This window comes from Equus przewalskii, chromosome 2 (assembly GCF_037783145.1).
Source record: "Equus przewalskii isolate Varuska chromosome 2, EquPr2, whole genome shotgun sequence".
Taxonomy (NCBI): Eukaryota; Metazoa; Chordata; class Mammalia; order Perissodactyla; family Equidae; genus Equus; species Equus przewalskii.
The window spans coordinates 53,292,186-53,436,364 of NC_091832.1; the positions used below are offsets into that span (position 1 = coordinate 53,292,186).

Consider the following 144,179-nt stretch of genomic DNA (forward strand, 5'->3'; position numbering starts at 1 on the left):
ATAATATATATTATAATATGAATATAATATATATTATTTATTATTATCTCTTGTCTTTTTGATAATAGCCATTCCAACAGGTGTAAAGTGATATCTCATCTTCAGATGTAAGGACACATACAGATTGAAAGTGAAGGATGGAAAAAGATATTCCACGCAAACTGGAACCAAACAAAAGCTGGCACAGCTATACTTATAACAGAAAAAATAGACTTTAAAACAAAGACTGTAGTAAGAGACAAAGAAGGCATTACATGATGATAAAGAAGTCAATTCAACAAGAGGATATAACATTTGTAAATATTTATGCACCAAACATAACAGCACCTAATTATAAATAGCAAATATTAACAGACCTAAAGGGAGAAATAGACAGCAACACAGTAATATTAAGGGATTTAATACCTCACTTACATCAATGGATAGATCATCCAGACAGAAAATCAATAAGACACATTGGCCTTAAATGAGATGTTAGAACAGATGGACTTAACAGATATACACAGAAGATTCTATCCAAAATGAACAGAATACACATTCTTCTCAATTGCACATGAAACATTCTCCAGGACAGATCATATGTTAGTCCACAAAACAAGTCTTAACAAATTTAAGAAGATTGAAATCATGCAAGCAGCTTTTTAGCAACAATGGTATGAAACTAGAAATCAATTAAAAGAAGAAAACAGGAAAATACATGAAAATGTGGAGATTAGAAAGCATGCTACTGAACAACCAATGGGTCAAAGAAGAAATAAAAAAATTTCTTGAGACAAATGAAAATGGAAGTACAAACTTGTGGGATGCAGCAAAAGCAATCCTAAGAGGGATGTTCATGGTGATAAATGCCTATCTTAAGAAATAATAAAAATCTCAAATACAACCCAGCTTTACCCTCAAGAAACTAGAAAAAGAAGAACAAAGCCCAAAGTAAGTAGAAGGAAAGAAATAGCAAAATTAGAACAGAAATAAATGAAATAGACATGAGAAAGACAATAGAAAAGATCAATGAAACCAAGAGCTAGTTCTTTGAAAACAGACAAAGAACCAAGCTGGATTCACCAAGATGAAAAGAGAGAGAACTCAAATAAATAAAATCAGAAATGAAAGAGGAGACATTACAATTGATACCACAAAAATACAAAGGATAAGAGACTACTACTAACAATTATACTCCAAAGAATTGGACAACCTGGAAGAAATAGATAAATTCTTTGAAACAGGCAAGCTTCCAAAACTGAATCATGCAGAAATAGAAAATCTGAATAGATTTATTAGTCGTAAAGAGATTGAATCAGTAATCAAAAACCTCCCAACAAATGAAAAGTCCAAGACCAGATGGCTTCACTGCCAAACATTCAAAGAAAATTTAATACCAATTCTTCTCAAACTCTTCCAAAAAGTCAAAGAGGAGGGAACATTTCCAAACTCATTTTACAAGGCCAACATTGTCCTGATACCAAAACCAGACAAGGACACCACAGAAAAAGAAAATTACAAGCCAATATTCCTGAAGAACATAGAAACAAAAGTCCTAGACAAAATATTAAGAAATCAAATTCAATAATACATTAAAATGATCATACACCATTATCAAGTGGGATTTATTCCATGGATGCAAGGATTGCTCAATATCCACAAACCAATCAACATAATATACCACATTAACAAAATGAAGAGCCAAAATCTTACCATTGTCTTAATAGACACAGGAAAAGCATTTGATAAAATTAACCAGCACTTAAAAACTCAACAAAGTGGCTATAGAGGGAATGTTCGTCAACATAATAAAGGCCATATATGACAAGCCCACAGCTAACATCATGCTTAATGGTGAAAAGCTGAAAGCTTTTCCTCTAAGATCAGGAATATGACAAGGATGCCCACTCTCCCCACTTTTATTCAACATGGTATTGGAGGTGGCCAGTGTAACTAATCAAGAAAAAGAAATAAAAGCCATCCAAATTGAAAAAGAAGTAAAACTGTCAGTATTTGCAGATGACATGGTATTATATATAGAAGAGTCTATAGAAGAGTTCTATATTATATATAAAAGAGTCTCTAAAGACTGCACCAAAAAACTATTAGGATTGATAAATCAATTCGGTAAAGGTACAGGATATGAAATCAATATACAAAAATCTGTTGCCTTTCTGTATACTAAAAATAAGTATCAGGAAAAGAAATAAAGAAAATAACCTCATTTACAATTACGTCAAAAAGAATAAAATACCTGGGAATAAATTTAACCCAGGAGATGAAAGATCTATACACTGAAAACTGCAAGACATTGATGAAAGAACTCAAAGAAAACACAAATAGAAAGATATTCCATATTCATTTATTGGAAGAATTACTATTGTTAAAATATCCATACTACATAAAGAAATCTACAGATTCAATACAATCTCTATAAAAATTCCAGTGACACTTTTCAGAGAAATAGAATAAACAATCCTAAAGTTTTTATAGAACCAAAAAAGGCCCCAAACAGCCAAAGCAATCTTGAGAAAGAAGAACAAAGCTGGAGGCAGCACGTTCACTCCCTAATTTCAAACTATATTACAAAACTACAGTAATCAAAAGAGTATGGTTTTGCATAAAAACAGACACATACATCAATGGAACAGAATAGAAATCCCAGAAACAAACACACATAAATATGTTCAACTAATTTATGACAAGGGAGTCAAGAACATATGATGGGGAAGGACAGTCTCTTCAATAAACTGTGCTGGAAAAACTGGACAGCCACATGCAAAAGGATGAAACTGGACCACTATCTTACACCATACACAAAAATTAACTCAAAATGGATTGTAGACTTGAATTTAAGACCAGAAGCCATAAAACTCCCAGAAGAAAACATAGGCAGTAAGCACATTGACATCAATTTTGGCAATAACTTTTTTGGATTTGACACCTAAAACAAAGGCAACAAAAGCGAAAATAAGCAAATGGGACCACATCAAACTAAAGAGCTTCTGCACAGCAAAGGAAATCATCAACAAAATGAAAGAAAAACCTATCAAATGGGAGAAACTATTTGCAAATCATTTATGTGATAAGGGGTTAATATCCAAAATATATAAAGTTCTCATATATCTCTACAGCAAAAAAAAAAAAAAAAAATCAAATAACCCAATTAAAAAATGGCCAAAGGATCTAAATAGCGATTTTTCCAAAGAAGACATGCAGAGGGCCTACAGGTACATGAAAAGATGTTCAACATCACTAGTCATCAGGGAAAGGCGAATCAAAACCACAATGAAAAACAAAACTGAAGTGTAAGTGATAGGCTGGAAGAAAATATCTTCAATTTATTAGCAATATCCAGAATATATAAAGAAATTCTACAAATTAATAAAAGTTCAAATAATCCAATAGAAAAATGAATTTGTAATTATACCACAACTTATTTATCAATTACCCTATTAATGTATGCTACAATAGGCATCTTTGTTCATATTCATTTGGGCACATGTCTGAGAGTTTCCCCAGGGTATATATTTGAGTGGAATTTCTGGATCATAGAACACGCACATCTTCAATTTTACTACATATTTTGTTAATTGTTCAGCACAGTGCTTGGACCAGCTGCATTCTTACCAGCCATGTGGGAGAATAGCTGATTCACTACTTCATCAACTTTTGTTATTGTCAGACTTTTTAATATTTACCAATTTGATGTGTGTAAAATGATATCTTGTCATTTTTTAGTTAGCATTTCTCTATTAATGGGATCAATCATCTTTTTAAACAAAGAGAAGTGTTAATGATATCAAAGAGCTACAATCTGGCAAGAGATATTGAACAAATGCCAAATTTTTAGATGTGGGTGGAGTGATATTAGAACTGGAAAATAATCTAAGTTTTTGCTAAACCAACTCAGTTTTAGGAGTAGTGAGAAAAAAATGGAGGTAAAATAAAGGGAAAAAGTAAAGTGGTACTGCCTATATAGGTTTCCTGGAGGTTTTCATGAACTTTTTCTTAAATTTGATTGGTTCCCTCCATGTTACGTCTCTCAGATATTACTCAGATTTGGAGCATGATGATATGCTAATGCATTTAGTACTTATCCTTTTCATTTCAGTCAGAATTTCAGAGGGGAAACTAAACACTTTCGATCAGGTCCATACATGATGTCTGAGAGAGATGTTTTATTGATAATGAAACAGGTTCAAAAAGGTCAATGATTTCCAAAGCTCATGCCAGTAGGCAAATGGTAAAGTTTGTTCTGAAATCCTGGGATAAGTGGAATGAACCAAATGCTATATTCCAGAAAACAGTATACATTCTTTGAATTGTTTTCAATCCCTGTTCATTTGGTTTCCCATTCCACATTTGAAATATAGATATCAAATCGACATCTGAGACCAAGTATTTTGTTTCCCTTCTATTTTGATTCTTGTTAATTGCGTGTGACATCTTCTAATTATGGCTTCCATTAGCATGCAGGAGGGATGTGAATGTCTGAAGCTCACACTCAGTTAAACCTGACAACACCTTGATTTCAGATTTGTAGCCTCCAGAACTGTGAAAGAATACATTTCTACTATTTTAAGCCACAGAGTTTGTGGTACTTTGTTACAGCAGTGCTAGAAAATGAATACAGTGATTTTTTAAAATGTTTAAAATTCTCAAATACATAAAGGAGGGAAGAGAATCAATAAAAGAGAAATAAAAGGTAATTTTAACATAACCAGCAGCTATGAGAAGGAACTAGGATGTTTGAAATAACGTGATTATGAAAAGAATCAGTTAGAAATCTTAGTTATAAAATAATATCTTTGGGGGAAATTTCTGGAAGATAGGATCAATGGCAGAATAACATCTTAAAAGAGAATTATTGCAAGTCCGGGCTCCAGAAATCTCCCAGGATGTAAACCACATAAAAGAAGAGATGGATAGTATAAAGCCAACATAAGAAACATAAAGGGTTAACAGGGTTAACAGAGATCTTCCATATACATCTGATAGGAGTTTTGGAAAGAGAGAACAGGAATTTGGGTGCAATTTGAAGTGATAATGGGTGAGAACTTAACAAGAAATATATTAAAAGATGATTTCTCAGGCTGAAATAGCCATCAAGACACATTAAATTCTCACGCAAACTCACAGACACACCTCAAAACTTCATGGTGGATCCACACAATCTTACAGATAAAGAATAAAAACCCTAAATTCTGCCAGAGAAAAGACACACAAATATAAAACAGGATAATCAGACTGCAAGGTTTCTTATCAACCTGAACTTAGGATGGAAAACTATGACATACTATCTTCCAAGTAAATGTTGAAAGAAAATATTGAATCTAAAATTCAAAGTTCCTGTTCAATATTTTATTGAATCTCTTATTCAAGATTGAGCGTGAAAAAAATATTTTGAGACAAAAGACTAAAAAACTTGACTACTTATAAGTTCTCATTAAAAGAGAACTAAAGTAGATAATTCAGCAGGAATAAAAAGGAGCTTAGAGGGAAGTAGAGGACAAGCAAGAAAAGACAGTGAGTATTAAAATGGGCAAAGAAAGTTGATGAATGCAAATAAGTATCAATTGTAGAAAATACTTTGAGTGTTTAAAACCAAACGAATTCTAAGGTGTCAAAAAGTAATGACATAAAATTGGAATGATGGGTTGAGAATTGTTGCTGAAATATCTCATTAGGGACTAAATTTATGTATTTATGTGCATTGCTATCTTTCTAATTTTGCCAAAACAGATGCTATGCAACTGAATAAAAGCTTTTCTCCAAGCCATCGAATGTCCTTTCTGATCCAGTAAAGATCTTCATTTCAAGAATGGGTTTGATAGAATCCAGGAGTGGCAGCACAGATTGTTAGGCTGGAATGGAAGAAAACTCAGGTTTCTGGGTAGCCTGACCTCAAATTATCTACCTGGATGTCTCCCGAGTGTCTAATTCTCATATAGAAGACCACATTTGCTCAAAATGCTGTCTAAAGTTTACCTGAGGTAAACACTAACAGGGTGAACAAAGCAGAAGCAACAGTAGAGAGCACAAAACTGTGATAACATGCACGAAGGACTTTTGGAGAAGACAGTGAGTGACATACTTCTCACTCTGAGAGCAGCCTTTAACAAGAAGTGAAAAAGAGAAGTATAAATTTGTTATGACTCACTTTGTAATCTGGTACAAACCACATCGCCTTGTGTGCAAACATGGCAAACTCTGTCCCTCTTTCCCAACCAGAAATGGAGGAACAGATGGCTTTGGAGAAATTTGTTTCGTAAGATGAACTTCAGAATTGTCTAGCATGCTTTTTCACACGAGCCTTGCTTCCAAACACAAGGTCCCCAAATTCTTTATTTATCACACTGTTGGGAGATGCTGACTTCTCTTGGACTACACTGACAAATCTCTTGCCCTGGCCCTGGTCCACTTTTGCCTAAATTAACAAATGAGAAACGCAATAACTAGAGCAAAGTTTTGTAGGAAAAAAGGTACTTGATTGAGAGACAGGAGAACTGAGTTTGTTTCCTGCTTTGGCATTAACTTCTAGTGGGATTTTTTAAGAAGTAACTTGGCCTTGCTGACCTCAGCTTTCTTATTAGGAAAATAAGTGAGTTTGGCTAGAAGGCCCACTAAGGATTCTTCCCACCTTACTAGTTATTCTGTAGCTCAGATCTCTGGTACATTCAGCAGCATCTCTTTTGGAGGTTAATAACAATTTATTGTGGAAAGCAAGTTTGATTTTTACAGCTCCATCTTTTGCTCTCTGGTTCTGTCTTCTCCTAATATCAGTTAATTTTGCCTCAAATAGCATCCCCAGACTTCCTGTCCCTTCTATCTTTCATTAGTTCTAAATTCTAAATCCTCATTGGCTCCTCTCTCTCAGCCTTCAATCTTGTACCCAAGTCATTAACAATCATTAGAACTGTTCTCTTTGCGTCTTCAGCCTGCTTCTTCCTCTCTAAGCATAGTTTATTCTTACAGGAAGTCATTCTTTCCTGAACAGAAGGACTGAACACAACATGCCCAAAGAAAACATTACCTCTTTCCTTCTGTCATCTCCCACATGCAGTGTGATGGGTACTCTTTTGTTTTGTGATGTTCAGCTGGCCTGTTCTTGATGATAAATTCTCAGAGAAGGAGAATGTATGTATATGCTTATGTGAACTATTAACTTAAAAGATTTTCACAACAAATTTTTAAACGAAAAGGAATGCTATAAAGTTTAATACCCTGATCTCACTTTGGAAAAAATAACACACATATAGATGTGTAGAAAAAATTTTTAAAAGAATATACCCTGGCAGGGCCGGCCTCATGCCTGAGTGCTTACGTTTGCATGCTCTGCTTGGCGGCCCAGGGTTTCACCGGTTCAGATGCTGGGCGCAGACCTAGCACCGCTCATCAAGCCATGCTGAGGGGGCCTCCCACATAGCACAACTAGAAGGACTCACAACTAAAAATGTACAACTATCTACCCGGGGGCTTCGGGGAGAAGGAGGAAAAATAAAATCTTTAAAAAAAAAAAAGAATATACCCTACAATGATAACTTGTCTCAGGTTTGCAAAAGTTAGAACCTTTAAGAGGATTTTTTTTTCTTACTTGCTTTTGGTACTTTCTCTTTTTCCACACTCAATATGAGTTAACATTACAATAAGGAGAAAACACTTTTAAGGAGGGTATTTTGCCATATATATCTTAAAACTCAAGAATCATCATGCCCTTGGCATGAGAAAACTTTTATGCTTTGGGATATAACCCAAGACAATGATTAGCAACGTATACAACATGTGCAAAATATTGAACAAATTTCCCCTTCCTCCAGCAGTGGTACCATTGACAATATTAAGCATTATAATTTTTAAAATCTTTGCCAGTTTGATGAGTGAAAAATGTGTTTATTTATATTCAGATTTTATGTATTAATCTTTAAGTAATCTGGAATTAGTATATTGGACAGGAATCCTATGTTAATATATTCCTTTTCTATATGGCTAATTACTAGACTTACTATTTAGCAAATCTATTAGATTGATAGGTATTTATTGAGTACTCTAAGCTGATATTAAATTATAACTTTATTATACACTAAATTTTTAGATATATTTTGGTCCATTTCTGGACTTTCTATTCTGTCTAATTTATCTGTCTATTACTTACCATGCTTGTACAAAATTTTTAAATCTTGTACCTTCATGACTGATTTTAACATAATCTAGGGAAAATTTACCCCCACCTTGTTCTGACTTAAATGAAACATTGTTAGCTAAAATAAGCGGGGAAGTATTCATCAAGGACGTGAAGAACATGGATAGGACTGTTCTGGGGCCCTTTACTAAGTTTTGACAGGTGACTGATGAAGTACTTCTCTAGGTCCCTGGGTCAGTAATTTCATCACAACTTGTTTGCATACACAGACACATTTCATCTGGGGATCAGTGTTTCTTCTAATCTGCTTTTCTGCTCTAAATTTCCTTACTCCCTGCCACCTAACTTATTTCCTAGGAGCAAGCAATAACAATGTAGAACCTTCTTATAGCTCCTCAGGTTCCGTGGTTCATGTTTCGTTCTGTTTATCCTACTGTTTTGGCTCTGTTCACAAGGTATTGCTGTTCCTGATAAACACCTTTCCTACAGTAATCACATTCTAAGGTGTGTCCCCAATAACTATGGAATGCCAAGCCACTCTGGCAGTGACTCATTAGGAAGTGCATGCTTTAGGCATTTGAGATTGCTTCTGCAAGTTTCTGTGATCTATGAAGCTCAAGACAATATTCGTACATGAAAAGTCCCATTTCCCATTTCTGCATTCTTCTTATTCTTCCACATATTTTCTCTTAGAACTGTACCTTTGTTTCTTTCCAGTCCTGCCATCCTTGGTCATCTTTTGAAATGGAAACTACTTTGGTTAATTTTCTCCATACTCTTCTCTCAAAATTTCTCTGTGCCTCCTATGCCAATTTGTCACCGTACCATTTCTCTCTCTTCCAGGCTTTCCATTGTGCCTTCCAGAATGACTGTTTCATTATTTACAAAACCTGAGTCACTTTTAACATCACTCCCTCTCATTCAGCTATCCCAAGGATGACACGTATGTGTAGCTTTTTAGTAGACAATCCTCATTCTATCACCTGCTAAGAATGCAGAAAGCAGTGTTTAGTTTCCTAAGTTTCCACTGCCATTTGGAGCCTTTACTCTGGCACATGTGCCAGCACCTCTGTTCCCATGAGGCCAGGCAGCCCTCTACATTTGCTTAGCCTCCAAGCTACTTCTCCATATTCACCAAAAATTTAGCACACATTTCACAGGTTTTCCTCTTTCAAACCCTAATGTCTGCCATCATCCCAAGTGATTATAATGTTCATGTAATCTGATAGAGAATCTGAGTTTATCTCTTAGTTGCTTGACATTCAGTTGCATTTATCATCTGTCTACTTATGCCATTCTCAAAAACAGCTTCATTCTTGACCTGTTCATCAGTCTAAAATTCTTCAGCTTCAAAACATATTTTAAAAAGTTTTAGATTTCTTATTTATTTCATAAAATTAGTAATGTTCATTTTAGAAAAATTTTAAGAAACCATAAATATATAAAGGACATACAAATCACCAGAAAGCTCATGATATTGGTAATTTGTACATTGTCTATCTATCTATTGTCTACCCCATGTGTTATCCGTCTATCGTGCTATTGCTTAGCTATCTAGCTATATTTCTCCCTCTCCATACCCACAGCCACACATTAACACTAATATACTAATATAGAGGTATATATACATATTGTATTTTTTTCTATGTCTGTGTGAAGTGGCAACTGGAGCCCATTCTAGCCCAACCTACTAGAAATGAACATGTGGTCTGGAAAAATGGCTATGTAGATGAATTTTCAAAGTTGCAATGCCGTGATCCAAGCGATTTGGACAAGAAGCACACAGGTTCAGCCATATTACCTCTCATAGTCTAAATAGAAGACCTCTTAAACTGCCTATAGTTCTTGAATAATCATCAATAGTGTGCCCAGCAGCAGTGCAGCAACTGTCCTGCAGGACATCCAAGTTACACTGTGTTCTGTCTATCTCCAGGGGACTTGGAGTGTCTGCACCAGAAAGATTAGATCCCTACGCTTGCATTGCCATCTTACACAAGTGTTCTTTTACATGCTTTTCTTATTACAGGCAGGTCTCTTTGCACATTTAAGTGTGTTTCCTCCTCATGGCTTTCTCCTCCTGGTATAAAGAGATTTGAAAAATATCATTCGGGGCAACATATCCCTCTTAAAATGCTTTATGTATCTTTCACAAAATTATTTTAATAAGCATAATTTTTTTTGAAACTTGAGAGTAATGTTTCATTTTCTCAATTCTTCATATATTTTCATAGTCTCCAAGTTGGTTATTTTAGTTATATTTAACTTGAACGGAAAGATATCTTTCTGATTCTGGTGTTTTCTAATATACGTGTTTTATGGATGCCACAGATTTATGGATGCCACAGTCCAACCTCAAACCCCTCACCCAGTCCCTATCTCTCACTCTTCACCGCTTTGCCCTTATTTCATGAAAAAAATACTTTCCATAGCACGTGTACTTCTTCACTAGCCCCCCATTTCTTTTCAGATGTTCCTATATCTGTAACCATTTATAATCCATACTCTAGGGTAATCCTTTTGTAAACCCTTGCACAGTCAAGTAATATTTAACAAAAGAGCCATGAGTACTCAATGGGGAAACGGCATCTCTTCATTAAACGGTGTTGGGAAAACTGGATAATCACACACAAAAGAATAAAGGTGGACTCCTATCTTAAAATATACACAAAAATTAACTCAAAATGGATTAAAGGCTTAAATATAAGACTTGAAACCATAAAACCCCTAGAAGAAAATATAGGAAAAAGTCTCCTTGACATAGGCCCTGGCAATGGTTTTTTGGATGTGTCCTACAAAGGATCACTTCCAGGGCCTTCTTAGATATGCAAATGTAGGGCTAGCAGGCACACATATTTCCTGGATTAGTGCATTAGTGTATAAGTTCTTTTTTTTTTTTAATGATTAAAAAGTTGCAAAAGCACCCTTACATTTGGTGTGCAAAGAAGAGCCCTGTGGAGAAAGTGACAATTTAAATAAAAAGCCCTGAGTTTCCTGAAAGGAAAGAGTCAAATCTTAACCTATGTGCCCTGTGATGATTAATTTTCTGTGTCAACATGTCTAAGCCTCAGCGCCCAGATATTTGGTCAAACAAAATTCTATTTCTGTGAAGGTGCTTTTCAGATGAGATTAATGTTTAAATAACTAGACTTTAGTAAATCAGATTACCCACCATAATATGTGGGGCCTCATCCAACTAATTAAAGGCCTTAATAGAAAAAAGACTGATCTCCCCTGAGAAAGAGGAAATTCTGCCAGTAAATTGCCTTAACGTCAGCTCTTCTGGGTTTCCAGCCTGCTGGCATACCCTGCAGATTTCGGACTTGCCAGCCTCCATAATTGTGTGAGGCCATTCAGAGAATACTTCAGGGTATGATGAGCAAAGACACAGCAACATGTGGGAACTAGGTAATATATGGGTAAAGGGAATTTAAGCTGGAGAACTGGCTTTAGACAGGGCCTGAAGGTTGGTTGAGAAGAGTAGATTTGGAGCAGTATACAAGTGTGACGTCCTTTAGATCTAGTGACCCTGGTATGAACAAGTCAATATAAATAATAGCTAACTAGGTCAATGTGAAGTAAGAACCCAGGGCCCTATTCAGTGCCCCATCACCGCCTGGGGCGGGCCCAGAGCCTGTAAAAATACTTCTGTGTTATGGACCAGTTTCTATCCAGTGACAAAACAATAGCAATAAGAGACCCATCAGAATGCATTTCTCACTCTGCTTAATATCTTGAAAAGGCATGACATCCTTTCAGCTAGGTGAATCTATAAGAGTTATTGAATGATTTTGGGAGTGGAAGGGTATATAAAGAGGAATATGATGAGTTTCCTGCTAATAGTGTCTTAGAAGGGCTCAAGTGGGTTACTAAACACTTTTTTAAAGTTAAAAATATATATCAGAATTCTATGTTAATAAATAAAAGAATTCTTGCTACAAAAATTTTTAAAAATCTTTTATTTACATTCACTTATTTAATGAATATTCATTGGGCACTTACTCTGGAACATGCGTAGTCCTAAGTGCTAGAGATAACGTCTTGAACAATTGCTTGGACTCATGGAAATTACTTTCAAGCGGGCAAGAGGCTGACTATAAAAGTGAATAAATAAACTAACAAATACATAATATAGAACGCCAGTATGTGATAAGTGCAACAGAGAAAAATAAAAGAGAAAGGGGATATGTTGTGCTAGAGAAGAGAAAAATGGAAACTTTGCATCAGGGTACATCTCATTCAGAAGGCAATTTTAGACCAACTGCCTGAAATAGCTAATCATTTAGGTAGATATCTGAGAGAAGAGCATTTCAGGCAGAAGGAAGAGTCAAAGCAAATGCTGAGGAAAGCATATGCCTGACATATTCAGAGAATAAGGAGTAATCTAGTGTGGCTAGGTTAGAGTAAGCAAGAAGACGAGCTCAGAGATGAGAAGGGACTGAGGGGTGAGTGCAGAGTATTCGAGTGTAGATCCTGTACAACCTTGAAGGTCACTGTAATGGATGGAATTGAGTTTAATTGAGATGGTGGGGATTTTTCAGTCAGTCTGCATTTCATGTGTAGGCAGACCATGAGAGTAAACATAGGAAACCTCTCTGTACTCCTGATTATGAATAAGAGGAAGGAGATTTCCCTACGGGAGTTTAACTGTGAAATCAAAACATAATGAATCAAAGCAGACATAAACAGAGTGCCTCCCGATGCCAGTGACGTGTAACTGCTACTGGAGGTGTATGTGCTAGGGCATCTTATTTGCCTCCTATTTGTCTTGTTGGTGAGGGAGAGATTCCTGACCTAGTGTTATGGGGGTGGCTGAACACACAACACCTGATACTGGAGAGATGAGATAGACAACAGTTTATGTCACATGTACTCACAGCCCAGGGTTGGAGGATGCACATGCCATGTATGCCATCCCCAAACACACAAGGGCTGCACTTGGGAACAGAGTGGACAATCAGGGGCTTTGGGAAGTAGCCCTAGTAGTACCAGGGGGATAAGGTGCCCCCTGGCTCCCATGGGAATATGTGACTGGCTTGTTTGAGTAACTCTGTAGGTTGGCAGGGAACTTAAGCCCACTACTCAGAGATAAGAAGGAACTGTGCCTGGGCCGTATGATAAGGATTGGTCTTTGACTAGGGGACCTTACCCTTGGAAATAGAGTAGGGAGGGAAGCTTGTGGTTAGGCCAATCCAGATCCTTTTGTTTTTCCTCAGATGTCAAGGTACACATAATATTGGATCTTAGTTTTGTTCTTATACCAAATGAAGGGTAAGGGAGAGCGTAGGTCAACAATGGAGCACAGAAAAGTAGAAGAATCACAGAAGTAAAGATGGACAATGTCTATCCTCGTTCTACCTGGAAGACAGTGTTCTGTCAGCCCTTGTCACATGTTAAGTACATCAGATTATGCAAATAGTGCATCAGTTTGATTGAACCCAATAAACTTCTGCTGATTACGTACTGCTTTTTAATTTAGATATTGTATGGTGAAAGGAAAGCTCCTTCATGTTACAGAGAACCTAATGGAATGTAGCATGTCTTAAACACATAGCTAGTAATTCATGGCCAGATGGGTTATTGGCTGATTATAATATTAAAATCTGAGCAAGAAAGTAGAATCTTTCGTAAATATAATACCTGAAAGATGGTAACAAAATCTCTTGGCTTTCTTATGTAAAAATGTATTTACTAACCTTAAAAGGAAATAGCTTTCTTTCCTTTGTGTCACACTATCTACTTACCATGGATGGGACCATGACAAATTAGAGGAGGAACTTCTAAGGCTTTAAATTGGTTTTGGTTTTATAAAACTAACAACTCTTTTTCCTCTTTTTCTTCTAAGACTCATGGCTTGTGATTAAGAGGGTCTGCTTGTTTTTTGAGAGTGATCCTGGGACAAGCCCATGGCCTAGTGGTTAAGTTTAGCATGCTCTGCTCTGATTTGGCAGGCTGGGTTCAGTTCCTGGGCATGGACCATGCTGTGGCAGCAACCCACACACAAAATAGAGGAAGATTGGCACAGATGTTACCTTAGGGCGACTCTTCCTCAGCAAAAAGAAAAAAAGTGATCCTCCTTCAATCATTGATTCAGTGTGTAAACATACTCAGTAGCTACTATTTCCTAAGTACTATGTTGGGGTCTTGGGAATGCGACAATGACTAACGCATATCTTAAAGGAGAGTTCAGTTTAGGGGAGGGAAGTCCTATCAATAATTTTGGGACAGATCTCATCAAGATGGCAGCGTAAGCAAATTCTGAACTCATCTCCTCCCACAAACACAGCCAGGTTAGAACTATTTTTGGAAAAATTACCCTGGATAGAAAACTGAAAATTAGATAAAAAGAACCTCCACAACGAGGGACAGTCCTGACTGAGACAGAAGAGGCAGAAATTCCTTCTGGAGAGAAAAAAAAGCCACCTTCAGGAGGAGCAGAGTTTCTCAGCTAGCCAGGTGGGAGCCACCCTAAGGTATACAGCCCTCCCTGGAGGAGTGAGGTCTGGAGTGGGTCCAATACTGCTGTAAGCATTCTTCAGATTCAGCACAACTGAGACCAGGGTCTTACTATTTGGCTTTGCTGGCTATTAACTTCAGAAAAGCTATCGGACAAAAGCCAAAAAGACCCAGGTCTTAAAGGGCCCATGCACAAACTCACCCATCTCAGCAAGCTAAAATCACCACAGAGAAGGCTGGCAGTCCTTTGGTGAAAAGAGACTCAACTGGTGAGCTCTGAGTGCATCTCAGTGAGAGGAGAGACGTCTCCAGAGACTGAGGCATTGGTGGTGGTCATTGTTGTGACCTAGTCCAGGTGTGCTGACACAGACCCTGGCAGACACCATTGAAATTCTTCCCCTGGCCTGTTAGCCCAGGGATCTTCCACACTCACTAGAGCACAGATTTAATCCAGTTCAGCCAGGGCAGGCAGCCTGCCCTAGGGACCAGCCCCACCCAACAGCAGGCCCTCAGGCTACGTGTCCACCTGCATTGACTGGGTACCTTGATCCTCTACAGGCAGGCGAGTGTGTCCACCTCTGTGGGGCGGGGCCTGTGTGAGGACAAGGTGAACTGTAGGGGGCATTGGTGGAGAGTTGGGGGCCTCTGCAGTTGGGTGTTGGAGTATGCTCAAAGGTGTTAGGAAGTGTGCACACACGAAGACCGTGTTGACGGTGTGTGTGGTCCTCTGGGGGGTGAGGCTTATCGGCAGCAGAAGACCTGTGCTTCACAAATAGCCATAAAAAGGATCAGCCCCACCTTCCAAAACCTGAAAATATTGAGTGCTCCCATACCTAGGGCCAGCCCCACTCAGCTGCACTCCTAAGAGAACTGACAACAGAATTGAAGGCCTGAGGCCTATAGCAAGTGTAAACCCCTGAGCCTAGCAACCAGCTACACTGGGTACCTACACAATTAACAGGAAAACTGCAACAGGAGTGTGCTGTTAAACCTTGTAGCCCGTGGTGCTGAGGCTCCCCAAACCAGATTTACAAACAGCTGGTCAGGGAAGGAAAGACTAGACTCCCTGGGCACCTGCATTAAGAGCAACCCTGCCACAGCAAAAGGACACAAGTAACCCACAAAGGGGTCACTCCTGGATCATTTGGACTGGTGACAAGAGGGAAGCACACTGCTGGGCCTCAAAAAGCATTTCTTACATAAGGCCACTTCTCCAAGATCAGGAGACATAGCTGACTCACCTAATACATACACATAAGCACAGAGAAAGAGGCATAATGAGGAAACAAAGGAATACCTTACAAGCAAAGGAACAGGACAAAACCACAGAAAAAGGACTAAATGAAATAGAAATAAGTGACATACCCAACAAAGAGTTCAAACGAAAACTCATAAGGATGCTCACAGATATTGGGAGAAGATTGGATGAACACAGCTCATCAAAAAGAACTAAAACATATGAAAAAAGAACCCATCAGAAATGAAGAATACAATACTGGAGATGAAAAATTCACTAGAGGGACTCAGTAGCAGAGTAGATGTTACAGAAGAATAGATCAATGCACTATATGAAAGACTAGAGGAAATCACTCAAGCTGAACAGAAAAATGAAAAAAGAATTAGACAGAATGAGAACAGTCTAAGGGAACTCTGGGACAATATCAAGTGCAGTAACATTCATATTATAGGTGTCCCAGAAGGAGAAGAGAGAGACAAAGGGGCAGAAAATTTATCTGAAGAAATAATAGCTGAAAATTTTTGTAACTTGAGGAAGGAAATAGACATCCAAGTACAGGAAACACAGAGAGCTCCAAACAAGATAAGCCCACACCACGACACACAATTAAAATGTCCAAAATTAAAGATAAAGAGAGAATACTAAGAGAAGCAAGAGAAAGGCAACAAGTGACATGAAAAGGAAAGCCCATAAGGCTATCAGCGGACTTCTCAGCCAAAACCCTACAGGCAAGAAGAGAATGGCATGATGTATTTAAAGTGCTAAAAGGAAAAAACCTATAGCCAAGAATACTCTATCCATCAAGGTTTTCATTCAGAATGAAAGGAGAGATAAAGAGCTTCCCAGACAAGGAAAAATTAAGGGAGTTTATCACCAAGAAACCAGTTCTACAAGAAATGCTCAAGGGACTTATTTAGGTGGGAAAGTGATGACTACAAATCAGGATAAAAAAATTTTCAAAAAACCCCCAAAAAGCTAGGCAATAAAATCACTGGTAAAGGTAAAAATATAGTAAATGTAGCAGATCAACCACTTGTAAAGATAATACAAAGCTTAAAAGACAAAAGTATTAAAATTATCTATTTCAATGATAAGAGGGTAATGGATAGACACACACAAAACAAGAGATTAGATATTATTTCAAAAACAAAAAATGTGGGAAGAGGAGAGTGAAAAAGTAGAGCTTTTAGAAAGAGGTCAAGCTAAAGAGCCTATCAACTCAATATAGACTGTTATGTACATAGAATATTATATAATATCCTCATGGTAATCACAAATCAGAAACTTACAATAAGTAAGCCAAAAGAAATCAAACATATTACTAAAGAAAGCCATCAAACCACAAGGGAAGAGAGCAAGAGAAAAAGAAAGGAACAGAGAAGAAATACTAAAACACTCAGAAAAAAAGTAACAGAACGGCAATAAATACATATTTATCAATAGCAACTTTAAATGTCAATGGACTAAATGCTCCAATCAAAAGGCATAGGGTGGCCAATTGGATAAAAATAACAAGACCCATATATATGCTGCATACAAGAGACACACTTCAGACCTATAGACACTGACAAAGTGGAAGTGAAAGGATTGAAAAAGATATTCCATGCACATGGGAAAGAAAAGAAAGTGGGGGTAGCAATACTTCTATCAGACAAAGTAGACTTTAAAACAAAAACTGTAACAGGAGACAGAGAAGGACACTACATAATGATAAAGGGAACAATCCAACAAGAAGATATAATGCTTGTAAATATCGATGCATCCAATATAAGAGCACCTAAATATATAACGCAATGATTAATAGACATAAAAGGAGAAATAGACAGTAACACAATAATAGTAGGGTACTTTAACACTCCACTTACACCAATGGATAGATCATCCAAACAGAAGATCAATAAGGAAACACTTAAGCGACACATTTGACCAGAAGGACTTAGTGGATATATATAGAACATTCCATCCCCAAACCACAGAATATACATTCTTTTCAAATGCACATGGAACATTCTCCAAGATTGATCACATATTAGGCCACAAAAAAAGTCTCAATAAATTTAAGAAGATCAAAATAAGACCATGCATCTTTTCTGACCACAAAGGTATGAAACTAGAAATCAACTACAGGAAGAAAACCAGAAAAGCTACAAAACTGTGGAGATTAAACAAAATGCTACTGAACAACGATTGGGTCAATGAAGAAATCAAAGGAGAAATCAAAAATTCCTGGAGACAAATGAAAATGAAAATACGACATGCCAAAATCTATGGGATACAGCAAAAGTGGTTATAAGAGGGAAGTTTCTAGCAATTCAGGCCTACCTCAACAAAGAGGAAAAATCTCAAATAAACAAGCTAACATCACATTTAAAGGTACTGGAAAAAGAAGAACAAACAAAGCCCAAAATCAACAGAAGAAAGGAAATAACAAAAATCAGAGCAGAAATAAATGAAATAAACACTAAAAAACAGTAGAAAAAACTAATGAAACCAAGAGCTGGTTCTTTGAAAAGATAAACAAATGTGACAAACACTTAGCTAGATTCCCCAAGAAAAAAAAGAGAGAAGGCTCAAATAAATAAAATCAGAAATGAAAGAGGAGAAATTACAATTGACACCTCAAAAATACAAAAGATAATAAGAGAATACTTTGAAAAGCTATACACCAACAAATTGGATAATCTAGAAGAAATGGATAAATTTTTAGAAACATACAACCGTCCAAAACTGGACCAAGAAGAAGTAGAGAATTTGAATAGACCAATCACCAGTAAGGAGATCGAAACAGCAATCAAAAATCCCAAAAAATAAAAGTTCAGGACCAGATGGCTTCCCTGGTGAATTCTACCAAACATTCAAAGAAGACTTAATACCTATCCTTCTCAAACTCTTCCAAAAAATTGAAGAGGAGGGGAGGCTTCCTAACTCATTCTACAAACAACAATATCCTCATAACAAAACCAGACAAGGACAACACAAAAAAAGAAAATTACAGACCAATATCACTAATGAACATCGATGCAAAAATCCTCAACAAAATACTAGCAAATTGAATACAATACATTAAATGATCATACATCATGATCAAGTGGGTTTCATTCCAGGGATGCAGGGATGGTTCAACATCCACAGATCTATCAACATGATAAACTACATTAACAAAATGAAGAATAAAAATCATGTGATCATCTCAATAGATGCAGAGAAAGCATTTGACAAGATACAGCATCCACTTATGAGGACAACTCTAAATAAAATGGGTATAGAAGGAAAATACCCCAACATAATAAAGGCCACATATGACAAACCCACAGCTAATATCATTTCAGCAGACAAAAACTGAAAGCTATCCCTCTAAGAAAAGGAACTAGACAAGGATGCCCACTTTTATCACTCTTATTTAACATAGTATTTGAAGTCCTAGCCAGAGCAATCAGGCAAGAAAAAGAAATAAAAGGGATCCATATTGGAAAAGAAGAAGTGAAACTGTCATTTTTTACAGATGACATGATTTTATATACAGAGAACCCTAAAGAATCCACTAAAAAACTTTTAGGTATAATAAATGAATACAGTCAAATCTCAGGATACAAAATCAACATACGAAAATCAGTTGTGTTTCTATACACTAACCATGAAGTAGCAGAAAGAGAAATTAAGAGTATAATCCTATTTACAACTGCAACAAAAAGAATAAAATACGTAGGAATAAACTTAACCAAAGAGGCAAAGAGCCCAGAAATTAACCCACACATTTATGGACTGCTAAGATTCAACAAGGGAGACAAGAGCATACAATGGAGAAAGGAGAGTCTCTTCAATAAATGGTGTTGGGAAAACTGGACAGCCACATTCAAAAGAATGAAAGCAGATGATTACCTTACACCACGCACAAAAATCAACTCAAAATGGATTAAAGACTTGAATGTAAGACCTGAAACCATGAAACTTCTAGAAGAAAACATAGGTGGTACGCTCTTTGACATTGGTCTAAGCAGCATATTTTCAAGCACCATGTCTGACTGGGCAAGGGAAACAAAAGAAAAAATGAACAAATGGGACTACATCAAACTGAAAATCTTCTGCACGGCAAAGGAAACCATCAACAAAGTGAAAAGACAACCTAACAATTGAGAGAAGATATTTGCAAACCACATATCAGATAAGGGGTTAATATCCAAAATATACAAACAACTCATACATCTCAATGACAAAAACTCCAACAACCCAATTAAAAAATGGGCAAAAGATTCGAACAGAGATTTCTCCAAAGAAGATATACGGATGGCCAACAGGCATATGAAAAGATGTTCAACATCATTAGCTATCAGGGAAATGCAAATCAAAACTACAATGAGGTATCACCTCACTACGGTCAGAATGGTATAATTAAGAAGACAGGAAACAACAAATGTTGGAGAGGATGTGGAGAGAAGGAAACCCTGGTACACTGCTGGTGGGAGTGCAAACTGGTACAGCCACTATGGAAAGCAGTATGGAGTATCCTCAGAAAATTAAGAATAGATATACCATATGATCCAGCTATTCCACTGTTGAGTGTTTATCCAAAGAAGATGAAAACACAAAGGCATAAAGATACATGCACCCTATGTTTATTGCAGCATTATTCACAATAGCCAAGACTTGGAAGCAACCTAGGTTTGAATGGATAGAGAAGGGACGAATGGATAAAGAAGATGTGATATATATACACAATGGAATACTACTCAGCCATAAGAAATGATGAAATCTGGCCATTTGTGATAACATGGATGGACCTTGAGGGTATTATGTTGAGTGAAATAAGTCAGAGGGAGAAAGTCAAATACCCTATGATCTCACTCATAAGCAGAAGATAAAAACAACGACAAACAAACACATAGCAAGAGAGATTGGATTGATGGTTAACACAGGGGAAGAGGGGAGGGGGGAGGGCAAAAGGGGTGATTAGGGTTACATGTGAGGTGACTATAATTAGTGACGGACTATAGTTTTTGGGTGGTGAACATGATGTAAACTACACAGAATTCAAAATATATTATGATGAGCATCTGAAAGCTATATAATGTTATAATCCAATGTTACTTTGCATCCCCTTGGCCTGAGGGGGCCATGTAGGTGGTGACTGAATTATCCTTTTCTCCCAGTTCCAGTGCTAACACCATTTGCCCTTCTTTCTACATGACATTCTTTGAAATAATCCAAATGGAAAGCAGAAAGAATAGTGAGAGTTCTTGGCTGAAAAGGGATTTTGTGCAGTTATTTTGAGGAAAGATGTAATCTTCCACATGTGCAATTCCTCTTCTGCCCTAGTGAATAGAGCCCCGAAGGAGAGCTATTGTGGCCCTGAGGTTGGGGGGAGGGGATGTGAAACAGAGCTACACTGAGGTCCTCCTGATGCTTTAGCTTGGGAAGAGTTCAAGATATGATCTCTTATTTATATAATTTGACGGTTATATGTAATTATTTTTGAAGATATTTTGAAGCCCTTGAATGAAATAAATGTAAAGAGAACATAGTAGAACGATTATAGTTACTTAATCAGATCCAATCTATGAGCCGTAGGAAATCACCCATAATTGGGTCCTCTTTCCCATCCTCTCACTCCCAAGTTTTAGGTCCACCCACTCCTAAGAAGGAGGGGGCTTCTACCATAAAGATAAACTGTGTTAAACCTTGAGCACCTCCCCTCCTCATTTATCTCTGTCTGTTTTTTCAGCAGTTTTTCTTTTTTGAGGTGCACAAGGAAGGAAAGTAGAGAAGGAGGTATCATACCACACTACACATATGCTGCTCCAAGAAAAGCTTCCCAAAGCACCAATAAAAAGATGGTGCTCAATCCTGAGAAACAAGAACAAGGCTCGTGATATTGCAATCCCTGACTTAAAAATATATGGCAAAGCTATAGTAATCAAAACAGCATGGTACTGGTACAAGAACAGACACACAGATCAATGGAACAGAATTGAAAGCCCAGAAATAAAACCAGACATCTATGGACAGCTAATCTTCGACAAGGGAGCCAAGAACATACAATGGAGAAAGTGAAGTCTCTTCAATCAATGGTGCTGGGAAAACTGGACAGCCACCTGCAAAAGAATGAAAGTAGACCATTATCTTTCCCCATGCACAAAAACAGACTCAAAATAGACCAAAGACTTGAAGGTAAGACCTGAAACCATAAGACTTCTGGAAGAAAATATAGGCAACACACTCTTTGACATAAGACTTAAAAGGACATTTTCAAATACCATGTCTACTCAGACAAGGGAAACAAAAGAAAAAATAAATAAGTGGGACTTCATCAGATAAAGAACTTCTGGAAGGCAAAGGAAACCAAGATCAAAACGAAAACATAACTCACCAACTGGAAGAAAATACTTGCAAATCATATATACGATAAGAGGTTAATCTCCATAATATATAAAGAATTCACACAAATGAACTACAAAAAAACAAACAACCTAATCAAAAAGTGGGCAGAGGATATGAACAGACATTTTTCCAAAGAAGGTATACAGATGGCCAATAGCCACATGAAAGGCACATGAAAAGACATCACTAATCATCAGGGAAATGCAAATCAAAACTACACTTAGATATCATCTTATGCCCATTAGAATGGTTATAATCACCAAGACAAAAAACAACAAATGTTGGAGATGTTGTGGAGACAAAGGAACCCTCATCCACTGCTGGTGGGAATGCAAACTGGTGCAGCCACTGAGGAAAACAGTATAGAGATTTCTCAAAAAATTAAAAACAGAAATTCCATATGACCCAGTTATCCTACTACTGGGTATTTACCCAAAGAACTTGAAATCAACAATTCAAAGAGATTTATGCACCCCTGTGTTCATTTGTTCATTGCAGCATTGTTCACAAAGGCCGAAATGTGGAAGCAACCCAAGTGCCCATCAACTGATGATTCAATAAAGAAGATGTGATGTATAAATAAATAAATAAATGAATGAATGAATAAATACACACACAGTGGAATACTACTCAGCCATAAAAAAGATGAAAACGTCTCATTTGCAACCACATGGATGGACCTTGAGGGCATTATGTTAAGTGAAATAAGCCAGACAGAGAAAGACAAACACCATATGATTTCACTCATATGTGGAATATAAACAAACTTCTGGACAAAGAGAACAAATTAGTGGTTACCAGGGGAAGGGGGATGGAGGGTAGGTACAAGGGGTGAAGGGGCATACTTATATGGTATATGACAAATAATAATGTACAACTGAAATTTGACTACGTTATAAGCTATTACAACCACAATAAAAAGATAAAAAGAGACAGTGCTCAAGACGACAAATTCCCCAGTATGGTAATCCTCATTATCCACCTCCTGCTTGGTGCTATAGGATCCTTTCATTATCAGTCTCTCCCCAGCCAGCATGCTAAAGAATTTTCTCTTTCTGACAATCATTCCCCAGTGAACTGTACCCCCAGAGGGTTGGAGCTGGGATCTGGGCAAACCCTGCTGATGAATAAGCAATCCTTCATAATCTACACAGTGCTGGAGTCCCTGAGACAACTCCCTTCATACTTCTGGGCATCAGTTTCCTCATATGTAACTTGGAGTTGATGATACCTACATTGAAAAGGTTTTATAAGAATTAGGGACACTGTATACAACAATGTACTTCAGATGGTATCAGGCATATATTAAAGGGAAGGGGCTTTCCCCAATATCTCATAAACTACAGTATGTGAGAACCACACAATTTGGAACACTGCCTCAAAGCAGCCATGCTCTTATCTGCATCTAGGTCACATTTCATCCTCTGCTATTTTTAATCAGATGGTTAAAAGTGCATCATCTTGCTAGAATCTCTTTTTAGGTGATATTTAACTAAAAGAAGTTTGTGTAGAATAGAGAATAAAATATACATTTTTATAAATGCTTATCAAATAAATAGTATTGTTTGGTCCTTAAAACTCCAGTAAAGCAAAAGTTATTTATTATATGACTTTGGAACTTTATCCATGATCAGCTTTTAAGAGAAAATTGTATTCCCACTACGATATGGCAAGTGGTATAGTAAGGACTTGAACCTGTATTTTCCAACTCATGATCCTGTGCTCTTTCTCAGGATCCTGCAGTTACATCTACTACTGTAATCGTCAGATTTTTGTAAGGAGTTCAGTTGATCACATATTTAAAGCATTAGCCAGGTTTCTGGCAGTAGTAAGTGTTCAGAGAATTAGCTATTACCATTATTAGTGTTGTTGTTGTTAGTATTATTAAATGAGAGGGTTTTCGTAGTGTAGTTCTCTAGTCTGATAACATCTTGAAATGTGAATTTGGAAAACCTAATTACTTTTCTGAACAAAACTACCCTATTATGCTATTAGAACAATGTTATTTCTGTGGATAGAAAATTAGGAATCCCTTGGAAGATGGCTGCAATCTTAATCTGGAGAATTGTTATAAATTCATGTGCACAGAGCAGTAACAATAAAGGAAGCTCTTTCTCTCTGAGTGTGGGGATAACACTATACTACCTGGCTCAATAGGAGTAAATGACCATGTCCCCAAATCACAGGCTGTGAGATATTCATGGTCCATGGAGTAGTTGCAGTGAGAGAATGTTTCATAAAAATAGATTAATAAAAATTCCTTAAGCATTTGGGATACAAGAGATTGTGGAGATCATAGCAAATACTGCAACACGGTTGCTGATCCCAGAGATTTTAAAATCTAACTGGAGACTCTTTTTTAATGAATAAAATAATAATTCAAGATAGCACATATGTTTATTCATCCGAAGAAATTTATTGGAGATGAAGTTGTGCCAGGAAGTTCTAAAGGCCCTGTAGAGACGGTGTGTAGGGGTCTAAATCTTGCTTCTTCGGCAGAATAACTGTATGATTTTACCTAACCTCTCTTTACCTCAGTATATTGTTCTTTAAAATGATGATAAAACTATTCCTAGTTCACAGGAATGTTGTGAGGATAAAACCGTGTTAATTCACATATAAGAACTCAATACACGTTGGAAATAAATAAATGTTTAGCCTGAGTTCCAGATCTATTTTTCTAGTTAATGTGCGGACATCCTGCCTATATGTAGCACATCCCAAACTAAACTTACATTTTATTCCTCCCTGCTCTACTGCATGAGTCCACTCTCTCAGGCATCACTGCAATTGGATTGCCATATAAAGATCAGGGAAGGCAAACCATTAGCATCTCTGCTTCCTAAACATGTCACTGAGCTGAGCTCCGACCTTGATTTTCACTGCCGCCACACTGGTCCTTTCTTTCTTAGGTAACGTGCCTCAGTAGCCTCCTAACTGGTCTTCTTCTGCTCCTGATCTCTTTCTGACTCTATTACCCTCTCTCTTGTGAGAATAATCTTTAGAAACATGAAACTATTTATGCTGCTCCCTGCTTAAGTTCCACCAAGGACGTCCCATTGCACTGCAATAAGATACTTAAAGGCCCATCATTACTTGGCCCTTTGCCCACATCCCCAACAGCCTCTTTTCTTCCCCTTCAGTTCCACCAGCCACTGCTTTTTGTTCTTGGCTTTGTCAAGTTTACTTCAACCTTAAGCCTTTCACATTTTCTGTTCCCTCTGCCTGAAATACTCTTCCTTCACATTTTTCCATGTCTGGGTTCTCAACATTTAGAACCCAGCGTAAATGTTACCTCCTGATAGAGGCAGAAGTAGCCCCAGCTCTACTCCCTTTCTTCCTCTTTTGCTGGGCTTTAAAATAGATCAATCAAAAACATTCATCTTCCCCATCAGGTCTCCGAGCCATCTGAGAAATAAGGCAAAATTAAGGCAGTTAATGACTAAGGTAGCCTCTCTATAACTGGTAAAGCTGAGTGCAGGAAATGTAACTTATGACTGCGGGCAAGCGTGGTTGCTAACACTGATCCCAGAATGCAGTGGGCTCACCTGCCCGCCCCAGGAAGACCACAGGGCAGGCGTCCTCCGACCCATGTGAGGACGGGTCTCCACTGCCTCCCAGACACTGGAGAAGTAGAGCAGACATGTGCTCTCTCCCTGTGAACGTCTAGCTCTCAAGAGAAGGGGGAGACGTGGGGGCCAGGCAGATGAGTCACTCCACTTCCCCTGGCAGAGCAAGGGAAGGGGAAGAAAGGGACCACGAGGTTATGCTGCCAATATCCTTCCCAAAGAAGAAGTGTTAAGAGAGAGGAGTGGATGTCCCTTCAGAACTTATCACCTAGTTTTATTTTCTTCATAGCACCTATTTTGTCCACTCTCTCATTCCAACTAAACTCAGCTCCATGCATGTGTGAATTTTGGTCTCTTTTCACAGCTTAATCCCCAAAGCCTTAGTGCAGTAGGTGGCACATAGTAGATACTAAATAAATATTTAATGAATAAATAAACCTTCTTAATTTGGGCACCCTTAAAAACTAAGTATTACTAGTAACTAATCAGTAACTAATTCTTGCCAATTCTGCTTCATAAATATTGCAAAATCTTCCCCCTTCTTTCTATCCCTATTGCTTCTGTTTAATCTTCTTTTGGTTTCACTTCCATCTGGTTCCTTTTCTCTGCTTTGACCTGGCTTCAACCATTCTCTATACCACTGCCAAACTAATTGTTCTAAAATTCAAATCCAGTTTTACACTATTGCACACTTCCCTTGCAACATTTACACCTTGTAATGTTATTTGTCTTTCTGAAGTAATATCCTAAGTGTGTGTATATATACAAATATAATATTATGTATGTACATATATGTACATACAAACACACACATGTATATATGTACATATATGCTTAAATAATGTAATGAATAAATAATAATGATATGTATATGTATACCTGTGTGTATGTAAGACACGTATATGTATGGATGTGTGTATATCTATATCTATATATCCTAAATATATATATATCTATAGGTCATCATTGATAAATGTGTTTTATCACAGTCTGAGTGCTAGTTTATGCTTTTGCACATACTACTGCAGTACTCTGTTTTACCATATTATGACATGTATCTTGTTTACTCATGTAGCTTTTCTTTCTGCTATTTATTTTCTGTTCTGACAGAGTTTGGCCAACGATAATGATAAAAGATATAAGTGATAACGCTGCACCTATCACAAAGAAACAATTTCTTTGGAAACAAAGAAACAAAATTAAGCTGGATGTCAAAATTAAACCTTTATGCTTGCTTGATATATCTTCAAAGAAATAACCAGAAAAGCAGAAAATAAAACTCACTTAGAGATTGGTATAAATTATTCTATATTAAAGGATGTTATAATATAACTCCAGGCTATGCAGACTGGCACAGACTTATGAGAATGAGAGCTAGAAGAAAATGTAGTTAAAGGCATAGCATGGCTACAGGAGATCCGAAGAGAAGTGAAGAGCAATTGCCAATTTAAAATGCCACATTCAGGGGCTGGCCCCGTGGCCGAGTGGTTAAGTTCCCGCGCTCCGCTGCAGGCGGCCCAATGTTTCCTTGGTTTGAATCCTGGGTGCTGACGCCGCACTGCTCATCAAACCACGCTGAGGCAGCGTCCCACATGCTACAACTAGAAGGATCCACAACGAAGAATATGTAACTATGTACCCGGGGGCCTTGGGGAGAAAAAGGAAAAAATGAATTTTTTTTAGAAAAAGGTCAATACTCTAAAAAAAAAAAAAGAAAAAATTGCCACATTCACTGCTACGCAGACTGCGATTATTCCTCACTTCCAATGCACGTCCCACCCCAACAGGCAAGTGTGCACGTTACTGCCCTTATTAGAACCCATCAGTGGTGCCCATTCCCCACAGGGACAAAGCCAAACATGAACTTTTTTATACTCAGTAGGATCTCTTCCTATTCCCTCAGGCACTTTTTGCTCCAACAGTACCAAAATACTACCAGCCATAAACTAGTGTGTTAAGATATATCTTACTCATTTCTTCTTACAGTTAATTCTTCATTGACTTCAATGTTCCTGCCTCCAGGAAGCTTTCCTTGCCCTTCTATGGGTAGCCTTTGACCTCTATGCCTAAATCTATCATAGCACTAAACACAGTATATTACGAGATACAGGTAGTACTCACTTTGCACAACTTCATGGTAACTGTTCTTGCCTATCTCCCTCACCAGACTGTGGCATCTCAAAGGAAATGACCGTATTTTCAACTGTGATCTCAGTGTCTTACATATAACATGTACTAATGAATGTATTAGAGTTAATGCAGGAACATCATGCAACAATTTAAAAAGTGAATGTGTCCTTTCTGTTCCCTGAAAAAGACAAAACAGTAGAACCTGGATTGAAGAAACAAGAAACCTGTGAGGTTCTCAATTCTGATGGATGAAATGCTCAATAATTAGATTCTAAAATTCTCTTCTGGTTGTTAGTCAATGCCTGTGTGTTCATTATAGAAATCTCTTTTCACTGAGATCATTCTATTATAAGAATGTGCTTCAGAATCCACAAAATGATGCATAATTTTAGTGGACCAGGAATAGGTTTTGTAGTAACAACCCCAGGGTTATTTCATAGGAATTGTATGTATACATGTATATATATATATATGTATGTATGTATGTATACACACACATATATTACATGTATATTTCTCAACTGAAAGAAGACTCAGTGTATAAATTAGCTATGTAAGTGGGAAGGATTAAAGGATGTGACTAGGAGCTCAGATAACACTGAGATTAAATTCCACTCCTGCCACTTTCTTGATAAGTGACTTTGGGCAAGCTGCTTAATCTTCTTATACTATAAAATGAGGACAACTGAGTGTTAATTTTTTGATTCTTTTATCTTTTTAAGCCTGGTTTTTTTCATCTACAAAGTGGGAGTAAGATGGTATCTATCACACCATAGTCGTAAGCGTCCTAAGAACTAGTATGATAATAAGTATAGAGGACCTGGAACTTGGTAAGCACTCAATTAATATTAGCTATTTTATTACTCATACAGTCTGATATTGGGACATGCCAACTTAGCCTAACTACCGACCAGTGACAGCTCCTGAAGTTTCCTGGAAATTACATCCTTTGGGTTTTGAAGGCTTTCACCTCCTGCTGGTTGTTGGTGCTGATACAAATACCCTTGGGGATCTGAAAAACCTTGAGCTTGTATTATCACACATTCTTAGTTCAGGATACACAGTTCAAGCTCCCTGAGAGTACCGTTGTGTGAGAGCAGAACACAAAATTATTGCAAAAGAGAAGTTTATGTAATAATGGGAGTGGATTAGAAATTATTCCGCTGAACCACACATGTATGCTAGGGAAGAATAACATTCTCAATAAATTTTTGTCAACATAGCAAATATATACATTTATATTTATATACATTTATTATATACATAATAAAACATGTTTATCAAGGTACATTGAAACCGTTATCTCTTGGTAGCTTGTTGGGCTATAAGATATTGGAAATGTACTACTTTTGAGTGGGGAATGTGGAGAAGAAGGAAAGAGAAACAATAATCTATGATGAAGGAACCTTAGAGCCAGGAGGCAGCCAGAACTTCCGCCTGCTGTGCCATTGTCGCAGGACCAGGGCTTCAAGGTTGTGCAACACCTTTAGTAAACACTTCCTGAAGCAGAGACAAGAATGAACCTGGGAGTTCCATTCTGTCTCACTTGAGAGGAGGCAGGGACAGACAAAGCAGCGCACGTCTGTGGTCTGTTTGAGCAAGAAGGGTGGCGCCATGCTCCTGGGATCACCCAGCACGTTACAAGGGCTACTTCTGACGGCCACTTTCCTCCTTTCTCCAGTTCCAGGTAGGTGTCTAACCTCCTTCAGGTTCTGTTAAATACATCAGTGAGCTGCTTGCTTTTCATCTTCTCCCAGTAGTTTTGTTCTTTTCTTTTTTTTTTGAACCAATGTTACTAACCAGTTGGGCTGGTGTTGATCTGTTTTTAGGGGGCTGTGGCTGATGTAAACACTCAGTGTAGGGAAAGGCAGGGAAACATCTTGAATCAGTATTTACATGTCTGATCTTAGAATAGATAAAAATCAAATGGAGGATTTAATACTGCATTATTCAAATAATCAATATGACCTTTGAGTCAAAAAGTTGAATTCATCAAACCTCACTTTGTCATTTTTCGAGCAGTAGAGATGCAGCTGATCTGACTGGTTATCGCTGGGTAGAATGCTTCGGGAAACAGCTGCCATTATTATTGGGACCAGCTCAGCTCATTCTCTTCCTTTAGAAGGTTCATTTTTATATGTAGTCCTTTTATTACTGGTGATAATAAATATAATTAATTGGAAGCAAATAATTGACCAATTTCACATTTATAAATCGTTGTGATATTACTTGACCAAAACAATGTTGTTATTGGCTTAAGTTGTTAATTTACTTCCATTTTGCTGGTTATATCAAACATTTAGGAATTCAAAAGCAGAGGAACTCTACTTCCTAAAAATAAATCCCATCTAGCATGTGACGTTTCTGGTAAATTCTCCAATTAGATTTTGGTTAAATTAGATCGGTTAACACATGTCCTTAGCTTATTTCTGTTTCTAGAGCTTATTTAAGTCAGCACGTTAGCTTCAGTGCCTGGGAATCCTTTCCTGGTAAACCTTTTCATGGGTTTTAGAATGCTTGCTGGGTCTTAGGAAGGGGAACAAGCTATCCACAAGAAGTATGGGGTTAGGGAGGGACAGATTCCCTTCCCTTGCATTCACTCAGTCCCTTGTCACTATAAATGATTTGCCTTGCTCCTGGTTTCTGATTTGTTTTCCAGACTTGTGAAAGTTTTACTTAATATCTTTAAGTATAGAACTGTGCTAGGCATTTAAGTTATTGATTTAAAATACCTATTCTTTGAGTCAAACTTAATATAAATCTTTTCTCCCTACATCCTTTAAAAATACCATCACCCAGACTCTTTGAGACCCTTCGCTTAGTTGAAACATAGGTTTGCTTGGGTACTTAGTTGCCATCCAACTAAGCTTGGGTACTGGCTTTATGCAATAGAGTGAAGATCAGGCTGGATCCATTAATAGAATCATGTAGCTAACACTGGAATCCACCCACATTACAGCCCTTTTAGTGAAACGGGGCATGCAAACTGATTCTGCTCCCCTCGTCTTTGCATTCACAACATGGCACCAAGAAATACAACTTCCTTGGAAGTCATGCCTAAAACTGTGACATCTCTAGGTACGTGCTGGTGGGAACAGAGGTTCTGAGGTGGCTCTTGTGAGAACAGAGGTGACAGACAGAAAGCTGCCATCCTTATCTTCCATCTTGAAGAAAGCTGCTCCCTCTTTCTATCTTCCATCTTGCATTTTCAAGTGTCTCCTTGGTCATTGAAATGCCCCTGATATTATTCCCACATGACTTTATTTCCCAGCCAGAACGTAAAAAGTAAAGCAATTTTCATTTTCGTATCCTTCCTTTTTTGTTTCTTTGCCCCCATCATCCAAAAAATAAATATGCACCCCTTGGAGCATGACTTTTACCCAGTCCCCATCTACCTGAAATAAAAGAATATGGTAAAATCAGGCCAACAGTTTGTAATAAGCCTCGCAATCCCCTGAGAAAAGTTTCTTAGGGGAGTTCATCATAGGAAAAGAAGAAAAATAAATATTAAAAGGATGCCACAGGTGTTCAGGGGTGAGGAAGTAAGTGCAGTGACAAAGGAGAAAGGTCTTAACTACGTTCCAGCAGAATATCCAGAGGAGGCAGTACTTTTTGAAATTATTTTATTTCAATTAGTAATTCTTACATGCCTTTGTAAGGTGAGCAGAAGACCCTAATAGTATATGTAATTTAATCTTAATAGTGAACATCATAGACTTAATTAGGCTGTGTTTTTTCCTCAGTATTCGTGCTTACTTTTACTACATGAAGTTTAAAATCTCCAGATAGTCTGAGGGGCAACAGAGAATCCCAGAAGTTAAGTCAGTGTTGTTGCATAAATTCTGATTCAGGGCTTACTGTCATGTGCCATGTGTTCAGTTTGGAAAGACCTTGCTTTAAATAGTTTTGAAAAGATTTGAGCAAAAATGAAAATGTCAATACTATCTAAAAACTTGCTAACCTCCAAAATGGCCCCAACACATTAAAAAATAAGCAGCAATCCGGGCCAGCGCCTGTTATATTAATCTTGTCAATGACCTTTTACTTTTCTAAAAGTAACAAACAGTAAAAAAAAATGATCTAATCCAAACCAAAATAACAGTTTTCTTTTTCCGCATCCAGTTTTGCTGGTCAAAACTAATGCGACATGTGAGTTCTGTGGCAGAGAGGAAACAGGGATTAAAATGAATGAGTGGAAACGTTGTGTCACAGCTCGCGTTTGGTAGCCCCACATGGCAGCTAGTTGAGTCTGTCCCACAGGCTTCAAAATAATTAGCCCGATGTTATTCAGCTGGGAGGAGGCTGCATCCTTTCCATCAAAATTAAGGATAAATGAGCCCAATAATATTTAGGTCTGCTGCATCTCTCTAACTGAGATTTGTTATAGCTCAAATCTCTTTCTTTCAGGGGACTTCTTGGTTTCAGAAAAATAAGGGCCATTAAGGGAAATTCTATCTGTTTTCCTTAGAGAATGTACTGTGTTGCAAGAGTTTGTGGAGCTGGAAATGCATTCATTTCAAACTCAAGAAAGTGAGAGGTTGCCAGAGGCTTTTAAAAAAATATTCCAGTTTATTTTATTTATGGATTTCCTTTTGTTGCCATTTGGAAGTGCTTGGCCATCTAACAGAGAGTTGGAAATAAATTTCGTCAATAATTTACATATTTCAACTCCATATTTAAGAGTCAGTTGGTAACTTCCAATTTCATGAAACAGAATTCAGATCCTGAAGAGAGGAGTGGAGACAAGTGTGTCTATCAGAGAAAATTTATGTTGGGTGCACTGGCCTGTTCCCTTCTCCCCACTTCTAAATGGGGTCTGTGTATGTATTTGTTATCACTTTCTGCTTTTATAAAAGGAGTCAGTTGGGTAGTTATTATTTTGTGACCTGAGGGCAGCCTGAAGGAATACTTCCTGTCAGAATAATGTGTGTTATGGATGCAAACCGTTCTTCAACAGCATTTTTGTAAGTTACTCTCGATGCCACCTTAATGCATGCAGGCCTCCTGTGCTCCATAAAAATGGGACTAATCGCACTGATTTGACATAATCCACCCCACGGCATGTGGGGCCTGGTGATTCGTTTGCTTGGAGTCACAGAGTTACAGGAGGCCTCAGGGAATTGTGTCAGTACCATCCGTTAATTTCCAGCAAGAGTAATTTCTTACATCTTGGCATCTTATTATTTTGAAATAATTACAATCATTATGAAAATGTTAACTTGATAGAAAACAATGATTGATTTAGTATTACTTTAGGCTTTTGAACTTCTGTTATAAATTGTTCTATAACTAATGTTATTATTTTTCTTTACCAAAAATTAATTAAATAGAAATAAAAGATGCCCAACAATTATCTCTGTAACAGCTAGAAGTAACTGAGGGACCTGTAATGTAGTTCTTGAGATGTGACTACGTAATGGGACTTATTTAATCACAACTCATTAGAACTTTATCCAAATGATCACCCCCCTTTCAAAGAGGTTATGGGGAATTCTGCATTCGTTTGCAGAAAATTGTAAACCGCTTAAACTGGCCTTAGAGATCACTTAATCTGCTCCCTTTTTTCAAACAATTAAAAAGCTCAAACTAAACCCAAAGTTAAGGTATTCTAGTGTTGATGCCATGGCTTTAAGTGTTTTTGAAATGTTTTTTAAAAGTAAATGTCAAGCCACTGAAAGAAAAGTTGTTTTTTCATTTTAACACCTCATTTTTGACCCAATGAGTTTTTAGCCAATTCAGCCACTTTCTATTCTTCAAAGTTAGATGTAAATGGCTCTTGACTGGCCAAATGAATTAAAGCCATCTACAAAAATAAAAGAAAATTATCGTAACCAACAATTTTCGAAAGTTTCTGCAGAAAACTTTTTTAAAAAAAAGTGTTTCGTTCTCTGGAGCATCATTGAGATGAGTGTACAGTCATCCAAAGTGACTAAGAAAAATTACTGCTTTTTTTGTTAAAAGATCAGGGGCTAGCCTATGTGGACCAATAAAAAAGAAAATAGAAAATTCAGTGTTTAGCTTTGGGAAAACTCTAAATTTGTCTCAGAAATAACTTCTAGAAGCAATGTTGGGATGAGAATTCAAAATGCAGATAAAAGGTTGGATGAGATAATTGTCCAGTTCTCTTTCAATATGACTACAGGTTCAAAAATTTCCCTTCCAGGCCAGTAATAAAATTCAAATTATCTGCTTCTCTAAGTTTTATTTTTTCCAGGCTTTGTATGCAAAGTGAAGGTTTACCTGTACAGCAAAAGCCAGCCCATTCTATACAGCTAGTATTGGAGCCTTGTCTTACTGTGTCTTAGTTTCTTGCATGAGTGTAAAACATTGCTATTGGAAAAATCCAAGAAAAATATATTAGAATCAGAAATGGCATACACTGGTTATTTCATTTTTTATAACACTGTAGTTTTCAGAGTGCTTTAATTCAATTATTCTGACACCGATAAGCTTCTTAGAGGATTAGTTTGGCCTCTGCCTTCCTGTTCCGGCTTTTACCTGTAGTGCTTGCTGTTCTGCAGGGGAGTCAAGATAGCAAAGAGAAGTCGGGAAATTCAAAAGAAATATTCTCACCAATTAAAGTGGCACTCGCAAACTTTCAGGGTGGAAATAATTGAAGATATAGGTTAAAGTAAAGATTTGAGAGGAAGAGTAGTTTCCAGATTTTGTCACTCTCTCCTGGAATCTATACTTTAATAACTTTCTGGCATAACTCAGTTAAAGCCCCTGTGTGTGGCATCTCTCATCAGAATGCAATAAGGAGGATCATTACTGAACAGCCTGTAATAGTTCAGCTCAGCAAAATCTTCTGTTACTTTTTTTTCCTCAGTAAATGCAATAAAAGAACTCCCTGGAGAAAAGTATGAAGTGGTTTATCCCAGAAGACTTCATCCTCTACAGAAAAGAAACGTCAAGGAGCCGGATCAACAGGTACAGCTTTGGATTTAACAAAGAATTTTGAAAATACATATATGTATGATATACATATAAATACATAACTCTATTTTATGTAGAAATATTTATACATATTTATATTTATACATATATACACACATTTGTGGTTGTTTTTTGACCTATCTTATCTTTATTAATCTTCACAATAACCGAACATTCTACTATTACCCTCATTTTGACGATTAAGCTTCTGACAGTTGAAATAAACTGTCCAAGGTCACACAGACAGTAAACTTTAATATTTTTATGGTAATTCATAATTTATTCGGTGTACTTCCAAGGAAATTTGATATAACTTATTTTATCTATGTGTGTATCTATCTAATCTGTCTACACATACACACATGCAAACAAAACCATTACCATTGAAACTGAAGTAGGAAATAAAATATTGTAGAGGAATGCATGCGTACCTGCATATTAAATTAGGATGGATTACTGTAATTGAACATGAAATCTACCTCTCTCTTTTCTAAATAGGCAGCTATTAAAGTTTGTATAATTCTTACTACTTAATGAAACAACACATTCTCAATCAAAAGAGGAAAGCTAAAACATGAGGATTCATTCAATGACAATTTATTAATTACCCTCACCCAGAAGTCTTCTGCTGGGAGCCAGAAAAATACAGATAAATGAGATATAAATAACAACTTACAGAAACCTTGTAAGAAGCAACTCCCTGGGAGCACATATTCCTGCTGAATAAGGTTCCTCATGGATTATTTCTTCTAACACAAACACATTTGTAACAGCAGAATCTGTAATGGACTCTGTTTCCCAAAATAATTACCATTCAACAAAATGTTTCTGCTAAATTTAAATGGGATCCAAACGCATTGGATTCCCCAACAATAGGCTTGCCTCAAATGCTTTAGTAGTTGGCAGTCTCTTGAAAATGCCAGTTACCTTTTTTCACTGAATATTTTCAGGAAAATTTGAATACAGGTCCAGCGTTTTTAATCACAATTATGCAGCGATTTCATCACAACTGTAAAAATAAATTTAAGCTTTTGAATAATTTATTTTTATGAAAATCCACACAGTAGTTACTAGTTCATACTAGATGATCAGCCTTAATTACTGGAATGATTGAGTAGCACATTATTTATCACTACTCGGTTAACTGGCTGATACGATCCTTGTGTTTTCCTGATCCACAGTCAAAGTGTAAAGGATCTGAATTCAGGGAGCTTGTTTGTATTGTCATCTTAGCTTTGTTAATTCTCCCTGTGTAAATTTAGACGCACATAAACTTCAAATTCTGTCTTAAAGTTGAGATAATAGTTGTAATGCTTATCTTAATTGGTTGTTTTGAGATAACTTATGTGAAAAGCAATACAGGATGCAATTACTAACTCACTGTTCAAATTTACGCTACGACACTATCCTATATAACCCATCATGTTCCTCTTCTCATAACTAACTTTCCAGGCTCTTTGTGCTTAACATGATGGTTTATTAAGCCGTTCTGTTTTCTTTCTGTTTCTCAGCATAACCTCCTTTTTAGTCAGCCTTAGTATTCTCAAATCCTTTCTTAATAATAAGCTTGTTTCTCCCTCGATGTCCTTTCTTCTGGATCTCTTGCTACTTAAAAAGTTCTCTTTATATGCAACACCCAGCCGGTCTTGCATTCTTTGTGACACCAAGTCAGAATATTCGTATGTGTACTGGTAGATCCTTTTCCTGAAGTCGTGCTTCAGTCACGGTCAGTGTTACACTGTTTGGCTCTTGATATATATGTATTTTTTAAATATTGATTTTACCATAGTGATGTTGTGTATACGTGGGTGTGTATGTGTGTGTGTGTCTATAGGAGTGAATATAATCTTCTCTTCTGGCTTGAAACTCCCAAGATGAATAAAGAAAGTGTTTTCTAAGTCTTAAATATGTCTCTGCCATTCTTTCACCCTCTTCTCTCAACCCCTGTCCTGTGGAAGGCGTTCCATGAATTCTCATCGATTCAAAGGAATCCTTGCAAAACTCATCAATTTTATCTTTTAAAGGAAATGAAAACATTAAACCAAATCCCACAGAGGATTAAAGAAAAATTTGCCTAAATAATTTGATTATTTTAATGCTTTTTTATATGATGAATCTTATTCTTATTTTTGTGGTTTTATCTAGTGTATTTGCAAGTTTCCCATTGCTCCCTTTAGCTGTGGAGGGTAGACGATAACACGTTATTGGGCGTGATAAGTAATACGAGATGAGCACTGAATGCTTCCACATTGTCTCACAAGCACATATAGTTCAATCATGTTTACTTTTTTAGCATTCAAGTGACTTTGATGTCCTCTGGTGCTGGCTGTTTCCTTTGAAGTAGCCCATAGCAAATATGAGATTGAACCGTTAGAAGTAACTCCTGGCTAAAGAAACGTTCTAAAAGAATTCATCTGTTTTTTCCAGCTTGTGGTTCCCATGCTGTGCTATCTCAGAATCTCACCTCCTTTCTCGAGTCATTGATGCCTAGTTTCCATCCTTTCTTGTATCTCATGGACTCTACCATATGTAGAATATCCAGATTTAGCAAATAAAAATACAAGGTACCCACTTAAATTTGAATGTCAGGTGAACAGTGAATGTTTTTTAGTATAGGTATTCTCAAATATTGTATGGGACATGCTTATATTTAAAAAATTGTTCCTTGTTTATCTGACTCCTAATTTAACTGGTGTTCTGTACTTTATCAGGCTATCCTGCTATGTGGCTTTTTGTTGTCTCCCTGTGAGCATCTCAAATTCCAGCCCTTGGCCCATCTACACGTATAAGGCCCCATGCTGCTGCATATCTCATATTTCCGTCCTGCCCTGTCAGGGTTACTGAGTTCTGCCATATGACGCTTGTCCTACAAGCATAGACTAGAAAAGCTAGTGACATGCTTGTCTGCCACGCAGCAGGCACATTCTTTCTCCTGATATGGAATCTTCTCTTTGGGCTCAGGCACAGCTTATGACGAACAAGAACGCTGTCTTATAGGTATCAGCCAAGTTCTTAGAAGTTATCCTTGTGGTTTCTCTGTTGAGTCTATTGTTCTTCCTTGTGCTAATAACTGATTAGCAATTACTTGAAACACCAGAATTTATAATGTGGGTGACCAAGGGGATCTCTGTATCTCCATAGGCCTCAGTCTAGATTAATCATTTCTCAAGGTGAGGACGAGAAGGAGGACTCTTGTACTCATCATTATGCAACTGTGCCCTCTACTGGACCAGAGAACTGAGGCAATGGCATTACCTGGCAGCTGTGCCAGGAGCACGGCCACATCTTTTGACTTCATCGTGCCTAGCCACATTACATAAGATTCAAACTGGAATAAAATAACTCTTTGAAAAATTTTCTGGAGGGGGCACTAAAAGCTAGGGTAGAACCTTGAATGTTTTATTCTTGATTGTATTCCTAATTGTATTTTATATGCATGGCATAAAGGGAACTGAATAAATGTTTGTTGAATAAGTGAGCAAATGAAGAAGTGAACAAATTGACAAATGCATGAATGAATATAATTGGAGTACATTACCCATATATCTGCATAAATATGTCTTCAACTAATACTTAATCAAGGTCTCCATGTTGGGAGCTTATGTTCTAGAGGCAGTCACTATTCTTCCTAGGATTTGGCCTCAAGATCACTCACTTCCTTAGAGGCCAAAACTGTCCTGCTCTTGGCCCATGAGATACAACATCTGGCAGCACGATGCCTCCCCTACATTGGGAGCAATTTCAGGCCTTAGCTAGGTCCACCAGGATTTCTAGAGGCTTCAGATTACTCTATATTATGGTAACAGTTCTACTACTATAATCGAGAACCTCCCTGGGACTTCTAGGGTTTACTTTGCTATTTCCTGTGTGCCCATGAGCATCATCTTTACTTTACAGATCTGATCCCTTCATAAGACCATCTAGGACTGTGGCCTTCCCAATTCACCCACTAAACCTTTACCCGTGGTGCTTTTTCCTGGAGGAAAATTTTATTTATATATCCCTGTGACCAGACAATCTTATTCAACGGACTCCAAATCATTTCTTTCTAATGGATAGTCTCCAAAGCAAGGTGTATCTTTCCTCTGCTAACCCAGAGTTCAGAACCCAAATAGAGTACAAATAGTGCACACTTCTTCTTAGTAGGCATTGCTCTCTTCAGCAGTACTTGAGCAGTACAGTTATAACATCACCCAGTGCACTATCTTTCATAGAGACTCTGGTTTTCTTCCTCGCTGTTTCCTTTCATCCGTAACCTCTATGCTAGGGTCAGCTAAATCTCCCCCTCCAAAAACAAAGATCTTTTCTAAAATAACCTCCAAACAATGTTTTAGGTGAAGATCCACTGAAAATCCATTGCTGACAGGAAACAGATGACTGGAAGTCTCTTCTGGTTAGAAGGTCCTATCTAGTATCCTCCTCACATTTCCATTCTGTCTGGCCTTTCTTAAATCTGAACAAGAAGTGGTTACAGTGATTCCCTGTGACTTTATTGTCAACCCTCAAGGTTTTTGCAGCTCTGTTATTCGTGACAATGAACTGAATTGCAGCAGCCTCTCCTCATGTAAGCCATAGTATAGGATATTTAGAGCCTGGGATTTTTGACACCATAGAAAACTCCAATAACTAAGTTAAAGAGAAATGGACCAAAATAACTGACCTTGGAGATGGCAAGTCCCTGAACAATGCCTGTGACTCAGTGACTCAAACTTGCTGTTGTCCTTCAATGAGCTCAGGTACTGTTCTGGCCAGGGGAGGGAGGAGAGATGGAAAGTTTGGCCTTAGGTGCAACACAGCAGAGGAAAGAGCACTCAGTCCATGAGATGTGGGTCTCACTCATGTTTGTTTTGTTATCTTCAGATCTCTTTAGTAACAACATCTGGCACTTCCCAGTGAATTTCTGGATGTTGGGTATAATCATGGCTAACAACATTGTTTTCTAGAACAGGTCAGAACTCAGTCCCCAGTAACATCCTCTTTAAAGTACTTCTGTGTAGTCCTCTCTATCTCTTCCTGTATATGTAAATGTAAACTTTAAATGGTTGGTTTTCCTTTTCCACGTGGTTTACTTCAAGTGATATTTTCTCTTTCTGAACACCTGAGACTATGTTTTCTTCCTGATGACTGCTCCCTACCTTAGGGTACATATTTCTGTTATTTTTCTCATATTCTGATCTCCACTTAGACTTGAGAAGAACTCCAGACCAAAAACCATCAAGTGAGAGTTTCAGAGGCCTTTGAATTTGTGAGCATACTAATCCTTCTTCTCAAACAACTTCCCCACCCAGCTTCACCTGGCTATTCATACTTTAGCTTACACATTACTTCCTCAAGAAAGCCTTTCATGTCCTTAAGATGTCAGAAATCCTATATTGCTTCCATCTTTATATCCTTTATCATACAACATAACTAACTTTTACTGTCTTTCCGCAAGATTGTAAGCGTTCTGACAACAGGTACCAATTTTTCTTGCTTAGATTCAAATTTCTAGAACCAAGTGCTGTCTTGCATATAACCAGCACTCAGATAATACTAGTAGAATGTGTATGTGTATGGATGGCTAGAAAGGTCTCAGATAATTTGTCTATTCAGTTGGCAGAGTTGTCTAATTTGTTAAAAGTGGTAGAAACAGACATTTGGTATTGTGCAAACTATTGTTAAAGAAAAACAAGCATTGGGGCTGGCCCCGTGGCCGAGTGGTTAAGTTCGCGCGCTCCGCTGCAGGCGGCCCAGTGTTTCGTTGGTTCGAATCCTGGGCGCGGACATGGCACTGCTCATCAAGCCACGCTGAGGCAGCGTCCCACATGCCACAACTAGAAGAACCCACAACGAAGAATACACAACTATGTACCGGGGGGCTTTGGGGAGAAAAAGGAAAAAATAAAAAATCTTTAAAAAAAAAAAAAAAAAAAGAAAAACAAGCATTACTTGCTAGTGATTAAAAAGATCTACATAGCCAACTGAATATTTGTGTGTGTGTTTTTAATTATCAGTAAATGTGCATTTTTGCAGGGAAAATTTGAAACTGAATTGAAGTATGAAATGACAGTTAATGGAAAAATCGCAGTGCTTTATTTGAAAAAGAACAAGTAAGTGTCTTTACTTCTGATTTTATCCTCATCAACAGCAAGTTAGCATGTGGAAAGTGGGCTAACTGAGTATGTTACTACTTGTGGCTCTCACAAACCTTGGTTAATCAGCTTTTGCTCTCAAGTGACCCATGGGGTTGAGCTAAAATCTGTTTTCTACTGACGTAGTAGAAACACATGGGATAAAACAACAGTTTACTAGTGTTTGGATACTTCTAGGAATAAAACACAATGATTGAGGTGCACGCAGATGTACATTTTATCAAATTCTATGAAATAGCAGGTAGATTTTTAAATCTTCCCCCACATTGTTGTATTTTATTATTCTAACACTGAAAGATTAGATTTTAAAACAATTTGCAACTATGCCCATCAGATAAAAACCAGACATATATAGGTTAAATAAACCCTAGAACCAAAGAACAGGGCAGTGGTAAAAGCAGAATTGGGTTCTCCTGATTCAACACCACTGCTTTTTACCCAGCTATCCACTAACCTGTCCATTTTTCTCATACGTTACACTGTCCTCTTATTCCTTCATTCTCTTTGTTCAGCTCGTCTAAATTCAACATTTCTTTTCAGATTTCACTGCCTCAGCTCTCTCAGGTCTTGATCATCCCATATCTAGACTACTTCAAAAGCAGTTTGTCCTAAGTCCGTGCTTTCAAGCTCTTTCAATCCCTGAATCATTCTATACCGGACAGTAGGATTTGTTTCACTCAAATAGACTATCACCTTTGTGAAAATTCACAATTAGCTGGAGTGTGGAAACAGTGTGCCTTAGTGGAAATCGTAAAGGCTTTGGATTCAGGCAGACCAAGATATGATTCTTTACCACTTGAACTATTTAATCTCATGTGAAAAAATAAGGAGAGTAATATTTACCTTGTAGGATTGTTGAAAGGATTAAATTAAATGATTCATGTTACATGTCTAACCCAGGCCAAAATAGAGATGGCATTTAATACATATTAGCGATTTCCTTTCTCGTTGCCCTGCCTCTTTTAAAAGCATACTCAGATTCCTATATTTCTAGTAGGTAATTGAAAGAATTTTAAGAGCTCAGTGAAAATGCTGAAGGACCTAACTACCAAATGCAAGTCAATTGCATTTGACTGCTATGGTTGTTAACAGTCACTGGTAACTGAAAAGTACTAGGTGCAAATGCAGTTACCCTAAACTGGTGAGGAGCATTGCTCTTTCAAGTCATTTTTATCAACTTTGACCTTCTCAGTTCCATTTCTTCCTCAAATCTCTCCTTAGACGAGTATGAAAGCCTGATGACAAAGCAGACATTGTTCCACGCTACTCAAGAATGTCCCTGCCCCTCCCAGTGTTTCCATTTTAAACATCCGTTTCACGCTTGGACTTGTCTTGAGAGGTTAGCAGGAGGCGCTCAGGAGTTAAAACTTTTCTGCATCCCCAGTGCAAGCTCTCCCTTTGATCACTGGACTTTGCCATTAGCATGAATAACCATGATATTTTTTTTCCCCAGGGATCTCCTTGCACCAGGCTACACTGAAACACATTATAATTCCACTGGAAAGGAGGTCACCACAAGCCCACAGATCATGGTAAAACAGAGTATCCTAGACTCGTTAATTAAGGGGTGACTCACGCACCCAAACGCCGTGTCATTGCCAGACAAATAGTGAAAGTAAAAGAGCATTTTTGGCATTGGCACTTTTTTCAGCCAGAGTAATTTCTTAATTGATCCTCCAACATTCTTGCAATTTGACGAGAACAAAGGCTTTTCTTGGCAACTGTGGTCACACTTTCCAGGCTTTAAGGGCTCCCTATAGGAGAGTGGTTAGAAAGAGCTTTTTAGTTTCATAAGAAAAGTGAAGAATTAAATAGTCTTAGTCATTGCTTATCAATTCTTATGTAGTCTCTCAAACTCAAGACTATTTCGTCAATGGTAGAATTGTAGAATGCGATGTTTCCCTTAAGTAATTTCCATTCAAGTTTTATTCAGAGAAGGTGACAGTGTGAAGTAGCACGAGAGGTATTTTCTCTTTGCCGTCTTTTCTGAGCTCTATTTTCTATTGGAAGGCCTTTCTTTCACGACACAGAGATTTACATGGGCCAATACCTCATCTGTCCCAAAGTAGAAAACTGCGCTTGACTGAAGTACATCCACATGGAAAAGCATTAGGATTGAGCATTTTGCTCCAAGTGGAGGCAGGGATGTTGTACTAATGCAGTTGGTCTGGTGGAACTCTTTGGATAAATCAAACAATAACAACACACTCTGAATAACCCATTCATTGGAAAGAGCTTGTAGATGGTAGAAAAAAATTAATAAGCAGTCAGTCAAGGGAAAGAATGCATGTCTGATGTTTTGGGGGCTCAAGTTTTAAACTTACACATGTAAGCATGTTTCTTCCACACTGTTTTCACCCCTGTTCTCCTTCTGCAACACCAACATTTGCACCAACATTTAGCTGACACTCTTTAAGCCTTTGGGATCATTAACCAGATATTGAAGATTTTAACCCTAAAAAGCTTCTTTAAAATTCTTTTTTTTACATCTCCAAGTTGACTGTTATTCAACATAAAATCATTTAAAAACATTATAGATCCTGTTTCAAGATTTCAAATTCAAATTTAGCAGTGAGTCCAAGAAACATACATACTTTCCTTTACAAAACCCCTTTACCCTTTTCTTTAGGATGACTGTTATTACCAAGGACGCATCATGAGTGAAAAAGTTTCTGATGCTAGCATCAGCACGTGTAGGGGTCTAAGGTAAGACTCGATGAATGGTTTGGATATACCTATAATGATGGGGTATGTGTGTGCGTTTTAATAAACCTGAAGAATCTCAAATATAATTAATTGTACTATAGTAGAATACGAATCCTAAGGGCTCAAAATTTTTGAAATTTGAAGGAAACATGGCTTCTCTTCATAGTGGTTGATAAATTGCACATGTGAATTCCTTGAAGAATTATTTTCTTTGGTTCGCTTACTTTCAAACTATAGGTTTTTGAGTCCCAATTTTAGGGCAAGGATCTTTAGGGACTGGAAGCTCCCCTCCACCTTCTTTCTCCACTCTAAACTCCCTCTCTAGCTTGTCTTATCCTTGCCTATGACATCCCTTCCTTTCTGTTTGTTAATGACTACCCATGCATCTCTCTACAGTAAAATATCTCTTCTGATGCCCAGACTTGATTGTCTAATTTTCTCTTGCATGTCTCCATATCTCTTCTGTATCTGGATATCTTAATGAAATCTCTGTTTTTATATGCCCCACATCAAACTAATGATATTCTCTCAAATTTATTGTTTTTTTGGCACTCCCTATCTTAATAAATGATATAATCAACCAACCACTTGCCAAATCCAGAAACCTAGATTCCTTCATGACTTCTTGTCTCTCAATTACTCATTTTCAATCCATGATCAAGTTCTATTGCTCTTATGTTCTACATAACATTTCCTGAGATTATTCACTACGTTCTCTCTCTACTGCAACATCTTAGTCCAAACCATCCTAATACTTCATGCAGACCGTTTCAATAAACCCCCTGAGTTATCTTCTCACATCCATCCTTGCTGTCTTCTAATTCTATGTATACTTAATCCAGCCTCCCTATTATATGCTCTTGTTTTTTTCTTCCTAGCAATTATCTGTTGTGATTGTTTATTATGAATATGTTATACAATTTTATATATTTGTGAATCAAATGTGATTATTTGATCCAAATCCATCTTCCCCATTTTAATACAAGCTCCATGAGAGGAGAGATCATGATTCTTTTCTTTTTTACTGTCTGCCCTTAGTCCAAAGCCTAATGAATAATGGGTGCTCCCTAAATATTCATTTAATGAATCTCAGTTCAGAGCTGCAGCAGAGAGAATTGAGAAGAAATTGATAATATTCACTGATCATGTGCTTTACATATTATCTTCTTCAATCTTTACAACCATCCTATTAGATAGGTATTATTATTCCTATTTTATAGATGGAGAAACTGAGGCCAGGTTTATTTAACAATTTTAATAGTTTAATTATTTTAAATATTTTAAAATAATTTTCCCATGGTATTAGAGCTAATAGGTGAGAGACTCAGAATTTTAACCCTTATCTCTAAGACTCTGAAGTTTCTTTCATTTTCAGTCTACCTTCAGAGCATACCTGGCATGGAAATTGGAAGAACCCTGAATGGAGAGTCAGGAAACTTCCATTCTAGTGCCAACTCTGACATAGTTTAACTACATGATATTACAGTCCTCACTTCTCCCCAGTAGCTCCCATTTCCTCATAGAGAAAATAAATTCAGGTAATCCCTAAGAGTGTCTTCAGCTATAACGTTACACTATATTGCACCGCAGTGAGTGGCATGTTTCGGCATTGGTACCGTTTTGGAGTCTGTAGGTCTACAGAACTAAAATGCTGGAACATTTTTAAGCCTGAATCCTCATGTTTTTCAGGGGCTACTTCAGTCAGGGAGATCAAGGTTACTTCATTGAACCTTTAGGCCCCACAAATCAGGATGAACAGGAGCATGCACTCTTCAAGCATGATCCCCACGAAAAGAAAGCTAATAGTACCTGTGAGATGGATGACATATTGTGGGCACGTGGATCTCGGCAGAATATGGCCCCACCTGCACGCCGGCTGGTTGTATTCATATCTTTACTTTTTATTTGCAATGCTCTCATGTATCCTACTGTGGTTGCCCTGGATTCGTCTTTGCAGCCGCGGTTGACTGAAGCTTTATACTAACTGTTGAAATTAGTAGGCTATCAAGTCACTAAAACCTTGTTGTACATTGATGATTGTTTAATAAGTACTTATAGATCAACTATTATCAACAGCAATGTGTAAAGTTAAAAAAAGAAGTAGAAGATATAATACTTGCTCTCTAGGAGCTGGCAACTTTCACAGTACTATAACATATGACAAAGGTATTATTATTATTTTGAGATAAAATATTCTGCTGTCATGATGAATAAACTCATTCAAGAAATCTTTCTTAGGGGCCAGCCTGGTGGCGCAGCAGTAAAGTTCACATGTTCCACTTCGGTGGCCTGGTGTTGGTGGATTCAAATCCCAGGTGCGGACCTCTGCACCACTTGTCAAGCCATGCTGTTGCAGGTGTCCCACATAAAATAGAGGAAGATGGGCGTGGATCTTAGCTCAGGGCCAGTCTTCCTCAGAAAAAAGAGGAGGATTGGCCACAGATGTCAGCTCAGGGCTAATCTTTCTAGAAAAAAAAAAATCTTAAAATCTTAAAATCTTGCCAAAAGTATTGGAAATGTAGCAGTGAGCAAAAAATGTATAGGATATGCCCATGGAAACTTGGGATATTCTTTCATATATGGAATTTGACTTCCAGTCGCAGAAGAAAAACGAATATGGCTTGTGCTGAAACTGTAAAGTGTATATGAAAATATCTTTGTCATTATTACTCCCATTTCCTTCAGAATCCACTTCATATCAAATCATCTCTTCTAAATGTTCTCAGAATCCGCAAGCGCTGGGCAGAATTGATCTGAATGAAATCTCTGGTGTGTTCAATTTGTTGTGGGTTTAAATTCTACCAGTGCTATGTTTTCTAAGAACCCAGAAGAACCACTTAGCTATATGTCCCTGTGGGTGTTGACCTCCTGGTTTAGCTTGGTACAGGCCTCTTGTTCCTGTCTCAACTCCTTGGCAGCCATGTGTGAATAGCCTCGCTTTCATGACATCCCGTTGTTTTGGTTTTCCTCCTACCTCGCTAGTGCTCCTTCTCAGTTCCTCTCACTCTTATCCCTGCCCTGGTTGACCACTAAGTCTTAGAGGCCTTCATATAGCTCAATACTGGGTGCCATTATCTACACATTCTTCCTAGGCAACCTCACCCTGTGCCTTACGTAAATAGGAACCGTGCACTAATTACTATCCAATGTAATCTCCAGCCTTGGCCTCCCCACCAAAGGCCAGACTGTTATGACAACTACCTACTTCATGAATCCATTCACTGTCTAATATCACAAAGTTAACGTGGCCAAAATAGAACCACTGATTTCCAGACCCCAAACAAAACCTGCTTCTCCCTCAGTCTCTCCCATCTGAGTTAACAGTACCACCATTCCTCATTTGCTCAGACCCAAATCTAGAAATTATCCTTGATTCCACTTTCCTGCATTCCTCCTCATATGGTACTGGTCAGCAAGTGCCTCCACACATGCCAGACCACACAGTACCATCCATCTCACAATAATTATCACAGCAGCCTCTACCTGACTTGACTTTTCCACTCTCATTCCTGTCCCTGCCTCAGTAGAATCTGCTCTCCATACAACATGTGGAATGATTCTTTTATTGTAAATCACATCATATCATTTTTCTGTTTAATACTGTCTAATGCCTTCTCACTACGTTTAATACAAAATCTAAAATATTGACCATGGGTTACAAATCTCTGTATGATTGGCCCCCATCTACTTCTCTAATATCCTCCTATCTTCCACTCCTCACTTACTGATGACTTACGCTATTATGTTCTGACAAACAGAAACTTTTTTCTGTGCTTTAAACATGCCAATATCAATTCACCTGAGAATCTTTTTGCTCATTTTTTCTTTGCTAGAATTATCTTCCAATTTATTTCCCTTGCCTGGCTTCTCATTTTCATTAATATGTCTGCTTCAGGGCCAAACTCTTTAGCACTTTCCCTAACCATCTATTCTGAAATAACTACCTTGTCACTCAATATCACACCTCTCCATTTAACCCTCTGCATAGCACTAATTACCGCCTGATGTATCTATGTTTGGTTGTCTCTCGTGAGCTCCTTAAGCACATGGATCATGTCTATTTTACTGCTGTACCCAGGTACCCAGAGCACTGCTGGTATAGATTAAGTGCTAGTAAAGGTGTTGCTCTTGTGGAGGGTGAGAGGTAATTACACATCTCATTAGATGACATCTGAAAGTCCACCTTCAGTAATTTGCTCCTGTTAGTGGAAGCTTATTCACCTGTCAAAAGACAAGCACTTCCAAAAATACAACATCATAAACTCTGGTGGCTTATTATTTAGTACAAATAATGTGTCTGCTATTTTTCAATGGGCCAATCCACGATGAAATGTGAAGTGTTTTTGATTTTGTTTGGAAACAAAGGAACAGAAAATAGGAAGCTTGGAATGTGGGAAAGAGATCCAGCTCTGCCTGAGGAGAAGAGAGCAGACAAGGTGCCACGGTGGCTCTGGTTGTTGTGCCATTTGTAAAGGGGGATATTCGCTGGGATAGGAACAAAAGGTTACTTAAAAAACACTGGAACAGAGCTGAAGGGAGTTTCTCTGTTTCATGGCAGGCTAGTGAGGAAAGGGCACTGCTCCAGAAATGTGAAGACTTCAGTTTTAGTTGCAGCATTTCTGTTAATTAGTTGTGCAATTATTTAAACTCTTCAGTAATTTGAAGTAGTCACACTAGAATATTACAGATGACTCCTCCAGCTCTAACATTCTGAATCTTGTCTACAGATAATCCTGGCTGATTAGTCGGAGTTAAAATGGTAATATTGTTTTCTTTTATTTCCAGATATCAACCAATCTCTTATAAAATCACAAGTTTCACATGAAGGATGCCTCTTGCAGAGAAAGATGCTGTCTTAGTAATTTTGCTTTTTATATTTGTTACAGAAATTGAAAGACCAGAAGGCTTGGGAACGTAAGAAATATATAGAATATTATTTGGTCGTGGATAATGGTGAGGTAATTATATCAGACAAATGTGTCTTTTAAAATCCCTTCTACCTAAATTCATTAATTATGTAAGATATTAAAAATATGGTTCAGTTTTGAAAAATCATGAATACGAGAAATTTTTTTAAACAAGTTTTTCTGAACCTAGGAAATCTGACATATAATTAGACTGAGATGATTTCTCCTTTCCAGGAATGTGCACCTGATATGATATGCACAAACAAAATTTTTGGCACTATAACACTCCTTTCTTATTGTCTTAAGAGCTCTAAATCTAGTTTACAACTAAATTCCTTTGTCATTTTTCTTCTATTAAGTAGTTAAATCATTGGAAAATTAGAACTTATGATCATTGGGAAGTGGTAAATAAAAAAATCTAATGAATGGAATCTTCTGAAAAAGGCAACTCTTTTTGGTAATGTTCATTGTTTATCTTCTTTTATAAGAATGCATTTTTATATATTGGGTGTTCCAAGCCTGAGGTCCGTATATATAATCTCAAAAGGAAAACTTTTGCACTTTGATAATATGAGTAAATTAATTAGTTCAGGCCCTAAAGCTATGGCCTCCCTTATTATACTAAGTTCACTTATTGTTCATATATTTTTTTAATGAATAAGCTACTCCTTGCATTGATTCTGTACGGCTTAGGAAACCATGGTATTTAACTGAAAATACATGTGGAATGACTCCTTAGGGCTTTACATAGAGCAAGTACTTCAGGGGACAAAACCTTGTCTCTACTCCCACGTTGCTTTAATTCAGCTAAAGAAATAAGGAAGCAATTTTTTTCTAACTTTTAAGTGTTAACTTTTATAACCGATTCTTAATTATAACCACTGATACACAATATAAACTGAGGTTACCTTTTTTACCTTCCAGTTATACTCATTTCTGGTAATGCTCATATTTTGTCTCGGTTGTTTTTTAGTTTAAAAAGTACAATCAAGATCCAGAGGAAATAAGGAAGAGGGTGTTTGAGATGGCCAACTACATCAACATGGTATGAGACATTTTGTTAAATGTAGTTTTAAGCACTTGCTATGGGGTGTCCTTGGGTGTTTCTATGAATGCTCACGAAGCAGGGAAGGGGGGTCAGTGCTCCTGAGACTAGTGTTGCTGACCGGTTCTTGAAAGGTGACCACGGCTTTTGCCATTTAATTGAATATTAACATTACATGATAAAGACTTTTCTCACTTACTTGCCACACTGTTTTCAGGTCTGTGAAGATATAAAAAGTGGTTTTGTTTGAATGGTTTTTGTTTTCCTAAAGTCCAGTAAGGAAATACCGAAAAAGAAAATACCAGTGGAAAGCCAATCGAGGAAGAAAACTGAAAAAAAAAAAGAACAAAATCCTCACACAAAATAAGCTAAGTTCTGGCACAATAACATCTTTCATATACATTATCTCATTTCATCTTCAAAACAGCCCTAAGATATTAGTAAGCCTAATTTGTAGTTAAGGAATTAGATTCTGAGAAGTGAGTTAACTTGCTTAAGATCACAAAGTTATCAAATGGTGAAGATAAGATTTAAACTTAGGTCTGTCAGATTTCAAAGTCCATTTTGATGGTACAACTGTTGGATTTATTCTTTGAACATGATTTTATCATCTAATTTCCAAAATCTTTTCTAAAAATGATTTCTTTATTCCTCCTAATTAAATCGTAATTGTTAGTGTCTTGGTACATAGTTAGGATACTTAGCTGAAATGGGTGAGTCACTTTGTGGTGTCCTGCAAATCCTACAGGATAGAAAGAAAATGAGGGTGGATTCCATGACCAAGGTCATAGCTTGTCTTCTCATCACAAAGATCACACCACTCCTCTTCAGGAATCCCAAGAACTGGCCATATTTATTGAGCATCTACTTCGTGCCAAGTGCTTTTCTAGATTGCAGAAATGAAGAGGGAAATCAAACTGGGAAATATTTCTTACTTCAAGAAGTTATCCTTTCCTTCGAGGAGTTTACGTTCTTATTCAGAGAGCCAAATATAAGCAAATCAAATAAATATGTAAGATGGTGATAAATGCTATAAAGAAAAATAAAGCAGGGTAAAAAAGTTTTAAAACAGAGAGAGAGAGGTTCATCTTGGATGCTATGATAAATAGGGAAGACCTCTCCAACAGGATGACATTTGAGCAGAGACTTGAAGGAAGGGAAAGAAGTGTCTGACTCTAGGGGAGGGTATGAAGGCAGAGCAAAGGACCTGAGGGCAGAACCTAGACTGTCATGTTTGAGGAACACTGAGGAGACTATTGTACCTGGAATGTAGGAAGTCAGGGCAAGGATGGGAGGAGATGACATCTCACAGGGAGCAGTGGCTGGAACCTGAAGGCCCTCGTGGGCCTGCGTTAGGACTTTGTTATTCTTCATGAGTGAGGAAGACAATGGAGAACCTGAACTGAGGGGTGACGTGTTCAAATGTGTATTCTTAAGAGATTATCTTGGCCATTATGTTGAAAATAAACTGGAGGAAAGCACGGGCAGAAACAAGATGAGATAGGGAAATTGCACCATAAATCAGGGCAAGAAATGGTGATGGCTTGGAAAAGCAGTGATAGTACATCTATTGAGAATAGCTGATCTTTGGAGAGAGTCAACAGTTTACGAGGTGAGTGGGAGAAGAAAAGTATAAGAAAACGAGAAGAGTAGGGTAACATCAAGAGTTTCGACCTGAGCAACTTCAAGAACGGGGAGTAGGGGCTGGCCTGGTGGCATAGTGGTTAAGTTTGTGCACTCTGCTTCTGCTGCCCAGGGTTCACAGGTTCGGATCCCAGGCACAGACCTGCACACCGCTCATCAAGTCATGCTGAGGTGGCGTCCCACATACAAAATAAAGATGGGCACAGACATTAGCCCAGTGACAATCTTCCTCAAGCAAAAAGAGGAGGACTGGCAATGGATGTTACCTCAGGGCCAATCTTCCTTACCAAAAAGAAAAAAGAAGAAGAAGAATGGTGAACAATGATGGGGGATGGTGACTCAGAGGAAAGTTCAGAATCTCCTGTTTTGATATATTAACTTTGACATATCTTTTTATATAAAGATTCCCAGGTAGAAATGCTGGATATACAAGATTGGAGTTCAGGAGCAAGGTCTATTAATCTAGGTCTTCAGTACATATAGATGGCAGAAGACATGACTCAGCAAACTGTAGCCTGTGGGCCAACTCTGGCTTGCTGCCTTTCTGTACAATAAAGTTTTATTGAAGCACAGGCCCTACCATTTGTTTACACATTGCCTATGACTGCTTTCCTGCCACAATGCCAGAGGTAGTGAGTAGTTGCAACCAAGACCACAGGGCTTCAAACCCTAAAATATTTTCTATCTGGATATTTACAGAAAAGTTTGGCAACCCTGGCGTACGATCACAATGGGAGTGGGTGTAGATAAGCAGAGAAGAGATCCAAGAACAGATCCTTGAAGTACTTCTTTGAGGAGAGGTCAGACTGGAGGAGAAACTGACAAAGAGACCAAGAAGGAGTAGACAGTGAGGGAGGAAGAAAACCAGGAGAGACTCTTGTTCTAGAAGCTACTTGAAACAAAAATCTATCAAGGGAAAGAATGATCAATGATGTTAAATGCTTTTGAGCCCTGGGAATTGGCCATTGGATTTAACAAGGCAGAAGTTGTTGAACATGTGGATGAAGCCAGTTTCTGTGGAGTGTAGGAGTGAAAGCATGATTAGAGTGAGTCCAAGAGAAAATGAGAGAAGTGGAGTTGGAGACGGCTAATTCAGAAAATTCCTTCCAGACGTGTTTCTATAAATGGGAGCAGGGAAATGGGGCATAATTGGAGGGGGAAGGGTCATAAACAGAAATTCATCACTCACCATAGTGGGTCATCCTTTTTATTCTGATGAGAACAATTCCATAGAAGGGTAAGCATTGACAATGCAAAGAATATGGAAGAATTGCTGGAATACTCTCCTTGATCTGGGGAGAAATGGGAGGTCTAGGGCGTAAGTGGAGAAGTTGGCCTTCAGCCCACAGACCATTCATTCGTATAGTAATGAAGGGGAGCTCAGGGTTTGAACAGGTGTAGCCCATTGGGTAGGCTGGTGGTGGGAGCTCATGGAAGTTCTCTTCTTATTGCCTCTATATTCCTGGTGAATTTGGTAGGAGGGACAACTGCTCAAAGTGAGAATTTAAATGAAAGTGTCAGAATTTCTAAAAAAGAAAAGTGAGTGTGAAAAAAATGTGCAGAAGGCTATGAGGGTGAATGGATTTTGGAAATGCAGCAGGTGTGCTGGAGAGTTGTGAAGACCACTTGAGGTTAGCAATCACGGCTTCAAAGTGCAAGCCCTCAGCATGGTGTTCTTTCCCCGTCCGTCTTCCAGGGAGTGGTGCAGGAGAGACAGAGTGGGGCAGTTAGTATTATCAGGATTGGAGTTTTGTCAGGTGAGTAAAATAAAGCAAGAAAGCAGTAAGGAAGCTGAGGGAATTATCAAGGGGAGGATTTTAGTCTGGTTAGATTTTACTTCTCTTTTGATCATAACTGCATTCCTCAATGCTTTTATTATTTTCCAAACTACTTTCAACAAAAAAATTTCTTCAGGTTTCTCAATAGACAGTTGCCCCATGAGAAAGCCTGTCACTGTACAGTTTTTTCCCCAGGTTTATTGGGATATAATTAGCATATAACATTGTATAAGTTTACAGTGTTCAATGTGTCGATTTGATACACTTATATATTGCAAAATGGTTACCACCATAGGTTAACTAACACTTTCGACCTGTCACATAATTACCATTTCTCTTTTGTGGTGAGAACACTTAAGATCTACTCTCTTAGCAATTTTCAAGTATATAATACAGTGTTATTAATTATAATCACCATGCTGTACATTAGGTCCCAGAACTTATTCATCTTATAGCTGGAAATGTGTACTCTTTGACCAATACTGTGCAGTTTTATAAACTATAGTAGCAACTTAACCTTTTATCTTTAAAGGAAGTGTATTGTCTCATAAACTTAACACGTTATTTCTAAAGGTGATCTTGTGTGCACTGTAGATTATTTGGTTCAGTCCAGGTTTTAGAATTAGAGGAACACTTAGTTTATTGTGACTTCCAGGTGCAGAACTTGTTCGTGTAGCATGTTCCTTTCCTAGTGTCCAAACCAGCACTGAGTCAACCTGGTTAATTCTGAAATATTATGACTCTGAGAATGCTACAAAGCATTGAGTAAATACACTTGAAGTAAAGTTGTAGTAATGAACTACTAACAGAAAATTAGATTTCTTGAGCTTGCGAGCAGAAAAAGTTTGTTTCAATAGGATCTTTGCTCCAAAAAAAGGAGTTCACAGACCTGAAATATCTGAGGCTGTCTGCCTTGCCTAAGAATGAAGATGCTAGCCTATGCAAATAGGGATGGTAACTTCCATTTCACAAGTATGTTTGGAAAGAAGGTTTTTACAGTGCTATTATAAATAAGTGTGAAAATCTAAAGTATCTGAAAATGATAAAAGATAATATCACCATTATGAATTGTCACTTTGCCATTTATTCTCTTTGGGCAGCTTTATAGAAAGCTCAATACTCACGTGGCCTTAGTTGGGATAGAAATCTGGAATGATGAGGATAAGATAAAGATAACCCCAAATGCAAGCTCTACCTTGGAAAATTTTTCTAACTGGAGGGGGAGTGTCCTCCCAAGGAGAAAGCATCATGATGTTGCTCAGTTAATCACGTATGTACAGATTTTCTCCTTTGTATGTTGAGTGGTTTTTAACATAGAAACTTTTCAGTCTTGGCAAAACAAGTGGTATTTTGGGGTATAGGGTAAGAGGAAGTGGTTTATACATAGGGAGTTAAAAGTTTAAAAAGTACTCATTTGGATCTTATGTTGAATATGCTCTTACTTTTGATTCAAGTTTTTCTTTTTTTTTAAAGAGAAGCTAATAATTAGCAGTGATGCATAAGAAGTTTGTCTGTTTTGATTGAGTATACAGGAAGGAAAGACAGGTTTAGATAATGGCAAGAGGAATTTAGATTCAATATTTTAAAAGAACTAATTAGCTTTAAGGGCTAGTCAGGACAAAACTCAAGGATGGAAGGAAAATGGATTACTATATTCTAATCTCATACCTCTACCACGCTGCTGACATGACTAATTAAAAAGAAAAAACCGTGGGAAATAAATCTAAGCACTGTACATTCCACAAGACTGCTGAGCATATACCCCAAAGGAATCAGGAGAATTCTGCCAGATAGTTTGCAGCTGGAATCAGATGGAAGGAAGCAGCTACTTGAGTTTCACTCAATAAGTGGACTACGTCCTGCCAGAATTAATTAATACTCGGTGCTGGTTGTCCATTACTGCAGAACACATCAGCCAACAACTTACTGGCTTAAAATAAGTCTCCTTCACTTATATGTCTGGTGCCTTGCCTGGTTTGACTAGAGCAGAGGGTCTGGTTGGTCATCTCTCTGTATATACAGCTTTTCATGCAGCTAACATGGACTTCCTCCAACATGGCAGTCTCAGGGTTTTGGACATCTTACAAGATGACTAGCTTTCCCCAGAAAAGCATTCTAAAAAGCTCAGGAGAAAGCTTCAAGGCTTGTTATGACCCAACCTCCAAAATCACAGTGTCACTTCTGATATATTCTGTTGCTCAAGAGCAAGTCATAGATCTATCCAGATTCAAGGGAAGGCACTACACAGGATGTGAATATCGCAAGGCTCGTTGGAGGTTATCTTTGAACAGTAGCAGCCAAGGTTCCTTAATTTGGAAAGGTGAGTTCCAGACTCAAGGGCCCACCACAGAACAGAGCTCATTTTTTGGAGAGATTTAGTGATTTTCCAAGGTCTCAAAGCTAGTAAGAAGTAAGGGAATTCAACTCTTACCAAACTGGCTCCAGAGCCATGAGCAAATTGCAGTGTATTCCCATATTGTGAAGTAAGAGGGTAGAGGCATAACAATCATAGACAAGATGACAGATGTATAGATAAAAAATTGCAATCCAATATCAAGAGTAGAGTTCCTGAACAGATCAGAATAAACGGGTACAAGCACTAAAAAGATCTGATGGAAGGAAATAATTGTGCTTTCACTTGTAAACTGAAAGTCTTACCATTTACCTGACAAACATGGACAAAAGATCCCTATACATAGACACACCAAGGTAGGAAACTTTGAGTCCAAATATTCTCTCTCTGCTAAGAAAAGGAACCAAAAAAGACAGCTCCACGGGGAGGGGGGAGATTGTATTCTTTATAAATGAGCTAGTATTCAGTATTGAACCCACGCAAATGTAGACTTGGGTATAATTTTACAATGCATGTTTAAAGGAGAATATAAATGCCATACATTTTTAAAATATCACATATGATGCAAAATGTCATTTCAAGATAACAGGTATCTGAAAACTCCACAGGAAATGGAAAGTAGAAGGAAGTTCTTTAATTTCCTGATTTTGCACGACAAAATCAACACTCTCCATTCTTGATGATGATAAGTGGGAAAAAGATAGGTTCAACTTTTTATGTCAAAGCATCTACTAAGGAAGTTTTAAAAATGATGCCTACTTTGCAAATTTCTAGAGACAAACCAGGGCCAGGATATTGAACAGATAGCAGAAGAATAATAAAGAAAGTACATGGAATCATTACAAATTGAAAGAATGACAAAATGAAACAGAACTCAAAAAAGGAAATTAAAATTGCTAAAGACCAAACATATCATCTATGTACATAAATGCAAGTGGGTCGAATCCCTTTTCAAGTAGGACAACTCCTTCAATAATATAAATGCCTTAATAACACACATACTCTCAGAATGGGCCCAAACTCCAGATACTACAATAACTAAAGCCGTGCTAAGGGAAAACAAAAGTAAATGGATATAAAAATATATGAGGAAAATATTAATTAAAACAAAGCCTATGTGACAATACTAATATCAAAATAAGTATATATATGACAAAAATATTTATTAGGACAAAATCATTCCCCTTTATTGTCTGACAAGGAATGAATTCCACAATAAAAAGTATAATAACTACGAATGAGAGATAAAATATTACAAGTGATTACATCCAGGTGCTCAGATTTAGGTGATATGACAATCACTGTATAAAAAAACAATGGCTTTATGCAAATTCAAAAATTGAAGAAAATCTTTAAGAGTGATGATTCACACTGTGAGTTTCTCTGTTAATCATTTAGATTCTGGGTGAATTGTCTATAGAAGATGTAGGTTAGAATCATAGTTGTTATGTCAATTTATTTCTTTCTTGCAGGGCAACAGAACTTTCTGGAACAACTGTGGGCCTTGCTTTCATGTCTACAATGTGCTCTCCATATCATTCTGTTGGCATTGTTCAGGTTTGTTTGAAGATAAACAATTCGTTCTATAGTTCGTCTGTCAAATGCTGTTTTTTCCCTATCTGTTGAGAAGATCATGTAGTTTTTCTCCTTTAGTCTGTCGGCATGGTAATAACATTGACTGAATTTCAAATGTTGAATCAGTCTTGTATATCCAGTAGAAACCCAGCATGGTCATAATGTATTACCTTTTTCATAGATTGCTAGATTCACCATGCTAGCATGTCTTGAGGATTTTTGCATCTGTATTCACGAGGATTATTAGCCTGCAGTTGTTTTTCCTATAAGGCGTTTTTCAGATTTTGTTATTAGGGCACATGTCAGGGTAAACTTGGCCACATAAAATGATGTGTGAGTGTATTGCAATAATTTCTATTATTGATATTTCAGTCGAATTCTGTTATGTGTGTGTGTGTGTTTGCTAGGGCAGCCATAACAAAATACCACAGGCTGTGTAGTTGAAACAAAAGAAATTTATTTTCTCACAGTTCTGGAGGCTGGAAACCCAAGATCAAAGTGTCTGTAGGTTTAGATTCTCCTGAGGACTCTCTCCTTGGTTTGAAGATGACTACCTTTTAAAAACAATTTTATTGAGGTCACAATGGTTTATAACATTATATAAATTTCAGGTGTACGTCATTATGTTTCGACTTCTGTAGACTGTATCATGTTCACCAACGAAAGTCTAGTTTTGTCACCATACACATGTGCCCTTTTACTCCCTTTGCCCTCCCCCTGCCCCCTTCCCCTTTGGTAACCACCAGTCTGTTCTCTGAATCTATGTGTTTGTTTGTTTATCTTCCACAAATGAGTGAAGTCATATGGTAATTGTCTTTCTCTGTCTGACTTATTTTGCTTAGCATAGTAAGGTTCGTCCTCAAGTTCCGTCCATGTTGTCGCCAATTGCACGATTTCATCTTTATTTATCGCTGAGTAGTATTCCATTGTATTCCACAGCTTTTTTATCCATTTATCCATTGATGGGCACATAGGGTGTTTCCAAGTCTTGGCTATTGTGAATAATGCTGCAATGAACATAGGGATGCATATATCTTTTTGAATTAGTGTTTTCATGTCCTTTGGATAAACACGCAGAAGCAGAATAGCTGGATCCTATGATAGTTCTACTTTTAATTTTTTAAGAAATCTCCATACTGTTTTCCAGGGTGGCTGCACCAGTTTACATTCACACCAGCAGTATATGAGGGTTTCCTTTTCTCCACATTCTCTCTAACACTTGTTATTTCTTGTCTTTTTAATAATAGCCATGCTAACAGATGTGAGGTGATATCTCACTGTAGTTTTGATGTACATTTCCCTAATAATTAGTGATGCTGAACATCTTTTTTGTGTGCCTGTTGGCCATTTGTGTATCTTCTTTGGAAAAATGTCTGTTCATACCCTCTGCCCATTTTTTGATTGGGTTGTTTGTTTCTTTGTTGTTGAGTTATATGAGTTCTTTATGTATTCTGTACATTAACCTCTTATCAGATATATGATTTGCAAAAATTTTCTCCCAGGTGGGTCGTCTTTTTGTTTTGTTTCCTTTGCCATGCAGAAGTTTTTTAGTCTGATGTAGTCCCATTTGCTTATTTTTTCTTTTGTTTCTCTTGCCTAAGGAGACATGGTATTCAGAAAGATACTCCTAAGAGCCCACTGTCTTTGTTTTCTTCTAGGATTTTTATGATTTCAGGTCTTACATTGAACTCTTTAATACATTTTAATTTTTGTGTATGATGTAAGATAATGGTCTACTTTCATTTTTTTGCACATAGCTGTCCAGTTTTCCCAGCGCTGTCTACTGAAGAGTTTTCCTGTCTCCATTGTATATTCTTGGCTCCTTTGTTGAAAATTAGCTGTCCACAAATGTGTAGGTTTATTTCCTGGATCTCCAATCTGTTCCATTGATCTTTGTGTCTGTTTTTCTGTCAGTACCATGCTGTTTTAGTTACAATAGCTTTTGAGTATATTTTGAAATCAGGGAGTGTGATACTTCCAGCTTTGTTCTTTTTTTTCTCAGGATTCCTTTGGTATTTGGGGTCTTTTGTGGTTCCATACAAATTTTAGGATACTTTGTTTTATTTCTGTGAAAACTGTTGCTGAAATTCTGATTGGAATGGCACTGAATTTGTAGACTGCTTTAAATAATATGGACATTGTAACTATGTTTATTCTTCCAATCCAAGAGCATGAAATATCTTTCCATTTCTTTACATCTTCTTTAATTTCTTTCAAAAAATGTCTTATAATTTGGGGCCAGCCCGGTGGCACAGCAGTTAAGTTCGCACGTTCCACTTTGGCAGCCCAGGGTGCGCCCGTTCAGATCCCAGGTGTGGATGTAGCACCGCTCATCAAGCCGTGCTGTGGCAGGCGTCCCACATATAAAATACAGGAAGATGGGCATGGATGTTAGCTCAGGGCTAATCTTCCTCAAAAAGAAAAAGAGAAAAAAATGTCTTATAGTTTTCAGGTACAATGTACCTGTACACTGAATTAAATTTATTCCTAGATATTTTATTCTTTTTGTTGCTATTGTAAATGGGATTGTATTCTAGATTTCTCTTTCTGCTTGCTTGCTGTTAGTGTATAGAAATGCAACTGATTTTTGAATGTTGATGTTGTACCCTGCAACTTTTATGCATTCATTAATTATTTCTAATAGTTTTTTGGTGGATTCTTTAGGATTTTCTATGTATGGAATTATGTCATCCACAAATAGTGACAGTTTCACTTCTTCCTTTCCAGTTTGGATCCCTTTTATTTCTTTTTCTTACATGATTGCTCTGCTTATGACTTCCAATACTATGTTGAATAAGAGTGGTGAGAGGGGGCATCCTAGTCTTGTTCCCATTCTTAGAGGGATAGCTTGCAATTTTTCACCATTGAGTATGATTTTGGCTGTGGATTTGTCATATATAGCCTTTATTATATATAGATACTTTTATTCTATATCCGTTTCATTCAGAGTTTTTATCATAAATCAGTGTTGAATCTTGTCAAAAGCTTTCTCTGCATCTACTGAGATGATCCTGTGATTTTTATTCTTCATTTTGTTAATGTAGTGTATCACATTGATTGATTTGCAGATGTTGAATCATCCCTGCATCCCTGGAATAAATCCCACTTGATTGTGATGTATGATCCTTTTAATGTATTGTTGTATTCAATTTGCTAATATTTTCTTGAAGACTTTTGCATCTATATTCATCAGCAATGTAGTAATTTTCCTTCTTTGTGTTGCCCTTTTCCGGTTTTGGTATTAGGCTGATGCCAGCCTTGTAAAACGAGTTGGGAAGCATTCTGTCCTCTTCAGCGTTTGGAAGAGTTTGAGAAGGATAGGTATTAAATACTTGAATATTTGGCAGAACTTACCAGAGAAGCCGTCTGCTCCTGGACTTTTGTTTTTGGGAGTCTTTTTGATTACTGTTCTAATCTTGTTACTTGTGAATGGTCTATTCAGAGTCTCTATTTCTTCTTGATTCAGTTTTGGGAGGTTGTATAATTCTAAGAATTTATTGATTTCTTCTAGGTTATCCAGTTTGTTGGCATATAGCTTTCCATAACATTCTCTTACAATCCTTCATATTTCTGCAGTATCTTTTGTAATTTCTCCTCCTTCATTTCTGATTTTATTTGAGCTTTCTTTTTTTTCTTATTTAGTCTAGCTAAAGATTTGTCAATTTTGTTTACCTTTTCAAAGAACCAGCTCTTAGTTTCATTGATCCTTTCTATTCTCTTTTAATCTCTATTTCATTTATTTCCACTCTGATTTTTATTATTTCTTTCCTTTTATTGACTTTGGGCTTCACTTGGTCTTCTTTTTCTAGTTCTTTTAGGTATAGTGTTGTATTGTTCATTTTAGATTTTTTGCTTTCTGAGGTAAGCATGTATTGCTATATACTTTCCTCTTAATACTGCTTTTGCTGCATCCTGTAAGTTTTCATATGTTGTGTTTTCATTTTCATTTGTCTGTAGGTAGTTTTCTATTTCTCCTTAGATTTTTTTCATTCTGCTAATAGTTTTTCAGTAGCATGTTGTTTAGTCTGCACATGTTTGTGACTTTTCTAGCTTTCTGCTTGTGGTTTATTTCTAGTTTCATACCATTGTAGACAGAAAATATGCTTCTGAGGATTTCAGTCTTCTTAAATTTATTGAGACTTGTTTTGTTTCCCAGCATATGGTCTGTCTTTGAGAAAGTCCCATGTGCACTTGAAAAGAATCCACATTCCAGTGCTTTTGGGTGGACTGTTCTATATATATCTATTAAATCCATCAGGTCCAGTGTTTTATTTAAGGTCAATGTTTCCTTGTTGACTCTGTCTAAATGATCTATCCACTGATGTTAGTGGAGTATTAAAGTTCCCTACTGTTATTTTATTTTTGTCAATTTCTCCCTTTAGGTCTATTAATAGTTGCTTTGGGCTTCTATGTTAGGTGCATATGTGTTATGCATAAGTGTTATGTCTTCTTTGTGGAATGTCCCTTTTACCATTATATAATCTCCATCTTTCTCTGTTATCTTTTTTGGTTTGAAGTCCTTTTTGTCTAATATAAGTATAGCCACACCCACTTTCTTTTGGTTGCAATTTGCTAGGAATACCATCTTCCATCCCTTCAGTCTGAGCCCACATTTGTCTTCAGAGCTGAGATGGGTCTCACGGTGGCTGCATATTGTTGGGTCTTATTTTTTAATCCCTATAGCCACTCTGTGTCTTTTGATTGGTGAATTCATTCCATTTACTTTCAGAGTGATTATTGATATTTGAAGGCTTAATACTTCCATTTTATCTTTTGTTTTCTGGTTGTTCTATGTTTCCATTGTTTCTTTTACCTAGTATTTCTGTCTGCCATTTCAGTTTGATAGGTTCTGTGATGTTTTTCACAATTTCCTCTTTTTTTATGTTTCACAACTTTGCTCTGAATTTTTACTTTGTGGTTACCACAAGGTTTGTATAAAAGATCTCATGGATGTGATAGTCCTTTTTCTGCTGATAGTGTCTTATCTTCATTAGCCTATGCAAGTTCCATCCTTTTCCTCTTCCCCTTCTCTGTTTTTGTTGTCACAGATTATCCTTTTTTGTATTGTGAGTTTGTTACAAATTTGATGAGTTTATAGTGATTTTTTATGCTTTCTTTCCCTTTAGCCTTTATGTTATAATTAAGTGTTTGCTAACCTATTCTGATCTAAAGCTGCAATTTTCTGATTCTATTTATCACCTTGCTCAAAGCTTTGTAAGCCTGTGCCTTTTTGTTTCAGGTACGAGGGCTCCTTTCAACATTTCTTGTAAGACAGGGCTAGTGATGACGAACTCCCTCAGCTTTTGTTTGTCTGGGAAAGCCTTTATGTCTCCATCATATCTGAAGGATAACTTAACTGCTTAGAGAATTCTTGTTTTTGTCTTTCAATACCTTGAATGTATCATTCTGCTCTCTCTTAGCCTGTAGAGTTTTTCCTGAAAAATCTTCGGACTGTCTCATAGGGTTCCTTTGTAAGCTATTTTCCTCTCTGTGGCTTCCCTTAATATTCTTTCTGTTATTGACTTTTGACAGTTTTAATATAATGTGCCTTGGAGGTGGTCATTTTGCATTGAGACAATTAGGAGTTCTGTTAGCTTCATGTACTTGTATATCCAGTTCCTTACCCAGGTTTGGGAAGTTCCCAGTTATTATTTCCTTCACAAGCTCTCTGCTCCTTTCTCCCTTCTCTTTTCCTTCTGGGATATCCATTATCCTTAAGTTATTTTTTCTGATTGAGTCAGATATTTCTCATATAATTTATTTATTTTTAAAAAATCTTAGTTCTCTCTCCTCTTCCACCTGAATCATTTCTAGATTTCTATCTTCAAGCTTGCTAATTCTCTCTTCCATATGGTCTGCTCTATTTCCAATGCTTTCTACTTTATTTTTTTTTTGTCTCATTAATTTTGTTCTTCATTTCCAGAATTTCTGTTTGCTTTTTTTCTTAGAGTTTCAGTCTCTTTGTTGAAGTGCTCCTTTACTCATTAATTTTATTCTTGAGCTCATTGAACTGTCTTTCTGAGCTTTCTTGTAACTCATTGAGTTTCTTCATGAGAGCTATTTTGAATTCTCTGTTAGATCACAACCTTCTATGACTTCAAGTTTGGTTTCTGGAGAGTTGTCACTTTTCTTTCTATTCTACCACGTTACTGTAGTTCTTCATGGTGCTTGATGAGTTATTCCTCTGGCAGCACATCTGTGGTAGCAAACACCTTTCTCCCTTGGGTAAGGCTTTGGTTACTTTGATTCTGAGCTATTTCTGGTTGTATTGGACAGCCTTCACTTTCCACCCTTCACTGCTTCTGTCAGAGGTGTCATTAGTGCCCTCCTTGTGCTAGTTGTGCCTCCAAGGTTGCTGGTGCCTTGCTACTTATGATGTCACTGCAGTCTCAGGTGTCACTACCAGGGCCACCAAGCTGTGAGCACTTCTGCTGCTTCCAGGGTTGTCTGGGTCTCATGTTCCCCCACTGGCTTTCCATGGCATCTAGTGATGCTACACTGCTGCTTTTGGGTTATCTGGGGGTGCTGGCAGCACTACTCCTGGGGGCATTAGGTTCATGAGTGTTGTGGCCACTGCCAGGGGCCAGAGGCTTGTATGCAGCCCCCACTGCTGTTAGGACAGATGTCAGGGGTGCTGCCACTGGGGACTGGGTCATGGTACTGCTGTGGGTCCTAAAATCTCATGTCCCAAGTGCACTTGCCCCTGCTGGGGGAGGTGTAGGGACTGAGCTGTGAACACCATTGTTGCTCTTGTAGCCTCTGGTCTCCAGCTGCAATGCACTTTTTGAAACCTCAGGTGAGGGCACCACTACCACTGCCAGGGTGTCTGCCTTTGGATCACCTCTACTGGAGGAGTGTGAGGGTGCTACTCCCCCGGTTCCACTGCCTCCTGGATGTCCTGTCCGCACATGTTCAGATGTGCAGACGTATGAGTCTCTCAGGTGTTCTGGTGTGCTGCACAGGGAGTTCTTTGTTGGAGGATAACCACCTTTTTTGCCTCACATGGCATCTCATGACCTTTTTTCTGTGCATACCTATTCCTAGTGACACTTCCTCTTCTCATAAGGACACCAGTCTTATTGGATTAGGGCCTCACTTCTTGAACTCATTTAACCCTAAATACCCCTTTAGAGGCCCTGTCTCCAAATACAGTCACATTGGGGGTTAGGGCTTCAACATATGAAGGGAGGGTGGCACAATTCAGTTCACAACAGTCTGGGAACACACTTTGTAGAATTTTGATATTTTTAATTTCTTTGAGGTTTATTCTTGATCAGTACTCTATTTGAACTTGAAAAGGAATGTCTCCTGCTGTTATTGAATGGAATGTTCTGTAATGTCAATTATGTCAAGTTGACTTACAAAGTTGTTCAGTTCTTTTGAATCATTTATGGAGAGAGTTTAAGTATCAAGTGTAATGGCAGATTTGTCTTTCTTCTTTCCATTCTATAAGTTTTCGCTTCACATGTTTTGAAACTCCGTTGCTGGGCAAATACACAAATAAAGTTGTTTTGTCTTCTTGGATAATTGATCCATTTATCATCTCATGTTCCTTTTTCTCCTTGAAATGTTCCTGCTCTGAAGTCTAGTTAGTCTGATATCGATATAGTTACTCCAACATTTTGAGGCTAAAATTTGATTGATGCTACTTTTTCTTTATTTTCATTTCTAACATATGTATCTCTTTACATTTAAAGAAGGTTTCTGGTAGACAGTATGTACTTGAGTTTTACTTTTTATCCAATATGACAATCTCTGTCTTTTTTTGGTATATTTAAATCATGTATATGTCATATAATTATTGATATTGTGGGACTAAAATCTACCATCTTGCTAGGAATTGTCTATTCCATCTATTTTATTTCTTTCTGCCTTCTTTAGGATTAATTATTTTAAAAAATAATTTCATTTATCTCCATTTTTAGCTTTTTATTGATATCTCTGTTTGTGGGTTTATTTTATTTTTTTGCTGAGGAAGATTAGCCCTTAGCTAAATCTGCCACAAATCTTCTTTCTGTACATGAGTTGCTGCCACAGCATATCCACTGACAGACAAGTGGTATAGGTCTGCACCCAGGAATAGAACTCAGACTGCTGAAGCAGAGCACACCTAAAGATTGTTGCTAATTTTTCTTTAGACAGTCCTCTTTCAGTGCAATATAAGTAAGAAAAAAATTAGTTTTATGTTTATCTTATCCTTCCCTTTGCTTACTTTTACTGTGTTCCCAACATTCTCCATTTTTTTTCTATAGATACAAGTTTCTGTTTGGTCTAATATTTTTTTCTTCCAGATGATTTTTTTTTAACATTTCTTATAATACAGGTCTTCTGTCAATGAAATTCAGGTTTCTTTTTTTCAGAAAATGACTTGGTCTCTCTTTCACTTTTGTATATATTTTCACTGGGTTTATAATTCTGAGTTGACAGTGTGTTTCTTTCAGCATTTTTAATAATTTCACTCCATTGTCTGCTGGTTTGCCAAGTTCCCTGATGAGAAGTCAGCTGTAAACTTCATCTTTTTCTTCTGTAATGAGCCTTTTTTTCCTACTTCAAGATTTTCCCTTTGTCTTTAATTTTTCTCGCTTTTATTATAATGGTATAATTATGTGATTTTTTAAGTGAGGGGTAATTTATCCTGCTTAGTGTTCCTTGAGCTTCTTGGGCTTGGACTTGTTATCTCTGATTAATTTTGAAAAATTCTGAGCCACTATTTTTGTTAATATTTCTTCTATTCCATTCACAGTCTCTTCTCTTTCTGGGATTCCAGTTACACATATGTATGACCATTCTGTACTGCCCTAAAAACTTGTATGCTCTGTTCTGTTTGTTTGAGCTTTTTTATTTTTATCTATTTTTCATTTATGTTTCCATTTGGATACTTTCTGTTGAACTATTAAGTCCACTGATTCTTCTCAGACATTCTGGATTTACTGTTAAGCCTGTTGAAGGCATTATTCATCTGTTACTGTCTTTTTCATTTCTAGCATTTCCATTTGATTGTCTATTATGATGTCCAGCTCTCTGCTGAAATTTCCCATCCAGCCTTGCATGCTAGTCATGTTTTCCACTGAAGCTTTTAACGTCTTAATAGTAGTTATTATACATCACCTGTCTGATAATTCTGACATCTGTGTCATATATGAGCCTGATTCTGTTGATTGGCAGGGCATTATTTTCCCTCTCCTTTTGGACGCCTCATTGTTTTTTGAAAGCCAGACATCTTGTGAAAGACAGAAGTCTGAGATAATTTTTTTTCTTGCCTGGAAATGCTCACTTCTTTCCCTCTACTGGGCCTTTAGTGTGAAGGTTTGAGTCAATCTAGCAGGAGTTTATGGTTGGATTTAGGATATTTTTGTTGTTGCTATGGCTACCCTCAGTACATCACAGGTTTTAAATTTCTCTCCCATTATTTTGTGTTTAGGGTGAAGCTTGGTTTGCCAGAGAGTTCTCAATGTGTGCTCCACACTCATGTTTAGGTCTTTACTGCACCTCACAGAAAGTCTCTTTATACCCTTCTGCTTCTTCCACCAATAGGTTGTTACTTTTTACTGGATTATTGTTAGACTTTTGGGTGGAGGAAAGCATTCTCTTTTGTTCTCATTAAGCCTCAGTCTTAGGCAAGGCCAGTGTCCTTTAGTGTCTGGGGTCCTTCTGGTGATCCTGCTCCACTACCAGATGGTAGAGACCTCTAATGATGTGGCCCAGCATGGGTTTCTGTCCTTCCTGGAGGAGGTCCCTGGAGAAGGGCCTGTGAGTGTGTGCAAAGCACGCTTGTTTCTGAGGTCCTGTGGATTCCAGACTCTTGCACTGACCCATAAGAAGTTAACTGAATTACTCTTCCCCACCTGCAGGATTCCTGGCACCTCCTCCTCCACACTCTGCCATAGATAAGCCAGTGCTCATGTCCCACCTGGCCTTGGGAGGGCCTGTCTCTTCTGATTTTTCAGGTTCTTTTGATGTCCTGCAACCCCAACTGACTTATGAATTTAAAAAAATTATAATTGTTTAAGTTAAACTGGCTTTTCCTTGTTGTTAGTGCAAGAATAATGCTCTTTCCACCTTTCTACATCCTAGGTAAAAGTAGAATGATTTATATAATATATTTATATCTGATATGTCTTATGAGTCTGGGTTTGTGATAAGTTTCATGGGATGAACAAAAGAAGTAAAATGTATATTTTCTACCTTGAAAGAACTTACCATAAAATTGGAAGAGAAACTTGCTTACTTAAAGCAATACTTAATATTAATAGCTAATAATATAAGAAAATCATAGTTAAAATATAAAAGAAGAGCGAATGGAGGTCATTCCAGGGGAAAAAAACATTTAAGTCAGGAAAATAGTTATTTAAAGGAAGATACCCTAAATTTGAAGGAATCTCAGATAAGGCAATCTGGAAAATCTCTATTTAAACACATTTCCATTTTTCTGAAATTTTTTGGTTTGTTTTTGTCCTCGTTTGAAGAACTCCATCTTACTAGGTAGCAAGATTTACGAGGTTCATCTTAAAAGGATGAAACAGTATCATGAATGGTAGGTACTGACTTCCCATCTTACACAGGTGTTTCTTGTTTGCCGGTCTTACACTATTCCTTATGGAACTCTTTATTTGGTTCTTTGAAATGAAGTGGATAAGGGAATCTAGCATCTGTGGATGGGTGTTATTGGCAGATTTCTGTTTCCCCAGTGGGAAATTACAACCAACACGTATTCTCTTATATTGTTTCATTGCTCCTGGGACACTCGGAGCCCCCAGTCCAGCACCTTTAGTCAGAAACAGTCTGCTAATGAAGTTGGCTACTGGCTGGACCTCATGCAAGGGGGCAAGTCTAGAATTGACCAATGTTTAGTCTTAGCAGTAATGGAATTGAAAAAGATACCAATGGTACTAAAATTCTAGGTTAATAAGCACTTTAGATCTCTATTAGGTAAACACATCAAAGACCTCCAATTAAATTAGAAGGCGTTGAAAAGCAAGCCATGGGGGAGGGAGGTAAATCAGTTTAAAAAAAATCTGATTCCTTATCATTGTTGAAGAAAGTTTGCCATTATCTCTAATGACAATAAACCACAAAAATTTTCCTCATTATAGGGATCCATTCACAATAACAAAGAGCAGGCAATATGCCCTGTGATGGTCATTCAATACCAAAAGGGGTGTGTATGTGTGTGTGTGTGAGAGAGAGAGAGACAAGACAGACAGACAGAGAAAGGCAGGGGAGAGGAAGGGGGAAAGGGTAGGATAAGAAGGCTGAAACTAAAATCAGTCTCTACTCTACTTGACTGAAGTAAAAATATTTAATTACACCCTGAGTGATAATTCAGTTTGCAAATCAGAGGCTCTGTTTCCCTATTCTCATTCTTAGGACCACAGTAACAACGTGCTTAGAGTTGCAGGGACAATGGCACATGAAATGGGCCATAACCTTGGAATGTTCCATGACTCCTACGTTTGCAAGTGCCCTTCTACAGTATGCGTGATGGACAAAGCACTAAGGTGAGGCTTCCTGGGAAGATGCTATTTATCCCTGTTTTTGGTTCACTCTAGGCTGTGCTACTCTACTTTATATCATTTTGTACTTATGTTTTCTACACAAGGCCTGGTTTCAGAAAATCATTAGCATTTATCAAATTTTCAATGAATTCAGATTGGCTCGTGGTAGGGAAAAAGTTCTAGGAGAAAAATCTAATTAAAGAAGAAAGTTCTCACAGAAGCATGAAGAGAGAGTCTGTGAAAAGAGATTATACATTCCTGCCTTGCCTTAGGCAAAATTGCCAGGGAATTTTATCTTTAAAAACTCCACAATCCTTTTTATAGATTCATTTCCTCTTTTCTATTTCTCTCTCCCAGCTCACTCAAGCTGGGGTTAGTCTCCCATGCCCTTCCACAAATAGCATATGGCTGTGCGCCAGTCACATATCTTACGTCACCTCTCCCTGGTATTACTGCAGTTTTAAACCTCATCGTTGTTTGTAGAATTAAGAAATTCTGTCAATAGGAATTCCTCTGCAGGAAAATTAATTCTTAGGCGTATGAATAAATATGATTTTATTGCCTTTAGGACATTACAATCAAAATGACCTAAGGCTGACAAAGATGATCTGGATAAATCAGGAACATTCTGTTTCATTAACAGCAGCCTGCACACTTCACTTTGAGATGCGACTGTATTTGCACGTTAAGCTGGAGGTGTTTGTGTCCACTCACACAGGCTGATGCAAGCACACGCTCGAGCTCAGAATTCAGCAGTTGCTCAGTGGAGTGGATTTGATCCTTGGGCTCAGGGTTTGGGTGTGTGCCTGAGATCGCCCCTACGTGCTCAGCGTAACTGTGTTCCATTTTCTTTTTTCTTATCTTTCCAGTTTCCACATACCGACAGACTTTAGTTCCTGCAGCCGTGTCAGCTACGACAAGTTCTTCCAAGATAAATTATCCAAGTGCCTCTTTAACGCTCCATTGCCCACAGATATCATATCCAGCCCGACCTGTGGGAACCAGTTGGTGGAGATGGGAGAGGACTGTGACTGTGGGACCCCCGAGGTACTACATGTCCTTTCTAAAATGACCTAGTCTGTTTTTCAATTGCTAAGAAGATAAACCATTAAACTACACAGTGCGCTTTACTATAAAATTGCATGTTTGTTGTAACTTTGTATATGTTCATTTGTAGAGATTTGTCAGGCCAGCCTTTCTAACAACAAACACTACATTTTTTAACAGACGAGCCTGATTTCCTTCTTGGGGTTGCTTCCTCACTCCCTGTTTGTTGAGTGCCATTCACCACCTTGGGCTTTCTTTCCTCATCTTCTCTTTCTGGCAGAAATACTTCAGGTTTCTTATGTGCCTATGACATTAAGCAGTCACTCAGGCACAGCGCTGTGATAGTGCTCAGGGCGTAAGTAGCTTGCCCAAGGTCACCACGCTGATATGGAGGAGCCAAGCTGTGGGTTCAGTTGTGTTTGTTTCAGGGATCCCAGACCCATCCTGCACCATCTTTGCGACTCAGGAGTCGTTACCATTGGAAGTGTCTGCCCTGATCCCACCGGTTCACAGGGCAGCCAGGATTCTGAGTGAGACCTTTGCCTCCCTCCTAGTAACACTAAATATAAGTATTACCTCAAGCTCTCAGAGGGTCAGCTTTTCAGTAACTTCAAAATAGGATTATGAAGTTATTCATTCCCTGAGAAAGAGTAATCTTTCCCAAATGATGTTTATACTTGAGATAAGGGCAAGAGTTTTAACCATAAAAAGTTGTAACTTCAAATATATCATTCCTTTAGGAATCTAGCCAGCTGAGGGGGAAGCTTCTGAGGGAGGGAACTGTCCACGGCCTGGGCCAGTGGCTGATTTCTCAGAAAGAAGGCGGAGAGAGCAAGACAAAGTGTTTTACACGGAGCTGAATTAAATGTCAAAATTAGATAAATTATTATATTTTGAGATTTTCATTACATGTTCTAGAGATTAAAATTATTGCTGAATGGGTTCAAACCTGATGAGTTGAAGTAATTACATTCTTTAACTATTTGGATGAATTTTATTTCTTTAAAAAACTATTCTTTTCCTTTTTTTCTCTTCTATTTTTACCAAAAAGAGATAATTCTCCTTATTGCTATAAGTGACTGGGGAAATTAGAAGAGATATTTAAATTAAAAAAAAATGTAAGTAGAATTCAGATAACCAGTAAACCACCAGGTGCTCCAAAATCTTCATTTTTCTGGTGTTACGCTTTGTTATCATTTATTTTTTTGGAAGTTACTTTCAGACTGTACTAAAGCACAGTCTATGTGATGAATGAATTGTATTACAAATTGTGCTGAGATGGGATCAAAAGTCATCCAACCTCTGTGTTTGTTTGTGCTGTTTCTTAGGAATGTGCCAACATTTGCTGCGATGCTAAAATGTGTAAAATCAAAGCAAGTTCTCAATGTGCATTAGGCGAATGCTGTGAAAAATGCCAGGTGAGATTGTTATTTTGTTCTATATTAATAATTATGATTACTCTTTATTTTTTCTATGTTAAAATATCAGGGATTACGTTAAATGAAATAAGCAAAGTAATATTTTTCTGTCTATGAAATAATGTTACCTACCATTTAGGAAGGCCTCTTTACAAACATGGGTTATTTGATCCTCCAACAACCCTAAGAAGTAGATATTATTATCTCATTTTGCTTTCGAGGGAGCTCAGAAGAGACAACGTGCAAAATAACAGAGCCGCTGTAGGCAAACTGCAGACACGCCCGGCTCCAGAGCCGGTGCTGGTTGCTTCTGTCTGCTGCTGCTTCAGATGCCACACGGCGTTCTTGGACAAAATCTCATAGCTGTTTGCATACGTCTTTAACCATTGATTTGGTGGAAAAGCTTTTATTTTAAATAACGTGAGGGCTTCCCTATCATCAACCTTTGAAGTCACTTAGGGTGAAATTCTTAGAAAAAAGACATAAAATGAGACTGCCGTGTCATTTCCTCTGTAGGGCTCTTTTGCGTTTCCCTTCAAGTTAGAATTCAGCATTTTACATTCTCTTGTTGCATAGAGTTCTACATTGTGATTGTTTATTTTTGTGTCTGTCTCCTTAGATTGACATCTAAGGGCAGGGCACTGATTTATCCTCACCTAGCACAGAATTTCCTACATTTTAAATAGTCAATAACCATTTGTAGAATGAACTTGTGGATTATTTACCAGGTTAAAGGTAGTGTTTGGAATAGATTTTTTTTCTTAATGTCACAGGGAGAATAAAGAAATAAAGGAGGCCAAAAGGAAGAAAATTTGAGAACTTAGGTAGTATTCACTAAGTGTTGCAAGTGCTATTTGTTAGAGATTATGGGAGATAAAAAGAAAGGAGCCTTGACATCAAAGAACTTGTGATTTCCTTAGGGCAGTGATATGCACACCTGAAACAGATGAAAATATAATGCATAATTAAATGCTCAAGTAGATATTATAATGATATATGCCCTTTGTGCAATACTTTCCACATATATTTTTACTTAATTTTCATAATGACCTTGTAAAGTAGATATTACATGGATAAATGGATTTTCAGAGAGATTAAATCTATTTTCTAAGCTTACACATCCAGCCACAGGTAGAGCCAAGATGCAGACCCATATCTTCCAAATGTGAATTCGGAGATCTTTCCCCACCACAGGTGGAAAACAGGATCAGCGACTTGCACTGAAGAAGCCAGAGGAGCCTTTGCGGAAGTTGAGGCTCTCCCAGTCTAGAGAGTAATGTGTGGATTTTAGATAAGCAGACAGAAAGAGAAAGCTTTTCCCAATGAGGAGGCTGACAGAAAGAACAGACCGAACAGAAGGTATAATAAGCATGTTTCGTGTGACAGCTGGAAAGAAAGCTAGTCTGGCTGGAGCAGTGGGGGTTGAATTTGGAGGGTCTCATATGCCCCAATTAAAATTAGGACTTTATTCTGTTGCCAGCATTAAGATAGTGAAAGTTTTTTGATGATATGAGAGCATACTTGCTCACTTCAACTAGGAAAATATATGCTTCCAGTGTCCACACAGGCCTCTTTAGATTCACGTGAATGGCAGAATTCGTTTTAGTAAGGTTTCTCTGAGGTAGTAAGAGCAAGATTTACAGTAAAAGATTGCAATGGAATTAATGCATCTAGTAAATATTCGGCTATTTCTCCCTCATAGATAGATCAATCCATAACAAGAAGTGAGTTGAAAAGAAATATCTGAAAGTACATTAAAAGGAATTAAGGATTAGGAAATGTGATGCCTGGGAAAGCCTCAGAGCATGCTGCTTTTGTGCTTGTGCACTTCTTCTTTATACGCAAGACTCACTTCATCAGCAAATCTCCGAAGTAGAAGATTTAAATCTCCTTGAAAATCTTGACAAAGAAGCGTTCAACAAAGGGCGAAATAACTTCCTTCTTTGCATTCTAAGACGTTGCTTGTTTTCTTCTGTAGTCTTCTTCTTGATATTTCTACAATGTTTGCACTACAAATTCAGAAATATTATTTACTTAAAGACTTAGGGCATTGGTCAAACTCAACAGCAGTAATATAATAGGAGATGGCTTTAGCTTATAAAATGCAAACGTAGACTAGAATAGAATGATGCCTGTAACTAACTACCTTGCCAGAAGAAAGCCAAAGGGAAAATGAATTTTGCATAATTTGAGATATTAGGATAAGTCAGGTGGAAAAAAGCCTTCTCTCCATATTTATTTTCCTACAGTTTAAAAAGGCTGGCGTAGTGTGCAGACCAGCAAAAGATGAGTGTGACCTGCCGGAAATGTGTGACGGCAAATCTGGTACTTGCCCTGATGATAGATTCCGAGTCAATGGCTTCCCTTGTCAAAATGGGAAGGGCTACTGCTTGATGGGCATGTGCCCCACACTGCAGGAGCAGTGCGCCGATCTGTGGGGACCAGGTAGGAGACACACCCCAGTGTTGCTTGCCTTCCTGCCTCTCTATGCACTTGCACAGAAAAATCATATTATTCCATGCAACAGAGTTTAATAATGACCAAAGTAGCACTCTGTCCTATTCCTTTTTCTTAGAAACTGTGCTGCTGCTCAAAATCCTGGATAAGTACATTTTAGGACTTAAAATCAATTTGGTGGCTGCTAGATACAGCCAATAAAAATGAGGATGGCCTAGTTAAATTTTAATTTCAGATTGATAGCTTTTTTTAGTATCAGTATGTGTCATGCAATATTTGAGGTAGACTTGTACTAAACAAGTTTTTGTTTATCTGAAATTCAAATGTGACTGGGTGTCCTGTACCTTATCTGGCAACTAACCAAGATCCTATTCAGATAAGTAAACCCTTGGAAGTCTGTGTGTGTGTGTGTGTGTGTGTGTGTGTAGGGGTGGCAGGGGTGACAGGGATGCTGGGAGTTAGGCAGAGAGCAAGGTACACCATAAAAAAAGAAATTAAAAATGAAATCATAACTTAAAAATCTCCAAAAACTTTAAGCCAAAATCTAAATTGTGCTAAATAGCTTAATCAGAAAGGCGATTTTAAAAATATCAAGTCTTTGCCTTCCTGGATATAATGTTTATTGTGTACATGTGATTAATTTTCATATCCTTTTCTGCCGCACTTCCAGATTCCTACTTAAAAGGCTGAAGGAATATTGTTTTTCAATAGGGAAAATACATATTCCTAGGAGTAGTTGAAGAGGGTTATCACATGCCAGAAACTTTTCATTATTCCTGAAAATACGCATAAAACAAGATTAGAGAAAGCCCCCAAAATCACTGATTCACAACACAGCCAGAGAAAAGAAACCTAGCAAACAAATGGACAAGAACCCAGAAAGATTCCTGAATAAAACCACTTGTGTCAGCCAAGGGTGGACCGAGACACAGTGTGAGGAGCTAGCTTGACGCATCAGAGCGTGAGGAAGTGCCCTGTCTCGCTGGGAGAGGCCTCAGCCTTCCTGCTGACTGTGGAAGTCTAGGGATGGACACACTGAGTTACAGTTGGAGACAAAGATGGCTCTGCCGGTAAAGAGCCCCTGCCTCCTTGGTCAACCTCAGAATAGGGCAGAGCCCTGGGAAAAGGAATCTTCAGCACAGGGGCGAAGCTCTGAGCATCCCCTCTATTATTTGGTAATAAATCATTGCAATAAATACTATTCCTTTCTTCTTGTGCCTGACCCTTCAATATCTGACTCCCTGACAAACCTGTAAATCTCCTAGCACCTAGAAACTGTCTGCTTTGTTCACAGTTGTATTCCCAGTGTGTCCTAGCACAGTGTCTGACTTTGGTAAAATTATCTATTGAATTAATGTTGAACATATCCATCTGATATTAATATAGGGAAGCCCTTTTAAATCATACATTTAAAGGAAGCCCTTATAAAGGCCAAAGAAATAGGTTTGCCTAAAAAACTTCCAATTTTTACAATTCATAAGGGATCACATATTTAAATTAACCTTCAAAGCTTGAAAAGTCTTATATATAAGGGGGAAAATCACTTTCTTTAACATCAAATCATTTCTTTAATCAATTGGAATTCCAAATATTGAAAAATGTGACCAAGGCATGAACAGGCAATTCATCATAAACAAAAAGAACAATGTCTAATAGACTTTGCAAGCATTGTAACTCAAGAGCAGAATGTGCGAAATACCATTAACGCATCAGGAGTGTGACATAGAGTAAGAAAGATGAATGAAAAGTTAATCTTCTATGCTTGTTAAATTGGCAAAGCTTTGTTACAATTCCTGCTCGGAGTCAGTGCAGATGTGAAGAAACACTTAGTTGCACACACGCTGGTAAGAATATAAATTAGCATGTTCTTTTCAGGGAGAATTTGGAAAAATGTATGTACAATCTAAAAAGAAAATGTACTGCTTTCCCTAGCAATTGTAGCCAGGAATATTTATTTATAAAGAATTTTCAGCCAACATTTTTTTAAATGGTAGTGGATAATTAGGAAACATCTCAAAGTCTAGGAATAAGAATTAGTCAAATAAATTATAGTGTATCTATCCAATGCAAGTATTACAGCTATGATATTGTAGAGTATTTAATGCCTGGGGAAAGGACAGGTATATTGTTAACAGAGAAAAAGTAACTTCTGAAGCAGTGTGATACCTGGCACATGAATGATACTTCCCACAATATTAGCAGCAATAACTCTGAAGTTTGGGATTATGAATATGCTTTTTCCTAATTATTCAGCTAATTATTCAAGTTTTCGATGAAGATCTTTTATTATAATGATAAGGAAATTATAAATGTTAGTGAGATCAAATAATCAAGAAAATATGGTAATAAAACTCGTTTTATCATCTTGGGCATTGAAACATGGAATTCATTTAAAATGGTTTGAGTTTATAAATCACCATTATAGGTTTAGTAATTTTTCTTGAAACCAGTGCAATATCTTCATAGGTTTGTGATTATTTTTAACCAAGTTGTTGTTTTTTCAAAGACTATATTCAAATTTTCCCGGTCTTGTTTATTGATCTTTAAGGGGACATCCCAGGACAGAGAAGGAGCATACGTCTTAGAGTCACATAGAACTGGGGGTGAAGTCTGGTTTTTCCTCTCTTTCTGTGACTTTAATCGATGTGATCCTTTATTTCCTTGTTGATAAAATGAGAAGGATAACAAGAATAGCTAATATGTATTAACAATGTACTACTAACCAGGCACCATTCCCAGTGACTCACATCTTTTACCTCTTTTAATGCTCACCACAACCCTATGAGGTAGGTACTATTATACAGATCCTCATTTTACAGCAGAGCAAAAGGAGAGGTAAGTCACTTGCCCAAGGTCACACAGGTGCTCAGTCTCACTGAACGCCTGAGCTCTTCAACACTATGTTCTGTTGTCCATCTGGTGGGGATCTGAGGAAATGCACATGAGAAATTAAATATATGATGCTTATCACTGTCCCGGTACAGAGTAGAAGTTTGACTAAGCATAGCCTGGAATTGCCTCCATAGCACGTATCAGCAGAATAGCTTTCCGATATCTGCCCGTGGGCTGGTAACATAATGACTGTGGCTTTCCTGGCTAAGTCTTCATATTTAGATGAATTTTTTTAACCTTCAGCAAATCATCCACATGTTTCCAAATACTTAGATAGCCATTATTCAAAAGTAGAATATTTAAAGACTATTTGTAATTCCAGCCAGCTCTCTTGATATCAAATTGTTGCAGTTTATATTTCTGAGAATGGTCAATGAGATTATGCTAAAATACTACTTCTCATGCTATGTATTTCATTAATTTTATATTTCATTAATCCTTTGTAGCATTGAACTTCTTCTCTCTTTTCAAATATGTCACTGCTGATCGTGCCCGGTCCCAGAAACCAAGGTTGCAGATGAGTCGTGTTACAGCAGGAATGAAGGTGGCTCAAAGTACGGGTACTGTCACAAAGTGGACGACAAACACATTCCTTGTAAAGCAGAGTAAGTGGCATTGTGGTTTGAACCTTCCTGCTCCAAACCCTAGGGAAATTGCTCACTTCCAGGCACACCTTCTGACTTATTTCATGTAAAGAGGAAGTGAATTTGGACATCGTTCACTTGATAAACATTCATGGAGTGACTGTTATGTGACGTGTTTTAGGCTACGCACTGAGTTAAAAGACAAATAAGAAATGAGCGCTTTTTTCTAGTCCCTTATGGATGCTTCAGCTGACATCAAGTACAGTCATTGTTCAATAGAATAAATGTTTGAGATGGAACGTGCAATGGTGAATGGGCCTGGTTGGAAATTTGTACATGGATTTTCTAGGATACTTTAGGTGCTTTTCCATCTAGTGTCTTTCATTACGATTCTAGGGGTAGAAATATTTATCTACTCAGAGGAATAATCAATACAATTTTTGTACAGTTTTCTTTAAACTTGCCATGGCATTACATAAAGAAAAAAATACAGTAAGAGGAAAGATTGACAATTCACCTAAAGAATTTGTTTTATTTTTTGTATTGATATTCGGGAAAAAATTATAGACGATCATCAGTGAACTTGAGATTTTTCTATAAGGTTTTTGATTCTACAATTTTAAGATGACTTTTAAAATTCAAATTATAATGGATTAAACTTTGTACCTGCTTCAAATTTTACACATACAAAGTAATATATAAGAAGAGATTGAACAAGATCAGCATTTTCAAAGCTTTTTCAATGAATAATAATTTTTCAAGATGATAGATATTACCAAACAAACTATATTTTAGGCATAGGGTCATCTCTTGGGGAGTCTGGGCCTAAAAGACAATCATATCCTGTGGTCTCTCCATTACAAGAAATCAGGGCAGATTCAAAAGGGAAAAAACTATGTAAAAAGCAATGTGTGTGTGTTATGGGGAGGGGGTTTTGTAGTTTGAGATAGAGTGAGCGGGGAAAGAGAGAAGAGTAGCTTCGGCCTTCCTCTGTAGCATATGCACATACCGTTGTCCTGTATAACTGTTTGTATGAGTACTGGATAATTTCTGTGACTGGAGGCACAAACATTTCATTCTTCTCACAGGCTGACTTCCCAGTCACTTCTCAATAGTCATTGGCTACAATAGAGAGAAAGCCTGTCATTTCCTGTGCCCTAGAGCCTTCCTTATAAAGCTCTACCTAATGATTTTAAGAAACGCCCTCAAGTTTAGAAGAATGCATGCCTTTCTCCACTCCTCCATCATATTTTCTAATAGCCACCAGAGACATCATAAGAATCTGATTCCATCTCTCCCAGAATAGTTTTTCACAGCCCTCCTCTGAATTCTGTATAAAGCTCCAATTTTATTGGCATTGGTTTTATTCACCTTGGCAAGTAAATGAATGGCTTTATTGAGTCCTGAGCAGTTTGATCTGTGTTTGCAGGGAGATAGTCTTCTTTCCATAACCCTGCGTGTGTCTTGGAGTGTCAACTAGGGCTCACTCAGCCTTATATTAACAGAACTATGGTTGAATTATTCTCCTGCAATTCATGAAAATAAATAAGTAAGCTTAGCTAAAATAAGAAAGAAACTGATTTCCAAGGGGTTTTACAGGATGTGAGAATTCCATCTTCCTTATATCTTCTAGCTCCATCCTGCATATGACCCCATTCCCAGGTGTTTCTCTTGGTCTGTGGTGGCTTCTCCAGCTCCAGCCATCACATTCCAACAAGCAAAAGGGGAAAAAAATTAAGGAGTAGGACATACTCCCTCCCATAAGGCCACCTTCAAGAATTTGCATTTAAGATTCTGCTTTCTTCCCATTGATCAGAACTTAGACAATTGACCAAAATTAGCTGCACAGGAATCTGGGAAATGTGGGTTTTTTTGAGCAAGGATGTGCCTTGTTACAGCTAATATTCAAGGGTTCTATTACTGAAGGATAAAGGGAAAATTGATATAAAGGAGAAGTAGCAGTCTCTTCTATAGGGAGAAATACCATTAGTTAAATATTGATAGGGAGCTGATTTACATTTGTATAAAACAGCAGTTTGGATCCTGGTATTTCAACTGCAGCAAATTCTGGCTTTTTCTCAGTGATGCCATGTGTGGGAAGTTGTTCTGTCAAGGTGGCTCAGATAATTTGCCCTGGAAAGGACGTATAATAACTTTCCTGACATGCAAAACATTTGAACCTGAAGACTTCAGTGAAGAAATAGGCATGGTAGCCAATGGAACTAAGTGTGGAAACAAGAAGGTAAGTTGAAATTGTAGTTTTTACTCAAATGTCCTTTTTTTTTAATTTTGTTTGTTTGCTTCTCAAGGCCTGCTTGTGTTTCACGGAGCACACTTTTCAAAGCAATGCTTATGCCATTCATTTATGCATGCCTGCATTCACTCCTTCAATATTATTTAATATGTGCTTAGCACTAGTTTGTTAAACTTAGGTAGATTTTATTGACCCCAAATCAGTAGGTTCTCAATAAATGATAGCAACTCTGATAATTATAAAGAGAATAATATCAATACTATTTATTCTTAAATAAATGATTATTTTAATATTGCAGATGATGGGATAGTAGCGTGTTTTCCATAATATTTTTTGGAATGGGTAACTTGTCTCATGTGCAATGCTTAGTTCAGTGGTAAATGTCAGTCTTAAGAGTTGGACTGACGAGGAGGAGTAAGAGAATGACCCGGGAAGAATGAAGTGAAATTAGAGAATCTTCTTTAAAAGAGGACTTTCTAAATATTTTATTATAAAAATTATCCAGAGCCCATCTTCCTATGTTCAAAAGAGTGCTGTGATTTCTCTAATAAAAAGGTAAGTTTGATAACAATCGTGATGACTAATAATGCAAGACTGAATTCCAAAGAGTCACCAATTTGCAGAGCTGAAGCCGCTGGGCACTGATGTCAGCCTGGTGTTTTTCACATCCCTTTCAGGTCTGCATCAATGCAGAATGTGTGCACATTGAAAGAGCCTACAAAGCCACCAATTGCTCCTCTAAGTGCAAAGGACACGCTGTAAGTTTTGAAAATGTTTTCCCAAGCTTGCTGAATCAATGTAATTTTAGGTTAGTTTTGATGATGTTAAAGTAATGTGTCAGCATTAAATGATTAAAATTAGTAATTTTGTCTAACCTCTCAGTAGTTTGGTTCCATGAGAACTTTCTTCTAAGAACCTGGGACTGAAATTCCAGTTGTGAACTCGTACATTCTGTAGCCAGGTGCCAGGCTGCAGAGCAGGTTGTTTCTTCTTCAGAACTGACTTCAGCACTGATGAATAGGCACTTGGGGTTGGTGGCCAGCCTGTGTGGAAACTAACAGGGTCACTGCTCCCCTAGGTGTGTGACCACGAGCTCCAGTGTCAGTGTAAAGAAGGATGGGCGCCCCCTGACTGCGATGACTCCTCGGTGGTCTTCCGTAGGTTACATTACATGTCTAACCTGAGAAAATTGCTTTCCTCCTCCAAGCTTTTATTTCGTATTACACAACATTTCATTGCCTTTTTCCTCTCCTCTTGGAATTCCTGTTCTGTAGATATTGAATCCACAATATTAATCTTCGAAGTCTTTTTAACAACTTTTTAATCATGTTTTCCACATCCTTATGTTTTTACTCTACATACAAAAAGATTTCCTCAAATTTTACGTTTGTAATCTTATTTTAATTTCCCAAATTTTCTCACTTTATGATTGTTCCATTTTCATAGCAGCCTTTATTTAATGTGTAGCTATAAGATCCTCATAAAACTCTTTAAGAATATGACTTAGATTTTTAATTATTTTTTTAATCTTCAACTATTATTTTATTTTCTGTTCTTAATTGTGGTAACAGTTGTTTATAACATTTTACAAATTTCAGGTATGCATCATTATATGTTTCTATTTCTGTGTAGATTACATGTTCACCACCCAAAGACTGATTACAATCCATCACCACATACATGAGCCTAATCACCCCTTTTGCCCTCCTCCCTTCCCCCTTCCCCTCTGGTAACTACCAATCCACTTAGATTATTATTATTATTATTTTTTAAGATTTTATTTTTTCCTTTTTCTCCCCAAAGCCCCCCAGTACATAGTTGTATATTCTTCGTTGTGGGTCCTTCCAGTTGTGGCATGTGGGACGCTGCCTCAGTGTGGTTTGATGAGCAGTGCCATGTCCGCGCCCAGGACTCGAACCAACGAAACACTGGCCCGCCTGCAGCGGAGCGCGCGAACTTAACCACTCGGCCAAGGGGCCAGCCCCAATCCACTTAGATTATTTTTAAGTTCATTTCTGTTCCCTGAATCATCTCTACCTCTTTTGGGTTTGATTGTTTTTCTTTTTTCAGCCTGTCTCGTATTTCCTTGTGTTTTTTCCATCAGGATATGTGATGCTTAGTTCAATGCGGAATTAGATTGACTTGAATTAGCTCACATGGGTTTTCTTTACATGTTTCTGTGCTTGTTGTACCTACCAATACCTCTCCTGATGGAAGATCTAGCTATGAGCTGTATCACTAGATAACAGATCTTCCTACAGGCCACCAAGGTGAGAAGTAGGAAGTGTGGGGATCCTCACCTCTAATCGCCATGGTGAGGAGTGCTTTGCTCTGAGGAGAGAGTTCATTCCATTTACCTACTGGGAGAGCTGCTTTTCTTCAGTGCTCTCTCCTTTATTCCCCCTTCTCTGTCTCTGATATAGTATGGGTATGTACAGAGCCTCTGTTCTGCTTCTCAGGCTCTTGCATCCCCCATTGCTTCTGGAGAGAGGTTCTCAGGGCGTTCTCCTGAAGCATGAACCACTCTTGCTCTATGTACACAAGGGATGTGGGTGGGGATACAGATGAGGATGAGTTTGAATGAACCATCTGTCCCAAATTCAGATTCTCTGTTGACTTTCCCCCTCAAAATAACATCTACTTCTGATGTTTGGGTTATTTTGTTAAATTTTTTTTCATTTTCTTTGTTAGACTTCCCAAGAAAGAATAACATTTAATTCTGATGTTTAGAGCTATAATTTATTATTTCTGCCCACCTAAATTCCTTTACTTCCGATCTTTCTGCAATTTCCAAAAATTCTTTACTATTTTTTCTACTGTTGTATGATTTTATTAAATAAACATATACATACACACATATGCATATACAACCACTATCAAGCATTTGTCATCTAGGATTTGGATAGGGTAGGGGGATAGATGGAGGAACATAATCAACTACTTTAATTAGAAAGCTCTTTGTTTCAATACTTACTAAAAATCCTTTTATAGTTTGACTTCCCTCTTCTTGAACTCTTAATTTTGACTCATCTATTGAAATCATCTCCATGAGTAATTTCTTCTTTCTTTCTACATTGAACTTTCTAAGTTGCATTTATGAGAATTTATTTCTGTGGCTAAATAGAAAACGTGAAGAACAGGTAGGATTGGATTGGATTTTTTGAATCACAGCTTTAATTTCATGACTCTCTTGAAGCAGATACTGATGTGTAATGTTAAACAACTGAGGCTACACTGATTTTGTCGTTGTTAAATAACCACTTTAAAAATCATTAGCTTTATTTTTTTAATGCTTTTAGAATTGCTACTTAATGAAAACTAATCACCATGCTATGGCTGAGCGTTGCCCTCTTTCCATTATCTTGATTGTTAGCCAGCGAGGCTTCTCAAATTGAGGATGTGGTTCTTTCTTCAGTTCAAGGAATGTTTCTATTATTACAAGTTTTAAAATTGATTCTGTTCCACTTCTCTGGTTTCTAATTCAGAAACATAAATTATTTGTATGACATATCTCTACTGTGTGGCTTCATGTCATCTTTTTTCTCATTGTCCTTTTCTGCTGGTTCTGGAAAGTCTTTCAAGATCGTTCTCTATAACGCAGAGTGAATTTTTGAAAATGTTAACACCTCTATTTGTTATAGTGACATTTAAAAATATTCAGTGGCATTTTTGTGTTTCCTTGAAATGTTTTCATTCCAGCCTATTGTTTTCTCTTATTTCATATCTTTTTAAAAAAAATAATGTTTTAATTTTATTGAGAGTACCAAGTAGATGCCATCATAAATTTACTTTGATTCTTTTTATAATTTTTTCTAAAATATATATTTTAATATATGTTGTTTCTACTTATTATTTTACATCTAATCTTTTCATACTTTTTATGATTTTCTTCTCCATAATTACTTATCATCCAATAAAGTAGAATCAATTCTGACACACACTGTTAAAGTATTTCCTAAAAATGTTCACTTGGGAGGACTGGAGATGCATTCTATTACATTAAATTTATGTCCTTAGGGCTTCAGGGAGGCAGCTGGAGTGTTTCACAGAATAAGTGGGGGAGGTTTTTCTCTGAATAGTTTATTCTATTTGTTGAAACTATTGTTTCAACAGGATTCAACTTTATCCCTCAGGTTTTCTTTTTGTTTTGGGGCACTGTATTGCTGAATTTGGTTCCATTTCTGGTGCTACTTCTGATCTAAACACCAAGGAAAGCCTCCACCAACTGAGGAAAGTCCCTAGTTCATCAAACTGTCTTGTCACCAAAAGGACGGATCCCTGAGGCTAGTTTTCACAATAGCCTGGTTTCTAAATCTAAACTTGAATGAGAAAAATTACATCTCTATTTACATTCGATTCTAACTAAAATTTAGAATTTTCTGCAATTACAGGAATGTAAGGCAGCGAACCACAGAAGTAACAGCAATATTAGTAGTTCTCATGACTTTGTAATGATCATGACTTTCTCATGATTTGTAATAGGAATTACAAATATTTTTACATCACATTGCAGTTGCTACATATGTCTCCAAATATCATACATGCGTATCTCTGGTTTGAAATTATGGTAGTGATTAATTCATTAGTAGATTTGATAACTTAAGGGGTTAATAAAGAAGCACATATTTAACTATATCCCAAATTGTTTTATAGTATTTGACAACTGTATTCCAACGTAACTAGCTTTATTTTTAATCCTATGCATTTTATTAACAAATTTAAAAACATTCAGAGAAGGAATTTATAGGCTTTATCAGATTTCCAAAGTGATCTGTGCCACAAAAAATGGTCAAAATTCCTGCTCCACAGCATGGCCGTGCACAGCCATGGGCTTTCAAGCTTATTTATTTTAATTAAAACCAGTTTTTGTGAGATATAACATATACAGAAAAACATATAAATACACATAATATAGCATGTGTTATTATTTATACATATTTATAATATGTAGCATACGTTCATTTATATGTAAATATAAATGAAATATAAATTTTATAAAATGAGCATTCATACAATGCACTGTGGGCGGAGGAACAGAACATTGCCCGGCATCCTCTCCCGCAGCCTCGTCCCAGTGCTGGTGTCCTCTCTCCCTCTAAAGGGTAATCATTAACTTGTCTTTTATTATGAACATTTTCTTACTTTCTTCATAGTCTTCCTTCCTAAATACATATTCCTAAACAATGTATTCTGTTTTTTGCTGTTTCTCAAGTTCATATTTATGTCATTATTGGTACTCATGGTCTTCTTTCCTCTACATTATGTTTTCATAATCCATGTTCTTAACAGGTCGCCCGAGTGAATTCATTTTTGCCGTGGTGCATAATATGACAATATTGTCATGTTTTGGTGTAAATATCATATAGATATATGACAGTTTCTTTCCCTTTTTTACTGCTTTTATGGATATTTCAGGGCTGTGATGAAAAAAGTTCCTATAAATGCTGTCATTCAAATCTATTTAACTTCACTAGATCTCATCAAACTGTGTCCACATGGTTGCACAAATTCACACTCCTAGCAGCAGAGAATAAAAGTTCCTATTGTTCTACAGCCTTTAAGCCATTTGGCATCAGCAGAATTATTAAATTTTAGCCATTCTGGTGGGTTAGTAGTAACAGCATATCGGGGTTTTAATTTGCTTTCTATAGTTATAATTTTCTTTCTATATAACTAACAATAAGAAAAAAAGGAACTTCTCTTATTTTCCGGGTATTTGTATTTCCTCTTTTGTGAAGTATTTCTTCAAACCTCTTGGTTCATTTTTCTTTTGGGTTGTCTCCTCTGGCTGCTTTATTAGCTTGTGTAAGTTTTAATGTATTCTTGATATAATCTATTTTTCAGTTATACATGTTGTAAATAACTTCCCTCATTCTGTGTTTTCTCACTCTTAGTGGTGTCATGTGATTAACAGAAGTTTTTAATTGTAATGTAGTCAATCTGTTAATTACTTCATTGATGGTTAGGTTTTTTTCTTTGTGTGTCCTTTTTAAGAAAATTTTCCCTATCCTGGAGATATGAATATATATCCATATATTACATTCTAAAAAAGATTATTGTATTGCCTTTTCAAATTTAACTCTATAATCTATCTGGAATTGTTTGTGTATGATGCATGTATTCAATTTCATTTTTATCTTGAATGGATGCCCAGTTGTCACTGCATCAATCACATAATAGGTCATCTTTCATTAATGCTCTATAGGGCCACCTCTCTAATAAAGCACGTGTACATAGATGTGTGTCTTTCTGGGATATCTATTCTTTTCTGGTGGTCCTATTTGTGTGCCAGTATAACACTCTTTTATTATTGTATCTTTAAGATAATTTTGATATCTTTTAAGTGGTCCTTTATCTTTGTTCTTTAAGAATGTCTTGGGGGGTGAGGTGGTGCTGGCCCCATGGCCTAGTGGTCAAAATTTGGCGTGCTCCACTTTGGTGTCTCGGGTTCGCAGGCCCAGACCCCAGGTGCAGACCTACACCACTCATCAAGCCATGCTATGGTGGCGACCCACATACAAAATAGAGGAAGACTGGTAGAGATGTTAGCTCAGAGCAAATCTTCCTCAGCAAAAAAAAAAAGAAAGAAAGAATGTCTTGGCTATTGGCTATTTGTACTTTCATATATGTTTTACAATCAGATTCTCAAGTTACACACACAATTCCCACTGGGATTTTCATTTAGTGTATACCACATCTATAGAACTACTTGGGGGAATGAATTTTCATCTTTTGATAAAAGCATTTTTCAATTATTAATACAATATAGAAATTCAACTAATTTTTGTGTATTTATTTATTTTATTTATTTTTTTTAAGATTTTATTTTTCCTTTTTCTCCCAAAGCCCCCTGGTACATAGTTGTGTATTTTTAGTTGTGGGTCCTTCTAGTTGTGGCATGTGGGACACCGCCTCAGCATGGCTTGATGAGTGGTGCCATGTCCGTGCCCAGGATTCAAACTGGCAAAACCCTGAGCCACCGAAGTGCAGCTCGTGAACTTAACCACTCGGCCATGGGGCCAGCCCCAAATTTTTGTGTATTTATTTTTGTATTAAATACCTCTGGCAACCTATCTTAGTAATTCTAGTAATTTATCTGTAGATTCTTTTAGATTTTCTACATATTCAATCATGTTGTTTCAGAAAAGTGAAAATTTTTTTTCTTCCTCTCTAATCTTCTTTACAATTTTAATTTCCTGTACTTGTTTTCCTTCACTGAGTGGTACCTCCTGTACTATGCAGAATAGAAATAGTGATAACCACCTCTTTGTTTCTTTCCTAATCTCAAAGGAAAGGCTTTGAGTTTTGCCTTGTTATCTGAAGGTATTGTGTACATATTTAGATCCTCTTCATAGGATTAAGGAAGTTCAATTCTATTCCTAGTTTGCTGAGAATTTTATCAAATGCTTTCTCTTTATTTATTGATTCAAATGTTTTGCCCCTTTACTTTACTCTGTTGGTATTGCAAAATAAATTGATTGATATTTGAACGTTTATCTAACTCTGCATTCGTTTGATAAACTCAACATGGAAATAGCATCTTACATAATTGATGGATGATGTCTGCTATTATTTTATCTTCATGAGTGATATTGGCCTGTAATTTTCTCATACTTTACTTGCTTATTTTGGGTATCAGAGTTATGCTAGTCATATAAAATGAAATGGGGAGTGTTCACTTATTTATATTCTCTGGAAGACTTTGTATAAGAATGGAAGGTCCTTCCCTAAATATCTGGTAGAACTCGTCAGTAAGCCATGTAAACCTAGAGTTCTGAGGACTATTCTAAATTAGCGATTCAATTTCTTTAGAAGTTATAAGACCCTTCAGATTTTTTATTTCTTCTTATGTAAGTTTTAATATGTTCTGTTTTTCTAGACATTTTCCTACTTCATCTAAATTTAAAATTTTGAGTTTAAAATTATTAATAATACTTAACTTTTTAATATCAATGGAATCTATGGGATTGTGTTTTCTCTTTTTTTAATATCATCCGAACAGAATTTTAAAATTTGTATCATTTTTTATGCTTTTTCTTTTTTCACGTTTGTTTGCTATTTTAATTTCTGCTTTATACTATTCCATTCCCTTTCCTTAAATTTTTTTCATCTTTTAAAAAATATCTTGAAATGGATGCTTGGCTCATTAATTTTCAGGCTTCTTTTTAAATACATCCTCTTCAGATTACAAATCTATAAATTTTCCTCTAAGAATTCCTTTGATTGTAGCCCACATGGTAAATGACATTTTCATTAGCATTTGGTTAAAATTATTCTCTATTTTCCATTTGCTTTCTTCTTAGACCCTTGAAATGTCTAGACATGTATTTCTCTAAATACATGCACATGCAGATTTTCTAGCTATTGTTAAAGTAGTGCTTAGAATAATTACACAGGGATCAGAGAACCTACTGTGTTGAGGATATGTTGAAATTTGTTGAGACTTGCTTTATGGCTCAGCATATGCCCATATTTGTAAGTATTCTGTTATGCATACAGAAATATGTATTCTGAAGTTATGTGCAATGTGCAAACAAAAAAATGTACATGTTTTTCATACCACATTTGTTAGTTGTGTGTACATATATTAATCCCTACTGATAACTTGTTTGTTCTACCAATTATTGAGCCAGGAGTGTTAAAATCCCCCACTATAATTGTGAATTAGCTGTGATTTCTGATTCTATCAGTGCTTATATATATTTCGAGGTCATGCTACTATCTATGTAAAAGTTTAGAATTAATATGTCATCACAGTAGATTAACACTTTCATCATTATGAAATACTTCTGTGTATCTCTAGTCTTCTTGCCTTTTAAAGTCTATAGTTCCTGGAGACTAATAGAGCTGTTCCATCTTTCTTTTGGTCTCTTTTGTGCTGGCATAACATTTTTATGTCCTTTTACTTCCATTCTTTCTGAATCCTCATGTTTTATATCTGTCTCTTATTTTTAAAAAGCATACTCCTTTTTGCAGAGTTCTCGTCAAGATGGTGCTGTGAGCAGACGTTGAACTCGCCTCCTCCCACAAACACAACCAGGTTACGACAATTTTAGGAAGAATCACCCTGGATTGAAAACTGCAAACTGGATAAAAAGAACCCCCACGACAAGGGACAGTCCTGACGAAAGCAGAAGAGGCAGTAACTCTGGCCAGAGAGGAAAAAAGCCACCTTTGGGAGCAGCAGAGCTTCTCAGCTGGCCAGGCGGGAGCCAACCTAAGGATATCCAGATAGCATCTCAAGACGCCTAAGAGTCTAGTATTACTATACATCGGAAGGTGGATGGACTTCCCCCTGGGAGGAGGTGGAAATAGGTGAAAACTCTCCGACTCCTGACCCCCGACCCCCGGCCAGCCTAGTTCCTGCAGGAGGCTCTCTTCCAGCGGACTCCCCCATAGCATCGCCACATACCAAGGGTAGGAGTGTGCACTCACCAGTGGAGCGACGGTGGAAACAGGTGACAACAGCCCTACCCAAGTCCCCGTGATCACACCTAAGCCCAGGGGGAGTTCCCCAGGGTCCTGCACCCACCAGTAGGGAAGGCCTCTGCTTGCCATTAGCAGGGAGGCCCTGCCCAGAAGCCAGAACAAAGAGAAGCTCCTGGAGGGCCCGGCATGGCACCAGACCGCAAGCTGCCACTGGGCTCATGGTCTCCGGCACAGGGGGTGCCCGGACTTCCCATAGACGTGCTTGGGGACAGGGTTGGAGCTCCAGTGCCCTGCTCTGCAGCCTGGGGGGAGGCTCCAGGGTCCCACAACCCCCCGGCAGGGAAAGCCTCTGCTCGCCATTAGCTGGGAGGCCCTGCCCAGAATCCAGAGCAAAAGGAAGCTCCCGGCGGGCAGATTCCCTGGCACTGCACCAGACCACCAGCTGCTGCTGTGTCCACGGTCTCTGGCGCAGGGGGTGCCCGGACTTCCTGTGGACGTGCTTGGGGACTGGGTGGAGCTCCAACACCTGGCTCTGCCACCCGGGGGGATGCTCCAGGGTCCCGCACCCCCTCAGGAGGGAGGGCCTCTGCTCGCCATTGGCAGGGAGGCCCCGTCCAGCATTTGGAGCACCAGGAAGCTCCCTAGAGCAGAATTCCCCACAAGGCAGCAGCTTACAAGCCACCACCAGGCCCACGGACTCTGGCCATGTCCCAGACGAGGCAAGGGGCTCCCAGAGATCCTGTGAGAGTGGAGTGGGGCAGAGTGGAGCTCCGGTGAAATGGCTACGTAGCCCAGAGGGGAACTCCAGGTTCCTACAGCAGCCTCAGCGAAAGCCTCTGCACTGCACTAGTGGAGAGGTCCCAACTGGCAACCGCAAGGCGGGAAGGCCCTGGGGCAAAAGCAGCACAGCTAGGTGAGCTAACGACAGACTGCAGAAGATACCCATAGCTCTGCTGGGACCTATAGTGGACAAGTGTGATCTTGTGGGCTCTGTTAGGGACAAAGCGGCGATTATAGGTGATCCTGCTCCTGGCTGCTGGGAAAGTCCACAACACCACTGCAGACCACAAGGAGGGAGCATGTCTAAGTGGGCTGCAACAGTAGGCACCAGCAACCTGAGGCCCCCTTGAGATTGCCTCCACAACCAATGAGGGACCCCACAGGACCACTGTGACTATGAGGAGGGGTCCAGGTCCAGTAAGTAACAGCTGACAGGGTTCCTGGTTGGTGCAGTCTAAACAGCTGCCCCCCCCACACACACACCAGTCACAACAAGTGGAAGCAGCGACTAAACTCTATCTCTATGCGGAGGCACAAATCCACGCCATCAAGCAGTATGAAAAAATATATTAAATCTCCAGAACAGAAGGAAAATGATAAGCACTCAGAAAACAACCTCAAAGACAATGAAATCTATAACCTAAATGACAATGATTTCAAAACTGCCATTATTAAAAAACTCAACGAGTTAAAAGAGAATTCAGATAGACAACTCAATGAGTTCAGGAGCTATGTCACAAAAGAGCTTGACACTATAAAGAAGAAGCAATTAGAAATACTGGAGATGAAGAACACAATGGAGGAGATTAAGAAAAATCTGGACTCTCTGAACAGTAGGGTCGATAATATGGAGGACAGAATTAGCAATTTGGAGGATAGGAATATAGAAATGCTGCAGACAGAGGAGGAGAGAGAACTAAGACTAAAAAGAAATGAAGAAACTCTCCAAGAATTATCCAACTTAATTAGGAGATGCAACATAAGGATTACAGGTATACCAGAGGGAGAAGAGAAGGAGAAGGGGGCAGAAGGCCTGTTCAAAGAAATAATAGCTGAGAACTTTCCAAACTTGGGAAGAGAGATGGAACTTCATGTGACAGAAGCCATTAGATCTCCAAACTTTATTAACACAAGAAGACCAACCCCAAGGCATGTAGTAGTGAAACTAGCAAAAGTCAACGACAAAGAGAAAATACTAAGGGCAGCCAGGCAGAAGAAAATAACTTACAAAGGAAATCCCATAAGGCTATCAGCAGATTTCTCAGGAGAGACCTTACAGGCTAGAAGAGATTGGGATGAAATATTCAAAACTCTGAAGGACAAAAACCTGCAGCCAAGAATACTCTACCCAGAGAAAATATCCTTCAAATACGATGGAGAAATAAGAACTTTCCCAGATAAACAAAAGTTAAGGGAGTTCATCACCACAAAACCTCCTCTTCAAGAAATGCTCGGGAAGAACCTCATTCCTGAAAAATCAAAAAAAGGAAAGGGGCTACTAAATGCAGAACAAAGGAGATAAGCAGAAGGACAATAACACAAAGTAACAGCTCTCCATCAGGACAAAATGGAAAAGAACCAGAAAACAAGTGATAAAATGGCAACAGTAGGCCCCCACGTTTCAATAATCACTCTAAACGTGAATGGATTGAACTCTCCAATCAAAAGGCACAGAGTGGCAGGATGGATCAAAGAACAAGATCCAACAATATGCTGCCTTCAGGAAACACACCTCAGCCCCAAAGACAAACACAGACTCAAAGTGAAGGGGTGGAAGACAATACTCCAAGCTAATAATGAACAAAAGAAAGCAGGTGTTGCCATACTTATATCAGACAAAGTAGAGTTCAAAGCAAAACAGATAAAGAAAGACAAAGAGGCTAAGTATATAATGATAAAAGGGACGCTCCACCAAGATGACAGAACACTTATAAATGTATACGCACCTAACACAGGAGCACCAAAATTCATAAAGAAACTATTAACAAAACTAAAAGGAGACATCAACAGCAATACAATAATAGTAGGGGACCTCAACACCCCATTAACACCAATGGACAGATCATACAGACAGAAAATCAACAAGGAAATTACAGAATTAAATGAAAAATTAGATCAGATGGACCTAACAGATATATATAGGACACTTCATCCAAAAACAGCAGGTTACACATTCTTCTCAAGCGCGCATGAAACATTCTCAAGGATAGACCATATCTTGGGAAACAAAGCAAGCATCAATAAGTTCAAGAGGGTTGAAATAATATCAAGCATCTTCTCTGATCACAATGCTATGAAACTAGAAATCAACTACAAAAATAAAGCTGGGAAAGGGCCAAAAATGTGGAGACTAAACAACATGCTACTGAACAAACAATAGATTATTGAAGAAATTAAAGAAGAAATCAAATATTATCAGGAGACAAATGAAAATGAAAACACACTGTACCAAATGATTTGGGACGCAGCAAAGGCAGTCCTAACAGGGAAATTCATTGCAATTCAGGCTCACCTCAATAAGCAAGAAAAATCTTACATAAACAACCTCAAATGACACCTAACAGAATTAGAAAAAGAAGAACAAACAAAGCCCAAAGTCAGTAGAAGGAGGGAAATAATAAGAATTAGAGCAGAAATAAATGATATTGAAACAAAAAAGACAGTAGAAAGGATCAATGAAACAAGGAGTTGGTTCTTCAAAAGAATTAACAAAATCGACAAACCCTTAGCCAGACTCACTAAGAAAAAAAGAGAGAAGTCACAAATAAATAAAATTAGAAATGAGAGAGGAGAAATTACAACAGATACTGAAGAAATACAAAGGATCATAAGAGAATACTATGAAAAACTATATGCCAACAAATTGAACAACCTAGAAGAAATGGATAAATTCCTAGACTCATACAACCTCCCCAAACTGAATCAGGAAGAAATAGAGAATCTGAATAGACCAATCGCAAGTAAAGAAATAGAAACAGTAATCAAAAACCTCCCCAAAAATAAGAGTCCAGGATCAGACGGCTTCTCTGGAGAATTCTACCAAACATTCAAAGAAGATTTAATACCTATCCTTCTCAAACTATTCCAGAAAATAGAGGAAGATGGAGCACTCCCTAATACATTCTATGAAGGCAACATCACCCTGATCCCCAAACCTGACAAGGACAACACAAAGAAGGAAAACTACAGGCCAATATCACTGATGAATATAGATGCAAAAATCCTCAACAAAATTTTGGCAAACCGAATACAGCAATATATCAAAAAGATTATACAGGGTGATCAAGTGGGATTTATACCAGGGACACAGGGATGGTTCAACATCCACAAGTCAATCAACGTGATTCACTACATTAACAAAATGAGAAACAAAAACCACATGATCATCTCAACAGATGCAGAGAAAGCATTCGACAAGATCCAACATCCATTTATGATAAAACCCTCAATAAAATAGGTATAGAAGGAAAGTACCTCAACATAATAAAGGCCATATATGACAAACCCACAGCCAACATCATACTCAACGGACAAAAACTGAAACCCGTCCCTCTCAGAACAGGAACAAGACAAGGGTGCCCACTTTCACCAGTCTTATTCAAAATAGTACTGGAGGTGTTGGCCAGAGCAATTCAGCAGGAAAAAGAAATAAAAGGAATTCAAATAGGCAACGAAGAAGTAAAACTCTCGCTGTTTGCAGATGACATGATCTTATATATAGAAAACCCGAAAGAATCCATAGAAAAACTATTAGAAACAATCAACAACTACAGCAAAGTTCCAGGGTATAAAATCAACATACATAAATCAGTAGCATTTCTATATGCTAACAATGAACTAACAGAAAAACATCTCAAGAACTCAATCCCACTCACGATCACAACAAAAAGAATAAAATACCTTGGGATAAATTTAACCAAGGAAGGGAAAGATCTATACAACGAAAACTACAAGACCTTCTTGAAAGAAATCGACAACAACATAAAGAGATGGAAAGACATTCCATGCACGTGGATTGGAAGAATAAACATAGTTAAAATGTCCATACTACCTAAAGCAATCTACAGATTCAACGCTATCCCAATCAGAATTCCAATGTCATTCTTTACAGAAATCGAACAAAGAATCCTAAACTTCACATGGGGCAACAAAAGACCCCGAATTGCTAAAGCAATCCTGAGAAAGAAGAACAAAGCTGGAGGCATCACAATCCCTGACTTCAAAACATACTACAAAGCTACAGTAATCAAAACAGCATGGTACTGGTACAAAAACAGATGCACAGATCAATGGAACAGAATTGAAAGCCCAGAAATAAAACCACACATCTGTGGACAGCTAATCTTTGACAAAGGAGCTGAAGGCCTACAATGGAGGAAAGAAAGTCTCTTCAACAAATGGTGCTGGGAAGACTGGACAGCCACATGTAAAAGAATGAAAAGCAACCATTCTTTTTCACCATTTACTAAAATAAACTCAAAATGGATCGAAGACCTAAAGATTAGGCCTGAAACAATAAGTCTTCTAGAAGAGAATATCGGCAGTACGCTCTTTAACATCAGCTTCAAATGAATCTTTTCGGACACCATAACCCCTCACATGAGGGAAACAATAGAAAGAATAAACAAATGGGACTTCATCAGACTAAAGAGCTTCTTCAAGGCAAGGGAAAACAGGATTGAAACTAAAAACAGCCTACTAATTTAGAAAAAATATTCACAAGTTATTTATCCAACAAAGGGTTAATCTCCATAATTTACAAAGAACTCAAACAACTCAACAATAAAAAATCAAACAACCCAATTACAAAATGGGCAGGGGACATGAACTGACATTTCTCCAAAGAAGATATACGGATGGCCAACAGACACCTGAAAAGATGCTCATCATTACTAATCATCAGGGAAATGCAAATCAAAACTACACTAAGATATCACCTTACACATGTTAGAATGGCAAAAATATCCAAAACCAAGAGTGACAAATGTTGGAGAGGCTGTGGAGAAAAGGGAACACTCATACACTGTTTGGTGGGAATGAAAACTGGTGTAGCCACTATGGAAAACAGTATGGAGATTCCTCAAAAAGTTAAGAATAGAAATACCTTATGACCCAGCCATCCCACTACTGGATATCTATCCCAAGAACCTGAAATCAGCAATTCCAATAGTTCCATGCACCCCTATCTTCATTGCAGCAATATTCACAATAGCCAAGTCATGGAACCCACCTAAGTGCCCAGCAACTGATGATTGGATAAAGAAGATGTGGTGTATATATATACAATGGAATACTACTCAGCCATAAAAAGGACAAAGTTGTCCCATTCACAACAACATGGATAGACCTTGAGGGTATTATGTTGAGTGAAATAAGCCAGGCAGAGAAAGACGAACTCTGTATGACTCCACTCATAGGTGGTAGTTAGCATATGGACAAAGAGAACTGATCGGTAGTTGCCAGGGGAAATGGGGTGGGGAGACGGCACTAGGGGTGAAGTGGTGTGCCTACAACAAGACTAATACTCATGTACAACTGTAATTTCACAAGGATGTTAACTTTCATAACCTTAATTAAAAAAAAGCATACACATTTTTAAAACATTTTAGTCTCATGATCTTTATGGTTTTTACTTCTCCTGCCTGTTCTATGATCTTTTTTCTCTTCTTTCTTGTTTTCTTAGGGACTTATTGAGGATTTTAATCAATCCATTTTTCTTTTTATTAATTTGGAGACTATGTATTTATTTTATATTCTTTTAGCGGCCATCATAAAAATTATTACTTTAGTTTTTTTTTATAGACTTTACTTTGTAGATCAGTTTTAGGTTCACAGCAAAATTGAGAAAAGAGTATAGAGATTTCCCATGTACCCCTGACCCCCACATACGCAGCCTCCCTCACAATCAACATCCTCCACCAGAATGGTACATTTGTTACAACTGATGAACCTACATGGACACATGATTTTTCCCCCTAAGTTCATAGTTTACATTAGGGTTCACTCTTGGTTTATTTACTTTTTATACCTTTCTGTATTTCTGAACTTTCATCTGGAATCATTTTCCTTTCTTTCTAGGTTCCTGCCCTCTCACTAATCTCTCCAAAGTAATTTTCTCCTATTTTTTTTTTTAGTATTTCCATGCTTGTAGAAAGTTGGGGTTTTTTTCAGTAAAAATTTTAGTTGTTTTTAGTGGAAGACTTGGTTTCAATTTCCTCAACCACAATTACCAGAAACAAAAGAGGCTGTACTTTCTCTTCGCTTATTTCCACCTTCAGCTGCAAACCTGCTTCCTGTTATAATGCTCTCCATCTGTCTTATACCCCAGCTTCACCTCTAGGTCACATCCCTTCAGATGAGGGGTGTTTGTGAAGTACTGCCAAGTTCCTCTTTATTCCCCCAGGTACCATGATGCTCTTCTGAAAGTCGTTACAATTCTGACGTTAGTGCAAGTACATTGTTTTCATTCTGAAAACATTCTATACTATATCTAACAGAAATGCCTCAGACTTCATTTCCTTTGACTTTTTGGATAGGAATTTTTATGGAGGGTGAGGAGTATTAGATATTTGAGCTGTTATTATCTTACCTAGAATTCTGCTTCTGCTGTATCTACCTCTGTCTGCATGTATGTGCACTTGTGAACTTTTCTTGCATTTATGAAAAATTAATCTTATTTTTTTAAGATTTTATTTTTTTCCTTTTTCTCCCCAAAGCCCCCCAGTACATAGTTGTATATTCTTCGTTGTGGGTCCTTCTAGTTGTGGCATGTGGGACGCTGCCTCAACCTGGTTCGATGAGCAGTGCCATGTCCGCGCCCAGGATTCGAACCAACGAAACACTGGGCCGCCTGCAGCAGAGTGCACGAACTTAATCACTCCACCACGGGGCCAGCCCCTAGCCTTATTATTGATTTGCTGATCTCTGTAATAAGAGAGCAGTAGCTGTTTGCATGGCTCTTCAAACTTGTACCTCCTGGTGTCTGGGGTTTCAGATTATTATATGAGAAATGAGTATTTGAGATAGGAAATGATCAAAGTTATATTCATTACTTAGATTAGTAGGTAAAAGAGAAAACACCATATAGACCCAGGAAATTTGTTCAAACTATTTCCAAATTCACAGGGCCACATAATTACTTTTCTTTCTACAATAATTCCAATATAGAGCAAATATCAGTAGGCCACTCACTAACGTCTCCATCATTTCTCTTATTCACATCTCAGCTCCTTATTTGCTGCTGACAGGAATATGATTTTAAGGCTTCAATTTCTTTTTCTCTGTTTTACTCTGAGGCTGAATTTTAAAAATGTTCCACTCCTTTTCTGCCATCTTCCTTACTTCATATTATCTCTGATCTCCCAGCCCTTCATTTTCCTATTATTACAAACATCAACCCTTCTAAGGATTCTCAGTTGTATGATGCTTTACCTAAATTATATGAAATGTTTTATATAGATTTCTCCTTTTTTTCCTCTAAGTAATATTGCAATGATCACGACCAAAATACATTTTTATTTTATTGGCTATGAAAGGTTTTCCAGGGAATGCATGTTCTTTGGGGAGAGGGTAAATGGAATTAGTAATAAATAAAGAAATAAGGACTAGTGTGATGTATATTTGTGAATTTCTCATCTCCTCTTTGTTGCAGACTTCTCCATTGTGGTTGGGGTGTTGTTCCCTGTGGCTGTCATATTTGTGGTGGTTGGTATAGTAATCCGGCATCAAAGCACCAGAGGAATGCAGAAGAAACTCCAGAGGTAGGCTTTTGTCTGGCTTTGGGGACTTTTTGGCCTTTAATTTACTTTAAATTTAAGGATTTGATCAAATTCTTAAGTTTCATTTTGATTTACTTCAAATATTTAGAAATAAGTCTAGATGCATTTTTCTTGGACCAGAGGCTGGGTATCCTTTTACTGAAAATCCTTCACAGCAAAGTGTATCTTTTTCTGTCATTAATCACTGCAGTTATAATTAATAACAAGTAATCATAACTTTCATTATTAAAGATTTTTACACTCATTATAAGAATACGATGTCTAACATTATTGATCACTATCTTTACGACAAGCCCCAGGCTAAGTCCTTTTACATACGTTATTTCATTTACTCTTCACAAGAACTTCATGAGGTAGTAACTGTTACTTCCATTGTATAGATGAAAAGGTGCTGTATGCTAACCTTTACAACAATGCCGCCAGGTCGGGCACTTCATACTTTTAAAGACGTGGAAACACAAACTCAGAGAGGTTAACAAACATGTTCAAAGTCCTGCAAAGTGAGTGATGGAGTCCTGCTTTGCACCTACATGGGTCAGTCTTTCAGACATGGTCCTGACACTACAGTATCTTTCTAGCATTTTTTAAAGACTGATTTATTCACTCATAGTGGGCTTTTAATAAATAGTGAATGAATAAAGTGAATCGCTAATTAAATGACGTAATTAGATAAAAGTTGGACTCGACACCATCTTGTTAGGAATCAGGGCCTCCGTGGAGAATCAGGAAGAAAATCAGTGGTGGTGATGAGAGAATACAGGACAAGGGAACCCGAGGAGCGTCCTAAGAGCAGAGGAAAACCAAGTCAATAACCAAGATGACACAGTGGGCAGAGGAAATTGGCTAACTCATGGTGAAGGAACTGCTGAGTCGATCTGTATGATATGCTTTCACACACAGGCCACTGTCTACCGCGGGCACCAGGCCAGGCAAACAGAAGAGGAAACCACAGACGAGGAAGGCTCTTCGGCCCCCAGAGGTGAAACACAGTCTGTACCACGTTTGCCGTGGGTCCCAGTTTGTGATTCTCTTGCTCTTTTTTCCTGGCCACTCAGCTATCATTTCTACTCAGCACTGTGTTACAAATCTGCCTCACCAGTTAGTATGTAGCAAGGATTGTGGGCTCTGTAACTACACATTCAGAAAGTTCTCCTTTGCCTTTTGTTAAATGCAAAAGAGTCCCCTTAAAATGCAGCAGCTGCTTTGCTGCGGTTCACAAAATGCAAAGAGAATAAAAAGAACAAGGAGGGCAGATGCCAGCTGGCTCTTTCTCTCTCTTACTCTAGGATGATTCTTTATCCTTTTTGCAAATGTCCCAGTAAAGACAATAATCTGTATATTTATTTGACAACATATGTAACATGTATAATCCTGAACACCCTGATTGTGTCTTGCAAGTTTAGAAAGTTTAGCAGAAGCTGATTAATGATAATGACGCTTGTAATAATGTTCATGGAAAACTTATCCATCTCTAATAGCTCTGGAATGTAGCAGCTGGGCCACTGTGATTTCCCCTCTGATCTCTTGGTGTCATCTTAGTCCTGATCTCTCATGTCTTGAAAGGCCTGCTTATTTGGAAGATGAACTTAGGAAACTGATAATTTCATTTTAAAATATTATCTTTTCTTTTTAGATGAGTCAAATGAAACTTCATGCACCTGACCTGCCAGTAGAGGGCAATGATCCTCCAGCTTCTTTTGTGAGTTAGCAATTTCTCTTAAATATCATTTCCAAACTAACCTCTGGGAAATACTAGTGAAAGACATAACCCATAAAGCCCAGTTATTGCTTCAGAAGAATGTTGAAATCTGTGTGAATATGAATATTAAATATAGACTCTTTTGGAAAACTTTTTAAAAATACAAAATGTGAGGATGTGTGCCTCTCCATTATACTCCTAAGTTTAACACCTAAACCTGAGTTACCCGGTCTGAAAAGCTGAGAACTCATCATAGGAAGAGTCCCAATCTGCTTCATAGAGTGCTATCTTTGTCACACGTCTGTTGGCATTGGACTTATTTCTGAAGTGTACATGTACACTAAATGAAAGCAACTGAAGTTACAGGTTTAGACTGTTCTCATAGGTGGGGTCATAAGTTCTCCATTTCTGAAAATGATTTAAGCCTTTCCATTAAGCACGCCTATTTTCAAGGCCCCATTTGGAATTAAAATTTTTTACCTTCTTACCAGCTAATTACAAAACCAGATTTTCCACCACCACCAATTCCTACAGCTATATCATCTTCCTCTTTACTTGTAAGTATCAGATGGTCACTGGGGATTTTTTTCAATCTTTTGTGCCCAATGCGAATAGTGTCTCTGAATCTGTGGGTTCTTTATCAGGATAGGTGCTCCCTAGGCTAAGCTGAGATATCAGAACAGATAGGGATATCTGAGGAAGAAAGGCCTACTTACTGTCTATAAATTAGTATGGGTATTAATTTTTTATTATTAGAAAATTGTTTTACTGTTATATAATTGTTAAGAAATGATAAATAGTTTTGTAGTAGGGGGTAAACTGTCCCTTTCAAGGAATAGGTTTTATATGCTTATTTTTGAGGTTATAAAATTCTATTATAAATGATATTTTACTTTCTTATTATAGATACAATAAGGCCTATATTAGTCACAGTTTTCTACATATTTTCATGTAGGGTATGAAAAACAGATCACATCTAGGCAAACCTGGAATAGTAGTCAGGTGCTCATGAAGTAAAAGGAAGAATTCATTCACTCAAGTAGTTACTGAGCGTATCTCCTCAGAGTTGGTACTCTGTTGTGAGTAAATGAGAAAGAACTAAAGTTTAAGGTCTTTTTTTCAAGAATTTTTACATTTTTAGTGGGAAAACTAGTCATATACATATGGAACACTTAATTCCTCACCTATTATTTGTGCCAAAGCAGGTGACACTGATGAGAAGAATGTGGTGAAAGGAAAATGAATGGGGATGGAGTGGTTAAAGTAAGAGGAAGTTTCATTTGCTAAGTAGCTGGAACTTGAACTGAACCCTGAGAGTTAGATAGAATTTAAATGCGTGGCAAGGAGATAAGGAATGATTTAAATAAAGAAATGAGTGTAGCTAAGATGGAAAGTGAATAGTGTTTCTAATGACCTATCATTATTTTTGTCCCTAATATAGTATAAAGACACAAAAGTACTTCCGTCCCCCTTGTTCAAGGATAAGCCAGTGTCTACACCTCAGGTAAGAAATCTATAGCCCAACTGTGATAATCTGGTAGCACGCCTAGGATCAAGGAGAGAAGTTCTGAACATGTCTTCCTAGAATATATTCCCTAAGAACAGTATCTGTATGATGGCAGGATGGGTGCTAACACATGTCTTTCTTCTGAGTTTGGCTAATAAGCAAGAGGAAGAAGATGGAAAGGTCTTAGTAAAAAGTGATGATGATCCCAATATTCTTTATTTTCTCAGAAATATTCCCCAGAGTTAGTGAGGTGGAGGAAACTTCCCATAGAATAATCACTCAGTGTCTCATGACTCTTCTCTTGATCCCTTAGCCTTTCCACAGCAAGCTAATTAGCCAGACGGATATTTGAATCCCAGCGTGGTATTTTCCTCACCTTCTTTCCGTATCCTCTCATGTTTCCACTCCTTCACTGTGATAGATCAAATAATCTATAAAATAGAAAATGTGACTACAGAGAATTGATTTAAATTTCTTAATAGTTCAAAGTTATAGAATATCTAACTTTTTAGGAAAAATTGATAATTTAAGAGTTTTGTCTTTTTTAGGGCTCCAACCCAAAAGTCTGAAGCAACAGCTAAGCAAGGATTGGTGGGTAAATAATCAACTTGGAAGACTGGACAATCTGGTTAGAAGAAAAATGTACTTACTTTCTCACTATTATTTGTTCTTGAAACCCAAGGAGGTTAACATTTCTTGATTCATGTTATGCTTTGAAGAGATTAAGCAAAATTTTTCAAGAGAGATATACTCTTGAGGATGTTAGTATGAATTTAAAATTTCTATTCTTTATGCTAATGGAAAGGAAGATGACTAAAGAAACAGCTGGGAAACTGAGATCTCTAATTAGATTACTTTCTTAGTCATTCCTCCGCTCTTTTCTTTACTGTGATGTTAACTAATATTTTGAACACGTTGATATTATCATTTGGTAGAAATTAATTCATCCTCTAATGAAAACAAAAAACAAGGAATCACAGGAAACTGGAGGGGATAGAAAATTGTGCATTCATCATTAGATGACTAGTAACATCTTGAATCTTTTAACCATTATCTTGTCAAATTAGAACCTTCTGTTAAGAAGAACATTATATAAACATTCTCTGATTTATATATCTCTTTCCTACATGTCCTTCTGTAATCCTTATTAGCTATGTCATTTGAGGTTTAATACAATTGAATAAAGTTTATTAATTAAATTTTTTTCATAGAAATTTGTATAATTCAGTTAATGGCAAGGTTAAAGTAAACTTCATTTTCTAATTAGAGAAGGTTTTAGTTAAATAAATTAATAGCATAAACCAGAGGTTGGAAACTGGTGGCCTGCATGACATATCTAGACTGCAGATTTATTTTACTTGGCCTGAATGATTTTGGCTACAAAGAATTTTAAAATGTTTTGAATTTATTGCCAATATTTAAAAATTGGGAGATCTTGCATAAACACCCAGATTTCCAGCTTTTTGAAAGTAATCAGTATGTCAACAGTGGAATCACATTGCCCTTAGCAACCACCAGCTTAGTTGACTGGTGCGGGAACAAACATTCTTGGTTGTCTACCAAACAATTCCCTTTTTCCCTGCCTTCAGAACCCCAATTTTGTTCACCTTTCCATGTTTTAGAAGAGACAATCCTGACTCCATCTTGTGGATAAATCTCTATCACTCTCTCAGTCATCATACTCTTGTTTTCCCACCAATGGTTGATTTGGAAGTGAGTGTACAGCCCCAGGATCCACCATTTTTTTTGCCAATAAGCCAAGATAAGAAATATGCTGGGGAATTTCTAGGAAAGATATCCTTGTCTCCTTCTGGATGTTGGCATCCGGATATTCTATCTGGTATTGTTGCAGCCATGTTGTGATTATGAGGGCAGGGCTAATATTCTGAATGAGATGGAGCAGAAAGGCATAAAAGAATAAACCCTGGCCTTTTAATGATGTCATTGAACTGGTAGATTAATAACTGCTGGAGCCACCCCGCACTTTTTTGGAACTTCCTGTGGAGGATGAATAAAATTTCCTTGTTGTTTAAACTGTTTCGAGTTGGATTTTCTCTTATTTGCAACAGAAATCATCCTATCTGATAAAGTAGTTGCTTCTATTATATCACATGCTTTCCACTCCATCCTTACTGCTATGTATACTTTCAATACTTGGTCTGCTTTACCCATTTCCAGCACAGACCTAGCCCTCGTAAGCCTTCCTTTCCATGAGGGACTTTGCCCACAAGAAGTTGATTTGTCCTTGCAGTGTGGTTTTCTAGATAAGCTTGTTCTGGCCTCAGAAGGGGAGCTCAATCCCCAGCTAGCCCAGATTCCACCTATCAGATCAGTCGCATTATAACAGCCTTTCTGTCCATATGGGAGTTTACTCAAGAACACATTAAAAAGTATAGCTTTTCTGCAGTGTGAGGTTTCAGGAGACCCTACCCTAACCCAGAAATAAATCCTTGTTTCCCATAAAGCCATAATCTTACTTGTGACGGATCTATGAATTTGCTGTTTTTGTGTTTTGTTTTAATTCCTGTCCCTATCTCATTTTTTTAAATGCTGGTAAAATGGAAATCATGAACCTGTGAAGCCTCAACTAGCCACCTATATGACCCGAGCCAGAAATAAAACATATGCTCTCAAGAAGTGGAACCTGAACATTCCTGTAGATTCTGAAACAATGGTACTAGTTTCCTGATGCAGAGGTATGATAGGTCCCTTATGGAGATAGACAGTTGGAGGACAGTGACAGGAAAACCATTCTCTTAACCTAAGACTTTGCACCCAAGTTCTACAAAGTGTCCTGTTGAGCTGAATTGTAAAGCAATTTAGTTTAAAGAAAAGACTTTGATTTCACAATCCTGTTTCCAAACCAGACCTGTTACTTCCTAAACTTAAGGGAATTCCACTGATAAGGCATTAACCACCTCAGGTCTGCCACTAAGCCTGCTTTATTGTCTCTACTTTTTTTAAAGAAACAGATTAAATTATGGTCTTTCCCAGGTACTCTACAACTGGTATACCATAGGGTTTCTCTAAATATGTCTTAGCATCTCACCCAGTTACTGCCGTTTACGAGTTTGGGGAATCCTTTTAACTTTGTATGAAATGATGAAGTATGCATGGAAAAGAAAGCAAGTTTTAGTTGCAATCAGAAATCATGGAAAGGGTGGAGCTATGTTATTATTTAAGTTGGTAATAATGACTTCTGTGTCGTAAGGAGTTGAGGGTGGCCTCTGGCCAACAGCCAGGAAGGAACTGAGCCATTAGTCCAACAACCCTCAAGGAGCTAATTCTGCCAACAACCATTGAATGAGCTTGGAAGCGGCTCCCATCTCAGCTGCATCTCGGCTGCCACCTTGTGAGAGAAACTGAAGACTCAGCTAAGTTTTGCCCAGATTCCACAAACACAGAAACTGTGACATAATAAATATGTATTCTTTTAAGCTGGTATAGTTTGAGGAAATTTGCTATGCAGCAATAGATAATTACTATAAGGAGGGTAGAGACCAAATGTTTCAAATATTTCGGACAGGTTTAGAAAGAATTAACCACTGTATTTAACAGGCCTTCCATCAGCTTAACACTTTTCTTTTTCTCTATATCCTCTTTCATTTATTCTTCTCTCTTTTATAGGAGTGCTGATTATCTGCTTGAGATCTCTGATATCCAGTTTTCTCATATATCGTGTTCTCCGTCACTTTTCTTTGCCTATTTCCTCAGTGCTTTTGAAGAATTCCTTAAGCGTATCTTCCAAATTTTTGATATTATGTTCCATACTGTCAATCCTCCTTTTTGATTTTAAGACATTTTACAATTGTTTCTCATATTTGCTTAATAACATTCTCTTCTTTTCTGTCTCACTTTAGTTTGATAAAAACCTAGCAATTAACTGTTTTTGCCTTTTGTTTCCAGAATTTTACTTTTAAAATTAAATTAACAAAGCCAATTTTGTCTAAACATCATTAGTGCTTCTCAAGGTAAGTAGTTTTCAAAAGTACATCCTTCTTCAGCCACTTGAGAACTATGTTCCTGACCTTTCACAAACACCATAATTTCCTAAGTGTTAGATGACCATTATATTACCCTTGTGTTTTTTAAAAGTCCCATCTGGACCTGTAATATTCTCAGCTTTTATATCTTTGATGATAGAATCCATCGCTTGAGCTGAAGAATTTTGGTACACTAGCATTCTGAGTGTGATATGGAAATAGATGGGGCCGTGAGCAAATCTTGCATATTCCTCTCTGCCCAGATTCTTTTTTCTCCTTAGCTAAAGCTGTCTACCAGGGCCAGAGCAGGAGTGGCACAGCCTCATTGGTGATACTGAGATCCACCTCACCAGAAAAGATCCTGACTCATTAGGGAAAAGCCTCTACCAACAAAATCTGCAACCATCTTGGTACATCTACTCTTGAATTTGTCTAGTCCTTGCTGCTGCTTCCAGAAAAAAGCCTTCCCTTGCCAATGATAACTTTAGACATTACTTAGCAACTAGCCTTGGATGGTCTGCTTTGCCGCCCAACACTAATACAATACTACTATTATCATTATGCTAAGTAAGTAATAGTGTTATAGAAACTAAATCCCTAAGCAGAAGAAAATTGTGGTATGCAGTTTATTGTGAAGGCATCTCCTTGTTCAAATTTAATTCTTTTCTCTCTCATGCCTAATGTTGAAGTCCATACCTTTTTCTTTTTTAAATACATTTTTAAAAAATGGATTGTGATGAGAACATTTGACATGAGACCCACCCCCTCAACAGATTTTTAAGCGTATGGTAAAATATTGTTACCTATAGGCACAATATTGTGCGACCAATCTCTAGATCTTATTCATCTAATTCAATTTCGTCATAATTGAAATTTTAAACCCATTAGTTAGCAACTTGCCATTTCCCCCTCTTAGCCCATAGCAATCATAATTCTATGCTTTGCTTCCGTGAGTTTAACTGTTTTAGATACCTCATATAAATGGAATCACGCAATATTTGTCCTTTTGTGACTGGCTTATTTCACTTATCATAATGTCCTTCAGGTTCACCCAAGTTATGGCATATGACAAGATTTCTTTTCTTTTGTAAGACTGAATAATATTCCGCTATATGTATATACCACATTTTTTAAAATCCATTCATCTGTCATTGGAAATTTACATTGTTTCCACATTTTGGGTATTGTGAATAGTGCTGCAATGATCATGGGACTGCAGATAATTCTTTCAGATTCTGATTTCAATTTGTTTGGATAAATATCCAGAAGTGGAATTGTTGGATCATATGGTAGTTCTGTTTTTAATTTTTTTGGAGAAATCTCCATACTGTTTTTCATAGTGGCTGTAGCAATTTACATTCCCACCAACAGTGCAGAAGGGTTTCCTTTTCTCCATACCCTTGCCAACTCTTCTTATCTCTGGTCTTTTTGATAACAGCCATCCTAACAGGTGTGAGGTGATATTTCATTGTGGTTTTGATTTACCTTTTCTTGATGCTTTGTGAAATTAAGCATCTTTTCATATACCTGTTAGTCATTTGTATGTCTTCTTTGAAAAAATGTCTATTCAGGTCCTTTGGCCATTTTTTAATCTGGTTCTTTATTTTTTTGAAAATTTACGTAACAAAAAATTTACCGTTTTAATCAATTTCAAGTTTACAGTTCAATGGCATTAAGTACATCCACAATGCTGTGCAACCACATCACCATCCATTTTCAAAACTTGTTCCTCATCTCAAACAGAAACTCTGTACACATTAAATAACTTCCTGTTACTACTAACCCCAGCTATTCTACTTTCTGTCCATATACATTTGCCTATTCTAGGTATTTGATATAAGTGGGATTATACAGTATTTTTTTTCTTTTATGTAACTGGTTTATTTCACTTAGCATAATGTTTTCAAGATTCATCCAAGTTATAGAATGTGTCAGAATTTCATTCCTTTTTTTTTTTTTTATTAAAGATTTTTATTTTTTCCTTTTTCTCCCCAAAGCCCCCCGGTACATAGTTGTATATTCTTCGTTGTGGGTTCTTCTAGTTGTGGCATGTGGGACGCTGCCTCAGCGTGGTCTGATGAGCAGTGCCATGTCTGCGCCCAGGATTCGAACTAACGAAACACTGGGCCGCCTGCAGCGCAGCGCGCGAACTTAACCACTCGGCCACGGGGCCAGCCCCAGAATTTCATTCCTTTTTAAGGCCAAATAACCTAATATCATTTTAATACATTTATTTTCTGCTTGGAACAACTGGAGACAATTTCTGGATCTCTACATCCTCATTCACATTAACCTTGTTTTGATTCTTCCTCATTTTCTAGTGAAATAATGCTTTTTACACTTTGTTTTAATTTGTACTTCTTTGATGGTGTTTTTTAACACTGTTTTTGTAAACACTTTTACAAATAGTTGTAAACTATTTGTAACAATAGTAAAACAACTATAACAAATAATTGTAAACACTATTTACAACTATTTTTAAGTTGACAATTACTCACATTATTCCTAGTATTTTAGAACCATGTTTTAAGTCAGGGTTATTGCTATTCTCTTAGGAAGAGCCATGTCTAAGGCTGCTCTCTTAGCCTTATCAAGCATCTGCATCAGTTCAGTGTTGAAATCCTTGGTGTGCAACCCTGATGGGAATAATAATTTAAGGAAGTTCAGAAATGTATCGAAATGAGAAGTGAAGTGATGACAACATGACTATAGATAATAGTCTCCTCCGGACATCCTGTAACTTCTGAGAAAGAGGGTCTCATCCTCAAAACTGCAAAAATTGTTGCATTTCTTGTTGAGAAAGCCCCTGATTCACAGGCCAAGTGTTAAAACTCAGCGCATAGCATTTTTCCCTTGTAAGTCAATGCATGTCACCAATTTGGCTTTCTAAATTCTTTAACTGCTGTGAAATAGCTCACTGAGATTTGTGTGTCTTTTGGCATATGTTGTGACTATAACTGGAACAGAGACGACAGGAGTCAATTCTAAGCAGAGACTCCTTTAGTCCTATTTGCCAATGGTGGGGCTCAGCAGATCCAGTGGAGAGCTGGAGTGTCAAGAGTGTCAAATGGGAAACAAGGGAAAATCACGAGAAATTTTGATGGAAATGTACAAGAGACATTAAGAAAAAGTAAAAACAACATGTTATGTTGGGTAGGTAGACAACACACAGGCATAAGAGCAGAGACAGTTACCCTGGTTCTGCCAACAACTAGCTTTTTAGACTTAATAAATAATTTAAACTCTTTGGGCCTCTTTAAATTTCCTCATCTATGAAATGGAATTAACAATTCATGACTTGCCAATTTCCAAGGAGGGTTTTCTAAGAAATGTGTAAAGGCAGTATGAAAATATAAAAAGACAAACAGAAAAGAAGAGAGATGTCCATGGTCTAGCAAAGTAGATAGTGTACACCTGTCGGTTATCTAACCATAGGACCACTCCATCCTGGGATTTGTCAGGGGTGAAGCCCCTCTCTGCACAGGCTACTATTTCACACATCTTTGGGCAGGATGTAAGGCAAAGTAACTTATTTTTGTACATATTTTATCGGTGAGCCTCTATTTTTCCTGGTGTTTTATCTTGCCCCTGAAGTGCTTTTAGAATTTGTCTCCATATTCCTATTCAGATTCCTCCTCTTACATCAAGTCTAAATTTCAACCAGAACTTCTGGGTTAAATCAAACACTGTACTAGATTTGAGGCTGCCATGTGCAATGACCCTGAATTAAAATTTTGGAGAAATCAACAAGCAATGAATCCACAGAGCTATTAGAAAGAAAAGAAATCACAGCTGATTGTAAACTTGATGATTTTTTAAAAATATCAGAATATCATAGGGTAATAGTAAAAGTCTCCATTTGTAGGGGGCCAGCCCAGTGGCACAGCAGTTAAGTTCGCATGCTCTGCTTTGGAAGCCTGGGGTTCACTGGTTTGGATCCCAGGCATAGACCTATGCACTGCTTACTAAGCCATGCTGTGGCAGCGCCCCACATATAAAGTAGAAGAAGATGGGCGTGGATCTTAGCTCAGGACCAATCTTCCTCAGCAAAAAGAGGATTGGCAGCGGATGTTAGCTCAGAGCTAATCTTCCTCAAAAAATAGTCTGCATTTGTAGGGTGTGATATGATTCATACAAATTTCTGTGTATGTGTGTACATTTATGATTTCACTTAATCTTTATAACAATCCTATGTGAAGAATCACTGTCCTTATTTTACAGATGAGAAATTCAAGATAAAAATGAGAATAGGTGATTTTTCTCAGGTTGCTCAGCTATTAAGTGTTAGAATAGGGACTCAAACCCAAGTGCTCCAAACCCAAGTTTTTATGTAGTTCGTTCTACACAACTACACTACCTACAGCAAAACTATTTTGCACAAAAAGGCACATTTAATACTATGATACTAAGAAGGGAAATTCCGTTTTATCTTCGGCTACAATTTTTTTTATACAGTGTTACTAGTGAAAATTTATCTAATGTTGCAGTCAAATTTTATGCCCCTTGACTGTCCACTCCTTCTGAAAATCACTTTTGATTTTCCTCTTCATTCTTATGACTAGTGATTAGCATAGAGCCTGGAAAATGGTAAGTACTCAAAAACTCTTTATTCAAGATTCTGAATTTATGCATTGTGCAACTTAAAATTACCTGGTTATTTACTTTTGTTCTTTAATGCAAAAATTTACAAAATTCCTATTTCCTATGTTGACACTGGGGAGAGAAACATTAACCTCTTCCCCTGCGTCCAGGTACTCACAGCCTTGTTCTAAAGACTGACACAAATAAATACAGAAATAAAATAATCTCTGAAATAGAGAGAAATCACTAAAATACTTGCACAAGGGAACACAGAGGAAATGTTTACCTGGGGAGGGCCTGAGAAGTTTCATTAAATCTTAAATTATAGGTGGTTTAGGAGGCCTACAAGGGAAAAAAGGAAAAGGGCATTCTAGAGAGATAATGAGGGTCAACAACAGCATATATGAAATCATGATTTGTTAGGTTTATCAAGGTTAGACTGAACCAAAGCATTTTATTTATGTTCAATGAGTCGCTTTATATACACCACCCTTCATTAAACATACACACACATTTGTGCATATACAAATTGAGGAGGTTTAGAAAAGTATAACAAAAGAAAAAGGAACAGTTAAGAGAGTTGGAAAGCAAGAAAGTTATAGAAATCAGGAAGCCATGCGTCAGATGAGACCAGTGAAATACCAAACACACAGCCCTACATGTCCGAGAAGTATGAGCTCCAAGGTTCACTCCAAACTATGTAAATACAAACAAAAAAGTAAACAAGAGAAGTAAACATGACTGATAGATTTATAGTGTCCATAAAGTAAAAGCAAACACTATCAACAAGGATAATGAAACTACATAAACAGCAAAATCAACCAATCAAATAAATAAAAATAATGGCTCAGAAGGAGCACAGCGCGTCCTGCTTCTGAGACCTGAAAGGAGTTCTCGCGATGGCTTTGCTGTTGGGTCAAACTGAGAACCTGACTTGGCCTCTTTTCTGGGCTCTCACCCTGGTATCCCTTAGATATTTCACACACGTGTACAGACTCTGGGCTGCTTGCCCTAATGTGTGCTCTGGTCGCACCCAGTAAGACAGGAACCGCAGCAGGGAGCAGTGCATAGGTTCCTGCTAGGGCATCCACCCAACCTTTTCCCCAGGACTTTTATCGCCTGTAGGGGACATGGAGTAACTATTTCCAAGCTGCATACCATGAACTGGGAAGCCAAGTAATAGCGCCTTCTCAAGCGAGGATCTCATATCATCACAGAACAAATAAAGTAGATATTTCCACCTGTTTTCCGAGTACTTAAAGGAATTTTAAAAAATGTATATTATAGCTTATCTAAATGTGCCACTGATGTAATTTAATATCTGAAAACACAGTAGCTTTACCCTAAGTGACATTGGTTATATTTTGTATCACTACACAACCATTAGCTAGGAATGTTTCTATCTCCATTGATTATTTGAGATCCCAAATCTAGTTTTTTTGTATAGAGAGTCATTCCTAGGCTCATTGATCTTTTTTGGTCACTAAATTACGTGTAGAGTATTACAATATTTGCTCTCTTACCCCTATATTGATTTTGTTAGTAATCAATTCTGTTTGGAGTAAAATAAATAACAACAAAGTTATATATAATTTTCCTCATTTGTCAAAAATCAATATTGAAAGTGTTCTTCATGTTAATAACGATTCTTGACCAAAGGTGAGCATTGAAATCAGCCATTTGTTGTTAGTGCCATGGAGTCTATCCTGACTCCTAGTGACCCTGTGTACAGCAGAGCAGAACTCTGTCTGGTATTTTTGCGCCGGCCTCTCATCTTCCAGCACTCTATCAGACAATGCTCTCCTGTGATTCATAGGGGTTTCATGGCCAATTTTTTTCAAAGTCGGTGACCAGGACCTTCTTCCTAGTCTGTCTTAGTCTGGAAGCTCCACTGTAACCAGTCCACCATGGGTGACCCTGCTGGTATTTGAAATACCGGTGGCATAGCTTTCAGCATCACAGCAACATGCAAACACCACAGTATAACAACCAACAGGCCAAGCAGGTGGTGTGGTTCCCTAACCGATAATGAATCTGGGCTGCAGTGGTGAGCATGCCGAATCTTAACCACTGGACCACCAGGGCTGCTGAAATCATCTATATTACTTAAAAATAAATAAATAAGTCCCCCTCTTTGTACCAACAGAATCTGAACATAGGAGGAAGGAATCAAGACATCAGCTTTTTAGTAAGTTCTAGAGATGATCCTAATGTGTACTCTCTATTAAGAACCAAAGATTTAATGGGAATATCTCAGGCATCATTTGCTACGTATGTCCTATTCCTATTATTGATCTCAATTATTCATGCAAATTACCATCAGGCAAAGGTAATTTGATTATAAAAATATTTTAAAACATATGTGTTTTTCAGTAATCTCAACTTCTTATCGAAAGCATTGTAATTAAATTTTAAACACAAGATATTTCATTGGTGCTACTGATAAAACTTTGGGGTTTTAACTGGAGTAAAAGAAAATCTAAGTTCAGTATTGGAAATAAAGGCTACAGACAATATTGAAAAATCAGCATGTAAACAGTCAAGAAGAAGCAATGCTTAGACTTGAGACTATCATTTTCTCTCTTGGTGGCTGCTGAACAAAAAATTTGTATAAGGACATCAAGCATAAACAAGAAAACATATGCGACTGCAGCAGAACCCAGAGCATTGGTGGGTAATCTGAGCAGCTGCAGAGCATGCTCCTGGTTCACTTCTTCCTTTGTGCTTCATTCCCATGATCAAACAGAAAAGACATAGCTTTTAAAAATGTTTTAATAGTCTTTATTTTCTAGAGCAGTTTCAGGTTCACAGCAAAATTGAGTGGAGGGTATAGAGATCTCCCGTCTACTCCCTGCCCCCACACGTGCACAGCCTCCACCAGTATCAACACCTCCCACCAGAGTGGTACATTTGTTACAATTGATGACCCTGTATTGACATGTGATTATTGCTCCAAGTCCATATAGGTCACTTTAGGGCTCATTCTTGGTATTATACATTCTGTCATGGATCCACCATCACAGTACTGTACAGAGTATTTTCAATGCCCTAAAAATCGTTTTTGCTCTGTGGATTCATTCCTCCCTCCCCTCGCCCCTGGCAACCACTGATCCTTTTGCTGACTCCAAAGTTTTCCCTTTTCCAAAATGTTATGTAGTTGGAATCGTATAGTATGTAACCTTTTCAGATTGGCTTCTTTCAATTAGTAATATGCACTTAAAGTTCCTCCATATCTTTTCATGCTTAATAGCTCATTTCATTTTAGCACTGAATACAATTCCATTCTTTGAATATATCACAGTTTATCCATTCACCTACTAAAGGACACCTTTATTGCTTCCCAGTTTGGGCAATTATGAATAAAGCTGCTATAAACATCCATGTGCAGGTTTTTGTGTGAACATAAAGTTTCATTCATTAGGGTAAATACCAAGAAGTGTAATTATTGGATCATGTGGTAAGAGTATCTCACGCCAAACTTTGTTCCAAAGTGGCTGTGCCATTTTGCTTTCCTGCCAGCAATGAATGAGAGTTCCTGCTGCTCCACATCCTCATCAGCCTTTGGTGTTTTCCATGTTCTGGATTTTGGCTATTCTGATAGGTGCGCAGTGGTATCTCACTGTTGTTTTAATTTACAGTTCCTAATGATATATGATATTGAGCTTTTTTTCGTGTGCTTATTTGCCAGATACAGCCTTTTAAACTGATCCAGGAACCTTTCATTTTTTGCAATTGGAGATAATGCCACAATAGAACTTATATTTGAGTTCTCTATTTTCTCTTCAGATGGTGAATCTCCCTCTGAGCGACTCAGATGACCTCAAATAACCCCTGATCAGCAACTTGCCCGACCTCATGCAACACTGTCTCACAACTAAAGACACAGGCACTGTTTGTTAGACTTCTGCTTTCTTCTTAAAACACAAAATGGAGAAGCAAAGAGGAAGAAAGGAAGCTAGGCTGATGCAAATAGACTTTATACTTAAAAGGGGTTTTGAAGGACCTATTCAACCGAATGATCTAATTCTAAGTAAATTTAATGAGAAAAGAAAACATGTACATCTTGTTTACATTAAAAAGTAAATGCAATAGTTTCAAGCAAATTGCTGCTTTGGCACAGCTGTCCTTTTCTTTAGTTCCAGAAGAACTTAACTGGAAGAATCCTCTGGACTAGGTTCGTTTCCAGACTTCTGAGCACAGCTTCAGCTTGGAACAGGAGGCAGCTTTGTCAGTCTGTGAGAGGGTCAAAGAGGGGTGGACTGTTAGTGTGCTTCTCTGGCTGCTTGCCACCTTTGCCTTGAACACACAGTGCTGTCTGTATCTGCGGCAACTGGAACTAGTCCTGGTGGGCTCAGGATAAAATCAGGGTAATAGAGAACCCCCGGGGAGTGTGAAGCCAGGGGAAATGAGACTAATTTCCGGCAGCTGTCTTCTCAGGCCACCCCCTCTAGACCAACAAGAGGTAACATCTAAGAAGGAGTTTTTTTTCTTCTTCTTCTTTTTCTTCTTCTTCTTCTTCTTTTTGTGAGGAAGATTGGCCTTGAGTTAATATCTGTTGCCATTCTTCCTCTTTTTTTTCTTGAGGAAGATTGTTGCTGAGCTAACATTTGTGCCAATTTTCCTCTATTTTATGTGGGATGCCGCCACAGCATGGCTTGATGAGAGGTGCTAGGTCCACGCCCAGGATCTGAACCTGTGAATCTCAGGCCACCAAAGGAGAACGCACGAACTTAACTACCATGCCATGGGCCACCCCCAGGAGTTTATCTTCTTAATGCTGTTTCTCTGGAGAAGGGTGAAGATCTGACTTAAGAGCTGTCTGTGATTGGTTTTCTGGTATCTGAAGTTTTCTGCCCTGTGGGAGATTCATCAACTCCCTGCTCCCTAAGCTTCTCCAGCTGACAGCACCTGAGGCTGCCTTTCTCCATATGCACTCCTTAACAGAGTAAGCAATAGTGTCATGTGTGGCAGACCAAAAGCCAGCGCATGAGTTTCAAAGAATAACAATGTATTGGATTACAGATTCCAACCTAAGCAGAAGCATTAGGAGAGAGGAGACAAAAATAATAAACATAAGGGAAGATATTCCAAATATGAAACAAGACCAAGAAAACATAAAAAAGAGATGAAGGAAAAATATAAGGCATAAAAAACGTAATAGTCGAGGTACAGAGTAAAATAGATATAATGAATAGTAGACTGGGTGAAAATGAGGAACAAATCATTAAACTGCAGAGATCAAATAGAGAAAACTTTCCAGAAAGATTTTTAAAAGTTCAATTTATATTCCAAGAAACATATATTCAATGTTACCATAAAGATAGAATTGAATGTAAAAAGACATACCACGCAAACACTTTATAAGAAAGCTAGTGTAGCCATATAAATATTGGAAAAAGTAGATTTTAAACAAGAAGTACAGCAGTAAATAAAAAGGGGCATTCATCACAAAAACATAATAATCTCAGATGTTATGCACCTAGTAATAAAGATTAAAACATTAAGGGAGAAATAGGTAAATCCACAATCAAAGTAGATGCTTTAACACGTCTGTCTCAGGAATTGATAGAATAGCCAGGAAAAATGTTAACAGTATATTTATAGAAGATTTGAACAACACTGTCAACTAGGCAAGTATTATGGACTAGTTAATAAAGAGTATTATGCTCATAACCACAGAAAATACATAATTTTTGAGTTCATAATAGTTTACATCATTGTGAAATTTCAGTTGTACATTATTTCTTGTCTGTTACCACATAAGTGCTCCCCTTCACCCCCTGTGCTCATCCCCCACCCTCCTTCCCCTGGTAACCACTGAACTGTTTTCTTTGTCTATGTGTTTGTTTATATTCCACATATGAGTGAAATCAAATGGTGTTTGTCTTTCTCAGTCTGGCTTATTTTGCTTAGCATAATTCCCTCCAGGTCTTTCCATGTTGTTGCAAATGGGATGATTTTGTCTTTTTATGGCTGAGTAGTATTCCATTGTATATATATACCACATCTTCTTTATCCAGTCATTGGTGGATGGGCACTTGGATTGTTTCCATGTCTTGGCTATTGTGAATAGTGCTGCAATGAACATAGGGGTGCATATGTTACTCTGGATTGTTGATTTCAAATTGTTTGGGTAGATACCCAGTAGTGGGACAGCTGAGTCATATGGTAGTTCTATTTTTAGTTTTTTGAGGAATCTCCATACTGTTTTCCACAGTGGCTGCACCAGTTTGCATTCCCACCAGCAGTGTATGAGGGTTCCCTTTTCTCCACACCCTCTCCAACATTTGTTATTTTTAGTCTTAGTGATTATAGCCATTTTAATGGGTGTTAGGTGGTATCTTAGTGTAGTTATGATTTGCATTTCCCTGATGATTACTGATGCTGAACATCTTTTCATGTGTTTATTGGTAATCTGTGTATCTTCTTTGAAAAAATGTCTGTTTATATCCTCTGCTCATCTTTTGATCAGGCCGTTTGGTTTTTTGTTGTTCAGTTGTGTGAATTCCTTATATATTATGAAGATTAACGCCTTGTCAGATATACGATTTGCAAATATTTTCTCCCAATTGGTGGCTTGTCTTTTTGTTTTGATTCTAGTTTCTTTTGCCTTGCAGAAGCTCTTTAGTCTGATGAACTCCCACTTGTTTATTTTTTCTTTTGTTTCCCTTGTCTGAGAAGACACAGTATTTGAAAAGATCCTTTTAAGTTTGATGTCAAAGAGTGTACTACCTATATTATCTTCCAGGAGTTTTATGGTTTCAGGACTTATCTTCGCGTCTTTGATCCATTTTGAGTTTATTTTTGTGTATGGCTTGAGATAATGGTCTACTTTCGTTCTTTTGCAAGTGGTTGTCCAGATTTCCCAACACTATTTATTGAAGAGACTATCTTTTCTCCATTGTATGTTCTTGGCTCCTTTGTCGAAGATTAGCTGTCTGTAGCTGTGCGGTTTTATTCCTGGGCTTTCAGTTCTATTCCATTGATCTGTGTGCTTGTTTCTGTACCAGTAGCACACTGTTTTGATCACTATGGCTTTGTAGTACATGTTGAAGTCAGGGATTGTGGTGTCTCCAGCTTTGTCCCTTTTTCTCACTATTGCTTTAGCAATTTGGGGTCTTTGGTTGCCCCATATGAATTTTAGGATTCTTTGTTCTATTTCCATGAAGAATGTCATTGGGATTCTGATTGGGATTGCATTGAATCTGTAGATTGCTTTAGGTAGTATGGACATTTTAACTATGTTTCTTCTTCCAATCCATGTGCATGGAATCTCTTTCTATCTCTTTATGTCATCATTTAGTTCTTTCAATAATGTCTTATAATTTTCATTGCATAAGTCCTTCACCTCCTGGGTTAAATTTATTCCTAGATATTTTATTCTTTTTGTTGCGATTGTAAATGGAATTATATTCTTGAGTTCTCTTTTATAAGTTCATTGTTAGGGTATAGAAATACAACTGATTTTTGTAAGTTGATTTTGTACCCTGAAATTTTACTGTAGTTGTTGATTATTTCTAATAGTTTTCCAGTGGATTCTTTAGGGTTTTCTGTAGATAAGATCATGTCCTCTGTCTTCTTCACTCTCTATTTGCATTCCTTTTAATCCTTTCTCTTGCCTAATTGCTCTGGCCAAAACCTCAAGTACTATGTGGAAAAAAGTGGCGATAGTGGGTATCCTTGTCTTGTTCCTGTTCTCAGAGGGATGGCATTCAGTTTTTGGCCTTTCAGTGTGATGTTGGCTGTGGGTTTCTCATATGTGACCTTTATTATGTTGTACTTTCCTTCTATCCCCATTTTGTTAAGAGTTTTTATCATAAATGACTGTTGGATCTTGTCAAATGCTTTCTCTGCATTTATTGAGATGATCATGTGGTTCTTTTACTCTTTTTTTAAAACTAGTCAAAGACAGTACCAAAAAAGTAAACTACAGACCAGTATTTGTCACAAATGTAGACACAAATATTCTTAACAAAATAATAGCAAATAGAACTCAGCAATATACAAGAAGAATTATACACCATGACCAAGTGGGGTTTATTCTGAGAATCCAAGACTGACCCAATATTTGAAAATTAATGAACCACCGCATTAATAGACTAAAGAAGAAACATCACATGATCATATCAATCAATGGAGAAAAAATTTAACAGCAATTCATGATGAAAACTTTCAGAAAAAAAAAAAAGAATAGAAGGGAACTTCCTTGACTTGATAAAGAGCTTCTACATACAACAAAAATTGTATTTAATTATATAACATATTTAATGATGAAAAACTCAAGGTTTCCTCCTAAAATTGGGAACAAGGCAAGGTTATCTGCTCCACTCATATTCAATAGTGTGCTAGAAGTTCTAGTCAGTACAACAAGGCTAGTACAGGAAAAAGAAAAAAAAAAAAAGACCAGAAAAGATATAATAAAACTATTTCCAGATGATATGATGGTCTATATAGAAAATCTCGAGGAATCTACAAAACAATCCTAGAACAAATAAGTAAGGTCAACAGGGTTGCAGAATACAAGATAAACATAAAAAATAAGTTATATTTCTCTGTATTGCCAATAAAAACAAGGAAACAAATTAAAAATACAATATCATTTACTTTTTTAAATATTCGTGTAAATCTAATAAATATAGATCCTATAACATGTATAGGACTTATATACTGAAAATTAAAAGATACCCATAAAATAAATAAAAGAAGATTTAAGTAAATGAGGAGACCTACAATGTTCATGGTTTGCAAGACAACATAGTAACGACGTCAATTCTTTGGAAGCTGATATATAGGTTTAATATGATTCCTATCAAAATCTCATCAAGATTTTTCTATACACAGACAAGATTACTCTAAAATTTATAAAGAAAGGCACAGGAACTAGTATAGCTGAACAACCTTGAAAAGGAAGAATAAAGTGAGAGGAATCAATTTACTTGACTTCAAACGTATTATATAGCTACAGTAATCTAGATGGTAAATACTGATGGATGGATAGACACATAGATAAATGAATCAAATAGACAACTCAGAAATACCCCACACAAACATGCCCAGTTGATTTTGACAAAAGGGAAAAAGCATTTCAACAGAGGAATGGTAGCCTTTTCAATAAATGTTGCTAGAACAGGCGGACATCCATAAGCAAAAAAAATGAACTTCACTGTAAACTTCACAACTTATACAAAAATTAGCTCAAAATGGATCTCGTCCTTAAATATAAAATGCAAAACTATAAACACTGAGAAAAATACATGGAAGAAAACCTTTGGGATCTAGAGCCAGGCAGAGTTCTTAGACTTGACACCAAAAACACAATCCACAAAAGGGAAAATTGATAAATCGGATTTTATTAAAGTGAAAAACTTCTTCTCTGCAAAAAACCTTGTTAAGGAGATGAAAAGACAAGCCACAGACTGGGAGAAAATATTTGCAAACCACATATCTGACAAAGGGCTAGTATCTAGAATATATAAAGACTCTCACATTGCAACAGTAAAAACAAACAATCTAATTAGAACATGGAAAGAAGACGTAAAGAGATATTTCAAGAAGAAATATATTTGAAGAATATATTAGAAGAAGATACACAGCAAATAAGCACATGTTCAAAATCATAATCAAGTTTAAACTACAATAAAAATCACTACACACCTGTCAGAATGGCTAAAATTAAAAATAGTGACAACGCCAAAAGCAGCAAAGACGCAAAGAACTGGGTCATTCATACATTGCTGATGGGAGTGTAAAATGGTACAGGCACTCTGGAAATGGTTTGACAGTTCCTTAAAAAACTGGAAATGTACCTAACATATGACCCAGCAATTGCACTTCTGAGAATTTATCCCAGAGAAATGAAAAATTATGTCACACAAAAACATTACATGAATGTTTATATCAGCTTTATTTGTAGCAGCCAAAATTAGGAAAATGTAGCTGCCTTTCAGTGAGTGAGTTATTAAACAAATCATGATAAGTCCACACCACGGAATACTAATCAAGAATAAAATAGAAGTAACTATTAATACATACAGCATTGGATGAATCTCTGCAAAATGATGCTGAGTGAAAAAAATGTCCCCAAAGGTTTCATACTGTATGATTACACTTACAAAAAATTCTTGGAATGACAAACTTATAGAAATGAGTCCAGGTTTGTGGTTGTCAGGGGTCAAAGGGGAGTAGGAGTTGTGGGAAATGGATGTGGCTGTAAAAAGGCAACAGGAGGGATCCTTATGGTGATGAAAATGTTTCTGTATCTGGACTGTATCAGTGTCAAAATCCTGGTTGTGCTAGAGTTTTGCAAGATATTACCATCAGGGAAAAATGTGTAAATGTATATGGGATCCCTCTGTATTATTTCTTATAACTTCCTGTGAAACTACAATCACCTCAAAATGAAAAGATTAAATTAAAAACACGCACTGGAACTGTCTCACGAAATTCTGAATTTCCCTAGATCTATTTAAAAATTGAATTTTTAATTAAAAATCTTCTCACAAAGAAAATTCTCACTCACATGGTTTTACTGGTAAATTCTATCCAAAATTAAGGAAGAAACTAGACTTCACAGTAACAGTATTCTATAGAAATTCTTTTAGAATATGGAATAGGAACTTCTACACAGCTCATTTTACAAGGTAAGCATAATGTTCTTATATCACAATCTTAAAAAGAAATGAAAAGAAAATTGTAGGAAAATATCTCTAATGAACATGGATGTAAAATTCCCTAACAAAATTGCAGCAGATTGAAAGTAGCACTACATAAAGTTAATATTCCATCATAACTTAGTGGGGCTTATCCCAAGAAGCAAGCTTGGTTTAATGTTCAAATATCAAGTAATGTGATTTACTTTATTGACAGAATAAAAAATAAAATCTATAGAAACATCTCAATACATTCCAAAAGAATATGTGACAAAATCAAACATTTTTCATGATAAAAACCCTTAACAAATTACAAATTGAAAGGAAACTTCTCAATCTGTAAAAGAGCATCTAAGGAAAACTTATAACTAGTAACATATTTACTGGTGAAATTTTGGTCCTATAACATAAATATTTGTTCTACTGATCCTACCAGTCTAATAAGGCCAGAAAAAAGGGAGGGGTAGTAGAAATTTTGGAAAGAAGTAGTAAAAACGTTGTTTTTTACAGATGACATGATTGTTTATGTAGAAAATCTTAGAGAACCTACAAATCAACTTCTAGAATAAATGTGTGGAGATATATATATAAATATATATATAATGCACATACAAACATTAGTTGTATTTTCATGTGCTAGCAACAAATAATGAGGAAATTTAAAAAACAAATTTCATTACAATACTATCAAAAAGCCAAAAATATTTAGAAATGTACCTCATGAAATTTATCCAAATCTCCCTTTTGAGAACTGCAAAACATTAATGAGAGAAATTTTTGAAAAGACCTGAGAAATATGTGTGTTTATGTGTTAAAATACTCAATAGAGTTAGCATATCAGTTATCACCAATCTGATCCATTCATTCCATGCAATTCCAATGAAAATTTCACTAAGCTTGTTTTATAGAATTTGACAGATTGACTCCAAAATTGGTGTAGAAATGTAAAGTCTCTAGAAGAGCTGAAATAAACTTGTAAAAGAAGAAAGTTGGAAATACCATATTACTTGATTTGAAGTTTTTTTTTTTAAACAAAGCTACAGCTATCACCACAGTGAAGCATTGTGAAGAAAAAGGCAAACAGACCTACCCATAGGTCACTTGATTTCCAACAAAGTCACTAAGATAATTCAATGAGTTAATTATAGTCTTTATAAAAAATGTTGCTGAAACAGTTGCATAAAATATGGAAAAACAAAGCAAGAAATATCAACAAAAGTATCTAAAGTAATTAAAAGAATATTTTTACAATAGTGCCAAGCAACTAGCAATAAATCTGAAGGATATTAAAAACTTCTACAGAGAAAATTATAATTTTTTAGCTGTAATGAAATAGTTACTAGACAAATGGAGAGACATACCATCATCTTAGATTGGAAAACAATATTTTTAATTTATCAATATCCAATAATTGATCTATATCTTCAGTAAAATTTCAATAAAATTTCCAGAAGTTTTTTTTTTTTAATTTCAGAATGATTCTAAAATGTATATGGAAAAGTATGACAGAGGAAGGGTGATACAAAAACTTTTACATGCTTCTGATCAAGAGGTGGGCCTGTTTCCCTTCCTCTTGCATTTTGGTGACCTGGCCAAGGGAGCATGGCTGAAGTGATGCTGAACAATTTGTAGGCCAAAGCTTTAGGAGAACTCACAGCTTTTGCTTTGATCCCCTGGAGTTCTGAGCCACTGTGGTAAGCGTCTGACTACTCTAAGTCTCCCATGCTGTGAAGAAGCCAAAACTAACCTCAGAGAGAGAGACAGAGAGACAGAGAGAGACTAACTGGCCAGCCCCTAACCATTTGAGTCAGTTCCGCTGAAACTCTGGATGTCAGGACATAGAGATAAGTTGTATCCTGTCTAAATTCCTGATCTACAGAATCATGAGATATAATAATAATAATAAACCACTAAGGTTTTAGGGTAGTTTGTTCTACAGCAATAGATAAGTAGAACCATATATAGATTCAGTAAGATTATTGAAGAAAGGAAAGGAAAGAAATGATGAACACAGAATTCAAGACAATGCTAAATTTAGATTGGGAAGGAAGGCAGATTTGTCAATTAAATGGATACTGGTTCGCTGTAGGCTATTGTCAAAGGTTGTAGCTTCTGTTATTCTCAGGTACTTACCAATGATTAAATGAATCATTAACAAATTAAATCTTAATCTCAATTTATTTAAAATTGGGCTTAACATTTAAAATGTGGACTGATAAGAATGTGTTATAAACCAAGTATGTACTGTAATTAATCCAATTCTCTTTACATGATATTCAATAAGAAAAATTGATCACTGTGTGTGGTAATAGTATAGTAGATTCTATAAAAGTTCAAATCACAAATATGATTAGGACCTAGTAGTTTTTTATAGTCTTTCTTTTTTCTTGTCTTTCATTGTGTTGCTTCAGGATCTTTTTATTAGTTAAAAATACTTTCATAAGGAAAATGAAATACACATTTAGCCATCTCATATTGCAATTGTAGAATGGTTTATAGGACCATTCAACTGATGAAACATGTTGGCAAGGCTTAATATATCTCTTTCTTGTAATTAATATTTGTTTTATCAGAGATGCTAGTCTTAGGGATGAGTTAAGTCGTTACGTTTTTTCCAGGAATAAATCTTGATAAAATATACAAATTTGAAATGATATATACTTATAATAATTTGCTGTAGTAAAAACCCTTATAATAACAGCTTAAACTGTGTAGTGGTTCCCAGAAATGTTTTTCTAAAGACCAGAAATTTCATAAGAGAGTATTTTTTAAATGTAGCCTTTTTTTATTGCACAAATAAGAGTGTAGCAATGAGAATTTAAAAATATAAAAACAAGCTTCCAACAAACTAAATATTTTAAATTGTTGATGTTCTATTCAAAGTAAATATATATATGTATATACACATATATAGGAGCTTTTAAAAATTTGTAGCGATATAATATACATATACATATTCAGAAAGTATACAAAGTTTATAACGATGTACTCAATGAATTTTCTCAAGGCATATGCCCCATGTAGCTACCACCTCCATCAAGAACGTAACATTAACAGTGCCCTGACGGTCTCAGTCAGATCTCTTCTCAAAGGAAACCACTACATGATGCTAAAATCATAGGTGAGTTTCTTTGGTTTGAAAATACATTTCAGTAGATTTAAAGAGCCTCTCTTCTTTCAAAATATGTGTGTGATAGTTATCTATGATTTTGCATGTAGCAAATGGTACACTTTCACTGCTGTCCAGTATTTCACTGTGTATATCTTTCAAAATGCACCTTTTCTTCTGGCAGGCAGTTCAAGATAGATCACCTTAACACAGTCCGGTATATTGTGATCAGAAGCTCATTTTCAATCTTTGTAAAGGCTGGAGTGTTTTTCATTTGCCTTTACTAATAGAGTGCAGTCTTTCATAGATCCTAGCTAATCCTGGGGTATTTATGAGACTCACCTCCTTCCTGGAGGACTCCAGTTCCAATTTTTGTCTTTGTAGCGTTGTGAGACTACAGAGAACTCTGCTCAGTGTCGTAAACTCAGGAACCTAAGAACTGCAAAATGCCTGAAGGGAAGTGTTGAGGGGAATGCCAAGCTCACCTCTGTGTACTTCCTTTCTCTCTGGGATCCTGGACCTTCCAGTCCTTGTTGCCTTAGCTATTCTCAAATTACTTCTAATAGATTTTGTGTATTTTTTTCTCTAGCTCATTAAGATATCACCAGTGGAGAACTGGTTGATACAAGGTAGTCCACTATAGTTCAAGGTATTCCTTGCTTGATACCCAAAATGCCCCCATCTTACCCTACTCTATATTCCCTTTCCCTTATGCATTGTTCCACTTACTGTTCAGTGTCATTTTCTTCACAATTCTGCTGTTTAATCTCACATCCCCAAAACCTCATACAAAGCCTGAAACATGAACAACTCTAAATACTGGTGGAATGAAGGGGCAAATCCTACTGAACCCTCTCTGACTCCCTTTACTGCAACATCTATTCACCTACAAGCGAACTATCTATCTATCATTACTGAAATCTCACTCTCCATTTAATGACCTAGTTAGCTTGCATACATTTTAGGGATATTTCTCACCTACTCCACATATTTCCCACATAAGAGGGAAAACTACTAATTCACCAAAGATGGTTTTAAAACTATTGCTTTCCCACTTATACTTCCTTTGAGTTTTATATTACTCAGCTATCGCCTTCTATTCTTACTCATCATTGATAACTAAAAACTTTATGGTATCTAACAATCACACATTAAAACTGTGTGACACAGCTGTTCACCAAACCCGTTTCCCTTTCCTCTGGGTCATATATCTAGACTATTGTCCTAGCCTCTCTTACGCTGAAACATAACCGTGTGGCTGAGTTCTGGCCAATGGAGGTCCAAGGATGTGATGTCATCATTTCCAGGCCTAGCCCCATAAATGCTCCACTCTTTCTCTTTTTCCGCTTTCCAAGTGGATGTTGACTTTCATGGTAACATTGCAAGTTACATGTAGACAATGGCAGAGCCTCTGTCATTTTGAGTCTCTGAATGACTATGTGGAACAGAGCCCCCTGCTGCTGATTGGATATCAAATAAACTATATTATGTGGATAGCCACTGAGATTTGGAATTTACATGTTACTACACTTAGAATTGCCTTCAATAATGTTCCATGTTACTTCTTTGTAGTGATAAATTTTGCTATACTTCTACAATTTTTCAGTTTTAAGGATCAAAAAGTATACTATCATTATAGTTCTTGGACCTCACAACAAGAAAACTTTAACTCCAGTCCTAACAAGCCATACTACCATTTCAGAAAACTTAGATACCTAACCCATTCTCTAATATGAAACTTTTGTACATTTAATTCTTTCTGTGATTTATAATCGTAGTTATTTCATCAGTGCTACTAACTAAATAGTCTTTCTGCCTCTCGTAGCAGCTCCTCTTCCATTGCTCTCAATAATTATTCTAAACCCTCTCTTCTTGTATCAAACCTCTCACCAATCCACTAATTTCTATTCTCTCATATTCTGAGAATAAGCTTCTTCCTTAAGGCAGTTGAAGCCATCATGGCTCTCTTGCAATAAAATACTGGACATACTGCAGTTCTCACACTAAGCACCTCTTTTCCTACCTCAGTGACTTGGGAGACATGGTTTACAGACCCTCTAGATGATTTGAAGTAATTCACTTAACCTCTTTGAGTTATCTATAAAATGGGAATCATAATCTTTGAACTGACTATGTAGATCTATTATGATGACCAAAGAAAGTAATGTATATGAAAATCTTTACATTTTCAGGGATTATTGTAATTTTTGTCCATGTCGCTATTCTATTTTAATTTCTAGTTAGACCATATTTAAACATCTGCCCTCAATCATCAAATACATTTTGTTACCAAACATTCCAGAATGTTAAGTTGTAAGTTTTATGGGGACAAAATTCTCTGTGGTCAGGATGTTTGTCATAATTTCTTAGTTTTATGACCATAAATTAAGTTCTATGTTTAGTGAATTCTTGGATATTGTGTTTATAATGGTCCACATACATATCCTTCCTCAATCCCTCCAGATGCATCCAATAAACAATCTCTTCACTGTTATTTCCACAGTTTTAATTTGTAGCCTCATATTAAACTATCTAGTAAACAGCATCAGTATCCCAGGCAGGAAATTTCAGTTTACATACTTCTTTCCTGGTGTGTAGGTCCAATGAACATTTTTGAACATCTATTGTCTTCAAGGTGCTATGCTCCTGAAGATACACCAGGAGACATGTCTCCTTCCTTTAAGGGGTGTAAATAAAGTGCCACTCCCATCAACTGACCAAACTGGAAGATATCATTTATAAGATTCATACAGTTGCTCAAACTGCACCTTAGAACTCATTTTAGATTTCTCGATCTCCCTCAGCCGCTACATCCAATCAATTGGAAAGTCTGACAATTTTATGAGCTAAATATTTCTCAGATATATACCTTCTTCTTTAAGGCCTTTAGCATTTATCTCTCCATAACTTGACCCCTGCATATCTCACAAGTCTTATGTCATATACTTATTGCATTTTATGCTATATTCAGGACATGGAGAACATATTGTAGTTTTTCAAACATATTATGATTTTCTGCATAGCTTTGCTCATATAGTTTTCTCTCACAGAATACCCATGCCCCTATTTCTTTTCCAGCTAATATTATCTGACTCTCTCTACCCACCAAATGATGTGCTTTTAAAATCTATTTGAATACAACGCACAAACCTCAACCATAATGTTTACCATTTGTATAACTATATCTGTTTCTAGATTTATCTCCGTTATTGGACTAAGGTATTGCAGGAATATCTCAATAGTAAAGATAGAATGAAGGTCATCTTGGAATGCCCAGAAATGTAGTATTAATTTAGCATAAACTAAAATTTAGCATGAGCTCAATAAATATTTAACTTATCTTGCAATACTAGGTGTGTAATTAATAAAATTAATTTCCACTTAATAGAATAAAAGCAAACTTTTCAACAGCAACAATAGTTGCCAAAAAGTCATAAAATTGATTCTAAATGCTAAGAAACATTAATTGTTATCCTAAAACTGTATTCCCAGTCAAACTACCGTAGAAGAATAGGGTGAAATAAATAAACCCTTAAAGAAGAAAAAATAAAAAACACTTTTTTAATTTTTTTTCTTGGAATAAGAAAACTTTAATGAAGAATTTATCAAAGAATATGTTTAAGAAAGGAGATTTTTTTTTTAAAGGACTGATGCTAAAAGGACCTGTGGGCAAAGAATGTAGTAGACACGTGATTAATTTCAAATAGCATCATCTGTATAAAACACAAGACTAACATCATCTGTAATGACACACTTGGGGGTGAACATCATGGTAGAACTAAAATACTTGACAACAACATGTAAGGTGGCAAGGAGTGAGATGCTGATAAATTAAACCATTCAGGGTCTTATATTATTTGATGGTAGAAATGTTAAGATTGTATTTTGTTAAATTTTAATGGAACCACTATAAGATATATGTAGAATGTTGGTCTTCTGGACCAGCAAAAGAAATATAAAATTAGAGAAAACTTAAATGACTCAAAAGAATGTTGAAGAACAAAAAGAAGTGCAGACAGAGAGAGGTAACCGTAAAACTTACAGTCGGATGCGGGCAAACTCCCAAATGTATCAGTAAAAAGTAAGCTCAGCAGTTAAAGAGCATAGGTTTCTACATTGGGAGAACTTTATCAATGGAAATGTAACTGGGTGCTAGCTCTCCAAGAAGTCCCAGGTCAATGTATACCAAGAATCTCAAATTGATTTACCTTTTTAAACTAAGTAATATCATTTCTAATAATTTATTCAAAAGGAGTAATCAGAAATGCAACCAAAGAAATATACATGTACACAGGCAAACATAACATATACATGCAAGGCAATATTCTAAAGTTTTTAAAATAACGCCTTATTATTCAGTAGCAGGAAAACATATTATAGTGGGATGCAAAAAATAATGGGTTTCCCAAACCCTTTATACAATAAGAACTAAAGTTTATGAAATTTAATTTTCTTTTATTTCTTTTCTTTTCTTTTACTAGTACATAGAAAAGAGATGAAAATAAATAGTCAAAATGTTAACAGAAGTCATTTCTTGATGTTGGGCCACTGGGTGATCAACTTGTTTTTCTCAATATACTCTTCTGATAATTATGACCGTTAAAAAGTATTTTTTTTGTAATCAGAAAAAATACCTTTATTTCCTGTAGTGGAACTCACAGTGCACTTCAAACCTACTTCATATGCAGTATAATTTGGTTGAGGCTAACACTCTCAAGAGAATATACATTTTCACATTTCTTTACAGTTTTACGTGTGTGTGTGTTACGTTAGATGAATTTTTATGGGGAGCTTGAGGTAGGTATTGCTATCATCATGCCCTTTTCACAGATAAGGAGACTGAAGGTCACAGAGATTATAATATGTTTGCTTGAAAGACGTTGCCTGGTACTTGTTTTGTAGATTCCGTATTCTCTGTGCCAATTTCTCAAAATATGTACAGACTACTGACATATTTTCCAAATTTTTACACCAATTTCCATAAGGATACTGAGCAGCAATAGTGATGGTTCAGTTGGTGAGTATGTAAATATGTGCACGGGCATCTCAGCCTCAGTTGGCACCTTCCCACCACCACAGGAGCACCAGGCCAAGCAGCTGTCCAGATGTGATTTCTTAACAAACTGTAACCACAGATATAAACACCTCTCATAGATGAGGAACATTCTCATGATCTCGACACTGCAATTTCTTGGAAATTTCCTAACATCGTTAGGAAACATTCCCTAATCTCACAAAGAAGGTTTGAGGTTTTTAGCTTCTTTCTTGATTTGTAAAAAGAAGTAGTGGAAGATAAAACTGGACAGCTGGGGAGACCATGTTCAGTGGGACTTCTCAGATACCTGCAGTAGCCAACATGTCTTTGGTCCTGCTTTCCCTCCTCTGGTTCATCATTCAAACTCAAGGTAAGCACTAATATACTGACATTTTATACAAAAGTCAAATTATTTAATGCATTTTTAAAGTACCCTTGAGAAAAATGTCATGCTCATATGACCCAAAGATCATTAATGTTTGCATTGTGGCATGTTTACTTAGTTTATATAAATTTCATCCTCATAGTCAAGACGTTGTGATTAACATAATTTAATTAGGATGTCTCTGAAATTTTATCTCTCATTCAATAATCCTACTAGTTCTATCATTTTATTTTCTAAAACACACAGCCCCAAATGACACCAGAGTTTTAACTTCCAGACCAGAAATCAAGAATTTCCTAACCATCTCCAACATTATCTTGAATAACATTCATATTTTCTACCCCATAAGGAGAGAATCACTTATCCAAAGATACAATTTGTTCAAAGCTTGTGCTAAGGTGAATGACAAGGAAGATTCTTGAGTTAAATTAGACATAATTGTGTTATTAAGCAAAATTAAAAATTAATTGACCAACTGAACAGTTAGTTCTAAAGTTGGGACTAGAATTTATTAAAGTGCACGCTAACTTCAATCTGACAACTCTTTCCACTAGTAGGATCCATATTCTCTTTTGAAGGAGAACTTTTCATGTGTAGTGACTCCTTCTTAGGACAGCATCACAGCAGCACTTTGTGGGGCTGGCTAGGAGAGAATATTTCTTTATTATTTCCCCCCAGGTTCTCCACATCAGCCGGTGTAGAATCACTTTGTGTTCCTAAGATCAACCTGACTGTGACACTGTGTGGGAAACTGTCTCTAAGCACAGACATGTGTCTGGGAAAATGGGAGCATTTAAAAATAAGACTGACCTTATATGGATGATGGAACAGTTGAAAGAAAAAAATAGATAAGGTGTGCCTGCCATCTTCCTAGACTGGTGCTAAATAATTTTACATATTTTATGTTATTCAATTTTTACACCAACCTCTATTTTAAATAAGTAAACTGATAGAAAGGCAAAGTGACTTTTACAAAATCGTTTAGCTGGGACTTAAGACCACATCTTTTGGCTCCAATGTCAGTTCTTTTCCTACTATATGTAAGCAAAATAGGAAATTGTCCGTGTAATCTAATTCCAAGTGCATCAAGAAGGACACTTAGTCTATAGACAATCTCCCTAGCTGCTCTCTGATGCTTTAAAATTTCTCCAGCAAAAGATAGCAAAAACTTTAGATTTTCTGTGACATCTAAAATCTTGAGGGCAAATGCTGAGAGAAAGGACATAATTGTTTATTGTTGCAGTGAGAAATAAAATAACTGTTAGTAGAGTCTTTCCTAAGAATGAAGTATTATCTGTATGTGAAAAATTTGATTTTTGGACTGGGTATTCAGGGGTTGCACTACAGAGGGAAAAAGATATAAAAAGAAAAAACAGAGATCTCTGAGAACATTGAAAGAAAAATTCACAATTTTGAAGAGGACTGCAGGGGAAGAAGGAACTGGATTACTACAGGCAAAATCCCTGGCTCTTGTAATCTCTGTTCTAATCTAAGACTTTCCCTTTCTGAGCATGGCGGCCCAGAGTTCGCATATGTTGAGAGATCATCCAAAGAATTGTTTCATCATTGTCATGTCTTTCCAGAATGAGGGGAGAGAGCAAAAAAAAAAATTTTTTTCTTATCAAAGCTAAAGTAGAAGGAGGAACTTGTTCTTCTCATCGTTTACCTTCTCAAAGGGCATCCGGTCTTCCATGCCATTTCAACCAACCAACCAACAAAAGCAAAAATCAAAACAAAAACCTTTAAATATTTTGTATCAATATTCTCTCTCTTTATCTAGCAATAGCCATGAAGCAAACACCTGAATTAGAACTCTATGAAGTAGTTCGTCCTAAAAGACTACACATTTTACGCAAAAGAGAGATACAGAACAACCAGACAGAAAAGCTTGGTGAAGAGGTAAGCAGTGTGAATGACTGTGGGATTTCACAATCATCTGAAGAGACAATAAAGAGCCTTTTTACTAAGAGAAGAGATGTCACATGTCACATCTAATAGTTGAATCTTGAAACCCACCTATACAGCTCCCCTTTGTCCAGGAGAGAGCAGAGGGTTTCTCAGAATGCTTTTCCAATTAAGCAGCAGGAAGACAGCTAACTGCTTCACTTGATCAGAAAGAATAAAGCTGCTTGGACATTTCTCAAAGTTTGTTAAAAAAAAAAAAAAAAAAAAAAAGGCAACCCTTTCCAGAAGGAGATGTTCCTTGTCAACTCACCAAACCCATGTCTCCTCCCCCTGACCCCACTGGATCGCCTTTTCCTTGGCCATTTTGTCTATAATGGAGAATTCAACATTATCTCAACAATTAACAAGATTTTAAAAAATTTAATTAATTAAGGATATTAACTCTTTGACTATTACATGGTTGTGAACATTTCCCTCATTTTACAATTTTTTAAATTAAATTAAAATGTTTATTGAATGCCTATTATCTATTCATTTTTCTTTAAGCTTTTTATTCAGGTAACATTGGTTTATAACACTATATAAATTTCAGGTGTACATCATTATATTTCGATTTTTGTATAGGCTACATCATGCTCACCACCCAAAGTCTAGTCGCCATCTGTCACTGCGCCCATGTGTCCTTTTACCCTCTCACCTTCCCCTCCGCTAACCACCAATCTATTCTCTGTATCTATGTGTTTGTTTGCTGTTGTAGTTTTAATCTCCCACATATGAGTGAGATCATATGGTGTTTGTCTTTCTCTTTCTGACTTATTTCGCTTAGCACAATGCTCTCGAGGTCCACCCATGTTGTTGCAAATGGCAAGATTTCATCTTTTTTTAGGGATGAATAGTATTTTTTGTACTTTATTTAATTCTTAGTAGGTTTTTATTGGCTTTCTTTAGTATATTTGGTTTGATTTTAAAGTAATAAAAATATATGCCTTCTTATCCTGTTGGTGACCCATTAGGATACACAGGACTGTATATTGTACATAAGAACAAGTGATAAATCCCTCTCTCACACATTAGAGTTAGTTTAATCTGTAAGCATTATTACACTTACAGTAGAGAGTTATTGTACTTTTTGGAAACCCATCTTAATGTATGATTTGTGTTTCGTTTTACATAGTTTAAGGGCATAAGGGAACTGTTTTTATTCTATATGCATTTGTAATTATTCTTTTATATATACTACATATATCATTATATTATAATTATTTTAGATAGACTCAGAAATTAATATCATTACATCATTAAATATTTTTAGGAAAGGCATGAGCCTGAACTTCAGTATCAGATTGTATTAAATGGAGAAGAAGTCATTCTTCACCTAGAAAAGACCAAGTAAGTCGTACTTCCTAAAAGTCTAATCACTGGATTGTATTAAGAGAATGTGAAAAGATGAATCTTCTTGTGACTCTACGTAGTGTGATTTGAAACAGAAGACATGAAGTATATTGAGCTTTAGGTGTTGTTGGTTTATGCTAATATTATCTAAAAAGGCTGATGCCCTCCTAGAAAATCACGTGCAAAGTATAAAACAAAGAGAGATGCAATGTAAATGACTGTCTTCCTTGACACTTCTTAAAATTTACTGAAAATATTTTCTCCCCCGACAAACTCAGACCTTTGGTGCAACTGTCCATTTCTTTTATAAGAACACATATCCAAGGCTTATGCGGGGCCCACAGGCTTGAGACAGATCCCAGGGGATGGGGCTCCACCAAGTTCTATAGCAGTCAGTAAACTCGTCCCTGAACACAATGGTCCTTTATGCATATTTGTGACCCAGCACCCTTCAGAGACCTGGTGGAGGCTGTGCCCTTGGTACAAAGAATCCCAAAAGAACCCATTTGACCGATAGAGAATCTGCAGCTGAAAAGTAGCTGAGGGCATTTCTTCCCTCAGATCTAGTAGGTATAGCTAACGTCTTGATTTGCTTCAGCAGCAGAGTTCCAACGTTGGAAAAGGATTAACGGATCAGAATGTCAACTCTTTCTCATTGTAGACATTATCATTCCTTTAGTGCTGAAGATCATGGCAGGAATATCAGCCTTCATTACACCTTGAGTGTATGTTGCAACTTTTTGCTCTCTACAGGGGTCTCCTGGGGCCAGACTACACTGAAACATATTACTCACCCAGGGGAGAGGAAATCACCACAAGGCCTCAGAATGTGGTAAGTTCCCAGTGCTTTCTGGGATTCTTTCTGGAATCTGCCACTTAAGTTAGAAGATTCATAAGTCCAAGGACAACTTTCAAAAAATTGAAGGACTTGAAAGCAAGATGCTCATCGATGAACAATGAGACAAGAGATGAAAAAAATCAAAGCTATTTTAAAAGGTCAGAGTAGTAGGAGGTTTCCAAGTGTTGCATTTTTAGAAGCAACCAAAAGTCATTCTCCTGGATAATCTTACCAATGGGTTAGAAATACTCTCCCTTATAGGTACTTGAAATGCCACACCACTATTTGCTGTTTCTGATGATATATGCATTTCTCCTGAGCTCAGCAATGGAATATCAATTATTTAATTAGCATAACTTTGTATCTAGTTAAAACATCATTCTATAGACGATGTCAAGGCCTAGAAGTCAGACACAGAGAATCGTGGCCAAGGGAAGAACAGGAAGACAATAGAAAATGGCTCAATAATGGGGTATTGCTAAACTAAGTGAGTTTCTCAGAGCCACCCTCCCTAGCACCTCAATCATGTACGTCTGTATAAAAAAAGCAGACAAGACTTCTGCCACAAAATGGCTATTTGTTCCCTTCTTGCATTAAAACTCTTACCTCATGGATATCTGGAGTTTTGCTAACATTGACCTCCAAGGAAAGTATCTGATAAATTAATTCATGCTCAAGTGGGAATGCCTGACAGTACCTGAACACAGTACCTTTTCCAAGTCTTCTATAAGAAAATGTTTTTAATGACAAGATTTCTTCAAAAAAAAAAAAAGAAAAACACGACTAGAATCTCAGACCTTGAGACAAGTCAGTTTATTTTGAACAGGAGGTTATTCGTTAGCTTTCTTAGATCATTCTACACAAGTGACCCCCTACTTTGCTTATATAGAATGCCATCCATGTCTGAATCTCTAGCTGTAGACAAATTCTCTGGATTTTTCATGCCGTTAAAGGAATTCCACTAACACACCAATTAAAATAGTGAGTTGAACAAGTTACTGTGAGGAGCTCAAGAGTGATAGTGTGGCCTCTTGAGGACTCTAGAATCTAAAAAAATGTGTACTTTGTCTTATTGATATGTGATACACAGTGTCTTAGGGACTCAGAACAAGAGTGTTGTTGTGAAGTTGGACCCTTAAATTTGGGAGCTCTCTGAGAGTCCTGGAGATCAGAGGGGGCTAGCTACTGCTCAGATGCAGTGTCCGCTTTTCACCATGAGCCCACTCAGGTTCAACCTCCCTGGTCTTTAGTGATAATTAGCATCAGAAAGGCAACTCCAGACATCCACCACAGAGTGTTGCCAGGGGCAGTGGTGGGGCAGTCCATAACATCTCTGAGGTTCTCATTGTTTTTGTTTCTGGGAACTCGTCTGGCCACAGCCACCATTCGAAGAAATTCCCTGCATATTCAATTTAACACCTTTCACCACAACTGTGATACATTTATTCTTGTAGTTAAAAAAATTATTTCTTGTTTCCAACTTTAGGAACACTGCTACTATAAAGGACACATCCTAAATGAGAAGGACTCTGTTGCCAGTATTAGTGCTTGTGATGGGTTGAGGTGAGAGCCACTTACAAAAATATTAAACATCAAGCAGCGTTTTTTTACACAGAACTGAGTCTTTACAGACATGTCTTCTCACTATTTTGGTAAAATTTTCTCCATCATTCAAATGCTAAATACATGTGCTTAAAGTGAAGAATAAAGTGTCAGCCTTGCATCATTTCATTATCTGCTTCTCTGGCAGAAGTCAGCCCTTGGAATGTACGAACCAGGTGCTTCACTCGGGACCTTGATGATGTCTGGATCCATTTCCATGTTTTTCCACCCCAATCCCTGAAACCGTTCTGCTTCATTTTCTTAAAGATTCTACCCTGCAATTGTCATGGTTGAACATAATTTTTAAGTGTGTGTGTGTGTGTGTGTGGTACTTCTATTTACAAAGGTAATTCTTGCCAATTGGGGAAATTTGGAAAGTAAGACAAAGTACAAAGAAGAAAATAACCACCATAAAATTTTACCTCTGAGTGATCACTATTATTAATGTTTTGCCACGTTTACAGCCTTTTATGCATATAGACAAATGTTTCTTTTACATGGTTGAAATAGGCAACATATTGTTGTTCTTCCAATATGGTTCACACCATATGACATCATAAGCCTTTTACCATATCACAAAATATCTTCCTGGATGTAATTTTTAACACCTTTGTTGGCTTTGTAATATTCCATCATAAGTATTTACTTCATATTTCTGAACTAATTTTATTCCTAATAAGAGGGATTCTTTCAACTACTATTATTTCCAATCAGTCCCTCTGGCTTATCTGCTAATCATTCGTTCTCTCCTCTGGGGTTCGTGATATCTAAACACTTCTTTATTCCATTCTCCATTATATTCCTAGGATAAGCCAAGAAGTGTTTGCTATGTGAATAAATAAACTGTGAAAAATATTTATTGAGCTCATGATGTAAATTTCAAATTCATTGAGATAACTTCATTTTGGTAATTCTTGTTCAGAATACTCTGATAAATAATAGAGGCTTCACTTTAATATTGACAAATAATGATTACAACTTAAATTAGTAACAATTAGCTGAAAGGCCCATGAATGAAAACTGTGTGTGAGCTTGAGCTTGAGGGAGTGGTCTCACCACATGACGGTCGGCGTATAGCACTCCGTGTGGCAGAGAATGCTGAAACATGAGTCTCTGGATCTCACAGGGGCTACTTCACACATCACAATCAAACATACATGATAAAGCCTCTGAAAAGCACAGACCAGGAAGAACACGCTGTCCTCACATTCAACCAAGAGGAGCCAGACCTAGCTCGTCAGACCTGTGGTGTGAGGAGTGTGGGCAGGAAACAAGGCCTCCCTCGCACCTCCAGGTCCCTCAATAGCCCACAGGTAAGTGTAGTTTTCCCGTCATCATTGATTTCAGTTGTCTCCGCAGTGGTATATGGTGTACTGCTGTGCTCAGCAATGACTGGTGTATGTGAAGCCTGTCATTTATTTACTTATCCTTTGATTTAATTTCCCACTGGAGAAAAGAAAGAAATCTCTCTGTAAGCTTTTGAATCTTTTAGGATAAATATAATTACTCACAACTTTTTTTTTTTACTCTTTGTAAAGCAAGACGAGTTTCTTCAGGCTGAGAAATACATTGACCTCTTTTTGGTGATGGATAATGCCTTTGTGAGTATGAAATATGTGTGCTTCTTGGCCAGTTAAGTTAACTTTTAAGTTTTCTTATCAGGCAAACACAAGCAATAAACTATTCTAGCTGAAAATACAGAGCCTGTCCACTTGGTTGTCTTGTCTGTTCTACCTGCCTTGGTAGCAATAGTTTTACTCACACACTAGCTTAATATCCATCTGCTGCCAAAATATTCAGATATTGGAAATATACCGAATACCAGATAGCTACAGCAAATCAACCACAATAATGGAAAACAGCAAAAAATGGGTTATTAAAATATATTTTAAAATTCTCACTCTATTATATAAATATAAAGTAGATACAAAACTATATGTACTTTGCAAATTATAAATATATACAAAAATACTAGAATCTGTACTTCTAACTAGCAAATATTGCTTTATATCAAATTTTAATAATATTGAATTGTTTAAAAACTTTGAAATTAATTTGATTTATTTAACTTAAAAATGAAAAACACTGAAATTTTGTATGAATGCCTGATTTTTCTCTTACCAAAATTTCTTATATTTGAAATAGAATTTGTTGAGACATAGTCTTATAAAGGTAGACACAGAATGAATAGATGTTTATTTACATTGAAATGTATAAATTTTCTTAAAATGTGAAATCCTGTATCCCATCAGCCTTCTCACTTTAATTTGTGATTCTAACTCTACTTTGCATTTTTTATTTTACAGTATAATATGTACAAGAAGAATCTAACTTTGATAAGAAGCTTTGTGTTTGATGTGATGAATCTACTCAATGTGGTAAGATATTTGTCCTATAAACATGTGTGTCCACATAGGACCCTGGGGCTTCCCCTCTGGTTTCACCAAATAAGAAGTTGGGAGGGTCACAATGGCTTAAGGTCAGCAGTTTTGGGAAATTTGGCAGAACCGGGGTCAATATCAAGGTAAAATCACATATACTACAGCAAAGGCAACTTCTAGGGTTTCTATTCTCAAAGTGGGATACAATTATACATTGCTTGTGGCCAGCAAAAGATCTAAAACACTAAAGAAATCTCAAACATTTTCATGAAGAAAAATGCTCTTCCCACAGATTTATAAAACCATAGATGTTCAAGTAGCCTTGGTAGGTATGGAAATCTGGTCTGACGGTGATAAGATAAAGGTGGACTCCAACATAGGCGTCACCTTTAACAACTTTCTGAATTGGCATCGTTCTAACCTGGGGAAAAAGAAGATCCACGACCATGCTCAGCTACTCAGGTGAGCACCCACTGGCCAGGCCCAGGTGTATATAGGCGGAGGAGAGAGTTATTCCAAAGGTTTCTTGGCAGGGATTTCTGTTCAATTTTATCTCCTCGATCAGTTTTCAGAGAGCCTAAGTTCTACCATTAGCAATTCATCTGTGAGATTATTGGAGAGCCACGTCAGATCACTAAAATGGCCTCTTGGACATGGGATAACTATCTGCGGTCACTATAACGCTATGGAATAGCAGAAGCTTTTCTGGGGCCTAGAGAATACAAAAAGGGTAGGGCAACAAGGGAAATCTAAAACATAATTGACAAAAGTTAATAGCTCCAAAGACTCACATTGTGACAACGTATCTGTAACTTTCACACAGTGGAGTTGCCGCCAGCAATCGACGTGCAGGAATGGCAGCCGCGAATTCCTTATGTTCCCCATCATCGGTTGCTGTTATTGAGGTTTGTAAACTTATAGTAAGGCTCCTTGTGGTTCTACCTCCTTTGAAGACCAGCAATAATGCCTTATACACAGTTAACACAATGAATATCTGCTGAATCAATAAGTAAAAGTAGAAATGAACCTACTGCTAGATCATTACACTGAAGATTCCCTGTATTATGAAAAAGAGTATCTCCTTACATTGGCCTTCCCAGAAGCCTTCCCTCTTAGATGGTGTTAGGGAATAAGAACAGGGAGATTGGGACAGAAAGGAAATCTAGATGCCCTCTGTGGCCTGAGCCAGCTTCAAGTTAAGCACTCCCAGTATCGATGGCCAGAGAGATCAGAGAAGGTGCATGTTGGTGTCATACAGCCAACCACTACTAATGGGCAGCATAGCAATAGTTTTTGGAGGCCTATGACTATACAGTAGGGTACCTTTCAGTACTTTCTATGAAGACTATAAGTACCTAATTTAACCATGTTTTACCAAAAATTTATTATTAGTTCAACAAGTATTTATTGAATCAATGGCTAGATCACAGGAGCCAATCATTTCAAATATTTACTCAACATTTTGTAATAACCAATGACAAGGGAAGGAGCTTAATGACTCATTATTTTTCACCTGTCAAACTGCTATTTTTAGTACTGAACATAGGCAATAGTTAAGAAATAACTGAATAAAATAAGTAATAGAAGTTTTTATTTTTTCTAGGCTAAGAACAAGAATAGTGTGTCACTTGTAGCAGTGATGTCACATGAGTTGGGTCATGTCCTTGGAATGCCTGATGTTCCCTATGACACCAAGTGTCCCTCTGGGAGTTGTGTGATGAATCAATATCTGAGGTGAGACCTCGCCACCCTAAAGAAAAAAAGTATTTCTTAAGTCTTAAAGAATTCAGATGCAGTCTACATAGTGGACGGATATTTTTACCAAGATCTGTGTATCTCATTGATTCTCCCCCCAGACTAGGTTTGACCAGCTATTGGGGCTCATTATTTAAGATTTCCAAATATGCCAAGACAGAGCTTATAAGTATGATGATCATGTTATTTTAACTTAAAATAATTTTAACTTTAAATAATATATTTTCTAAAAGTATGTATCTAATTAAGATGATGACAATATTCTTATATATCTCCATCCCCAATCAATCAATCCATTTTTGTATAATTACTAATTACCTTCTAATGCTAGGCACCTTACAAGGACTTAGGAAAGAAAAATGAATAAAACGTACCTCGCTCTTGAACTGCTTATGAATAGAAAGAGAAATTTGTCCACAGAACCTCTAAGTTTGCGATTATTTCCTTTCACTAGTTCATTATTCTTATCGCTTCCCTCTCAGCCCTCAATGGTAAGATGAGCGAATGGTAGCAAATGGTGAGATTCATCACTGCGGCCATGAGGACAGTACTGAATCCAGAGGGGGAGTTAAAGTCCTTCCAGCTTCAGAACTGGGGCTCTAGGAAAAGAATTTTCCAACTAGCATGGAATGCATACTCTGTCGCCCTCCACATAGAACACAGTGCAGTGCTAAACAGATACTAAGTTTGAAAAATCCTTTGAACTAGGTAATAAATATAGTTAGACAAGTCAGATTCTCATGTTCATTTATCACTGCATATCATGGTATTTCTGGTTTTTCTTCTGGTTACAGTTCAAAATTCCCGAAGGATTTCAGTACCTCGTCCCGTGCACATTTTGAAAAATACATGTTATCTCGTAAACCAAGGTGCCTGCTGCAAGCTCCAATTCCTGAAAATATAATAACACAACCGGTGTGTGGGAACCAACTTCTGGAAGTGGGAGAAGATTGTGATTGTGGGTCTCCTAAGGTATGAAAATATCCATGGTTAAAATATTTATTAGAGAGTTATTGCAGCACAAGAATTACATTGTTTTCTTTTCTTTTTAAAAACTGTTGTTTTGGAGCTAGCTCAGTCGTGCAGTGGTTAAGGTCACATGCTCTGCTTTGGCGGCCTGGGGTCCACGGGTTTAGATCCCAGGTGCAGACCTACACACAGCCCTCAAGCCATGCTGTGGTGGCGTCCCACATACAAAATAGAGGAAGATTGGCAACAGATGTTAGCTCAGGGCCAACCTTCCTCACCAAAAAAAAAGTTGTTTTGGAAATTCTTTCTAAAGACAAGCTTGGCATCAGAGCAAAAAGAAACTGCACCCATGTTTTTAGTACTAATTTTAGTCATCTTTTGGAAGGCATTGTAAAAGCCAGGATATGCTTATGACATGATTGTATGAAGTTCAATGTTAAGAAGCAAATCGTTAACTATGATCTTCCCTGGACATGTTAGTCAGAAATTCCTAAATCACATAAAGTCACAGCTGATCATTCATTGAGCAGTAACAACTTCAGATCTAGAAGCAAATTCTCTCCTAGAGAGAGTCGGCATCCTCTCATCAAGCCAGTGTGTAAACCAGAGAGAAAATAAAACTGAGAAGGAGAAAAAAATAAAAATCACAAAAACCCATAGAAAATGGGTAGTAAACATAGAACGTCTAAGATAACTACTATAATTCTGCTAATCTTTATAAAAATCTGACTCCTTCAAGACATCGGTGTTCTCTAAAGAATGTCTCTGATAGAATGTTTGCCAGCAATTCTACATGGGGTTTCTAAAAGAGAGCCTTCTGTTTCCCTAGGAATCTTCTTTTAAGACTAAAAAAATAAATTAATATTAGGAGAGAATTTCTATGTGTCAGACAATCTGCAAAATGCTTTCATATACACCATCTCCTTTATCACTCACAGCAAACAAAAAAAATAGGTTTTCTTATTATCCCAATTTAGAGAAGAAGTGAGACTCATAACAGTTAAGTAACTAGTTCCAAGGATACAAAACTAGTAACTGGTGAAGCCTGTTGTAACCCAAGATTCATCCATTACTTTAAGCGGCTCTATGACCAGGGGGAAGGCTACAATCTCTCTATGCTTCAGTTTATTTATTCAGAAATTTTAAGCAGTTGAATTATATTAGAAGATTGCATGTTGTAACTTATTCACTTGTAAAGAATATTGCAAATGATCTGTTAATTATAAAGAGATATGGAATTTTAGAAATGATTTGATACTTTCTAATAAGCTAGGCTTAAGTTTATCTCATTCTTACTTGCTTACATTCCCATATCGTTTCTTGGGTGGAAGACAATTGAAGGTTCTCATAATCGTGCATATTTCTAATTTCAGCAGGCAAATGGCATGTGTTCAGAGCAAAGTGACAAAAGAGAGAGAGAGAATTACTCTCTGTATGATACGTAAAATATAAGATTCTTTAAGTATATCAGCCAGCTCCTATGTTATTTCCATATCCTACTGATTTTCTTCTTATGTAGTTTGAATAAACTAGAGAGTTGAATAAAACTAGAGACTTCAGGCTAATGAACAACTGAATTGTTAAATAACTGTTTTCTTATCCATAAAGTAGTACATGTACTTTATATAGTATCCTTTAGTTAGTAATCCAGTTTTCCATGATCTGATATGCTGTTTTATTATTTTTCTGTACATAGTTAGGTCTTTTCCTAGATTTTAAAAATAATCACTCTACCTATATGTCTAGATATTACCACACTAGCATCATGCTATTATAATAATTGTAACAATACAATGCATTTTACTTTTTATTTAAATTTTTAAAAAAAAATTGGCCCTGAGCTAAAATCTGTTGCCGATCTTTTTTCTTCTTCTTCTTCTTCCCAAAGTCCCCTAGGACATAGCTGTAGATTCTAGTTGTGAGTGCCTCCAGTTGTGCTGTGGGGGACGGCCGCCTCAGCGTGGCCTGATGAGCGGTGCCATGTTCGTGTCCCGGATCCAAACCCGCGAAACCCCAGGCCGCTGAAGGGCAGCGTGCAGTCTTAACCAGTTGCCAGGCCGGTCCCTACAATGTATTTTAGTAACTTTGATGGCAAGTCTCTTCATTGGTATTTTTTTGGGCAGAATTTGCATGGCACTTCTTCAGTGTTCATTCTTCCATTTAACTCTTGGTATTTTTTGTTGGTTTGCCCACAAATACAATTGAGACTCTGAAATGCAGTGAATTCGTATGTCACTCTAACGGCCACGGGTGTTGTCATTCTCTCAAGCCTTGTGGTAGACGACAAATCGCCTTTCAAGTTTCTCAGGAAAGTTGTATACAAAGTCCTGTAGTTCTTGCATATTTTGAACGTTTATTCTGAAGTATTTTCAGTTTTGCTTTTTGCTATTAGTATGCGTAATGTTTTCTCTTTTATTTTAGGTTCTAGTTTATTACTCTTTTTGACCTTATTTTATTATCTTCAGTTGCTATCTCAGTGACTTATCCAAGAGTTGATTCTCTATTTTATCCGGGTCAAGAATTTTATCACATACAAATAATGAAAATGTGATTTATACTTTCCAATTATTAGACTTTTATATGTTTTCCTTGTCTCATGGCATTTATCAGAATTTCCATAAAAATATAAACTATAAATAATCCTTGTATTATCCTTCATTTTATCAGATATATTTTTGCTGTTCGTCAGATAGATTTTCCTTATAATGATGATGCATAATTCTGTTCATAGTTTACTTAAATATGCTTAAATAATTCAAATAAAGGCTACTAAATTTTTACCAACTAATTTTTGCCATCTATCACAATATTAGTTGTTTTCTTCCCTCAATCTCTTAATATGATGGATTATATTACTTTATTCTGTACAATTGAGACACGCTTGCATTTTTGGTGAAAAAAAACGCAGCATAGTTGTAATGGAGAGCTGTGATATTAATGAACTGGTGTTTTACTAACGTTTTACTCATGTTTTTGTCTTTATATTAATCAAGGCGAACAGTATGTGTGTGTGTGTGTGTGTGTGTGTGTATTCATTACCAGTTCTCATTATCAGAATTATGAAGGCTTGGTAAAATGAATTGAGGATTTAAAATTTTTTTCTCTATCTTTAAGGAGTTCAAATACTATAGAAATATCCTCCCTTGAAGTTGTAAATTAATTTACACATAATACCATCTAAGTCAAATTTATTTGGGGTTAATTCTTGGGCAATCCTATTTTTGTCCTTTTAAGAAGTAGTTTCGCTTACTCTCTACGATTTGTTCTACTATTAAATTTCCTTGGTCATTTCCACTGCTAGCAGAGTAATTTAGTTTAAAAAGTGAAATTTCATTGCCATCTTGTACCAGAACTCAGTCTATAGGAAAAAAATGCTGAACCCACTTTCCTATTGTGTGTGTGCCTTAAAGGAATGTACCAATCCTTGCTGTGAGGCCACGGCCTGTAAGTTAACATCTGAAGCAGATTGTAGAGAAGAGACTCTGAACCATATCATGTAAGACCTGTTTTTTTCTTTCTTTGTTCCCAAATAGTTTCTCACTTTTATTTCAGATTTTAAAAAGATGTGCCACTGAGTTCTATAATACACTAAAACACAATTTATTTCACATTTTTGAGATGGCTGAATTTCTGAAAAGAAATAAAAGCCACTATTATGAATATAACTCAGTGCTGTGTCTGTTCTAATATACTAATGAGAAAAAATGGCTATTTCGTTATTTGTGAGACTAGGAATGCTGAAATCTGTGCTTAAAATTGTATAAATTCTATTAGGTAGTAATGACTTTAATACAAACCAGGATGAGAGAAAGAAAAGTTTATTTTTAAAAAAGCCTCGGTTGCTGAGCAAATTTTATTCTTGGTTAAGAGCTGATAGTTTTAATTTGCAAGGTAGTCAGAAAATCAATAATGTTTAAGAACACACTACCAGATTCGTCGATTTTATCCCTTTTACAGTGTCTCAATAAGCCATAATTTATGTATTATTTTTGTGTTTTATACAGTCCAACATGAGTTGGGCTAGGGAACCCAGTTGATCTGTATATGGTATTTGTTTCAGTGAAAAATAGTCTCTGAAACTAAAAATGTCATTAATAATAAAAAAAATCCTAAGTTGGGGGAAGACTCAGGATAAATTATATTTATTGTGCCCCTCTTCCTGAATCTTTTCTGGAGTTGAACCCACAGAGAGACTATTACGGGAATAATCGACTCAAACACCATCGACTGTCACTTCCTCAGGAAAGGACCAGCAATGTCATAAGATAAGGAGCATTGTTCATTCCTTTACCAGCCACCATTTAACATGGCCTGCTGAATCCCTGGTGTGACCCCCTCTGCAAGAAATTCTGGAAATTGTGCCCATCTTCTTATTCCGTCACAGAGCCCAGAAGCATAGCATCTCAAAAAGTATCCGTTCCACTCTTTAGAGGCTTGGAACGAAAGATAAGCATGCCCATTACTGGGCAAGATTGCAATTAAGTAGCATAGAAAGAAAATTGGATCTGGACTCAGGAAACTTCAATTCTTTTCTTAGTTCTGCCCAAAGCCAACTGTGGGACTTTGAGTCAAGTTATTTAATTAGTTTTGTCACCTGTAAAATGGAGCTAATAATATTGTGTCTCAGTAGGGTTGTTAGTATTATTTTAATTCTATAAATGTTCATTTTCATTATTACATAATCATGTATAATAACCATGGCTTCCAAACTTTTTTTCTTTTAAGCAGAGACTGAATCAAAAATTCTACTTCAGCGAGATGCTGCTTGCCAGGACAAGAGTCAAGAAATCTAAACACCCCGGGAATCGTGTATTTTCACCTTTGCACTTCGATATATTTTGCTTTGCACTTCTCAATATCCTTGCCGTGTTTTTACAAGTCCAGCAAACAGAGGGACAGATGGGCTTAGAGAAGGTGCCAGTTTTCTGAGACCTGATCTTTAATGTATTTTTAAGGATCGTGAAGCTATTGTTTAGCTCTGCTCTTTGGAGAACACAAGAAATTAGCCTTTGACCAAAACACCTCACAATGCACCGCTGAATCGTGCAGAGTCAATCCGGGATTGCAAAAGTACAGTGACTTATATTTCAACCCCGCTTTCATTTTGCTAAGATGGCCCATGAGAAAACCCGACCACTTGAGGAGCGAGGCCTTCAGCGGAAGAAAGGAGAGCCGAGGTCATGTGCCATTTATTCCTCCATAGTGTCCCAGGGCCTTGCTCTGAGGAGTGCGGCATTTTTCTACACCATGTCAAGATTAATTAACTATAAAAATTTTTATTTTACCATGCATAA

General features: G+C 37.1%; 2 protein-coding genes across 8 annotated transcripts in view; both read left to right on the plus strand.

Annotated features, from left to right (window-relative positions):
- Positions 1–29,278: 29,278 nt before the first annotated feature.
- On the plus strand, positions 29,279–102,335 carry ADAM28 (ADAM metallopeptidase domain 28). Of its 6 annotated transcripts, XR_011536461.1 has the most exons (25): positions 29,371–29,573; positions 34,716–34,816; positions 40,835–40,911; positions 42,407–42,485; positions 43,583–43,659; positions 45,349–45,538; positions 48,546–48,617; positions 49,540–49,611; positions 54,134–54,303; positions 56,859–56,943; positions 68,329–68,459; positions 69,326–69,503; positions 70,832–70,921; positions 73,171–73,366; positions 76,773–76,875; positions 78,937–79,096; positions 79,786–79,866; positions 80,187–80,265; positions 88,085–88,566; positions 96,969–97,077; positions 97,996–98,074; positions 98,729–98,794; positions 99,286–99,351; positions 100,236–100,298; positions 100,850–102,335. XR_011536461.1 is itself a non-coding variant. In XM_070606937.1 (24 exons), exons 1-24 carry the CDS (start codon positions 29,501–29,503, stop codon positions 100,868–100,870), a joined length of 2,418 nt encoding a protein of 805 aa, XP_070463038.1. In that variant the 5' UTR covers positions 29,279–29,500; the 3' UTR covers positions 100,871–102,335. The 6 variants fall into 6 exon arrangements, 3 of the variants coding, with proteins under 3 accessions (XP_070463038.1, XP_070463045.1, XP_070463062.1); XM_070606937.1 differs by lacking the exon at positions 88,085–88,566 and having other exon boundaries at positions 29,279–29,573; XR_011536464.1 differs by lacking the exon at positions 99,286–99,351.
- Positions 102,336–127,773: 25,438 nt separating this feature from the next.
- ADAMDEC1 (ADAM like decysin 1) overlaps positions 127,774–144,179 on the plus strand; it is a 16,552-nt gene continuing 146 nt past the window's right edge. The window contains exons 1-14 of one of the 2 annotated variants that reach the window (XM_070606966.1): positions 127,774–128,028; positions 129,824–129,942; positions 131,261–131,337; positions 132,094–132,172; positions 133,665–133,741; positions 134,907–135,093; positions 135,319–135,381; positions 136,087–136,158; positions 136,454–136,623; positions 136,985–137,066; positions 137,765–137,895; positions 138,711–138,888; positions 142,296–142,381; positions 143,614–144,179. The exon at positions 143,614–144,179 is cut by the window's right edge and continues 146 nt beyond it. In XM_070606966.1, coding sequence (XP_070463067.1) covers positions 127,941–128,028; positions 129,824–129,942; positions 131,261–131,337; positions 132,094–132,172; positions 133,665–133,741; positions 134,907–135,093; positions 135,319–135,381; positions 136,087–136,158; positions 136,454–136,623; positions 136,985–137,066; positions 137,765–137,895; positions 138,711–138,888; positions 142,296–142,381; positions 143,614–143,620 — 1,416 coding nt within the window. In that variant the 5' untranslated portion in view covers positions 127,774–127,940 and the 3' untranslated portion in view covers positions 143,621–144,179. Of the gene's footprint in view, positions 128,029–129,823; positions 129,943–131,260; positions 131,338–132,093; positions 132,173–133,664; positions 133,742–134,906; positions 135,094–135,318; positions 135,382–136,086; positions 136,159–136,453; positions 136,624–136,984; positions 137,067–137,764; positions 137,896–138,710; positions 138,889–142,295; positions 142,382–143,610 lie in introns of both variants that reach the window. The other variant, XM_070606963.1, reaches the window with a different exon arrangement.

Excerpts from the sequence above, each read along its gene's own strand:
- ADAM28 (XM_070606937.1), top strand. The coding sequence starts at position 29,501 with ATGCTCCTGGGATCACCCAGCACGTTACAAGGGCTACTTCTGACGGCC. Across the intron at positions 68,460-69,325 it reads GTGATGGACAAAGCACTAAG|TTTCCACATACCGACAGACT; the intron begins GTGAGGCTTCCT and ends TTATCTTTCCAG. Across the intron at positions 98,075-98,728 it reads AGGCTCTTCGGCCCCCAGAG|ATGAGTCAAATGAAACTTCA; the intron begins GTGAAACACAGT and ends TTTTCTTTTTAG.